This window comes from Rhinolophus hipposideros (assembly GCF_964194185.1).
Source record: "Rhinolophus hipposideros genome assembly, chromosome: 7".
NCBI classification, from domain to species: Eukaryota; Metazoa; Chordata; class Mammalia; order Chiroptera; family Rhinolophidae; genus Rhinolophus; species Rhinolophus hipposideros.
Window position 1 is genome coordinate 73,516,815 of NC_138053.1, and position 144,179 is coordinate 73,660,993.

A 144,179-nucleotide genomic window follows, 5' to 3' on the forward strand; every position below is an offset into this window, starting at 1 on the left:
AAGATAGTAAAGCAAAAAATGAGAAAGAGCCTAGATCCATAACAGCATTGTTGAATGGCTACTTTAGCTCTGGCTACCTGTTCCAGATGGATTTTCATATTTGAACAATAAAACACTATGTTTATGCCACTATGAAGAGTGTTTTCTTGCAGCAGGGGGGTGGGGAGTGCTGTTTATTTGTAAGGAAATATATTTCTATCTTACACACTAGTATTCCTAAGAGCAAAATAGGAGGCAGCAATTCACAAGATAGAAACAACAGAAATATATATATAAGAATGTTGGCAGACTTCTGCTTCTCGCAAAAATGAAGTAACAGGAATTAAATTTACCCTTCCACCTAAAATAACTAAAAAAAAATGTCATGATATAAGAAATGACAGTTTTCAGATATGAAACACCAGTTAATGCAGAACACTGATTTCTAAGAGTGGAGGAAAATATAAGGTTAGCCCCAATGATTACCCAACCTTGCTTCCTGAAGAAAGTTTCTAAGCCCCTGAACAGGGTAGAGGAAGTCAAGTGGAGCATGGAGGTCTCCTTGACTTTAAGATACAGAGTTGGGGGTCCAGCAAGCAGAATACTGGAGAGAGGGGAGCTTCAAAAAGGTGAAAGCTCTAGAGATTTGCAGAATATTTCCCTCCATTCTTCAGTTGAGTGAATAGGACATGTATATGAGGAAAATTGTGACTAGTAAATAAACCATGAAAAAAGAGAATAATCCCCAAAGCTCACACAGGCCTGGGAGTAATCCACATTTTCAACTAGCCAGAATGAAAAACTGCATAATTCAGGGAACATCAAGTAAGTACTCAGAAGGACATCACCTCACATTGGGGCCAAATTAGCTATATATTTAAGGCTGTCTGGTCCTTACATGTTACAAAACTTAAAATCAAGCTTGGAAAGAATCAAATTATTTCCAAATAAATTAGCCATATCAGAACAAAGCTCAAAAAGATTCAACACCTAACAAGAAAAAAAATCTCAATGTCTGCCATCCAGTGAAAAAATATATATGTACAACCAATAAGAGGAAGAAAAAGAATCAATAAATAGAAACAGATTTAAAAATTACATACTTTAGGTTGTAAAAAGCAAGGAAAATGATTGGTATGTTTGCTTTTGTAAAATTAATATACCATCAAGAAGCAGTAAGGATTTAAGGAATACTATTTTATAAAATAAAATAAAAAGAGAAATGCTTAAGAAGTAGTTAACGTGAATAATTAACAATTGAGTAATTAACAATTAGACTGATTATGTTATAAGTATGGTTATTTCATAGAGTCCTGGAAGAATACTTTCTCTTAAAATGAGAAACCATACTCTTAAGACCGCAATACACGTATTGCTGATGTAAGTGATGTTGGATCTGCGGGCAGTTTCTGAGTGTGGGCCAGGATCGTGTCTTGTGAAGCCAAAGAATGGAAACATGGACCAGGGAGAGGTAAAAAGTTTTAAAAAGAGGATAGTTTATTAGAGACAGGAGAAGAGGTTGCAGCTCCCGCGGGAGGGCGTCCCAAATGGGGGGTGCCCCATGACTGAGTGTCACGCAGGGGACCCTGCTCGCTGCGCCATTTGTCGTGCAGGGTCTCAGCTCCCACTCCCCGCCCAAGAACGCAGGACACGGTAAGGCCAAAAAGGAACACCCACGGAGCCATAGATAGGGAAGTCAAACCAATATATTCTCGCTGGCGGCTGGGCTGGAGACACAGGAAGCAGGATCTACATAATCTGCCTAACAGCAGTCCACGCTTGCCAGCCACCATCTTCTTGCTAGCCCCCATTCTATTCCTTTTCTGCTAGCGTAGCCACAGCCGTTATATTAGTGGCCAATGGCTTACGGGTTACAGCTGACGGCCAACTAGCCACAGCTGCTGACCATCTGATCACAGTTGATGGACATTTACTACCCGAGCCAGCACCTTTCTATGTGAGGCCGAGAACCTGGAAACTGCTTTTTCGGGCTTTGTCCCACATAATAATAATAATAATAATAATAATAATAATAATAATAATAAATCACAGTGTCTTTCCCCCCGACAATTTAGTATTATAAAGCGATAAAACAAGTAAGGAATTATGTTGCCCTCATACAGCACTGACATGACATATCCCTATTCTGTTTTAGCCCTCTGTCTGTCTGCCTGGGTTATTACATAAAAAAAAAAAAAAAACACACAAAAAATACATGAGTTCACATATCCTCTGCTAATCCATCTGATTTAAGACTAAAGACCAATCTGTTTCTCGTCAAGTCAATGTAATTCTAACAAGCACATATGTACTGTGAGTATTGCTGTATGTCACACATTAAGTAAGATATTGGAGGGTGTAGGGGTGAGGAAGGCAGATTATATGAGGAAGATTGAAAATACCAAAATGAATGACAAGATCCCTCTCCCAATAAGCTCACAGATCATTAGGGAAAGCATACCTCCTTCTCTGCAATATTTAATTAGCCTGTGTCGTGCGGGGTGTCCGGCGGGGCGGCCTGCGGGGTCTCTGTTCCCGCTCCCCACATAAGAACGCAGGACATGGTGAGGCCAAAAAGGAACACCCATGGAGCCATAGGTAGGGAAGTCATACCAGTATGGTCTCACTGGAGGCTGGGTTTACACGACGTGTGATCTGCTGTCCGCTTTGCTGCCAACCGACCAACTGTCCTCGACTCTCCTTACTCTCCTTCAGTTTCCTCCTTCACTCTCCTCGGCTCCCCTCCATAACCGCGGCAGTTATATCAGTGACCAATGGCATAATGGCTACAGCTGATGGCCAACCAACCACAGCTGACGGCCATCCACCATCCAAGCCAGCACCTCTCCACATGAGGCCGAGAGCCTGGAAACCACTCTCTGGGGCTCTGTCCCCACACTGAGGCAAAAGCTCTTACTTTTATACCTTCCCTTGCCGTTTTGGGGAAGGGGAGCAATTTGGAGAAGGGAACTTGTTTGAAGAAGGGAACTGGAGCCTTCTAATGAAATTCCTCTACCAGGTTTGTTCTGCTTGCCCATCCTGGAGGAATTAGCAAAGTAACCCACTCTTTATCTATCAGATCAGCTCCATTTGTCAGGCCAAAATGAATTTTATGATTAACCTCAAGGCCTTGTTACATTATGTCCTGGAGCAAAGGAGTGATTTCAAAACCTGAAGTATTAGGATATGGCTGTCTTTTGTTTATTCCACCCGGGACCTTCCTGTCTACCTAGGGACATGCTAACTCTCCTGTATCAATGCCGCTGGAACGATGTGGTCTGGTTAGTCTGTTTTTTGGTTAAGTTATAAATATGACAAGAACAACAAAAACAAATAGCAGATAACAATAACTTACTGCTAACTCAGCGCAACATCTTTTCCTTGCATTACTCATTTAATCTACACAGCTAACCCTTTTATATAAGATGGAACTGAGGCTTCGGGTAAGTAACTTTATTGCTAACATCTCTAATATTTATTAATGGATAGATTTACTTTTCTGCTTTAAAAAGCACAAGATGGTGACATGGGCTCCAGGTTTATCTCCTTGAACTTCTCATCTTGGTTCACTATAGAAGCAGATGAAGAATGACATGTACTAACACGAAGACCAGCCAGGAAATTTACGTTAGCCCAGAGCATGGTTTTGTGATATGCCACCTTTCCAACAAAAATCCCTACTCATATATGAATGCTACTGGTAACCAGAAATTGTATTATTTAAAATTGTATTTAATATTTTACCATGGCTTCTTGACTCAGATGTTTTTGAAGAGTTTCATTTAATAAGTTGTTTTTATAAAACTCATTGAACAGTTGTAGGATTTTAATAGTTTCTATGTATAACGTAAAAATATCCACATTTTCATGGTACAGCTAGAGACCACTGAAACTACCCAAATCATAAATTGGAAGTGAGTTCTTAAAATTATTAAAGTAATCAAAAGATAACAGAGATATGTTTGTTTCTTTAAAAAATGAAAAACAGAAAGAAAAGAAAAAGCAAGAGGTTTTTTTTTATTATTTTATTTCTAAATATAAGATGGTAACCTAGAGGTAATAAAATTGTCTTTTAATCCTTAAAAATATAATACTGATGACTGTTTCTTTTAAGATTTATTTACTTAGGAATTTACAGGACCACCCAAGTAATTCATTATGAAAAGCTGAAATTATGAAAGGATCCGACTTTAAATTATCTAGCAACCATAAAAGCTGAATTCCTCAGTCAAAAATGTGATGTTTCATTTCACATTAACAGGATCTGACGGTTAAAACTTAGTCCTTCTAAAAGCTCTGGCCAAGGTCAAATGAGCTCCAGAAAGCAGAAAGCCAATTCTGATTCCAGGCGTCTAGGCAAAGTCTTCAGAGGTAAACAGTTTCATCTCTTCAAATTATAAAGTCAGGCTGTATTCTTCTCCTGGCACCTGTTAGTAACAAAGCTAGAAATGGCTGATATGAGAGGCATTTGAAACACAATTTACTAGGAAATTACTTACTTATCTGCAGGGGCTTGAATTATCTGTCACTTGAGGGTGAAATCATTATATAAATCCATCTGCAAATTCTCAGCCCTGGGTTAAATTCTTAAGAACCTTCTGAATTCCTGAAGGGATGACTTTAAAAACATAATCTCAATTTTCAAATGCAGCCTGCTTAATAGTATATAGAACAGTAACTGCTGTTTACATGTGTTTCAGATTAGCAATTCATGGTTAATATCCCTTGAGGCTTATTCATCAAGAAACATTAATGAGGCTCAGGCATTATATTCGGCTTTGAGGTTAATCATGGGTCTTATCTTGCCATCCACAGTGACAGGTGTCTTGCATTTTGTCCCTAGAAACTTCTCTGACCTCCTCTCCCGACAGTACTGTCTGCTGCTATCAGTGCAAGGAAGAAGGAGGTCTCCATCCAGGGTGTATATATGGGTAAGAGTGTAAAAAATACCCTATCTACAAAAGGTCCCAATACATAAAAATTCATTTATAAGTTTATCATTTAGGAATTAAAAACAACATTATAAATGATTTGGGTATTATCAAGAAAGTGAAAACAAAGTTGCTTCATGCAAGAAATAATAATCCTTAGGTCAACTAATCTGATCCTCTCATTTTGCAATTGAGAATACAAACTCAGTCCAGAGAGGTTGACTTTTCCAGAATAATACTACAACTAGTTTGACGCAGAATTTAGATACAGTTCAAGTTTCTGAACTCCAAGTCTTATGTTGTTTTTTCCCTTCCCTTTTATTTCATACATAAATCCTTCTCTGGAAAAAATTTGAATATATATTTTGTCATAAGAACATAGCTGAACACTACATACGTGCACTGAAAATAATAACTGTCTAACTCTTGACAAATAAGTAAAAATTTGATCATCTCCTAACTTCCCTAATCTCTATGAGATCAAGGAAATCTTCATGCACAGAAATTCAGAAAAATGATTTGCCACCACTTACAAAAAGAGTAGTAAATTGATTATAACAATTACTTAATGGCTAGCTTTCTTTTTATTGATTCTATTGCACATTGTTCTTTAAGTTTCTAAGAGCACAAACTTTCCAACATTTTAAATTTAATCCAAGAGTTTTAGGTTGCTTCTCATCACCTCAGTATCTCTCCAACCCACTGATTCTTGGCCTAGGGTGAGTGAGTCATGGTGCTGGAGATGAGCCACTGCAATTCTTGCCCATCCACAATAAAGACCCTTCAAGTAACTGGTAAATTTTCAATTGTACACTGATGGGTGATTGGGGAAGAATCTTGGCTTCTCAGACTTTAGTAAACCAAAGAACCACCAGCGATACTTGTTAAAAATACATATTTCTGTTCCTCATTCTAATTTACCAGGTCTGAGGTGGGCCTGGGAAAGGACATTTTAAATAAGGGCACTGGGTGATTCTGTTATAAGGCACTGTGGACACACGAGAAAATAGTGATGCTGACTTAGGAAGCTGAAAATGTTCTTAACACCAGCGTACTGAGAAAATGTTCATAACACCAGTTACTGAGAAACTCTACAATAAATACAGTGCAAAATGTCCATGGAAAGAATGATGAATTCAAAGATTTAGTTGAAAACATTTGGCCTTTCAATCTAAAATAAATTATTGAAGGGAAGATAGCCAGAGAAGCAACAGCATCTGAGAATTGTCCTGAGCCCCTCCCCTCAGTCCCTTTCACATCCATCCTATAGCCTGCTAGTACCCCCTTCCCACTCCCTCTAACAACTTGCCCCTTAATATACCATCTGGACACACTGGAAATTGTGGTCATATAGATTTAGGGTTAGAGAGGTATTGAGACCAGATTTAGGTCCATACTAACAAAATTAAAAGCATTATAACCAATACCAGGTCTAGATAAAAAATGATTTGAAAATCAGAAGAGAAAATGGAGTCAGAGAAAAAGCCTGAGCCTGGACTGAGGCCAACTCAATGATGGGGGTTGGACTGAGGGGAGGGGCAGGGAGGGAGGCAGAGAAGGCTTTGCTTTGCTGCTGTCAGTTGGACATTCCATTCAACTGCCCCTGGCAGGGATTCCAGTCCACTGGGCATGCCCAGTTTCTGTGACTGACTTTCACCAAGTAGAACAATCAACAAGATCACCATAAAGGCTTTACCAACAGCAGGCCAGTCAAGTGACCACTGAAAATCATTCCCAAATTTGTGATCAATGGACCCAAGTTTAGGGAAAGGAGCGCCTTTGGTCTACAAAAATGGTTTGAGTTCCAGTCTCTAATTTCTACCTTCTCAGACAGATACTCTGGCCTCCACCAAAGGAACAATATTCAGTGAGATGCAGCCATTTTGTTGGTCAGCAGGAACTCAGAAGCAAGAAAATGTCATAGTGGTAGAATACAGCATCATCCTCCTCAACAGCAGCCCATCGCTGGAAGCTTCCAGATCATTGTGCCGATCAAGTGGAGGACGGACTTTCATTTAGAGAACCTTATGTGAACTTTATATGAGAAACCTGCCAACTTGCTTCTTTGATTTTTAGCCTTACTATTTCTGATACTTAGGTGCTGTCTCTTAGAGAGCCTGAAATAGCCAAGATATGACTCAGGGCACGGAAGAATCTGTAGGTAAGCACCATGGTACCCAGAGGAGTTAGGTGTTTTGTGTGTGTGTCACCATATGCATTTGGGGGGGAGGGTGTGCGTCATTTGGGAGGTCTGTACACCTTAAAGGTTGTGGGGACAAAGCCCCAAAAAACAGTTTCCAGGCTCTCGGCCTCACATAGAAAGGTGCTGGCTTGGGTAGTAAATGGCCATCAATTGTGATCAGATGGCCAGCAGCTGTGGCTAGTTGGCCATCAGCTGTGGCTAGTTGGCCGTCAGCTGTACTGATTGTAAACAACCAATAATAGACTAGGAGCCTAAGAGATGATTGTGCCTTACCTTCTATCTGAGGAAAAAGTAGCTGCAACACAAAGAAAGACAGTTTCTTGTTTAATCTTAAATACAGGAAGAAAGCTTTGGAAATATTTTCTCCCAATTTTCAAGTATGGTTGCCTTTCTGCTTTGCCAAAACAACAGTGCTAAAGAACTACATTGTTTGATTTGGAGGCTTGTGGGAAATCACCACCTCCAAAAGTAGCTCTCCTTCCAAGTTGCCAAGTGGCCTAAAATTGCTCTTTGTCTCACATATTTGTGTGTCTTTGACTCACATATTTTTTTTCCACTTTTCCAGAATACTTTATTCAAATACAAATATTTCTTGAGAATGCTTCTGATAATGACCTAAAAGATTTTGACTTTTAGGTCATTATCAGAAAAGAGCAAGTTTCCATGGACTTTGAACCATAAGAGGGACCTGGCAGGGCCAGAAAGGAAGGCAGAGGGAGACACGGTATGAAAAAAGAAGACGGAGGGTATGTTGAGGGACGAGCATGGTACCACACCATTGCTTTGCCATGCTGAGGCCAGGTGTAAGGGATTCAGCTCATGGAACCTGAGGGCTGAGCTTTGCCAGAGAGCCTGGAAGGCGATGCTTACATAACCGGAGAGATAAATAGCAGTCTAACATCTTTTATTTTCCCCTCCACATATAATTTAGGTTTTGAAAAAATACTAAGCATCAGCTATTTTCAAGTAGGTCAAGTATATGAAATATGAATAAGACAGAGATCTTGACAAGAAAGAGCTGGCAGTTAAAAAGAAGAGGGGAGAGCCAAGACAGAGGGAGAGGGGATAAGGGAAGAGAAAGAAAAAGGGAGAGAAAGAGAAATCGAGAAAGAAAAACTTCCTGTGACTCTTGCATAGTAATGAACAGGAGAACATTTGGGCACATACTTAATTTTTTTTCTGTGCATTTTAGAGACTTTTGGAGATATTAACCTCACTCTCGGCATGCTGAACAAGGAAGATAATATTAGCAAGGTAAGGAAAATAGAGAAACATCTCAAAAGTCCCTAAAATCTCCCTTACTCATCTGTAATGCTATTTCACAAGTAGAGAGTTTTTCCCTCTGAGATTTGAAGGCTATTCCAGCTTCATTAACCTTTCATAAAATAACAATAGCTACGCTTCATTGAACGCATCTGCGAGGTAGAGCACTAGATGCTTTCCAAACAATAGTGAATTGTATTACAGTCACTCCTCAAAACTTTATGAGGTAGGTATCAAGATTTCCACGTGACAACTAAGAAAAGTGAAGCACAGAGAAGTTACATGACTTGTCTAAGGATAGCAGGGCTACATCCAAGCACAAGTCTGTCTGACTCCAAAAGAATGCTCCTAATCATTATTTAATGTAGCCTCCCTGTGAAGGGCAGTGTCTACACATTTATCTCAATCCAGTTGCTGACATACCTTACTACATATTAAAATCCTTTACGCAGAGGGAGTTATTTCACATTTCAAACATGGGCATAGTACCTCGAGGTGGCATGTTTGCAGTTGTTGGAGATTTCAGAACACCAGTCTTTCATCTTCCAAAGGCCATATCACTACCTAAGCAATTTAGAAGCGCCCTCACACACAACATCCGGTCAAGCCATACAATTCCCAAAGGCTGCAGCGCTATCAAAAAAGATCTCCCTTAGGAACAAGTTTCTTAGCTTAGCAGACTCCTTGGGAATCACACTGCATTCCTTAACACCGTAGTCACAACCTAAACAATTAGGTTGATGGACATTTCCATTCCCGAGTGACCTACAACAGTGATTTTCAAGAGACTTTGATGTGTCAGGTAGTCTACCCCGGCAGTCAATTCGATTTTGGAGAGAAATGTAGTCACCTTAAAGGTTTCAGAAGGAACTTTGCTCTACATAAAAGCCTTTGTCAAAAAAAAAAAAAAAGCCTTTGTCTCTTAAAGATGCACATTACACTCAGGAAGCCCCAATTAAGATACATTAAATCCATTGTGTAGTAGAAATACATTGTTTATTTTAATGGTGTTACTCATTTGGACTTCATCTGATTCCTTTAGTTTTGCAACTCAAATGTCTGTGTATCATTTGTAACTTCACAGGAAGAGATTTATAGTCATCTCGCTTCCATTATTCAGAATGCTGACATCTTGGATGATGCAATTGTCCAAAGGTTGATTTACTATGCTTCTAAGGACATGAGAGATGACAATGTAAGTTTGATTGTTGATAATAAATCAGTGTCAGAACTAGCAACAAGTCTTTAAGTGGCCCAACTGCACCCATGTAGACATATATATAAGCTTTTTCTATATCACTGCAGAACCACAAATCACTTTTATTTATTCGTCATGATAACTTGGATACAGTACCTATTATTTACCCTTTCCAAAATGAGGAAACTGAGGCAAAGCTAAGATAGCCTTAAGAGATAATATTATCCAATCCACTTTTAGATGAGGAAATTGATGCTTAGAGAGATTTGTTTTTTCAAAGTAACACAGTTATCTATTCACAGAAAAATTAACTAGAAACTAGTTTTCATGTGCCTACTTATCTATGCACACCAGGCATTGAATCTGACAAATTAATTGTAGAAATAGTTTGAGCCCTAGGAAAATGGTATTTTCTTCCAGAAAGGATGTTTATTTGTTTATCTGCCAAATGCAGTTACAGTCCACAATTAATTTCAGAGCTTGAGATTTTCTGGGCAAGTTCTGTGACTCAAAGTTGGACTGCAATCCTTGGAGGACCAATTTAACCTTTCTTCTGAATGCAGCCTGTGGGGTCTTAGCCCAAACGATGGGAGGTGGGATGGCCAGGGTCTCACCATTGGTTGGTCCTGAATTCCGATTATTGTCCCAAAATGCTGCAATGCAGCCTTAAACAAAGGGCTTATCTCTCCGGATTCCCAATCTTTTCCAGATCTCAACTCAGTAACTTATTCCACACCAAAATGTGAGCTCTCTGACATTTTTCTGAATATGTTTTTAAATCTCTTGTCCAGCTCTTTTTATTCTCTTCAGTAGTAGGGTTGATCAAATATACCTACTTCATTATTATCAAAAGCAGAAGTCCCTCCACACATCTCCAATATCAGAAGTATTATTAGATCAGTATAGTACTAAAACCCGAAGCTCTAGACTCCTAGCCCCGGTTTTGTTGTTGTTGTTTTCACCATAGCCTTAAGACTTTCAACCATAGTAATTCATGTCACTCAAAACATAAAACATAAATTCTATGTTCATGGTACCTGACCCTTTAGCAAGAAAATGTGTACTGACCCCAAGCTTATAAGAACCCTATTAAAATCTGGTTTTAAAGTGCATAAAAGTTACCTCTGCTTTCCCAGCTACTGACACCTACCCTAGAGGCTTCTACTCTAGGTTTGTAAACAGCCCATTCTCCCTCTATTCCAAAACGAGGGGAACTTATAATATTAAGTATTCTACTTCCTGTCTGCAGATTCACTCTGCTCTTTCTCTAGTTGTTACTGTTATTTTTCTTTTCTTCCTCAGACCCTCAGGGAAATCAGAATGCTAGCTGGCGAGGTTTTGGTGTCTCTTGCTGCACATGATTTCAACTCTGTAATGTACGAAGTACAAAGTAACTTCAGGATCCTTGAGCTACCAAACGAATTTGTTGTCCTTGCCCTGGCCGAACTGGCAACGAGCTATGGTATGGAGGGAATACTCTCCATATACTCCTGGGAAACAAGTACCCCAACTAATTGTTGAAAACCCCAATGCAAGCAAATGGCAAAAGGGAGAACATCTCTACCTTGTGCCGAACTACAGAATATAGGTAAAGGGATTTGGGCAGTTGTTTATGAGCATAAACGACTCTGCAGACTGCCATTGGTCTATGCTGCTCGGAATTTGGCTGGACTCTCTCCATTCTCATCTTCCCTTTCATCCCGCTTTGTGTTTGTAGAAGCACATTTTCCACAAGGTATATTCTGCAAACCACTGAACACTTGCATGAAGTAAGGGTTCCTTATGATTTTTTTTCTACACCACTTTATTTGACAGATATTCATTGAGCACCAATGGCCTTTGCTGGGCCCTAGGGATACAGGAAAGTTCTGGTGGGAGGGATGAACATTAATAACATAATTATCCAAGTAAGAAATTGCTACTAAACATCGGTAAATGTACCTGTACATACCAAATGTACCTTGTTACACCCTTAATCGTTCCTTGATTCCTTAACTATAGCCCGGAATTATGGCAGGGGAGGGACAGAGGAGAATATGGTCCTACTGCACCTTACCTACCTCCCCCACACAGCTGTGAATTGCTTGTGGGTGACATGAGGAGCAGTCCCAGAATCTGCAGAGTGAGAAGATAATGCTTTTCTCCTCTCGTGCTCCTCACTGCAGTGTCCCAGAGTATTCCCTTCATGATGATGACCCTGCTTACCATGCAAACCATGCTCAGGCTGGCTGAGGAGGACATGATGAAGGGAGCCTTCTGTGTCGGTGGGTATCCCTGTAGTTTCCTCTTGGTGAACACCAGACTATGATTTTTTCTTTTATCTTATTTTTCTTTTTACTCTAGTCTTGTCCTTCCTAATAATAATGGCGACCATTTATTGAGTGCTTACCCCACAGAAGATCCTCTGCTGGGAGTTATCTCTCTCAGTCCTCACAATTCTACAAAGCAAGTACTTATTAGACCATTTTACAGACAAGAAACTAAGCAATTTTGGAAATTAATGCAATGGAAATTAAGCAATTTTCCCAAGGTGTGACACAGTCAGAGAGATGTAGCGGTGACATTCAAACCCAGGCTTATATAACCACCCCGTCTATATTCTTTCCACTGCCATATATGGACTCCATTTCTATTAGCCTCCTTCTTTCACTGGATTCACAATTTCTCCACAATCATTATGAAAGCTTACCTGCTCTTACCAGTTGGGTAAAATTTAGCATCTCTTTAAAATGTAACATTGTAATAATAAGTAAACAATGTAATCAAAATATAAGCAATCATAAAATCAAGAAAAATAGGTAAACAAATTATAGTCATAAATCCCCTCCACCCGAAACTGAAATGTATGTACAGTGATCAAGAGTCTACAGAGAACATGCCCTGGAATTCCTAGGAAAATGTATTTATAGCACATGAGGGGCTTCTTGAATGAGTCTGGAGACCTGGATTCTTGTCTCTGATCTGCCAGTGAGCCATCAGCTGCCTCTACCCTTCTCTCAATCTCAGTTTCTCCTCTACAAATATCAAATAAAGTGATAAGATTCCTTCTACTCCTAACATGCCCAATACTACCATTTATATACTTTTTAAAAGCCCATGCTGTCAGGAATGTCTTCTTTACCCATCAACCAAGTTCTTCCTGTTTTACTTTGCTCATTTCCTCTTATTCTGTCCCCAATGAAGGTAATATTTGTATCTGACATAAATGGAGAATTAATTATGTGCCTGGGCACTGCCTTGGGTATTTCATTTAATCCTCACAGCAACCTCCTTAGGTAGATAACATTTTTCCTTCATTTTAAAGATGAGAATATTAAGGCTTAGAAAGGTTAAACAGCTTGCCTGAAGTTGCTCAGCTGGTATGTGGCAAAGCCAAGGATTGAACTACAATGGTGTGACTTGAACAACTAGACTAGATTAGCACACTTTTAAATACTTTTTACTATCCCTACTTTCAATCACAGCTAACATTGTGTTCTGCAGATAAACTTTGGCACCTCTGATAGCATTTTTACTGCAAAATTAACAACTGAAAAAGTAAAAGGAAATAAAATCAGAAATGATCACAGGAATGAATAAGGGAATTCTGTCTTTGTATTATAAAGTTATCTGGTGTACTTGGGTCCTAAAGCAATTTTTGCTTTATTTCCACTAAAGAAAAGGTAAAAAATTTAATAGTCATCATTCCACTCATCTATCTATTCATTCAATCAATCAGCAAATAAGCAGATATTGTACTCATTGCTTCATATACCATCAATGGACAAGACATCATTCCTTCTGTCATGTTCCTTACAGGCCAGGGCAAGACATACACAAAAACAAACACACACACCACGTGCACAAAAGATTATGTTTCAATGTAGCAGAAGATGATAAGAAAGAATATAGAGGGAATGTGAATGAGCCCAAAAGTGGCCAGATCTAAAGCTAAGATATTTGACTTCTTTCCTAGAGTTTTCTTTGCATGTGAGGTATCTTTGAGAGAGAGCAAACTGAATTTTCTTTATCATCAATGAAAACAGTAGAATGAGGGCTAAAGCAAAACATAGTATTATTTGAATCATTTGATACAAATATATATGGGTTAGTGGCCCAATTTTTGTAGGCCTAGGTCTTGTTAAATGTTATTGAAGGAAAACAAACTCATAGGAAGATACACAAATCAGAAGTATACAAGCTGATGAACTGTCACAAAGTAAGTTTATCCATTTGACCACCACTCAGGTCAATAAGTGGGACATTACTAAAACCCTAGAAACCCCCCTCATCTTTTTCTTCGAATCATCACCTTCTCTATCCTCTCAATCTTGACTTCTAATACCACAGATTAGATTCAAGCATGCTGTTTTATGTAGCTGTAGTCTATTTTCATTTCTATATACTATTACATGTCTACACTATAATTTATTTTTCCATTTTACCTATCAGCAGATATTTGGGATGTTTTTTGTTTGAGGTTTTTATTTAAAAAAAAACACTCTAATATGAATATTCTTGTACAAATGTTTTAGTGCCTATATGTACGCATATCTAATGACTATATACCTAGAAGTGGAATTTCTGGGCCACAGAGAACATATACTCAACTTTGGTAAATAATGTCAAACAGTTTTCCTAAGTGTTTATATCTAGTCATACTCCCAACAGCAGTACATAAAAATCCAACTATACCTTAATCCTGACAACACTTGACATTGACTGTCTTAAATTTTAGCCATTCTGGATGATATGGAGTAGTATCTCATTGTGGTTTTATTTTACATTTCACTAATGTGGCTGCACAAATTTTTTTATGTTTATTTGGTATAGTCATAAGATTTTATAGAAACTATTACACTATATACTAAGTATCAGTACTCTCATCTCAAATTATTTTATGGTGCTTCCCATCTTTATATTTTTCTCAGTCTATGGTTGTTTTTAAAATGCAGCCCTTGAGAAGTTCAGCAAGGCCATTTACAAGTATATCAACCACTGGAGAGATTTTCCCTATCCTAGATTGGATGCCAACCGTCTATCTGACAAGATCTTCATGCTGTTCCGATATATAATGGACAAATGGGCCCCCATGATCTCACCCATGCAAGTGAGTAGGGGCTTCAGCATGCCTCTAATGAGCTCTCCTTCCATGCTTGTTGAACTCCTTCTTTTCTTTTCACATGATTATTAATTTCAGTTCTTTTGGGAAGCTATGGGTTGTATTTTATCAAGTTTATCAACTATTTTGTTTTTCCTATATCAAAACACTATCCATTCTTTCAACTAATATTTATTGAGTCTCCATGACATGCCAGATGCTGTCCCACATGTTGGTGGTGCAGCAGAGATTAAACAGACCAAAATTCCCACTCTCATGGAACTGGCACTCCAGTATGTGGAGAGCACAATAAACAAGATAAGACGAGTAAAATACATAGAGTGTTAGCTATTTCATGTCTTATACATAATAACCCACAGTTGGGCTGAGTCCTGATTTGGAAAAACAGTATAAAAAACAATGAAATAAAATAACATCTAAAGAATATACTTTGATGTTTCAAAATATTGTAATGCCTTACCGAGAACAGATACACACACACACACACACACACACATATACATACATATATATACATATATATACATATATAATATAGACATATATGTATATATGTATGTATATATAAATATATATATAAGCCTATCCTTATCTTGCTTATTTGCTATAATTTTTTAAAGTAGGCTAAATTATATCCTATTAAGATCTCTTTATTGCTATGTTATAAAAGATTTAACACTTACCTACCTTCTCTAGTTCAGTTTCTTTTCTACACTTTAAGCTATTAAAGTATTAATTTTTTAAATCATTAGCAAACATGGAACTTTTAAAATATCCTGTAGAGGTCTTTTCTTTAAGACACTTGTAAAATAAAATTTAATACAAATTTGATGGCAGCATTCCTAGGTTTTCACAAGAAAAGTTAGGCAAGCGACAAGAAGGTACACAAAGTGATAAGAGAGGACCAAGAGAAAAGCTCTTAATTCCCATGGTGAGCACTGTAAAGGCTGTGGCATTGGAAGTGAGCTTGCAGCCCATGAATTCATTTACTACAGGGAAGGTGCGTTCCCTAAAGAGGGAATAAAAGCTACTGAAGCACAAGTAGGAGATGGGATTACATGCACACTTGAATGAGAAAGGGAAAGGGACACAGGATAGAGGATATAGAAGCAGAAAGAAATGAAACCAGAAAGGTCTTAGCCACGTAATGAAGAACCTTGGATGCTACTCAGGAACTTGAATTTCTTTTATAAGAAATGAGACACCTTTTACAGATTTTAAACCAGGATTTGAGTGCCAGAAAAAACATTGTTATATCAATGTTAAAGATGGATTGAGTATAGAGATGGAGTAAGACAATACTATTGGAAGGCTATAGAAATATTCCAGGTCATAAATGCTAAGGGGATAAAATTAATGTAATATCAATAGTTCAGATCAAAGGAGACAGATGCTGAAAAATAAAATCAACAGGACTTGGCCATTAATTGTATATATATATATATAATGAGGGAAAAGGAGGCACCTATGATGATTCTTAGATTTCCAACTTGAGTGATTTTTGGAGCTATTAATCAAGATGAGAAAAATAGGAGAAATAACACATTTGGAGCAATAAAAACATGGGTTTAATTTTAGACATTTTGACTTGAACACCTACGGGACATCCAAGTGGAGATATTAGTATATTTGGAGACAGTCAGAATTGACATTAAAAAGAAAAGCAAAAATTGGATATACAGATTTGTATGTCATCTTTACATAAATGACAACTGAATAAATGATTGTGGATAAAATTATTCAAGAAGAGTAGATAGTGTGGAAAAGTGTCAAAAATAGAGTTCAAGGATTGGGCATCAATATTTAAGGGAAAGGCTAAAGGAGAACTCTTGATAGAATTGAGAATGTGCTGGTAAAGGTGTAGGAAAACCAAGTAGAATGAGATCTTACTAACTTAGACAGGAGGAATTTTCAAGAAGCAAAGAGAGATCTAGAATCCATTGACATAGTGCTCAAGCAAGAAAAATCTTGAAAAGTGTTAATTTCATGGAAGTGTGCTAGAAGAACCATATAGCTGACACACAGTCTTGAGTGAAATAAATGGTTGTCATTATTAGCTACTCAGTTTTGAAGTGGTTTACTATACAGCAAAATTTAGCTGGTAGAAAACAATTCATCACATAATACAAGGTAGAAAAAGCAGAATATAGAACTATATATTAAAGAACTATGTCAATTTTTAAGAAATTAAAATGTATGGGAAAGAATAAGTCAAGTAAAGAACATATTAAAAATAGACCAAGCAGTGGTTATCTATGAGTACTGTGGGTACTATGTTCTTTTCTTCATCATTCATTTGGGGATTTCTAAATTTTTATAATCAATGTATATTACGTTTGCAGTTTATACTTCACTTTTTTATATCAATGCAAGCCAGATTATAGTGGATTGAGGGAAGTGGAAACAACAAATGTAAATCACTCCTTCAAAAAGCTTTGCTCTGAAAGAAAAGAGAAACAGAGGTGGGTGAGGAAAATAGTGGGGTCAAAGTGATATGGAATCAAAGAATTTTTTTAATATAAAAGAAAATTTAAGTTTGCTAATATAATGAAAGAAAGTGACTATTAGAGAGGGATTAAAGAAAGAAAAAAGGAGCAAATATTGAAATGAGTATTAACATAGATATAAATATAAATACAAATATAAATATCTCTGCCTTATGCAATGATCTTAACCTAAACATTTTTCAGTTTTTTTAAAGAAATCTTTCTCAGTTGAAAGCAGTGAGGAAAGTTTTGTGTTTTTGTTTTTGTTTTTTTTTTTTGGTGGGGGGCTGGGTCTAAATCTCCTGGTACTCTAGGAAATGTACAAAAAGCATAATGAAGTACTAAAAATGGTATTTGTTTGCTGCCTTTACAGACTTTGTCCGTTATTAAGGCCCATGGCCCCGTAGTGAGTCTGCTGCTCCATCGGGAAGACCTCTGTGAATATGCCCTGGGCCAGGTACCCTGGCTCCTGAACCAGTATAAAGGCAAAGAGATTGATTTCCATGTCACTCAGGTATGAGCCACACTCTAAAGGAGCTGATTCAGAGAGTCAACTGCCAACCATTCTAGAGGATATTAAGTTCCAAGAAGGCTTAAAAACGTGTTTGGGCAGGTGAACTGTAGTACTTCTTGGGGAATATAAGGTAGACAAGAGGGTGGCATAGCTGGATGATAGAAATTCCAAAAAGAGATTATTTTATTTTCAAGCTGCTGAGGCACTGAACAAGGTAGAGGGGCCAGAATCATTAAAGAAAATGTAACTGCAGGAAGGTGATCGGTTTGTTCTCACAAAATATAATCATTTGCCTTTCACATCCTGTGCTTGCGGCTTTATGGCCAGCCTCCAACTAACCTGTGAGAGCTTTCATTCTAGAGTCTAAAACAAATACTGACTGCAGCAGTCCTGTATGACATTGGCCTTCCAAAGGGCTTGAAAAGAGCCATCTTCATCGATTTACTCCACCAGGTAAGAAAACTACACTGTCCAATCAGATTGTTTCTTTTTCACTGGTTTCCTGATTTTAACATCTACTATCTAGTTTTTCCTTCTCATTCAGGTGTGCAGAGTTCAAGAGCCTACAGTCAAGGAAAATGAAATTGAAGCTTCAAGTTGTTTCCTCATTTTAGGTAGGAGCAAGCACCAGGAGGGTATTTAATAAAAATTTCTTCAAGTGATGATGACAATGATGGTTTGCAAACAGTAGGTACTTTCACACATATACACAGTGTGTGTTTCAACGCATAGTATTCTGTGTCTGTCCCTTCCTACCTGTTCCCAAGAGGAGCACAATATACGAGGTGACCAATCTTTTCAGGGACTTCCGAGGAGATAAAACTTTTATTTCTAAAACCAGGAAAGTCCCAAGTATATTTTGGATATTAACCCCTTATTGGATATATCATTGGCAGTTATTTTTTCCATTCTATATGTTGTCTTTTCATTTTGTTGATGGTTTCCTATGCTGAGGTGAAGCTTTTTAGCTTGATGTAGTCCCATTTGCTTATTTTTTGCTTCTGTTGCCTCTGTTATTGGTGTCAAATCCAAACAATAAAATAAAAAATCATTGCCAAGACCAACGTCAAGGAACTTGCTCCCTATGTTTTCTTCTAGGAGTTTTATGGTTTCATATTTTCTGTTCAAGTCTTTAATCCATTTTTATTTTACTTTTGTGTATGGCATAAGGTAGGGATGCAGTTTCGTTTTTTTGCATGTAGCTATCCAGTTTCCCCAGGACGATTTACTGAAGAAACTATCCTTTCCCCATTGAATATTCTTTGCTCCTTTGTAAAAAATTAATTGACCATATGTGCATGGGTTTATTTCCAGGCAAACCAAAGTGAACTGGCAACCCTAAGAATAGGGAATGCATTCTTTCTTTATATTTGAGATTATTTCAAAATGTGCAAAGCCCAAAATCATGCTTTTTTTCTCCAGATCATCTCTTAGTATCTATTTCTTGTCTCTCTCTCTCTCTCTCTCTCTCTCTCTCTCTCTCTCTCTCTCTCTCTCTCTCTCTCTCTCTCTCTCTCCACTCTTTCCCTTTTCCTCTTGCTCTCACATCACAACCTCATCCATTGCCTGGTTAGAATACTTGGCAGAGGTTGTAGAGGAGGTACTGAGGTCTCAGGGTCAGGATATAAAACTATGTTCCAACATAGTCCCTGAGGATGAAAGACAAGAGCAATCCTATACCCCTTCCCACACCACCATCCTCCCCAAAATATGTCATTTCTACCACTTCATTGCACAGTTTTCTCCTAATGACATCTCTTTTTCTATACTTTCCTCTGCTCTATGCCCCAGCCTAATGAACTGCTTCACTTTATCTCTGACAATTTCCAACCTAAACTGGTTTTCTTTAGCCAGGCCTTTTTCACCCTTCTCTACTTCCTGCAGAGAACCCATGTTTCTTTTTATCTCCACAACTGGTAAAGCATCACTCCAATCTCTGTCTCTGTGTTCACAAGGTGCTCTCCTTGTGTCTCTGTGTCTCCTCTCCTTTTCTTATAAAGATACCAGCCATATTGAATTAGGACCCACCCTAATGACTTCTGTCAATTAATCTTAATTTGATTGTATCTACAAAGAACCTAATTTCTAAATAAAATCAAATTCACAGGTATGAACAGAGGTGGGCCTAAGTATAAAAAGCTCTCTTAGGTGACCAAACTGCTTAGTTTTGTAATACTCAAGAAGCAAGGACGTAGTAAAAACTACTACCAACCTAAAAGTGACTTTGAGAATCCTCATGAAATTCCCCTCTTCTCCACAGTATTTTCCTTAAGGTGAAAATGAATATTTATGACCCCAGTATTTCTTAAACCTGCAGCTCATTCCAACCCTGCAGACCTGATGGAATTTTTTGATGAACAAATAAGAAGTAATAATGAAGTCATTCGAAGGGGAATCTTGATTTTGTTAAGATCAGCTATCAATGCTGAAGGTAAGAAATAGGGATAAAGCCAGAGGGCTTGCTTTGTACCAAGGAGAAAACCAAAGCTTACGCATGCTCTAGCCCTGTCCTATGTCTTTGGGATATTTACAGAACATACTCGAGTGAAGCTCTACCTCCTTGGTTGCCTACAGTCTACTATTTTTAAACAGGCATTTTCAGTTACTTCTCTTCTTTCATGACATTTATGGAGGCATTGAGTTGACAATGACAAGTAGAATATTTAAGAATTGAATTCAGAATTTAGAAGATCTAGTAAGCTGGATAAGTGGCCTAGTAAACGGGGTGGATGAGAGGATTGCATAATATTCTAGAGATTGGTACATTTAGAAAAGAGCAGAATTTAATAAACTATGATACTTCATTAATTCCAAGAAGCACATATTTTCATGATAGTTAAATGCATCTGATAATTGATGGCATTTTTAATTATAATCAGCCACTATGGTTTTTCTTTTCTGATGCAATATAAAATAATAATGACTCATAAAATTGATGGTAGATTAATAAAATATGATCATTTCTTTTTGCATTGCATTACAATAACTTTTACAATTCTGTTAGCACTGGGACTTACTGAAGAATCAAATAAGAAATATTGAAGCAGAAATTTAAATCTGATGCATTGGGCATGATATGTTGAATTCACTTTGGACCTTAACATTTTAAACAAGATGAAACCAATATAATAGGGAGCAAAAAAAGCAATCAACATCTTTAAAGAGTTGGAAAAGAAGAGGATAGGAGGGAATTGAATGACATAAAATGTTACGACTTTGCAGTTATGTATTCTAAATCTAATGGGTTTTCATCAATGCTAGAACTTACTATACTCCTTCAGAATCATGCCTCCCAATTCTTCCATCTGTCTTTCAGAGCCCAAGTTGAGGGATCACATCACTTCAATTGAAAGAATAGTCAAAGTCGTCATGGGTGACCTCAGTATAAAAGTAAGAGAATTAATGAGAACTTTTATTTGGTTGATGATAGTTTTAGGAGTAAACAAAATAGTTTTGTCTGTTTAAGGATCTACTTCTCAAATTGCTTAATGACGAACTCAGTGAACAATTCTGTTTTTAAAAGAACTCCATCTTTCCCCAAAAGATAAACCAAATCAAGGTAAAGTTTTTAAAGTACATTCAGTTCAAGGGCTTCTCAGTAGAAAAAAATATTTTTGCCCAGAGTATCAGTATGCCATGCTCTTCAAATATAGGATTTAAAATTTAATTATTCATTATAAAGATAATATATCTTTCTCCAAAAAATAATAACCCCTGCACCTTGTTCTGAGCACAGACATCCAATTTTCCAACCCGGGAGCACCTAGAGCAAGTCTTGCCCATAATAGATATAAAACTGATGCAGGAACAAATTTTTTAAATTAGCGATGGTATTTTTTGTACAAAAACCCTATTTTGTTTGGATCAAAGCCCTATACAGAAGCCAATGAAAAAGAAATTCTTGTAAGAAGTTTTCATTACCAGTGACTGTGTTTAAAAAAATGAAAGCTATGCAATAAAAAACAACAAAGTGATTATACAGAAAAGTCTGATCCAGTAACTGGCCAAGCCAGGTGAAGAATTTCTAGAAGATTTTAGTGTAGAATAAAAGAACACAAAATCTCTAAGGAAGGCCAATTCCTCAGGCAAAAATAGAGAGATGTGTACCTCTTCTTCCTCACTCAGGGAAACTACTGAGTGACCTTATGCTACTTGCCAATTGCCGCCACGTAGCTCTGCCACCCTGTTCCAAGACATTCTTTTCTTCCTACCCTCCGTTAAAAGACCCATTCACTAAGGAATTGAATCTGAGCTTTCTATCTCCCAAGGAAGCAATCCAATAAACTAATTGAAGCCAAATTATTAAAAACTTGTAACACGGGTTCATAATCCTTTATTCCAATCCCTAGGGCCAGATATATTTCAGAATTCACAATGTTTCAGATTCTAGAAAAACATAACTGTGACAGTAGCCAACAATCAGATCCATTAATATATTTTCAAGAAAATGTATGGATAGACTAAGTAAAGAATACAAATAGCTTTAAAACTGCTCATTTTGAGTTTTGCCACCAATGAGTTGGCACCAAATTTAATAAACAAAATCCTAGTTTTCAAAGTTGTTTGGATTTTGAATTGGTAGATAGGGATTATGGAACTTTACCTCAGTGTGCTATCTTTCACTGAAGATTTTAAAAGTGAAGCAGTGTTTTAGCCCAAAGTTACCAATATATCATAATATATAATACTAGAGGATATGTCCTCAGAGCTAGGAAGAAAGATTTTGGCCAAAGGTAGATTTTCTAAGGACATTTTAATCATAATCTATGGATTATTTCCTGTTCCATCTATTATAGTAACATCATTCAATTTAAACTCTTTTTTGAAAAGATTCCCAATAATGATCCGTGAAGGTTAAAAAAAAAATAGGAGAAGCTAAATTTCCATTCTGCCCAACATAATAAAATGTCGTAAATGCACTTTTCTTACTCTAGGTAAGGAATTCCACCCTCCTCCTCATCCAAACCATGTGTGAAAAATGCTACATTGAAGCCGGGGAAGGATGGCCACTGATTGATTATGTCTTCTCCCAATTTGCAATGTCCAGCAAGAATCTGGTATGAAGAGGGTGTGGTTTTGAGTGTTGCGTGGTAACAATGGCAGCTGACTCAACTGGGTTTTAAAAGAAGTGGCTGGGGTTCGATTCAATAATGGATTTAAATGTTATATTTCAGTCTTACCACTTTTACTGATCAATTTTTGAACCTCTGGTGCCCTCAGTTCCTTTTCACTGATGTCACTTCTAACTTATAATACACACAATGTAGATTAAATCATAGTTTTCGCTAAGGAGGAAGAAACCTGGCCTCCCAGGCCAGAGAAAATAAGGGACACGAAGACCTGCAGTCCTAGAGTTGGCTTCCATTGGATGAATAGCCTGGAAAGCATCAGGGATCAAGTTTGTCACAACTGAAATCACAGTCCACTCCACTAGGAAGCAATGTCTTTGAAAATTTTTGCCCCAGAGAAAATGGCAAAGGCCTGAGGGAGAGAGAGAATATCTGCAGTTCAAGGATCCTCAGAATTTTTGCTTTTCCGCTTCAGCCATTCCTCCAAGGAGCATTTTAAAACAAGGATTAGACGTTGAAACCCAAGATCATTGGGTTCCATGAGCCCCTTAAATGGACTGCATTCTTCACCCCAGGGTCTGAGGAGACACCCAAGTACAGTCAGAGGGGACCAACAGGAGGGATTATTAACAGGGTACCTGTTTCATCTTTCTTAAAGGAGAAACCAGTGAAACCTAACTCCCATGAAGATGAAAACGGAGAAATATCTGTCCGAGAGACAAGTCTTGAGGTCTTAAAAACTCTGGACCCACTGGTCATTGGAATGCCTCAGGTAAAGGGTTTTTTGTCACCACTTACAGTTACTTTGATCACCTTTCTGAAGCTCTGCTCATTTAGGAGTAAAGACACGAGTTGTGTGCCATCGACTATTGATGATCTGACTAGAGGAAATTTATTGTGATGCTCCGTGCCCAGCATATAGTAGCTTCTCAAAAATAGGTGTGAATTAATTAAATAATCTCTTACATCTGGATAGCAAATCACAGTTTATAAGTACCTTAATGTATTATTTCTCTTCTTCTCCTAACATACCTAGATATATTGTTAAGTGTCGAGAGGCGAGTCTGCCACAGTGAGTGCTAAAATCTCCCCATTCATCTGGGAAGGTGTTAAAAAGCACACATTTTCAGACCCCACCTGAGGCCAAATATAATCTGACCCTCAAAGGGATGAGCCTTGGAATCTCTATTATTTTTAAGCAAAACAACCTGAGAAAGGATTTAGTGGCCGGAAATACAAGGCACAACCAGGAGACAATCAAAGACCAAATTAATTTAAAGGAAGCAATTTAAATGAATCAGAGGCTTTATCTAGATGGGGTCAATTACCAAGTGGAGCCCAGGGATGCCGAGACTTCTTGCAGTGCCTAGAACACTTCCTCAAGATGAAGAATTGTCCTGCCCCAAATCCCAGCAACAACCCCATGGAGAAACACCACCCAATATTCACTACAACAAGCACTTGAAAATAAATGTGCTGTGTAGAGGTTTTATTTGATGATTTCTTTTGGACTTGGCCAGCAGAGCATAATAACAAGTGAGAAAAAAATGTTCTGCATCAGAGGTAAACACACAGTGAGGACTGAGGAAAAATAATGGAAAAGAATAAGCAATCCTTGCAGCTTGCCCTATGTTTTCCACAGGTGCTGTGGCCAAGAATCTTGACTTTCGTGCTACCTGTTGAATATACAGGAACGCTGGAATACTTGTTTAATATCATCAGAATCCTGATTATGGCAGAAGAGAGAAAGAAGAAGAATGCCACAGAGTCAACAGCACTTGTCATCTCTACAGGAGCTGGTTTGTACATTCAAAAACAAAGCAAAACATTTTTCTCATGAGAGACTCATTTCCAGAAAGGCTACAGTGTTCCGATCACATGCCCAACCCCAATCTGAATTTTGCTCGCCCCCACAGCAATAATGAAAATTGCTTTTTCTTTCTAGTGAAACTTCCTTCACCACAACAGCTACTGGCCAGACTTCTGGTGAGTGAGTTGCGAAAAAAACACAGTGTGGGATAAATTCAAGCCAATATAGATAATTCAGTTCTAAATAAACCAAAAGAAACACTGAAGGAATAATAAATGTTCTGCTGTACTAATGACACTCATGAAAATGTATATAATTGGCAAGATTATTTTCTCACTCTAAAATGCATGTTAAACTTCATGATTTTAAAATAAGCATGGACGGAATTTGATCCATAAATACCATTCAAGCCACTTCCACATGTATGATTAGGTTTCCCTCTCTCCTCTTTGCTCCGTATGTACCATTTACTCAAGCATTATTTCCCAATGCCCTTATTAAATTAAATATTTCTAAGTGTCGGTACCTTTATTTTTGCTCTAGAATAAGTAAGGATAGACTGTGATGATTTGTTAAAAGATTAGCTAATGTAGGAATCGATGGAATCCAGGACAATAGGGAAAAGGAACATGTATGTGGCCTTTTAAATACTCCTAATCATAGTATTTTCTCTTCTATTCTTCAGGTAATATCTACGCTCGCGAGTTTAGGGAAATTATGTGGGGCTGGTGCAATAGGGCTTTTGAAGACATTGCCTGAGATAATTCACCCCAAATTGATAAACCTATGGAAAGCACGCTTACCTGAACTCCTGCAGCCACTAGAAGGTACAAGGAAGTGGGATCAGGTCTTTATCCAAGGCGTCAAGAACACAAAGAAATAAGGCACCATTTCTCTGTTTCAAGTTATTATTGTTTATTACAGGCAATAAAAACAATGAACTTGGTATGCAAGGAAGACAGCTATACTTTTTTTCTTGATTCCTTATATTCTATTTCTCTACCAAATACTTGTACCACAAGAGGACCTGGTGGGTATCATCTTTAGCAAGATGTTCTACTTTTCGTAAACATGTTTTTCCCTGGTCTTTTTCTTGTATTTAGAGGAATTCTCTTTCAGTATTGTCTTAAAAATTTATACTCAGCCATGTAAGAGTATTGAAATGTGATCATTTCAGAAGTTATTGTTAAAATTAGCAAAAAGCTTAGATTTTTATCATGGATTGAAGACCCTCTGTCCACCTGAGCAGCACTTTAAAGTTGGCAACATAGTAAATTTCATCTGAAATAATCATCCTGTGTAAAGACAAAAGTTGAAATAGAACTCCAGCATCCACTGGTGACCTGGCAAGGGAAAAACTGAATCCTGATATTTTTTTTTGGCAGTTATTGCATTAATTTCTTTTTCTAGGAAAGAACACTACTGTCACGCTATGGGAAACCATGCTGCTTCAGGTAAGGGTAGCTTCCAGGTTAATTGTTGATGATGGGGTGTTGAAATCAGCTAAAGTTACCCATCTTAACTAAAAAGAACTGGATTCCAAACAGCAGTAAACAACACTTCCTTTTCTTAGGAAAAGGACTAGAATGTTAGAAGTGATCACTTAAGAATTACACTCTTTATTTTTAAAGATTTTTATTAAAATATAGCTAACATACAATATTATATTAGTTTCAGGGGTACACCACAGTTATTCAAGTGTACCCACCTGGCACTATTCAGAGTTATTACCATATTACTGATTATATTCCCTATGCTAGTGAAGTAATCACCATGAAAGATTATGCTCTTTAAATTACCGTAATTTGAGCAACAATATTTAGTCTCCAATTTAAAGTTTAAGACAGTTTTGAAGATTTTGGTTACTAATACTTTTCTCTATGTGTTTCTTAAATCTTCTTCAATTTTCAGAAGTCTTTTCTCTCTTTGCAATTGCATTCGTTGCCCATTCATATGAAGAAACACAGATTAACATAATTTCTACTTCTATGGTCCTAAATACAACTCCATTTCTTCCTCTATCTGCTTTTCCCTGTCTTTTCCCTGATTCCAAAAAGCCAAAGGGCCACATTGTAGCCCTTTTCCAGAAAAGAATCTCCTTCTTGCATCCAAAAACTTTTTGGACTTTCACAACTAAACAGTTCCCCCAGGCAATGCCAAATCCCCAAAAAAGTAATTTGCAGACAAGAGTTGGACATTGGCTTTCTAGGGGAGATTTTGATTTCAAGAGCCTACAGGTCAAGGAACCCATCGGGAGGGAGCTTTTAATCTAGCAGGGTTTCAGTTCATAAACCACCTACATAGGAATTACCTATGACTTCTTTTAAAATGTCAATTTTCAGTGACCTCTCCAAAGCATCTCCACCTCCCATCACCACCCTTTCCCGAATCAGAATCTCTGGGAGTGGTGGAATGGTACCTGAGAACTGACGTGTTTTAAAGACTCCCATGAGTGATTTTTATCCAATATGAGATTTTAAGTGACTGCTTTACTCTCCTGGTTTTTAATTCTAGGAATCACCTGTCTTATACTCATGTTTCTTTTATCTCCCCTCTCTCTCAAAATTCTACCTGAGTTTTCCCTGCTACCATTTTAAAATAACTGTTTTTACTAGGAAAGAAGGTTCTTTCTCTAGAAAGAAGCTTTGAGAACGGTTTCCTTCTTCCAATCTTGAGTATGTTTCTAGTCTCCTTCTTCCAAAACTGTTCACATGTGCCTTCTTCCCTTAAATTTCCAAGGCTGTTTAATTTCTTATCTTTAAAGGACCCACTCACTGCATGAGTTCTTAGTAAGAAAACACATACAAATATTTTCATTTGCTTTAATATTAAGTGTCCTTTTCTAAGCTTAAAATACAGAAAATATAAGAGAAATAATAGATTTTAGAAATTGCAATAGAGTTTTGACCTCCAAAAAGACAAAAACACCTTTTTATGTATTGTTCAATGAAGAAGGACATGGGTCCAAATGATGGATTGTGGCTTTGGCTCAAAACAGTTGGTGAAACTAATATTTAGTTAGCAAAAAGTGTCTGTACATCGAATTGGTTCTTCAAGACATTTAATTCTTTATTCCAAAAATATCCCTTCTTTTAGTACATAATAAAACAAACATTGACAAATGGAGTTTTTCCAAATCTACTCACAACTTGACAAACATTAACTTCAATTTGAGTCTCAGAATGGATTAGTTTCTATTTTAAGGCTTTAAGCAATTTTTTATTTAAGAAGGAAAAGGAAGGCACTTGTATGGAGTTACTTCCACATTCTGTGTAACCTATTCTTAATGGAATTTAGAGCATCACAGAAGATGGCTTTTAAAATAAACTAAAATGAAAAGTTCAAAAGCTTTTTAAATGGTAAAAGGAATAATCCCATTTAATACATATTTATACTTTTTGAAAAATATGTAACAAAAAAGTACCAAGAAAGCGTCTTAAGTAGTTGCATTCATATTTAAATTCTACTTCCTACCACAGTTGCTCAAAGAAAGTTTATGGAAGATCAGTGATGTAGCCTGGACCATTCAACTGAGTCGGGATTTCAACCAGCAAATGGGCAGTTACAGCAACACCTCCATTGAGAAGGTTGGTTTTCAGCTAAGTGACCTTCACGCTATCTCATGACCCAAAATGGCTGCTCAAATTCCAACTTGTCTGCACTGCAATCAAAAGGAGGGAGGAATTGTTAGAAAGATGCTATCTTCTCTTCACCTCACATTTGACGAAAAGTTACTCACAGAGCCACAGCTGTCTGTGAGGAAAACTGAGAAGTATAATGCCTTCGAGATAGATATATTACTGACTAAAATTCAGGGGTTCTGCTCTAGAAAAGGAAGAAGAATGAACATTGGAAGGCAAAAAACTAGCAGCTCCTGCCATAGCTCTGGTTTCATGTCAGCTCATGTGTTGGTTTCCACTGAGCCAGCTGCTCGAGGCAAACTACAAGAAAAAATATCTAGTACAATGTAACAAAAACTTAGAGCTAAAAGAATGCTCAAAGGCCAGCTTTGTCATTGCTCTGTCTCCAACTGGCCTCTACCTACCTAACATTGTAGCCATCCATTCCTAATGGGATTTGAATCCACTTTCTGCTACTTAGAATTTATGTAGATTTAGATAAATTACTTAATCTCTCCGGAGCCTCAGTATACTCACCAATAAAATGGAAGAATACCCACCTCCAAAGGTTGTAGTTTTGTGAGTGTTGAATGAGGTAAAGCATATAAAGTCCCTGTATGAATTGCCTGGCACAAGGCATAAATTCAATAAAAAGTAGATCGAGGTTGTCATTATGGCTCTGTGATTCCTAAGTTTTTTTTCCTGGAAAAACATTTCCTAAGTCATCCATTCTAGTATTAAGTGTCTCTTCCCACAAATTATTATTAACTTTTAATTCTCCTATGTAATATTCAAAATATCCCTCAGTGATTGACTGTCTAACTTGGTAAAGAGTACTAATTCTCTAAATTGGTCTATCAAGCCTGCAGACATACCCATCAGGAAGATTTGGTGAGCAATGCCTTATCTTCTTATACACAAACTAGCCTTGTGCATCTCATGTAATACTATTCAGCCAACAGCTTCCAGACTCACAAGATTAGTCCGGGATAATTGTCATATATGAGGCAGTGTAATTCAAGCAATGAGCTGCCTAGATGGCTCTCAACTGTTAAACTTAAGAAAGTAAGAGTGGATCAGTTAGCTTTAGCTACATAACTACCTCTAGTGGATTAAAATAATCACCATCTATTTAGCTTACAACTTTGCAGGTTGTCAGTTTGGGATGGGCTCAGCTAGGCAGTTGTCTGATCTCAACTAGTCTCACTGGCATATACTGGGGATTGGCCAGTCTAGAATGATCTTAACTAGGATGGCTAGTTTCTGTTCCTTGCGGTCTATCGCTCACCAGCAGGCTAGCCCAGGCTTGTTCTCATGGTTGTGGCAATGAAATATGCAAGGTCTCTTGAGGTCTATGCTCAGAACAGGGACACTACTACTTCTGCCACATTCTCTTGGCCAAAGCAAGTCACATGACCCGTCCAGATTTGAAGAGTGTTGAAAGAGACTTTCTGATGGAAGTTCCTGAAAACTGCCATTGCAAAGAGTCATGGACAGAGGTGGAATGGAAAGGTTGTGGCTATTTTTGCAATCAACTATTTTTTTTTTCCCCATTTCTGGGTTTCTGATTTCTGTCATTCCTTGCCAAGTCACAAAGCAGGAATGTACTACGCACTGACTCTGACCAAATTTAGCAGAGAAGCACCAGGTCCTCAGTACTGGGAGGCACAGAGGCTAACTGCCTAACACACAAGTCATATTTTCCCCTTGATAACATCAATTTTTCTGCAGCACAAGACTTCCAGATTCCTTCTTATCCTTCCTCCAAGGTAAAATGAAATAGACTCTAGCAGTTTGGACCCTAAGTAGTATTTACTGCTGTGCTTTACACAGTATTCCTCATTATAATTCCATTATCGTAGGGGCCTTTTGCCGAAGCACCCAGAGTGCAGTGGGTGCTACCTCATCAGATGCTCACTATGACTGAGGCTACTCTCACTCTCATCGTTGTTTCACCTGTTTTATCACTTTATGTCCCCCTCAGATCCCAAGTCAGACTGATCTGTACAATTTCTCCTGAATGCGCTAACTCCATCTGTTACTATTAGTTTTTCCTTTTCCCCTGTGTTATAGATCTCTTCTAGTAATAAGCTGTAACTTCACAGCTATAATCCTTTGAGCCTACAGAGTCCTTGGAATGAACGTCCCACTGGCCAGTTTTCATTCTTATATGTGACAAGACGAACGTTCTAAATAACGAGATACCCATCTGACGCTACATGGCTGTAAATGATTTGAATCTTACAAAACAATTCAAGTCTTCATGACCTAATTTTTCTAGCCATATGAGTACCTCCTCTTGTGAATTTTTTCCTTGTATCTTAACTCCATGAGAATATAGATATGTCGATTTATATGTACCCATGTACACACACACACACACACACACACACATACATATTTACATTCAGGCATGTACTGTAATGTTCAAACAAGCCACTGCTGGGCTGCCCCACTCTCCCAGCCCTAGTTTTAATGTTTGTATGGCTTTGGGAAAACAAAAGAACAGGAAGGCATGTCTGTCCTTTACTCCATGATGAGACTGCAGAAGTATCGAGGATAGGACTAGCATAATGAATCCAACATTCTCACCAACTGTAAAGGATATGGAAGCCACAGATGATTCTCCCATGCTCCCTCACCAATGTTCCTCCATTTGAGAGCTTTCCTTTCCCAATTCACTAAGAGTTTCTTACAGCCACAATGTGGGTGGAAAAGTTCCTACATGACTTTTCTCCTTCACCCTTGACACCATTCTGACAGGATCTGGACAACTCACCTTACTCCTGAGATAATAGCAGAGCTGAAAAAATATTACTTTCCAGACTATTATAGGTTAAATCTCCTAAACTATAAAGTAAGTTAATATACTTTGAAAATTGAGAATATCTGATGACATCATCTTCAAATAACCCTATTTTCATTGAACATGCTTATTCAATAAGCATGTATTGAGCACTTATTAGCTGCCAGGGACTGTACACTGAAAGTAATCAATCGGTAAGACCGTCTATTATCAAGAAATAAAATTCTGAGCACAGAGACAAAGAAAAAAATTAAAGATTACCATAGGGAGTGAAAGGTATTAGAATGACAGGGCACAAGGCATGGAGGAGTGCAGAAAAAGAGCACAGGCAGAGGACAGCCTGGTGCGGGAGGAAACATTCTCAAGCAGAGGTAACACTTGAAGTGCAAGGTTACTAAGCCATCATTTAGTCACACAAGTTTCTTTCCTTAGGAAACTGTTTTCACTCTGTCCACTTCTCATCAGTCCTGCTTTTCAACCTTTAACATTCTGTTGCTTGTCCTTTGTTTTCCAGAAATTCCTTTGGAAAGCATTGGGAACCACCTTAGCATGTTGCCAAGACACAAACTTTGTAAGCTCACAAATTAAGGAATTTCTGACGGCTCCCAGCCAACTGGGGGATCAACGACAGGTGGGACCCCTTTCTCTCAATTTCCCCTTAAGATGATGATAATTAATTCCATCTAGAGAACCTATGACAGTTTGATGATAATGTCTTACTTATCCACAATTATCTGTGAACACATTCAGAATAGTCCAACAGAATTTTTCAGAAAAAAATGAGCCTTCCCTGTTTAAATATCAATGCTTCATTATTTAACCAGGTTTATGAAAATATCGAAAAATGAATTTTAATCATTCTTACTTAACAAAAGTATCTTTAATATATGTTGACATGGACTTTATATTAGTAACTTAAGTATGATCACAAACATCAAAATCATTTAGTTTACAAGCTGAAAGTAACTTTGTATACCACTGGTTTTCAACCTAGAGAGAATGTAAGTATAATCTGGAGAGCTTTTGCAAAGCACTCCCTAGCCTAGGGAGTTTCATATCCTAGCCTAGGCTGGAGAGCATATATGAAAGTGGAGGAAGGAAAGTATATATACTGAAGAGAGAGAGAGAGAGAGAGAGAGAGAGAGAGAGAGAGAGAGAGAGAGAGAGAGAGAGAGAGAGAAACTTCCCCACCTAGTACATCTAGTATAAAATAAATTACTGGGTTGTGTTATATACTCTCCTCAGAAATTCTGAGGTGTTTAGGGTTCTTTGTCCCATATTAAATGGCCAGATAACCATAAGACTTACTAAACTTTTAAAACTTATTTTTTTTCCTTTTTGCTATTCTTTTATTCTTGTCATATATTCAGTTATCATGTACTGCTCTTGGTATTATTTCTAATACCATTTTCCCTATCCTAGTTATCCTTTTAGTTCTGCTTTGTCTAGGAAACAAAGTAAGTTTATTTTAGATATAAGCATACTATAAGGCTCTCATTCAAAGCCTGAGGATTTTGCAAACTGTAAAAGATAAATTTTGTGACATCTATTTGAACTTCTCAGATTCGTTTTTCTTACTTCAAGTTGTTGAGTGTGTTCCACACATTCGAGTCACTTAGTAACTGACCTCTGGGTAGGTAAAGTGTTGACATGTAATTTTCTTAATCCTATGAGCCTGTTGACTTTCCATCTCCTAAGCATGACTCTTTCACCCACATAACACCAAAGCTCAGATCAACTGGATTCAAATCTTGGCTCCACAGCATACTATCTATGAAATTCCTCAGTTTCTCCAAAGTGAAATATGGGAAAACAGAACTCTTCTCAAAGCTCCTGTTCATGGAGAGGGCTTGCTGAGCAGTTTCAGGACAGAGAAGATTTGAGACCATTGCTACTGTGAGGAACTGGAGAGAGAAGTTGGACTAAGGGGAGGTAGTAGGGCATTTGTGCAGATTTAAGGGTCCAAGTGAGGTTGCAATCATCTACACTGCCACTGATTGCCTCTGTGGTGTCACTTTTTTTCAGCAGCGTCCAGCAGACTGGGTGTAGGCACCGATGGTAGGTAAGTTGGAGAGTCAGATTTACCCAGTGCTTCGGTTTTGCCAGACTTAAATGACAGAAGGAGAACGGGACATAGGAAAGCTAGGGAAGGAGACAAGTTAGGAAGATGGGCTGGGAGAGGAGAAGAAACACAGAGAGCATTATGGTGTAAGAGCACAGAGAGGATAAAAGACACGGAGAAGTATACCTTAGGCCATGACCCAGGAGCACAACAATGTCAGGGTACAAGCCTTTGAGGGATTATTCTAAGCATTTCTGGTGATAGAGGGTGTGTGTGTGGCCTGGTATCTAAGGACTAAGAACCATGAGGATTGAGACCTTGGTGACAATGGCTAGTCCCTGGGTTCTTATGGTGGCTCTAGCAGGGTTATTCAACCAAACAAAATATAACAAGATTCATGAGCAAATTACCATGAAGGGACTGCAGTGAAATCAGCCTGGGGCAAGAGACGTGGGGAGGGAAGAATGGGTAGCATAACCTTAGAGTGTAGAACACTAGCCACCAGCTTTCAAAATTCAACCCCTTAAGATATAATAAAGTTTCAGGGTGCTCTTTTAAAAATGTCAGTCAACTCAAGCTCAAAACACCCATCAATCTAAGATTAAAAATCCAAAATCTTGAGTATGAACTGAAAAGTTCTACTTGAACCAGCCTAGACCTCCCCTCTACCTCCTCTTGCGTTGCTCTCCTCCTTCCTCATTAACTTGGCCTTCCTCAGTGGACCACAAAGCCTTTGCACTTAACTTCTCTCTGTTTGGAAATCTCCTTCCCAGGTAGGCCAACAGCTCAGTCCCTCACTTATTTTAGGGGTCTGTTTGATGTCATCCTGTAAATGTGGCGTTCTCTGGCCATCCTATTTAAATTGCAAATTCCCCTCACAATCTGGAGCAGTTACACTCTGTTCTTGTTCTTCTTATCTCCATAGCACTTATCACCATCAAAATATTAATATTTTTACTGAATTTATGTGTTTATTTAATGTCACTTCTCCTGGTTATATGCTCCACAGAGATGGGGAGTTTGGTTCTGTTTACTATTGTATCCCTAGCACCCAGAAGTGTGCCTGACACATAACAGGTGGTCAACAAATATTTGTTGAATAAGTGAATGGTTAAACTCAAAATCTCATATCTTTTCTGATTTTAGGGAATAACATCTATTTTAGGATACTGTGCTGAGGACCACTTGAATACTGTTTTAAAAGTTCTTAAAACGTTCCAAGATCGGGAAAAGTTTTTCATGAATCGCTGTAAGGTAAAAAAAAAAAAAAAAAAAAGCACTTTGTCTCCAAAGCCTTTGGTCATTGTAAGGGCAAATGACAATGATTCCTTCAATGAGTACCCTTTCTCTGTGTTATACTTACTCCTGTCCCCAGGCCTTTATTCCAAGTCAGAACTGTCTGAGCCCAGGCCCTGTAGAACGACCAGCTAGCTAACAAGGCTACTCCATTTTCTGTCACTAATGCTGTTCTAAAGTGTTCCAAGGAGTTCCTTGTGTGCCTGGGTTTGTCCCTCTGCCAGGTTTTCAGGCCTTGTATATACTTTTCGTTGTATATGCCCTGCTTCCCCTGAAGGAGAATGATTTAGTAAGTAAAAATTAACATAAGCGTTCTCACAGGTACCTCTATTAAGTCCTGATAGATGCGCAGCACAGTCCTGGGTGTTTACATTTGCACAAACAATAGTACCAGTTATAGACTAATTTTAATCATCCCAGTCTCATTTCTTAACCCCTTCAGTCATATTTTTCATTGCCTTCAGGGTCTTTTTTCTGGGAAAAAGAGACTGACCAAAACTGACATCATCGTAATCTACGGAGCCGTGGCCCTCCATGCTCCTAAAGACCAACTCCTCACCCGGCTTGATCAAGACATCGTATCCCAAGTCTTGTTTCTTTATGGCCAATGCTCTCAGGTAACGGCCACGACACAGCTGCCTCCATTTGCAGGCTAGAGTCCTCATAGGTTGGAGGAGCTCAGTCCTTGGGAATTTTTATGCTCAAAGGACATGGGCCAAGGCAAGATAGGATCTGGTATGTTTTAAAAATGAGAACATGTGAGAACAGAAAAATTTATTATGAATCAGGGTCAGGACACTTATTTCTTGCTGAAGGCCATGGGCAGTTCAGATCTTGCCACATCCATGATGTCTTCCCAGATCAATTGTACTCACAGTGGTCTCACCCTCATTTGGACTTCAAATTATTACTACCGTTCTACTTTACGGTAACTGGTTTATTAGTTCCTTGTAATACTCTCTGAAGTGTTACTAATGATAGTTGTTTAACCTTCTGCAGGGTAACGTTGATAAACCATGTAAAACAGTGCCTCACAAATAATAATAGGCACTGTGTATTTTTTTTCAAATGCAGTTGGCATTCAATATTATATTAGTTTCAGGTGTACAGTGCAGTTGTTGGACATTTATATAATTTACGAAGTGATCTCCCTGATAAGTGTAGTACCCACCTGGCACCACGTAGTTAGGTAAAGTACTTTAAAGTGAATAAAATATGTCATTCATCAATCTAATCAATCTACTTCATGTTGTACTATTTTCCCTCTCCACATTCACCCCAGCCACCCTGACTGACCATCCTCGACGCTCCTCAAACATGCCAAGAACGTTCCACCTCAGAGACACCAGAGTTAGAATTCATCCGACCATTTCTATCCCCCATAGCACTTCTTGTATCTTTAATAAAGTGCTTTATACATATTGTCAATTCAGCCATCTTGCTGACGAGTACCAAGTTAGCCACCAAAGAATCACCTAGGGATCAAATTTAAAACATAGCTCCCCAGAGCCATTTTCCAGAGAGGTTGATTCTGTAGGTGTGGGTTGAAAAACACATCTGTATTTTTTCGAAGGTTTATGAATGATTCTCATCCACAGCCAGGTTTAGGAAGCTTTCATTGACTATGTGAACATCTTCTCCTGGTAGATTGTCGGCACCTTGATATTAGGGATTGCACCTTATGCTCCTTTATCTCCTCTTCTGTACTCTTCTATAAACCCACTACCTGTTTGATAAATCTGTGCTCTAGACATTTATTCACATGTGTATGTGAGGAGAATGGAATCACAGATTACTCATGAGAGCATAGAAACAAGTAGTATATGCTAGTGGAAGACTATAGGGCAGTGATCCTCACACCTCAGTTTCATGAGAATTACCTGGAGAGCCTGTTAAAAATAGAAATCCCTTAATGAATCATCAGTCTTCAGGGACGGATCACGGAATCTGTATTTTTAAAATGCTCCTCAAAAGACGATTCTGACACACCCAAAATTTGATATACAATGACTAGAACAGAAAACATAGTCCATCATTGAGGAAAATTACAATAAAAATAAAAAAGAAAAGGGAAATAAAGATGTTTTAGATAACGATGACTGCACACTTTCAAGGTACAACAATTCTGCTATAATGCAATACATGCGCAAAATTGTACAAGAAAAACCTCAGGGGTTATGGGAGGAATGGATTAAGGAGCACAACATTTATAAAAAAAACATCAATGACACATTTTTAAAAATCAGGAATCTAATTTTTTTTAAAAGCAGCTAAGAAATATATAAATACAACAAAAAATTATGGCACTTTTCCTTGAAAAACACCCACTGTCAATTTTGAAAGTTTTGAAATATTATGAAATAGTGGCAAAGGAGGGGTATCTGAAATTTGAAGGACAGTTATGATGCCACATTTGGATGGGGAGCAGCTCGTAACAGTAAACTGAGGCAGCTAACGGATGTTTGAGGTGTGTGTGTGTGTGTATGTGCGTATTTCTACGCAGCTCAGTTTAACTGGTGCACCCTTGTGCTCTCACGGATGAAACTGCGCATAAGCAAACACAAATCTCAGAATATGCTACAATTATTCCCTCATACATTAATTTCAGTAGAAGAAATTTTCATTTTCAGCAAAAGCATTATAGCAGAACTGTATTTCAGTTTCAAAGTGAGCTGCTCTATTAACTTTCATTTTAGTACCCTTTACTGCTCCGGTAGAGCCTCTTTAAATTGATTGTGAAACCTGAAAACCCAAAGGCCTGATATCTTTATGCAGCCTTCTGTGGTTTAGTCGTGACTCATTTGAAGGAAAGAATCTGCCAATGTCCATGGTCTCACTTTGAAAATGGGGAGGAAGAGATCAGCCCCCGTCCTTTGTCAAGACTAAGAGTCCTGCTTCACTGTTGAACTTAAGGTTGATGGTGGGTTTTTTTGTTGGGGTGAGAGAACTCTAACTGCTTCTCTAGTATCTGTTTTTGCCTTTAAATTTTCAGATTCTGGGCATGTCTGTGATGAACAAGGTATGTGATACTTTTGAATACACATATTTGAACATAAGTCATGCTCCTTGGAAGTGCAGTAAGCATAGGTATTCTCTTGATTTGATTCCAGAGGAAAAGATCATAATACAGAGGGTGCCAAAAAAATGTATACACATTTTAAGAAAAGAAAACTGTACTAAAATTATAATACTCAATATATACCAATAACAAAAGATGAACACAAGTCATGTTTGACTTCTGCAATTACAAGACCTGCTCAAAGTGGTTGCCATCAGCATCCAGACACTTCTGATTACGGCAAACTACTGCTTGAGCAAGGTTGACCAAAATGTCCACTTATATAAATTTTTGGCACCCCCAGTATAACTAATTAATCCAATTCTGAAGCCAGCATCCTGGAGCCTAATCTAGGACAGAACAAGGAGATGTATCTGGTTCCATGTGGCTTGGAAGTTAGGCTGTAACGATAGCAGTGCTTTTAGAACTGTGGTTTGGAACCCACAAGTAGACCACGAAATCAATTTAATAGGTCACAACCAGCAAAAATTTTTGTAATGAAATAAAAGAGTACATTGCATATAGCAATAAGTATCATAAAATTTTCGTTTCAGTTATATATGTGTGTGTATATATACACGTATATATATATATATATATATATATATATATATATACATATATATATACGTGTATATATATATGTATATATATACACACACACTGGGGTGTCCAAAAAAAATACATGACTTGTATTCATCTTTTCTCATCGGTATATATTGAATATTATGATTTTAATATAGTTTTTTCCTTTCTTAAAATGTGTATACATTTTTTGGCACCCTCTGTGTGTAGCATATAAGTACTGAGTGGAATTGTAAACTGTTTTCTACTGTGGTTTATGGTCAAAATGTTTGAAAACCACTGCTCTAGAGAAACCTCAATCTATCAGGCGAGATGGGGGTAGGAGGAGGGAGTGGAGATTGACCTTTGTTTTTCAACTTCCCTAAAACTTATATCCTAGACTGAGGTAGAGATGGCAAAAGGAGCAGAGATTCTCGCTCCTGTCTGGGCACGCATTTCAACTCTAGATCACGTGTTTATAGAACCAGGAGCGCTGCCTAAGGCCCTGGCTTGTACTGTGCATTGCTCTGCTTTAGGACATGGATCTGCAAATGAGTTTCACAAGAAGTATCACTGAGATTGGCATTGCTGTCCAAGATGCTGAGCATCAGGGGTTCAAGTTTTCCTACAAGGAGGTCCTACTGGGTCACATGCTGGTGAGTGAGCAGACAGGACTTGGGCAAGTATGTTACCAAAAGTGCAGGGTAGTCTTTTTTTTAATGGGTAAAATTTAGCAGTCCCAAGGAACAGATCTCTGCCATATTTGTATCTGAGGGCACCCAAGGGTCCATGAGGTTGTGTCTGCATCTGGAAAATCCCCTTATCCTTTCTGAAACGTTTCACCTCCTCATTTGTGTGGCAGGACTTCATCAGGGACGAGCCCCTGGATTCCTTAGCTAGCCCTGTTCGGTGGAAAGCTTTAATCGCCATCAGATACCTCAGGTAGAGAATTTTTTGTTATCCTCATTGGAAAATATTTCCTCCCCTATATCCTCTTTCTGTCAACTGATTTGTCAATCAGTGCACCCTCCCTAACATGAACACAGTTATTTCAAACAAGGGCTTCTTCTCTTTCCAGAGTTACAAAACTCAGAGATTGATCATTTGACGACTGACAGGGACTAAAGAGCTACGTAGAGTGAGATTTATTATGAGGAGTAAAATTTCTGTGCAAAAGAAAATTTCTCTTCCGAGATCTTGGTCTGTAGGCAAATTTTAATCTTCCCATTAAAAATTGATTAAAGCTCTAATCACATTCCAGTTGGTTGGTAGCAATATACCTGAAGAAGAAAATAATTTTAAGCAAATTTTTAAAATAATATTTCCCCCTGCAATAAAAGAAATACATGTTCATTGTTAAAACTTGGAAACTATAGAAAGTTTTTAAAAACAGTGAAAACCACTCTCATTTCCCCCACTTTACCCCACCCCCATTTTCAACTTTTTGGTATGTTTCCTTCAAGTTTTTATATTTAGTGCTTCATTTTGATTACAGAGTTGAGATCCTAACTTGCATATGATTTTTTATCCTGTTTTTTGTCAATTCTCCTTATATATTCCCACATTGTTACCAATTATTTACAAACATCATTCTTTTTCATTAAAAAAATTGTTTTAAATTTTTAACTGTAGTAAAATACGTATAACATAATATTTATCATCTCAGCCATTTTTAAGTATGTGGTTCAGTATTGTTAAGTACAATCACATTGTCATGCAATCTATCTCCAGAACTCTTTTTATCTTGCAAAACTGAAACTCTCTCCATTCCCGCCTCCCACCAGCCCTGGCAACCACCATTCTACTTTCTGTCTCTGTGAATTTTGTACGTTAGGTACCTCATATAAGTGGAATCATACAGTATTTATCTTTTTGTGCCTTGCTTATTTCACTTAGAACAATGTCCTCTAGGCCCATCCACATTAAAGCATGTAACGAAAGTTCATTCTTTTGTAAGGCTGAATAATATTTCATTTTATGTACACATCATATTTCTTTAATCCATTCATCCCATGACACGTGGGTTGTTTTCATGGTTTGGTTACTGTGAATAATGCTGCTAGGAACATGGATGGGCAAACATCTCTTCCAGTCCCTGCTTTCAATTCTTTAGGGTACATACCTAAAAGTAGGATTGCTGGGTCATATGGTAATTGTTTTTAATTTTTTGAGGAACCACAGTACTGTTTTCTATAGCAGTGGAACCATTTTACATCCCCACCAACATTGCACAAGTATTCTAATTTTTCCATATACTTGCTAATACTTGTTACATTTTTTAAATAGTCTCCATCCTAATGGGTATGAGGTGGTACCTCATAGTGGTTTTGAGTTGCATTTCCCTAATGATTAACAACTTTGAGCATCTTTTAATATGCTCATTGCCTACTTATGTATCTTCTTTGGAGAAATGTCTATTCAACTCCTTTGCCCATTTTTTATTGGTTTTTATTGTTGAGTTGTAGGAGTTCTTTTCGTATTCTGGTTATTAACCCTTTATCAGATACATGATTTGCAAATATTTTCTCCCATTCCATAAGTTGGTTATTCACCCTATTAATTGTGTGCTTTGATGCCCAGAAGTACTTAATTTTGATGTAGAACCATTTGTCTATTTTTACCTTTATTAGCTGTGCTTTTAGTGTCATATCTCAAAAAATCATTGCCAAGTCCAATATCATGAAGCTTCCCCCTGTGTTTTCTCTTAGAAATTTGATAGTTTTAGTTCTTACATTTAGGTTTTTAATCCATTTTGAGTTGACTTTTGTATATGGTATAAGGTAAGGCTCCAACTTCATTCTTTTGCATGTGGATATCCAGTTTTCTCAACACCATATGTTGGAAAAACTATCCTTTCCCCCATTGAATGGTCTTGGAACCCTTGATGAAAATCATTTGAACATATGCTAGAATCTATTTCTGGCTCTCTATTCTATTCCATTGGCCTATATGCCTGTCTCTTTATGTCTATACTGCACGGTTTTGATGATTGTGGTTCAGTAATAAGTTTTGAAATGAAGTGTGAGACCTCCAACTTAGTTCTTTTTAAAATTATTTTAGCTATTTGAGGTCACTTGAGACTCTATATGAATTTTAGGATGGATTTTTCTATTTCCACAAAAAGTGCCATTAAGATTTTGATAGGAATTGCATTAAATCACTAGACTACTCTGGATAGTATGAACTTCTTAACAATAGTAAACCCTCCAATCCATGAACAGGAGATATCTTTCCATTTATTTGTGTCTTCTTTAATTTTCTTCAGCAACATTTTGTGGTTTTCACTGTACAAGTCTTTACTTCCGTGGCTAATTTATTTCAAAGCATTTTATTTTTTTGATGTTATTGTAAATGTAATTGTTAATTTCCTTTTTGACTGTTCATTGTTGGTGCATAGAGACACAACTTATTGTTGTGTATTGATTTTGTATCTGCAACTTTGAAGAATTTATTTATTAGTTCTAATAGTTATTTTGTAGAGTCTTTAAAGTTTTCTGTATATAAGATCATATCATCTGCAAAAAAGCAATTTTACTTCTTCCTTTCCAATCTGGATGGCTTTTATTTCTTTTCCTTGCTTAATTGCTCTGGCTAAGTCTTATAGTACTGTGTTAAATAGAAGTGGCCAAAGCAGGCATCCTTGTTTTTTTCATTGTCTTAGAGGGAATGTTTTCAATCTTTCATCATTGAATATGATGTTAGCTCTAGGGTTTTTATATATGGCCTTTATTATGTTGAGGTAACAAATGTCATATTTAATGCCTTCCCTAATAGCTTATTATATAGATATGCCCTATGTTACTTAACCAACCTCTTCTTGCTATATCTAATTGTTGCCTGTTTTTAAAAACTATAAATAATACTTTAGTGAACACCTTTATGCAAAAAGTGTTCTCTGAACCTCTAATTATAAGAGTTGACAATTTGGTTCAATAAATATTGTCATCTATGTATCAGGCATTCAGGTAGGTTCTAGAAGAATAATTATGAACAAAGTATGATTTTGCCCTGAAAGAATATAGCCTACTGAAGAATATAGATGCAAAACACACCCATATAAATTCTCTAGGGGCCGGCCCAGTGGCTCAGGCGGTTGGAGCTCTGTGCTCCTAACTCCAAAGGCTGTCGGTTTGATTCCCACATGGGCCAGTGGGCTCTCAACCACAAGGTTGCTGGTTCAACTCCTCAAGTCCTGCAATGGGTGGTGGGCTCTAACCCCTGCAACTAAGATTGAACACGCACCTTGAGCTGAGCTGCTGCTGAGCTCCCGAATGGCTCAGTTGGTTGGAGCACGTCCTCTCAACCACAAGGTTGCCAGTTCGACTCCCGCAAGGGATGGTGGGCTGCGCTCCCTGCGACTAGCAATGGCAACTGGACCTAGAGCTGAGCTGTGTCCTCCACAACTAAGACTGAAAGGACAACAACTTGACTTGGAAAAAAGTCCTGAAAGTACACAGTGTTCCTCAATAAAGTCCTGTTCCCCTTCCCCAATAAAATAAAAATAAAAATAAATTCTCTAAAATGTGGTAAGAAGAAGATAAAGGAGGCACAGGTTGCCATGTTTACAAAGATGAGGAAGGTTTGAAGAAAGCTTAAATAAATAATTCTTGATCAGGAAGTAAGAATTAACCAGGCTCTAGAACAGTGCTATGAAGTAGAAATATAATGCAAATCGCACATGTCATTTAAAATTTTCTAGTAGCCACTTTCAAAAGAGTAAAAGGAAATAAGTTAAATTAATTTTAATAATTATTATTTAATAAATATTATTTAATTCAGTATATTCAATATATTATCATTTCAACATGTATTCAGTACAAAAATATAGTAATGAGATAATCTACATAATTTTTTATACTAAAGATTCAAAATCCAGTGTGTCTTAGAATTGCATCATATCTTAATTCAGACTAACCACAACTGAAGTGTTCAATAACAACATTTTGCTAGTGGCTACCCTCATTTGGACAGGACCCTTGCAAACTAATCTCAAATGACAGAAAGCAAATCAGTGTTTGCATGGGGCCAGGGTAGAGGAAGAGATGAACTGCAAAGGCACATGAGGAAAAATTTGGGAGTGATAGGAATGTTTCATATTGATTATAATGGTGTTTTCATGGGTGTAAAACTCATTTAATTGTCCCCTTTGAATGGATGCAGCTTGTTGTGCATAAGTTGTACTTCAATGAGTTGATTTTTTTAAAAATCAGCCAGACAATAAAGATGAGAAGACTATTCAGCATATATCAATACATTTAGCACTTTCAATAGAGCTGTCCCAGGTGGTACTTTTACTTCCCTATGAGAGAACAAATTTCACTCTGCCCTGAAAGTGTCATCATTTTTTCTTTGCTCATTTGGTCACTGACAAATAGTGTTGTATTGTATTGTCTTCATTTACCTTTATTTAATGATAAAAGGGGTTTTTCATGTTTTATTGAACATTTGCATTTTCCCAAGATATGTCCAGGTTTGTTCATATCCTCATGACGTCTATAGTAAATGTAAGAGAGAGAGAAGAAGAAGAAGAAAAGAGAGAGGAAGGGATTATTTTTTCACTTGTGCATTTATAGGAACCTATGTGTGACAGTATGTGTGACACTACATATAACATGAGAGGACAGATGAAACTGATAAAACTCACTGCTCGGAGCTTAGAATCAATCTGTATGTGTGTGTGTCTCTGCCTCTGTCTCTCACATACACACACCAGCACTAACACATGTTATCACAGATGTGAATGTTATCACAGATCATATAATAAAGGGTTAAGTAACGCAAAGCAAATGATGATTTGTTTATCACTAATAAATTCGAATTGAGGCACGTTGTCTACACTCACCGGTACAGTCTGATCTGTCCGTATTCCTGTTCCCACTTCCTTCAACCTCCCACCACATCAGAAAATAGATCTGACTCCCTCAGGAGCAATTGTCAGTTCTTGGGAACTCTCCTGGGTCATGTTTTGTTTGTCACCATAATATCCACTCCTCCATGTGGTTCTTGTTTCAGTAAACTGAAACCTCGGCTCTCACTCAATGACCATCTTAATATTCTTGAAGAGAATATTCAGAGGCTGCTGCCCCTTCCACCTCTGGAAAAACTCAGAAATGAAGGCGAGACGGACAAGGACAAGGAGCACATTAATGTACGTGGGGAGAGGCCTGAGGAAGATGAAGAACTCAGCGGGGCTTTCCTCTCTTGCCTCAGCACTACACTCCCACTCCCATTTCATTGCAGTTTCTCTATGAACGATCCATGGATGCTCTGGGAAAGCTGCTGAAGACCATGATGTGGGATAATGTGAAAGCAGAGGACTGTCAAGAAATGTTCAATGTGAGTAAGGCCACCACTCAAGCTGATTCCCATCTCCCCTAATCTGTGCTCCAATACACCACTCCACACTCGACCTCATCCTGTTCACACGGAGACATGCAGCCTGACTCACTTACCCCACCACATAGGGCCAGTTCGTTTAAAAATTGTTTGTGGGGAGGTAAGCACCTGTTGCGTAAGAGGCAGAGACAAAATGAGAGTGAAAGCAAGAGTGAGAGAATGCAAATGAGTGAATTGTGAAGAATACTAAGGAAAGGACACTTACTCTTTAACCAACAGCTTCTCCGAATGTGGCTAGTTTCACAAAAAGAGTGGGAAAGAGAAAGAGCCTTCCAGATCACTGCAAAAGTGCTGACAAATGACATTGATGTAAGTAATCCCCTAGAATCAATAGGTTTCACTGCTTGCTAACAACCAGGATCTCTTGAGGCTTCTGGAATCCCATACTGCTACATGATGGATCTCCGATCCCCCTGATGGAGTGTTTTCCAGAGAACCACCTGAGAGGTCTCCTAACTCCAGAGTGTGGCAACCACACTAGGATTTAGCTCTTTCGTTCTCTTTATGTGGTTGCTTATTTACTTTTCCACTGCCCTTAAAGGGAAAGTTCAAGATTCAATTTCATGAATATTAAATGTCAACTACAATTTAAATATATATGTGTGTGTGTGTGTGTGTGTGTGTGTGTGTCAGAGGTGCCAAAAAAAAATGTTTACAAGTGGACACTTTGGTCAATGTTACTCAAGCAGTAGTTCACCAGAATCAGAAGTGTCTGGATGCTGAATGTAACCACTTTGAGCACCTCTTGTAATTGCAGAAGTCAAACGTAACCTGTATTTATCTTTTGTTATCAGTATATATTGAGTATTACAATTTTAATACAGTTTTCCTTTCTTAAAAATTTTTTTGGCACCCTCTTATGCATAGTCACGGGACGTAAAGTAGAGCATAGGGAAGATAGCCAGTGGTATTGTAACAGCTATATATGATGTCAGAGGGGTAGTAGATAGGAGGTGTGTAAATGTCTATTATGTTGCTTTGTATACATGAAACTGAAAAAAAAAAAAGGATTTAATTTTGTTCTAAAGACTTGCAGTGAGAAAACAGGGACTTAATATCCAGTGTTGGGAATATTCTGGTATATCATTAGGCCACTCCATCACCCTGGGGGTCTCCTTTATCTTGCAGGCACCAGTGAACTTTAAAATTGGCTCACTCCTAGGCCTCCTGGTTCCTCACTCTTGTGACACCCTGCCTACCATCCGTCAGGCCGCAACTAGCTCGGCCATTGGTCTGTTCTGTATAAAAGGTGAGTAAAAGATGAGAAACCCACAAATGAAGAGAAAATATCTATTTTCTTCTGTTTTTAGCTTTTCTCCTTGTACATCTATGTCTCCTTGGTCTCCTTTCTTCCTCCCTCTCTCCCTCCCGTCCCATGCTCCTCCCTCTCTCGCTCCCTCCCTCCCCAATTCAGCCATTTCTGAGTTCTAATATCTTCATTATGTCACAGAATTTGTCTCTTGAATCTTTTTTTCTCAGTGGCTCTGTTTTTCTGTTTTTAAAAAAATAAAGATAATAACACCAAAGCATCTTAAAGAGCCATTAAAGTGGATAAAATAAACATTTTGAGAGTGTCTGATTTAAATCACTGAGCAATTGGGCATATTAGCAATGCTTCCTCTATTACAAGGTTTTCTTTAGGAGGAAATTACGCTGTTATTATGGTGCTAAGTGACTTTCAAAGTTCTCTAAGAGAGATAACTTTGTGGAGGTTTTCCCATCTTGCGTAACAAGACCTCTGTCTGCTCACATGAATGACTGTCAATATCAGGAAATGTAAAGAATTTTAAAACCGGGCGACCAGATGGCTCAGTTAGTTAGAGCACGAGCTCTGAACAACTGAGTTGCCGGTTCAATTCCCACATGGGCCAGTGAGCTGCACCCTCCACAACTAGATTGAAGATAGCGAGCAGCAGCTGAGCTCCTGGAGGGGCAGCCGGACGGCTCTGTTGATTGGAGCGTGAGCTCTCAACAACAAGGCTGCTGGTTCTATTCCCACATGGGATGGTGGGCTGTGGCCCCTGCAATTGAAGATTGAAAAACAGCCACTGGACTTGGAGCTGGGCTGCGCCTTCCACAGCTAGATTGAGGGTCGGTGACTTGGAGCTGATGGGCCCTGGAGAAACACACTGTTCCCCAATATTCCCCCAATAAAATTTTTTTAAAAAAAAGAATTTTAAAACCTCAGTCTTGGGCTGAAACTGACAAACAGGGCCTTCTGCCCAGGTTAAATCAGGTTAAATCAGAAAGTATTTCATGGAGCCCTGCAGTGTGAGTGTGCAGTTCTATGTAGACCAGGTCTTGGTTTAGTGCCTGCTCATGCCTGCGTTCCACTCTTCATTCTGTTAGGTGCTCAGAAAATATTTACAAAGTGCCTTCCCACATGTCAAGCATTGTTCTGATGCTGGAGACACACATTACAAGATTCACATAAGAAAAGTGTGTTAAATCCAAAAGGCAAGATTTGGATTTGGAGTGGGGGAATAGTCAGTCAAAAAGAAAAAAAAAAATATTCAGCAGAGCCAGAATAGGTATGAAAGTCCCTTGGGATATGGGGAGAGTGTTCATTAAGTATATACTCATGTGCTTTTACTAAACCAGGGGGGAAAAAGTGAATTAGGGAAATAAGAACTAAGGGACCATTTCAGTAAGAGAAGTAATGTGCCAGAACGGGACCTCATAGGAAGAAAGGAATTTGAATTCTATTATTGTTGTACCTATTCTTCCTTTAGCCTACTTTATTTCCCTGAAACGAGCAAAGTTCAGGTCCTCAAATACTCTTTGTTAACAAGAAATTCCATACTTCATTAATCACTTTAACTCTTTTTCTTGATTGATCAAATAAGCATGGTAAAGAGAGAAAGAACATGATTATTAAACACCCACTACATACAAGTAACTAATGTGATATTAAATTAAATACCCTTTTAATATTCATGGGTGTTGCTCAGTCAGTTTTGAGATGAGGGATCGGAGGTTAAGAAATGTACCAGTCACTTGGATCGCTGAAAATTGTGCAGCTGGGCTATGAGCTCAGGTCTGTGTGACTGCAGGATCCATGTGTTTTGTTGGGACTGGTGGAAGGCTGCCTTCCACCAAATGGCTCTGGTGGGAGTTCCCACAATTCCTGTACATACCCACAGCCAACAGAAAATCATTACTATTTAGGTCTACGTCTACAAATTGATATAAACAATCATGCAGTTACTGATGTTCCTATTACAGTAGTTACCTTTCCATTTCCCCAAAAGTGGCTCACCGCAGAGTGGAATTCCAGCAGGGTAACAAAGTAGTGAGAGCCTGGGCATTGGTCTCAGACAGACCAGAGTTCAAGTTTTGACTTTCCTAGTTTTGCTCACAGTCATGTGGCCAAATGGTTTCACATGTCTGCCTCAGTGCTCTCATCAGCAAGATAGGGGCAATGACGGGAGAGTCTACCTCAGATGATCTTTCTGAATAGTAAATGAGCTCGTTATATGCAGAGGATTTAACATGGTGCCCGGCAGGTATAAATTACTCAATATATGTTTGCTCTTATGCTCACCATCTCATCAGACAGTCTTTAGTGCATTTGTTAAAGGCATCCAGCAGCTGAATTAGTGTCATATCAAAATATAGCCAGCCTCAGGATGGCTCTTAACAACAAGGTTGCCAGTTCAATTCCCGCATGGGATAGTGGGTTGCGCCCCCTGCAATTAAGATTGAAAACGGCGACTGGTGAACACACAATATGAGATATAGATAATGTATTACAGAATTGTACACCTGAAATCTATATAACTTTACCAACAATTGTCACCCGAATAAACTTTAAGTTAAAAAAAAAAGAAAAAAGAAAGTGGTGACTGGACTTAGAGCTGAGCTCCACCCTCCACAACTAGATTGAAAACAACTACTTGACTTAGAGCTGATGGGTCCTGGAGAAACATGTTGTTCTCTAATATTCCCCAATAAAAAAAAAATTATATATGTAGCCAGCCTCTTCAACTCCTATCATGTCTTTAAACTCTCACCTATGTCTCCCTTTGCTGATTTTAGGTATTCACCTGGAAATGGAAAGACTGCAGGGTTTGCAGGAAGGGTTGCAAAGTGATGATGTGCAGGTCCAGATCAAGATTTCTTCTAAAATAGCAAAGGTAATAGATATAGAAGACTGGCCAATGGAAATAAAGATGATTTTGGATTGGTTTCCAAATGAGTAAGCTGTGTACAGCCCACTACCAAGGAGGAGAATAATCTAGCCAGCCATTCAAGCTGAATCTTCATTGTCCTGTCATTTATGAACTCTGGGTGTGGGTGCCCAGTCAATGCCTGCCGCTGATAATTTCATGCTGTGAGAAATCTTGTGAATCAAGCAGCCCTCTCCAGGTTGAGGGAGGCAGTCAGGTGAAGTAGAAGGACGGGCTTTGGAGCCAATCAGACAGACTCTGTGTGCACTGCTTGAAGCTCAGAATCCCCATCTTCAAAAAAAAAAAAAAAAAAAGTACCTAACCTATCTCTCAGAGTTGTTATGAGGATTGGTCGATCAATTCATTCATTTATTCAATCATTCATTTACTCATTTAATATGCCCTGTGCACCTACCATATGCCAGACTTTGTTCTAAGATCTAAGAATAGAAAAAGACAAAATGCCTGTCCTCATTGAGCTTGCATTCTAGTAGACAGAATCAGCCAAATAAATATCATATCAGATAATGATAACTGAGAAAAATAAAGTCAAGTAAGGGAATGGACAGTAAGGGAAAGGTAATCTAGAGAAGTTCACTCTGAAAGAAAGACCCATGGAGACATCTGGAAAAGAACATTCCTGGTAGAGGAGAAACAGCAAGTGCAAAGCCCCTGAGATGGGCAAAGAACTGGGTAATGAGATCTAAGACATAGCCTGGGGCTGATCAGGTACCTTTCAGGCCTTGTGAAGGACCTTGGTTTTTACTCCAAATGAAATCCAAAGCCAGCAGAGGGTTTTGAGCAGAAGAGTCAGGGCCACTACATACAACTGTGCTGGTTTTGAAATGCATAAGGGCGAACTCATGAAGTGGCATCTTTCCTAAAGTAGACATTGTAGATTTATGTGTACAAGTATTATGGTAACTATCCACAGAGGGCAGTAAAAGGTCCAACAAAATCGGTCGTTATGACAATATACTTAACAGAGAGAAGTGAACTATCTTGACAACAGAATGCCTTTCCCTAACTTGCAAAAATCCCTTCTGGGCTATTGATGGTTCTGCAAGGAGAACTATGATTAGACTTATATTTCTAAAGGGTCATTTGGAAACTGTTTTTAAACTAGAATATAAGCCGGCAAGAGGGAAATTAATGAGGCCACTTTGGAGAAAACTACAAGAATCTGGCTGTGAGGTTACGTGACGTAGACTAAGGTGGCAGCAGCGGCGATGAGAAACTGATCAGAATATGGGAGAGAAGCAAGTTGGAAAACTGGGGAGAACATATGTCAAATGCCTAAGAAATTGTCAGTCACATCATAGGTTCTCAAGAACACGAGTTTCCTTCCTTCCTTTATCCCTAAACCAACATCTATCCCAGTGTGATTAAGAAAAAAAAAAACAGGTTACCATTCCATTGAACTTGGACTCCAGGCAGGCAGTTGGCGTCACACAGAAGAGACAGGCTAGTCTTGTCCTTTGATCTTGGAAACACGATAAATTACAAACTGGCTGGGACATCCAACTGCTCATGAAAAGAAACTCAGAACTCTACCAAACATCATCCGGCTATTTAATATAGGGGGAAGTCGGTTGTGAATAGGAATGTTTTCATACCTACAAACTCTTGGTTAAAACCCATGATCGCCTTGCTTGGTTAAAGCTCCAGGTAATACCCCTGGAATTCATTCAAACTGCTAACTTTTCACCTTCCTGCCTGCCTTTTCATTAACACATAGACACACACACACACACACACACACACACACACACACACACTGCTATCAGTCAAACAATCTGTATAGTTCTTGTATGTACAGACCAAAATTGCAAAGTTTTTATTTTTCTCAACGTCTTATTGACTGCTTTTAATACTGAAACATGGAAGAGCAAAAGACAGAGCTCAATAACTCATACGTACCAAGACACCGGTATTTACCATAGTACTTGGTACAGGGTGATAGATTTTCCTGGATTCTTACGCCTTAGCGAAGCTTTGGCAAACACAAGACATTTCAATGTTATATGAAATGTGTGTGAAGGACTTTGCAATAAATTACTATATAAGCATTATGCATCATTTTTCCCTTATGGAGTATACTATAACTTTAGTTTGGAGAGGAAATTGCCTCAGCAAGCCTGGGGTTTGATAAATATGAAATGATAAAAAGGCCATCCCAGGGAAAGTTTGCCTAGAGTTAAAAGGTCATGTCTATGTCTTATTTCAGCATTTCCTCTAGTTTCTATGGCTCCGGTCATATACTCACTCTTTGGCAAGCCCACTGGTCTCTAATATCCTAAAACAAATAGTCACAGCATGTTGTAGGTGACCAGATATGAAGAGGGGTGGTTGATAACATTTTTCTGGTATGTTCTCAGATTGTCTGCAAACTCATCCCAAGTGAAGAAATTCTCACATTCCTGGAGGAAACCCTGGATGGTCTGGAGACCCTCAACCCCACATGTATAACAGCCTGTGGCACATGGATGATTGCTGCCCTGAAGGAACAGGGAGCTGCTCTGGAAGAGCAGGTGAACTGACAGCCAGTTTGACAGCTGAGCAGAATTCTAACATTTCTGAAACGCCAAGTCAGTCACCCTTTCTCCCTTCGTCCTCTGATGGGCAGTAGGCAGGAACATGTACAACCCCAAGAGACCTCAGCAGAGACCCAAGTTGTGTATTAACAGCCAGGCTCATGTTGAGTGTCTGTCTCAAGCAATCTCAGTGTGACTCTCTAGTGGGTGATCATAAAAAATTTACAAACTATCTATCACTCACTGGCCAGAGGAAGCAGCTCTGAACCAAGGACATTTGGATTATGGGAAACTGGGTTGTTAGATCTGCGAGGATGAGAGTGACTGTGGGAATGCCTCTGTCTATGGCCAATAGAGTTTCTATTCCCACTGCCACTCTTCACTGCTCTTCCACACATCTTAGAATTCTGGTAAGGAAGGCTGTCATTGGGAAATTCATTGCGGGGGAAGTCCTCAATCCTTCTCCCAACCAGAAAGGGAAGCAGAATGAACAGGATTTAAATTAAGGAAGCTTAAGAGCTCCAAATGGAGATGCTCTTTGTATCCTCTCTCTTGAATCAGAAACAGAATACAAACAAGTCAAAGATTAATAAAGAGGAAAAGAATCTTTAACTCAATGAAGGTATCTCAAGGAGAAAGAAGTTATTGTCCCCACCACCCAGAGTCAACCACCCTAAATTAAGGAATTCTCTCTAAAAGCATGACTTTTAGAAATTACCTCTGTGCTAATTACTTTCCAATCAGTTTTTTAAAAGACATGTATTGAGTACATACAATTGGCAGGCATTGGGTTAGGCATGGGACAGTGAAGGTTAATAAATTTAGAATGTTCATTTATTTGTGTGTGTGGCATAAAAGAGAGTTACTCACACAATAGATAAAGGCTTACAAAATGGACTTAAATCCTCTCCTCGAATCACTGAAATGAGGCACTGTAGTAATCATGTTATGCTTAACCTAAAAATGTCTATCCAGAGAAAGCGAGAGAAACATCTACAAGAAGGAAAGTTACTGTAGCATAGAGACATGCTCTTCTCCATGCAAAAATTCTAATATATAATATCCTTCTATGCTAGCCACAGATTTAACATCCAAATACCGCGTTTTCCCAAAAATAAGACCTAGCCGGACCAACAGCTCTAATGCTGAAAAATTAATATAAGACTGGGTATAATATAATATAATATAATACCAGGTTTTATATAATATAATACCCGGTCTTATATTAATTTTTGCTTCAAAAGACGCATTAGAGCTGATGGCCCAGCTAGGTCTTATTTTCGGGGAAACACGGTATATCGTGATGGAAAGAGAACTGACTCTGGGTGATGAACACAAAATGCAATATGTAAATGATGTATTACAGAATTATACACTTGAAACCCATATAATTTTACTAACCAAATTTAATAGAAATTTAAAATATATATATCCAAATCTAGAAAAGTGGCCTTCGGTGCCCTCTAGGATCTGGCTTCATCTTTTCTATCAAACAATCTTCCCTTTATCACCCTCATTCTCTCTGTGCTCCAAACTGGACCATGCTCTGATTCCAGAAATCTTTTATGCATTTGCTTGTGATCATGCTTTCATACTATTTTTTTTATATAGGATTTTAATCTTTAGAGCCATTTTAGGCTCACAGCAAAATTAAGCAGAAGGTACAGAGTTCCCATATACCTCCTCTCCCCACCCACACACACATCCTCTTCCACTATCAACATCGCCACCACAGTGGTATATTTATTACAATCGATGACCCTACACTAGCACACAGTATAATCTCCCCAAGTCCATAGTTTACATTAGGGTTCACTCTTGATGCTGACAAATGTATAATGACATGGGCCCACCATTGTTGTATCATACAAAATATGATGCTTTAAAAATCCTGTGCTCCAGCTGGTCTCATGCTTTTTGACTTTACATCTGTACCTGTGTTCTTTCTGATGAGGATGCGTTTTCCCACCATCTCCAACTTGTCTTTTGAAGTTGCTATATATCCTTCCAGACCCAGGCCAGATGTCCCTTCAAGTGCACCTCAGTTACTTCTGGATTCCCCTGTCAGTTCTGCATACCACTTGTATACCATACACAGTCATGTGCACAGGCCTTTGAGTATATGCCTACTATCCTTTATTAGTCTACCCATTTCTTTTGAGAAAGGGCTTATTCATCTTATTCATCTCAGGTAAATTCCCCCACAGTGCCTCGCATGATACCTGGCATAATGCAACCTTTCACTACATACTCACTAAATTGATTTAAGAATAAATACCCAACTAGACAATAATTCTCTTGAATAAGAGATAGGCCATACATGCCCAAAGACTTTCATGTAGAGGGAAAATGGCAACTTAATGCTTGATTTGGCTTTTGTTGTTTGTGTTCTTTTTTTAGTTGTTGGAGATATTGGGCATAATTTACTATCACATGCCAGTCCTCAGACAAAAGGAGGAAAGTTTTCAGTTTATACTGGAAGCCATTTCCCAGATAGCCAGCTTTCACATGAATGCAGTTGTCACCAATCTTCTACAGAAGAGTCTGCCCCTTGACAGGTAGATTCTAACTGAACTGGTTCGTTCCTTCCCCTAGGAAAGACCACTCTGCAAGGCATCGGGGAAGGATTACTGTTTGAAAGATAGCAAATAAAGGTTGAAAACAAGCCACCTCAATAATAACTTAAAAATTGGTATTTGAATCATAAGTACTGTCTTTCCAAGTGGTTTCCATGTGTGTATGTATGTGTGCGCTCATTGAATGATAATAAGATTTTTTATAAAAATTACACTATAGGAATAATTCGCCTCTTTCTGGTTGCCTAAAATAAACCTTTTTGAGAGATTTCTACCTTGATGGACATAAACAAACCTCAGTAACCCAAGGCCAGAATTCTGGATTGTTAAATAAAAATAAAAACACCCTGAGGCATGTTAGTATGTCCATCTGTCCTTGGAATTTTAATTTGTCATAATGTGGCTTTAAAGTGAATCAGATGGAAAAGCTCATATTCCAAGGAGCTGTGCCTCACTCGTTTCCTGTCTTGCCACCCTAGGGACTCAAAGACACTGTGGAAGGCTTTGGCTGAGAATCCGGCCTCCAGTGGTAAACTGTTGCGAGCCTTAATAGACAAACTGGAGAACAGTTTAGAAGATGACCTAGCCAGCCTGGATGCGATTTCAGTGAGTTGGACGACCCATCAGATGCCTGAAATTGTGCCCCATTCCATGATTGTTCCCACCTGGAACTTGATGATGTAGCATTAATCACATTTCTTCTCCCCTCATGCCCTGATTTTAAATCAACTCCAGTTTATAGACAAAGATGGCAGTAATTTTGTCTGTGGCTGATGATTTTTGGAAGCAAATTTCTCATCAGCCCAAAGAAAATCTGTGTATCTGTATTTGTAAATTAGCCTTCAAGTACCCAAGTAGCCTTTCTTGTTGAAAAACCCCAGGGTTGGAAAAAATTTCACTTTACCTCACTGGTGCCCCCTGGAGTCTGGAGTCGCTTAACATGGCAGGCTTGTGACTCCCAGTCTGAATTGAGAAGTTTCCAGACAAACCCTCCCCTTTCTATGTGTTTTTACCATGAGTGTGGTCGACTTGCAAAGCAATCATATGGGGAGAAAACAAACTTGAAGATCAGCCCAATGCGACGATGTCCTTGGAGGAAAGGAGCCTGCCTGACCACAAGGTCCTCTCTCCCCTCAGGTGGCCTGTGCTATCCATGAAGTGGTATCAACAGGCATCCCTGTCACAGGCTTGTACTCGGAGCTCTTCACCCTTCTCCTGAAGCTGGTCAGCTGCACATTGGGCCAGAAGATGCCAACTTCTAGCTTGAGCCACAGGCGGCGGGTGATGCAGCAGGGAGAACGGCAGCAAATCGCAGACCCCTGCAGGTGACTGGCCAGGCAGGGAGGGCCTTCCAGAGCTAGCCTGATCCCAGACTTTAGACGAGGGTCTGCGGAACTCAAGGCCTACACCTTCTAGCATGGCCTCCACTAGGAAGAAATAAGGCTCCACCATCCTTAATTCTTGGAGCAATTCTTCCCTGAACCAATACCCAGAATGGTCACATAACAAATAAGTCTTCTTCCCTTGAGGGCCCACTCTATTTCCCTTTTTTCTTTCCATGAGACCTTTCAAGGAAAGCTGCAACTTTGTAATAGTCAAGGCCACCAGGGAAAGAAGTAAAATAAAAATATCATATTTCATCAAATCTAAGAACAATTGAAGGAAGCAACCTTATTTTGTGTACCACTGAGAAAGAGAAAAAGGCTCCCAACTAAGCCATGAATCAATGCTTCTAAATTTTTATTGCATATTTACCCAAAGAGCTGTTTTATGGTTATTAGGTATACATTTTTATCCAATATCACATTGCTCTGTCTTCCTGCCTTTTGCATAACTTTTCAATCCAATGTCAAATCAACCTTTTAAAAGACAGTTTAAATAACAGTTGGTACAACACATGTCATTTCCATAATACGTGTAAACTTTACTAAAATGACCACAGTATAAGAAGTCATACTGATGTCCATGCATGGACATTCACAAGGCCATAGTGACTATGTCACCATTACTGTCTGGTCAACAACACACTACCCATTGCAAGATGCACGCTGATTTCGAACGTGCTGTTTCAGAATCAGTGAAACACTATATTTTGCCCTGTCCATCGTTAGGGCTTTATTTTCTCATGAGAGGTTGACAAGATTCTGCGGCATTATTTACCGGCTCAAATCATCTCAATGCCTCCTTTGGCCTCAAAACTAAAGTGTGAGGTCAGGCTGCCTGTTTTTTCCTTGCACGACATCCATTAATCCAGGAGTGAGGGAGCATTGTGGGGAATAGGAAGCATGAACTTGGGAATTCACAATTCCCTGTATGGGGTTGACTTACTTTTGTGATGGTGACTGTCTCCTTCAGGCTCTCGACTACAACTCTGAAGTGTGTGCAAGCCCAAGCCATGAAAGAAGGCCTTGCCAAAGAATCTGACGAGGGGGACAACTTATGGATGCTACTCAACAATCCCAGTACCCACCACACAGGAGTATGCGCACTGGCCAGGTAATGTGCAGATATTCTAGCACTGGATACAAAGGAGAAAACTAGAAACAGTGAAAATGCAATACAGGCAACCTCACTGAGAGCAACTGACCCACCAAAGACTGACAGTCAAGGAAAAGAAACAAGGAACAAAGAGCAAATGAGGTTGAGAAGAGGTGGTAGGATCAGCCCCCAAATTCACCACCCCCTCAAAAAAATAGTGATACAATGAACAGGTTTAGGTAAATTGCACTTAAATTGGGGACTTGGTAGCCAATTTTAAAGTTTAAGCCTTGGTGCTCTTTCCTCGAACATTCCTTTTTAGAGAAGTGATTTTCCCGATAGAGAAATAGACTAAAATTTGCTCCATTGTTTAGAAAGAAAAAAGTCTCTGCTACAATCTGGAGCCTTGCGTTTTCTAGGAGCATGGCAGTGTGGCAACATGGAGTCATACTGGACATCATGGAGCAACTATTCTCATCTCTCACCTCCTCATCGGAGAACTACCGGATAACTGGCACAGCTTTCTTCTCTGAGGCAAGAGAGAGCAGCCACCACAGCAGGCTTGCTGGGTCCCCTAGGGGTATTTCTCTCAGGGTCAAGAGTTTAGTGGGAGCCAGAACCACAGAAGAGGTGGGACCTCCAAAGGGAGCTTTGGTAGTGGAAAGATGCTGGTACTGCCGGAAACGTGGTACGTGAGCAAGGAGTGAGAAAGGAGAAAGAACCCACTCTCCACCTCCTCTTTCCCTCTGGTCTGCAGAAGTCAACCTCCCAGGACAGAGAAGGGTGGAGAATAAACATGAGAGGGAGAAAACAAAAAGTGACCAACAAGTATATTACTGCCTCTTCACTCTTGGATAAAGGCAGTCCCAGCTGATCCAGAGAAGGAACACTGTCAGTCATTCCCTGTTTTCCCTGCCCATTTTTTTTCCATTTAGATTAGAAGCATCTTCTTAAGTAGGTATTCTGTCTCATCACCCCATAACCTTGACCTGTGAGCTGCTTACACCTAGAGCTTAGTTTCTGCAAGACTTGCTCATTCACCAGCGGGCTTCTTGCTCCTCCACTCCAAAAGCAGCTGGGCCCTACTCTTTAAGTGTAGTTCTGGCGCCCTTGGCACTCTCCCAAAGGGAGACTACTCCTTGACTAAAGGAGAGGAGTGTCTTGATTTCAGCTTATGAAGGAGCCAATCCTCTGGAAGCATGGGAATCTGCGCGAAGTGCTCATCTTGATGGATCAGAGCGCCTGGGACCCCAATGCCACTTTGAGACAAATGGCCATCCGAGGCCTCGGGAATGCAGCTTCTGGAGCTCCTCACAAGGTAAAAGGAGTTTTAAGTGGAGTTTGAAACCCTTCTTTACCAACCCACACTTCATAGTTACATAGAAATTAAGCAGAAATCCAAATAAATTGCTGTAGTGATGGCGCTTGAGTTACAGTATATGTGACCTTAACAGAATCTCAGGACCCTTGTCTAGGGTCTCTTACCCTATTCCAGATACACATGCAACAACTTTTAAGATTAAGAGACCTTATTTTCAAAATAGGTGAAGAAGCATAAGCAGATAATACTAGAATCTACCATCAGAGGTCTGTATCACCTGGCCCGCACTGAAGTCGTCTGTGAAAGCCTGAAAGCTCTAAAAAAGATCCTGGAGCTGCTCACAGACCGAGATGTGAGCTTCTACTTCAAAGAAATAGTGCTGCAAACAAGAACCTTCTTTGAAGACGTAAGTGAGCCTGTTCAGGAATCTTCCCTCCACAGAAAAAGTGAGCAAACAGGAAGAGATGATATCGGTGTCCCATCCATATTCTTTGGCCTACCCCAGAGGTCACCTGCACAGAGGTCACCGGAACAATTCCTGTGCAGGCTATTGGCTTCCTGTGTGTCTCTGTGGGTACTCTCTGGCCCTGGAGTCATCTTTGGTCTGAGCAGGGTGGGCCAGGCTTATTGGGGCAGGACCTTCCAATGATAAGAAAGAAGAGTTTATAGATAAACTCCCCAGCTTCCTCATCCCTCAGAAGGAGTGAGCTGCACTTCCCTACAGGGTCACACACTCATTAATATTCTCTTTTGTAACTTTCTTCTCTTTCCTATCTCATTCCCACTCCCCAAGATGCTTCCTGGGCTCACCTCCCAAATAAATTATGTATGCCTAAATCCTCATCTCCAAGTTTACTTTGGGAGGAACACAATTTATGACAGTAAAGACATTGCCGCTTCTAACACTATCATTTTCACATCCAAGATTCAAAGACTCAAAGCGTTTGTGTGGGTCATTTCATCCAGGAGTCAGTATAAACTACAGCTCATGGGCCAAATCCAGACCAGGACATCGTTTTGTAAATTAAGTTTCATTGGAACATAGCCATGCTCATTGGTTGTGTATTGTCTATGGCTGCTTTCACACTTCATCCGCAGAGTTGATTAGTTGTTAGAGAAACTAGCTGGCCCACAAAGTCTAAATGATTCACTGTGTCAACTGGCAAAAAAATCACTCTCCAGAAAATCCACCAAAACTGAGATTTATTCGGGAAAAGAAAAAGAGGTCACCCCAGGAGTGTGCGAATGCACACTCCCCACCGGCACTCCAAGCGGCCGCCCACGTGAAGAAGAAAAAAACCCAACCCCAAAATGGCTATTTTATTTATTAGCTTCCCTTCCCCAGAAGTTACCACAAAGTTTTAACAGGAAGTCAGAACTAGAGAGTTAACAAGGGGGCCCAGCTCCACCCATAGTCCTCCCAGCTCTATGGTTAAGCATCTTGAGATGCCAGCTCATTTTTATCAACTGTCTGGCCTTTTAGGGGAAAAGGTTGTTAACCCTCTGATCCAGTCGGTAGTCCTAATCTCAGAAAATATCGGTCAGCAGTCCTGGGCAAGGGAAGGTCATTTTCCTTTATAATTTCTTGGAAACTAGATTTTATTATTTTCGGTTTATTGACTGTCTGTGTAAAAGTCTACTTCATGTCTAACTTGAATTTTTTTTTTTTTAATCTGAAACTGTTTTGTCATGTTGTGTTGTCAGAGGGGATAGGAAACTGCTACTTGCTTTTTCTAGGGCAGGGGTGTCCAAACTTTTTTCAATGTTTTTTACCAAGAGCTATATGCGGTAAAATACACAAACAACTGGGCCACTCACTGGAGGTGAAGTAGTATTGCCTCACCTGGTTTATTTACGTAAACTAAATATATTTTTGGAATTTGCTGTGGGCCAATTAAAAATGGATTGTGGGCCACAGTTGCCGCAGTTGGGCACAGTTTGGACAACCCTGCTCTAGGGTATCCTTCTAGAACATTAAAGCTTTATTAAATTACCTAGTTACCCCCATCTCCAGACTGGAAAGTCTTCATTTCCTTCATTATTCATCATAAACCTAATTTTTCAGCTCTTTAAGTATTTTGCAAGCCAGTGACTGTGTTATATCTCTAAATGAAGCCTAAGAGTATTGAATAGATCAAAAGAACATTACCTTTCAGATCCACTCTTTTCCTGTTCATTCACTCCAATTTAGTTTAATCTTGCTCTTTCTTCATGACTCTGCAGCAATTTATTGCCCATACAGACCTCTAGATTTTAGCCTACGGTATATGCCCACAGTCAATAATTCTCCAGTTTTGTAATTTTCACGTGCTAACCTAAACCTGACCTTTGACAGCAGCTTTCTGCTTGTTTCCAACTACTTTCTCCAATATATCAATATTACTTTTTCTTCTCATTTTATCCTCAAAAGTGCTTACTTGGCTCCCATTCAATTTAGTATCTTCTATAAAATAACAAATATGTGTTTTTTTTCATCACACAAATAAATTGATGACAATCTTTAACAACGGGCTGAAGTTACCCTGACAGAGACCTATCTTTTTGTTAGGTTTTTCTGGGTTGTTGTTGATATAGTAATAATAATTCTTTTGGATCGGAGCCTTCAATAATCACAAGTTCATCTACTTGTGGTCAAGATAATGCTTCTCAGTCTATTGAAGAAGAAAACAATCCAAAGTCTTGCTTATTGTTAGCTTAGACTTTCTCCTTCCTAATAGGTGTCAATTCTATCACATTTTTATAAAAGTAGAGTTTAATAAACTTGGGTCTTAGCAATGACATGCTATTTATTCTCCAGTAATGCTTTGTTTCTGCAAATATATTTAACTATACTTTATGATATTTGCCCCTATAGTTTTTTATAATTAAAACTAATTTTGTAATCTCTAAATTCTCCCACCTATTTTTTCAATGTTTAAGTACTTTCTTGGAATTCTCAAAAATATGGCAATACTTTGGTGAAATGGTAAAACAGAAAATATGGCTGCCATCCCTTGCTTCAGGCCCCATTCACCACTATTTCCCATGCTGTCATGCTGAGCAATCACTTTACTCCCTGTGACTCCATTTTCTCAACTCAAAACAAGGACATGAAACTCTAATGTCTCTCCCAGTACCTAAAACATTTTTGTCACTTCTCTTTTCTGCTTTTTCATCATCCCAATTGATTGATTCTTCCTTAACCTATTGTTAGGTCATTAATTTTGGAATTCAAAAGACTTTTTGTCTAACTACATATATCTCTACTTTATGGGTACTTTGTTATTGCTTTCTTTTTCTAAAAAAAAAAATCACCTTTTAAAATATATGTCTTGACCTCATTCCTAATATATTTAAAGAATGTACTTCCATTTCTACTATATGAGGTCACATTTCATTTAAATTTTCTGGGCTTTTCCCAAAAAGCCTTCTTTATTTTTTCTAGATCTTTATTAACTTCTTTGTTTATGGCATTTTTGTTTATATGCCCACTTCTTATACATTTAACTAGCCATGAAAATTAACTACTCTATCTTCTCCTTTGTTGGCCCTTATTTATTGCTAATCTACATAATATTCTGCTCAGGATGAATTTCCCCTTCATCCTTATGCCTTCATATGAGTATTTTTAAACTAGTATTTTAAATTAGACCTGAAAAACAAAAACCTCCAGAAAATTCATCAGAGTTTGTTAGAACTCTGAACCATATCAGCAAAGTATCTGAGATAATAGAAGGCCATCTTTCTCCGCAACATACCCTTTGGTTTTTTTTAAATCATTGCCTACCATCCAGGACAAAAAAGGAAGTTCCAGAATTTTACATAGCCAAGAATAGGGATAAATATTTGTTTGTTCATTCTTTCTGTCTGAGACGCAAAGCCCAAATTTCTGAGCTGCCAGTCATCCCTTTAGAAAGTGTTTAGGATCTTTGACGAGTCCTAGGCCTTGGGCGATTTAGATTAGAGGCCCCATAACTCTAAGCTAATGATACAATCAGGCTAGTTTGAGTAAAACAAGCAAGAACCCACCCTGGCCTTCTGCTGCCAGCACCCCTTGTTTATCATTCCTGTGGTCAGGTTTCCCCATTAGCTACTGAAAGACCTAAATCAGTCTCTAGCTCTTTTGTATCACTTAAACCCTAGACCCATCGTCATTTAAACATGTATAGAGTGTGTTAGAGAGCTGCTCGGAAAGGAAAAGCCTGCTTGGATCACATAGGGGCTGTAACCAAAGTGCACCGGTTCCTGGGTTCCAGCCTTCCTTTGCTGAAGTGGGGCCAACAGGGTGGGGGTGGTGAGGTGCTGCCGAATGACCAGAAAGGGGACTGAACCAAGACATGCATCTGTTGTCACAGGAGCAGGATGATGTGAGACTGACTGCCATCTTCTTATTTGAGAATCTGGCATCCCTAACAGGAAGAAGGTGGAAGATTTTTTTTGCGGAAGAAATTAAAAAGAGCATGATTTCATTCCTTCTCCACCTTTGGGATCCCAATCCCAAAATTGGAACTGTAAGTGGTCCTTGCGCAGACACCGGCACCTCCTTCTCTCCCCGTGGCTGAAAAGTGCCAGTACGCCTGGTCTGGCTGGACTAGAAGCCAGAACTGAAGTCGCCACACTCTCAGTTGAACCTGAAAACCACTTATCCAATCCTGGGTTCTTTCTTGCCATCACTTCCCGAGTTTGCTCTTCAGTCCTTGAAACTGGGAAGACATCATCCCTGACTATAAAACCCTTTAAATCACTGGCTTTCCCTGCTCCTTTCCCAACACTAGTCAGCATTTCTTCCCTTTTGGAAGGGAATCCAGCACTACAGACGATGACACAGAAATCTCTGCGTTTTAGGCTTGCCGTGATGTCCTGACCATCTCCATTCCTTTTCTGGGCCTCCAGGAACTCTATGGGGTGTTAGATCATCTCCTTGATGCCCAGGACCTGCCAAGGGCCAGGGAATTCTATAGGCAATTCTGTGTGAAACTGGTGAGTGTGCAGTAAATGCTGCCTGAAAAAATGCAGGCAAGAGTCCTGGCAAATCCCAGAAAGGCAGGCAGCATGGGAGGGGATCTATGGCCACATGCAGAACTGTCTTGGAAGGAAAGCAGTGATTCTTGGTCATTCTGTCACATAACCCTCTGCTCTTTTCCCAAATCCTGACTAGAATCTGTTCTCCTAGATTCCTGAAATACATCTGTTGATTAGTCCTGTAAGCCTAGTACCTTTCTGATTAAATTTAGGTTAGAAAGCTATAAGACATATTCCAACAGAATAATTAATGACTGTGTGAGTGTTCACTGGCCTTTAGACTTCCCCCTTAGGACCTATAGGATGCTGAATTTCATAAAAGGTCATTTTCCAGGTGCCCTCTTTGTAACACATATGTCTTCTAGGCCAAGAAAAACCAGGAAATCCTGTGGATCCTTCACACACACTCATTCACCTTCTTCAGCAGCAACTGGGAGGTGATCAGGAGTGCAGCTGTCAAACTCACAGGTGAGGGCACACGCACATTCCCTGCTCAGGTACGTCTCCTCTTTGCCACCTATTTCTGCTTTGACTGGAGGCTATTCCAGTGGGAACACCGGAATGACTGGTATGCCCAAAAACAAAAAGAGAAAGAAAATGTTATGGCTTGCAACATCTTCCCTCAAAGGAACATGTTCTCTTTCGCAAATGAAAACTTACATCTTACTTTCCAACACTCCCTCTCTTGCTGTCAGACCATTCTCCACACTGGTGCTTCTTCTGGTTCCAAGTCACTGATCCTTCTTTGCCCCAAGTCTTTGCTCCAAGCCTGCTGCCCCTGCCTAAATGTTTTCCTTTGCATCATCCCTTAATATAAACCCTAGTGAACCTCCTAAGCTCAGGTCAAACAGACAGCTTTCGCAGCAGCATGACATACGTGGAAAGTGCATGGCTATGGGGGCCAGCAGACCTTGTCTTTGCTATGTGATACTGGACAATGCACTTAAGTTCTCTGCGTTGCTCCTTCATCTGATCCATAAAATAAAAGAGGAAAGTAAGTGAATCTCTGAGGATCCTTCCATTAGGAAATTCCAAGTGTCATCATGATGCCTGTGCCCACTGATCAAGCCCACAGTGAACAGGCCCACGAGCTCGGCCACATTTTAGACTGAAGATTCCTTGTTGCATCATGTGTATGATCCCTCAACTACACTGTAAACTTTTTGAAGGCAGGGACCATATTTTACACACGTTTGAAACCCTGACAGCCACTGGCACACCCCCTGGGGGGACATTTTCAAACACTCATCGGGTGAGCGACCACGACCAGACATGGCACTCAAGACCCAATAGACATGATCCTCACATCATCCTGGGGGTGCAAGGGGAGTCATGTAGTTTGCTCATTCACTAGCCAGACCATTTAACCTCTGACCAGGTACAGAGTCTGACCTGACTCGTTTTCCGCAGCCTCTTCCTCTATAGTGAAATCAGTACCTTTTTCTCCTGTTGATTTTAGATGCCATTGTTCTCAATTTGACTAACCAATATGTGGAGCTATTAGACAGAGAACAACTGACTACACGTAAGTACCAAGCCTAGTTTTTGCCCAGTCTATTGTTATATTCGTAGAGAAAGAGCAACTAATGCTGCTCCTAGTTCCATGTTAGCCCAGCGATTAAAAATTGTAGAGCCCTGTTGTCGTCTCTGGTGTTCCCTAGACACTGGAATTTTTCAATAGAATTAAGTGAGCCCCAGCTCCTCCTCTTTGTGGGTATCATGCCTCACAGATTACGGTTTTCCAATTGTTTATTGATCACAAGGTCAGAATCTTCTCTTCCCTTATGTCAGCGTTAAAATCAATTCTCAGCATGCAGCTCCCAATCCTACCCATTAGGGTAAAATGTGAGCACAGGGGCCTAGCCCACCTAGGGCTCACCCTCAATGTGGAGCCTCACAATGCTGCACAGCCTGGGCCTGGGCTCTCCTCACTTACTGGACTTTGCTATTCTTTCCCTTTCAGGCCTCCAAGCACTTCTGCAAGACCCCTGTATCAGTGTCCAGAGGGCAGCCGGAGCTGCTTTGCAAACCCTCCTGAGAAGGTGTAAAGAGATAAGCATCACTCTGTAAACCATCAGGAAATAAACTGCTAGGCTTTTCCTATAAGTGACTCCTGTTTTCATTCTCATAACTCACAAACTTGCAGGATGCTAAAGAAAGAGATGGTGCCTGGGATGGGGACCTTGAAGTGGTGGTACATTTCTTTCCAGGGTCCTCCTGGTAGTTTCCATTAGTAAAAAGTAAATTCCACAAATTCACTTGAGGGATAACCTGTGATTTGGGTGGTGACGGCCATATGGCTTTGCACAGGTTAGCCCTCTATCTTGGGAAACTCATATCCCAACAGATACCAAAAAATGACAGAACTTGAAACAATTCTGCTGCCATTAAGAAGACAGCAGGGTGGCCAGTTAGCTCAGTTGGTTAGAGCACAGTGCTCTTAACAACAAGGTTGCTGGTTCAATCCCCACATGGGCCAGCGTGAGCTGCACCCTCCACAACTGGATTGAAACAACTACTTGAGTTGGAGCTGATGGGTCCTGGAAACATACACTTAAATAAATAAAAGTTAAAAAAAAAAAAAAAGAGAGAGAGCCACTGCTTTTTTTCCACACACAGCCCTTTTCTCACATATTTTTGCCAACTTTGAATGACTACTCACACTCTTTCTAACAAGCAATCTTATGATAAATTTTAACCTGTCTATTCTTCCTCAGGTTGTAATTTACATGTCAAGACTACGCCAGCTACTTCTCTATATAAGACCCTTTCTAACATTCTATTAAATCTCATGGTTTCTTCTCCATTTTTATCCCAGAGCATTCCTCCCTTGGAATTGTATGTGTGCACCTGCATGTATGTGTGTGTATATGCGTTTACCTTCTTCATAGCATCATAGAATAACTCTTTACTCTTGTCCACAATCCATACCTGAAAGTTTACATACATGAAATTATATACAAAGAAATTTCTAACATAGAACCTGGCACTCATTTAACAGCACCACCATCACTGCTATTCATTAGCAACATTATTAAGTTGATGTATCCGTTTACAAATTTCAATTACTCTGTATCTTAATCTCTTCATCCTCAGACTCTTTGTGGAAGCATCTTTTGTTCCTTCAAAACCTTCTAAGGACCAAAGGAATATTTTAGGTTAGAGACTTTTTTTAGGCCGGAGTCCATTTATTTATTCATGGCACTGTTATAGCCACTTGGGCTACAATTATCAGGGAAAAAAATTTATTCTACCCTCTTTGAGTTTATATTCTATGAAATCTGTGTACAAATTCCAGAGGATGGAACCAACCTCCAGGATGGTCCTCACTGATTTTTGGCTTCTGGTATTCATTTAATCCCCTCTTACAGTGAATAGAAAAACAAAAATCACCAGCACAATCAATACAATATTTCAGAAGTGACAAAGTGTAACTTCTAAGGCAAGGTCATAAGTGGTATTGTACTCTCTTGAATCACTCACACCGGGGGAAGCCAGCTGCCATGTCATAAGGCCGCTTAAGCAGCCCAAAAAGAGTTACAGGACAAAGAACTAATGTCTCCTGCAAACAACCAGAGCTAACTTTCTAGGCATGTTAATGTGCCATCTTGGAAATGGATCCATAGGCACCAGTTAAACTATTCAGATGATTGACACTTCAGCTGACACATGGATTATAAAATAACATACAGAATGCTAATTAAATTTGAAATCCATATAAATAATGTTTTTTCAGTAAAAGTATGTCCTGATTATTGCATGGAACACACATATACTAAAGAATCATTTATTCTTTACCTAAAATTCAAATTTAACTGAGAATTTTATAGTTTTACTTGCTAAATCTGACAATCCTATTGCAACCTAATCCTGAAAGTCCTGAGCCAGAATCACCAAGCTAAACTACTCCTGAATTCCAAGAGCTCCAAGACGGCAGAGAAGATAAACACTGTGCCTGCTTCCTTCCATAAACACATCAAAATTACAACTAAATTATAGAACAATCAACCTGAAAAACCATCTGAAGTCTAGCTGAACAGAGGTTTTAACTAACTAAAGATACAAAGAAGAAGCCACATGGAGACTAGTAGGTGGAGCAGAGACATGAAACAGGCTGTCCCAAACCTCTGTGTGGCGGTTGAAAATCGGGAAAGATATCTTGGTGACAGAGGTTCCCTACAAAGGATCAAGGGACCCCAGCCCCTCACACTAGGTTTCCCAGCCTGGAGTACTGCTGCAGGGAAGAAGAGCCCCCACAACATCTGGCTATGAGAAACAGTGGGGATTCCAACCATCCAAGTGGGATAGAAAGTGATGGGAAACCCAAACATCCTTCTAAAAGACCTGTGCAGGCACTCACCCTGAGCTCTTGTGGAAGGACGGTGACTGTGGGACATCAGAGGTACATGGGGAGAGACTGAGCTGTGTAACTTTGGGTCGAGGACTAGAGAGACATTCCCCATTTTCCCTGTGTGAGGGCCCTCTACCCATGCAGCCCACAGGCAAACACCAACTTACCTGTGTTGAGCCCACCCCAACAGGCTAAATCTGAATTTGATTGGTCTCGTGAACTCTGTTGCTCCAACCTGCTGATTCACTGAGACCCTGCGTACTGCAGGCTTTATCAGCAGCTGAAACTTATAGGAGCCAGCAGGTGGAAGCAAGTCTCAGACTGTTCTAGCTTTTTGCAGAGTTACCCCAGACCTGGTACTGGTAGCAGCCGCCCTCCGTTCACAGCGTGTCCTTTCCCACACACCTCCAGGTACAGTACAGGCAGCAACCATTCTATAGCTTCTACCAGGTAGTCCCCAGCTGATCACAGGTAGTAGCTGACCGGGGCCTACACCAGAGCTCCTCCCAAGAGACCCCAGAACCAACAAACTTGGAGGTTGGCTTCAAACCACAGCAGAGCACCACCCAATTAGCCCCATAAGTGGCACACACAAAGGGTGGTCTTAACAAGCACTAGAGCTCATTGGGATGAATCTTTCTCCATGGGGTAAACTCACCAGACAGCAGTCAATAAGTTGTGGATGTGACCCACAGCCAGTCAGCCTGAGAGTCAATCCCACCCACTGACATGGCAACAGCAATCAAGGCTCAACTATAACAGGAGGGCACACACAACCCACACAAAGAACACTCCTAGAGCACCCGACTCAGGTGCCACTGGGCCCCACAGGTCACCAAATACATAAGGCCACCCAACAAGACTGGGAGACATAACAGCCCTACCTAATACATAGAAATAAACACAGAGAGGCAGCCCAAATGAGGAAACAAAGAAATACATCCCTAATTAAAGAACAGGAGAAAACTCCAGAAAAAGAACTAAACAAAATGGAGGCAAGCAACGTACCAGATACAGTTAAAAACAATGGTTATAAGGATGCTCAAGGAACTTAGTGAGAACTTCAACAATGAGATAGCAAGAATAAAAAAGGACATAGAAACCATAAAAAATAACTAGTCAGAAGTGAAGAATACAATAACTGAAATGAAGTGTGCACTAGGAGAAATCGCCAGCAGACTAGATGAAGCAGAGGATTGAATCAGTGATTTGGAAGACAAGGTAGCAGAAAACATCCAATCAGGACAGCAAAAAGTATCCAAAAGAAAATGAGGCTAGTTTAAGAGTCCTCTGGGACAGCATCAAGCATAACAACATTCACATCATAGGGGTACCAGAAGGAGAAAAGAGAAAGCAAGGGATTGAGAATCTATTTGAAGAAATAATGACTGAAAACTTTCCTAACCTGGTGAAGGAAATAGACATACAAGCTCAGGAGGCACAGAGAGTCCCAAAAAAGATGAACCCATACAGGACCACAAAAAGACACATCGTAAGTAAAAATGCCAAAGGTTAAAGATAATGAGAGAATCCTAAAAGCAGCAAGAAAAAGCAGTTAGTTACCTACAGAGCTCTGAAGACTGTCAGCTGATTTCCCAACAAAAAACTGCAGGCCAGAGGCACAAAATATTCAAAGTGATGGAAAGCAAGGATCTATACCAAGGGTACTTTACTCAGCAAGGCTATCATTTAAAATCAAAGGACAGATAAAGAACTTCCCAGACAAGAAAAAGCTAAAGGAGTTCATCACCACCAAACTAGTATTACAAGGAATGTTAGAGGGACTTTTTTAAGATGGAAAAAAATCAAGACTAAAAATAATAAAATGGCAATAACTATGTATCTATCAACAATTTCTTTCAATGTAAGTGCATGAAATGCTCCAATCAAAAGCAGTGTAGCTGAATGAAAAGAAAATAAAGCCCTTACATATTCTGCCTACAAAAAACTCACTTCAGATTGAAAAACAGATTGAAAAGACTCACTTCAGATTGAAAGTAAAGCGATGGAAAAATTATTTCACAAAAATGGAAACAAACAAAAAAAATGGGGCAGCAATACTTATACCAATTAAAATGGACTTTAAAACAAAGGCTATAACAAGAGACAAAGAAGACCCAGTAATCCCATTTCCTGCTATTTATCTGAAGAAACCCAAAACACTACTTTGAGGTGACATTCACATCCATATGTTCATTGCAGCATTGTTTACAATGGCCAAGATGTAGAAGCAGCCTGGGTGTCTATCCATGAATGGATAGAGAGTAGGTGGTACATTATAAACAATGAAATATTGGTCAGCCATGAAAGGAAATGTGTCCTTGCCATCTGTGGTGGCATGGATGGAGCTGGAGGGTACTGTGCTAAGTGGAGAAAGACACATGCAATGTGATTTCACTTACATGTGAAATCTAAAGAAATAAACAAACAAACAAAATAGAAACAAACTCATACATTTTGATGGTTGTCAGATAAGAAGGGGGTTGGGGGATCTGGGTGAAAAAGGGGAAGGGATTAAAAAGTACAAATCAAATCGGTAGTTACAAAATAATCACAGGGATATAAAGCATAGGGAATATAGTCAATGATTTGGTAACAACTATGTATAGTGCCAGGTGGATACTAGACTAGTCAGACATATCACTTCTTAAATTACATAAATGTCTAACCACTATGCTGTACACCTGAAATTAATGTAAAACAATATTGAATGTCAACTGTAATTGAAAATTTTTAAAAGGTGGGGAAAGTAGAGGGGAATAAGAGGTTAAAATTTCCAGGTATAAAACAAATAAGTCACGGGGACATAATATACAGTATGGGGAATATAGTCAATAATATTATGAAATCATGGTACAGTGTCAGATGGTTGCTAGACTTACCGTAGTGATCAGTTCTTTAGGTATATAAATGTTGAATAACTAAGGTGTACCCCTGAAACTAATATAATATTATATGTTAGCTGTATTTTAACAAAAGTTTTTTAAAAATTAAAAAATAAACTACTTCTGAATTCCTGAACCACAAAAGTGTATGAGATAATAAATCTTTGTTGTTTTAAGCCACTAAGTTTTGAGGTAATTTATATGCACCAGTGGGTAACTATTACACAGAAGGTTCGTGATCCTACCAAAGGTGTATGCGAATTTATGTGTATAATTGCACAGGTGCATTTTCTGGGTAATGGCTTTCATTAAATTCTTAATGGAGTCAGAAGTTATTCCCAAGCCTAACATATGAAACAGAGCAAGAAAACAAGGCAAGAAATATGGGTTTAGTTGGCTTCTTTTTGCAGGTTAAGTGAAATAGACTTTAACTTTTCAAAACAGCTCTGTCCAAAAGAACTTTCTGCAATGATGGAAATAGTCTATATCTGCTCTGACAAATATGGTAGCTATCAGCCACATGTGGCAACTGAGCACTTGAAATGTGGCCAGTCTATCTGAGGAATCAAATGTTTAGTTTTAAGTTTAATCAAATTTGTAGCTAGCAACTACAATATTGCACAAGACATTTTCAGAGCATGGAGCAAAGAGTCGTAATAGAATTTGGGGGGGAAAAAGAAAAGAATTTGGGCTGAGCCACTCAAGCACTATAGGACATTGCGAACAGGAGTACAAATTCACTGACACAGGACTTTGTCTGATACCTCTTTATAAATCCCTATTATTACTCTCTACCCCTCTGAGCATCCAAAGATTCTTCCTCCTCATTAATTGATGGAAATTAGGTAGAATAGTCACATGAAACACACATTGTCCCTGAAATTTTATCTGGCTAGACCCTAATCTTAAAAGGATTCAGGCTGACAAGTATTTCTGAGACTTTTTTTAGTCACATTGCAGTTCCACCCCTCATAGCCATGTTACTTGGGAAAATCATTTGACCTCTCTGTACTTCGATTTCCACATCTGTAAAATTAGGTTAATAATTATCTCCCTCGAGGCGCTATCGTGAGGATTAAATGTATTAATGGACACAAAGTATTTACAAACCTGGCACAGAATCAAGGTTAAGTAAATGTTAACCATACAACATAAAGATAATACTATTAACTAAAGTATCATGAGAATCACATATAATAACATAAACGCAGTGATTGGTATAAAAAGCCAGCTGATCATCAGATCCCCACGTGGCCATGTCCGTGGCCCTGTAATGTTGCTACCCTTGGGAGGCTGAAGATGAGGCAAACCCTCTAGTCAGAAAAATCCCAGCTCTGCAACTCGTACTCCTGCTCTGGCTGCCTCTTGGTCACTGCAAAATCCACCAGAGCCTTCTTACTTGCTCTCATATCATACAGAATAAACTACAGTCAGGCTGTGTGACAGCAGAAATTTAGATCTATTTGCTCTCCCAAACAATTATTTCTGTGAATCCCAACCACTACTATTCACTCTCAGAGTGTTACCACTTAGAGAGCCCTCTTAGATGCCTCTCTTCCCAGTCAATCCTCAAGCGGCCCTCTGTGGTTCATCATATTAACCAAGTGAGAAAGACTTCTTGAGGGTCTCAGGGAAATAGAGTTACTGAGGAAAAGCACATCCCAGTATTACTGAAGAAATTACAGATTCCATTTATTCTCACGCCTGTTGCTTGCCTCACTATTGTTAGCACATGTAACCATTTTTCAACTCGTGTTTATTTTAGAGATTCTGTGATGTTCACAGACTGTTTAATGGGCTAGCACTGTTTTTCAGGGCTCTGAATTGTGTTATTTTGCAATTCAGTACTCTACCCTTTAACCCAACAATGAGAGCCAGAGTTCTTCTGGTAAATCAGGGACATTTAGCTTGGCTGACCCTGCTAAGAATGCAGTTTCTTCAGAAAAGAGGAGAGCAAAGATCACAGATGGGGAGAAAGAAATAGGCTTCCAGAGAAAAAAAGCCAGGGAATTGCTTAATTGGAACTTTCCCTGCATGACCATAGTTTTAAAGGATAAAACGCACGACCAGCCACTTGCTCTGAAGCCCTCAAGACACCCCCAAGATTATAGCAAAGATTTTCTAATAGTGTCTTATTATTACTTGATTTAGGCCCAACCCCACCATTATTCTTCATATTACCTGAGTATAGGAGTAGAGAGAGAGTACATGGTCAGTCAGACATGGTAGTAACCTGTGAGTTAATCAGGAGAAATCAGGAGATCTAATCTAGGCCCCCGACAGAGAGAAACTTTCTTTTTTCTTTTCTTCTTCTTCTTTTTTTTTTTTTTTAAGGAGGGCACAACTCACAGTGGCGCCCATGTGGGGATCAAACCGACAACCTTGTTCCTACCAGCACCATGCCCTAACCAACTGAACTAACCGACCACCCAGAGAGCAACTTTCTGACAAGCAATTTTCTATCACTGTAGTCTGTGCATTACTGTTTCTTCAATTTCTCTTTTTTACTCATTTATTGCAGGTATCCTTAAACTGGGACTGTACAAAACATGGATCCAAGAGCAACATGACGGAAGGACCAGTAGGTTTCATTACAAAAAGTGTGTGTGTGTGTGTGTGTGTGTGTGTGTGTGTAAAATCACCAAGTCATGGCCTGAGAAATGGAATTTGCTTCTTACCTCTACTTTGTCAAACTTTATTTATCCAACAAAACATCCTTACTTACTCGTATTCGTTTTGGACAAACTGTCCTGGATTTTATTTATTGAATTATGTGGTTATCCTGAAAGCAAGATAAATTTGAAGAACACAATTTTATAAATACTCATGACTCATAGCTTCCTTTTCAATTTGAAAGCCACGAAAAAACACAAGATCAGAAATGCTTCCTTCTACATTACCTACCAGTTCCTCCAAATAGTCTCAGAGGTAAAGCCTAAGGATTAATTGACCAATGCCTTACCACCTTTTTAACCGTAGAGTGGTCAGAAGGGGCTCTAACTCAGAGATGAAGAGCCTGGAGAATTGCTGGTTAGCCTGCATGACAAGTTAACCAGGACTTTTTTAAATTTTTCAGAAAGAGTGGGAGGAAGTTGGAATTTATCTTTACCCTGAACCCATAAAAAAATCATTAATTACCTCACATCTGACCTTCATAGGTTTTGCTCAGGGTTGGGATCAGGCCTATGGATGGGGGTAGACAGGCCTGTGGGTCGGGTTTGTGGGATGGCCATGTTCCAGTCTAGAACATTCTATGGAAGATAGATTGAAGTCCCATCTGACTATAGCAGAAAAATTTTATTAAGAGATAAAAATAGCTAAATAGCAATATTGAATGACAAATCGAGGTATATTGTATCTGGAAGACAGTGGGACACCAAAAGAAGTTCTTATTCAAGGTAGTGAAAGGATAAAATCCGTACTTTAGTATGTGATTAACAAAGCAGATAAACTGGTAAATCAGACAGTAGGCAATGGGCTTTTGGATTAAGGAAATCTTATAAGAAGAAATGACAGGGCCAATTACTAGCAAGGAGATTGAATCAGTCATCAAAAACCTACCAGCAAACAAAAGTCCAAGACCACGTGTTTTCACTGGTGAGTTCTATCAAATATTTAAAGAAGAATTAATACCAATCGTTCTCAATTTCTTCCAAAAAAAATATGAGAGAACACTTCCAGACTCATTTTACAAAGCCAGCATTACACTGATACCAAAACCAGCCAAGGACACCACAAGAAAAATTATACACCAATATCTTTGATGAAAAAAAGATCCAAAAATTCTCCACAAAATATTAGCAAATTCAACAGTACATTAAAAGGATCATACACCATGATCAAGTGGGGTCAAGTGTCATAATTTAGTGCATAGAGCCCTGGCTCACCTTTCTCTTATACAAGATATCATACTGACCCATTGCATTAATAACATTATGCTGATTGAACCAAGTGAGCAAGAAATAGCAACTGCTCCAGACTTATTGGTAAGACATTTGCATGTCAGAGGGTAAGAAATAAATCTGACTAAATTCAGGGGCCTCTTCCTCACTGAAATTTCTAGGGGTCCAGTGGTGTGGTGGCATGTTGAGATATCCCATTTGAGGGGAAGGAGAAGTTGTGGCCTCTGTCTCTCCTCCCCCAATCAAGAAAGGGACAATGTCTAATCGGCCTTTGTGGATTTTAGAGGCAACATGTGTCTCAATTGGGCATACTATTCCAGCCCATTTACTGACCAGAAAGCTGCTAGTTTTGAGCGGGGACCAGAATAAGAAACAGTTCTGCAAAAGATCAGGGCTGCTATAGAAGCCACTGGGCCACCTGGGCCATATGATCTAACAGACCCAATGGTGCCCGAAGTGCTGGTGGCAGATGGTAATGCTCTTGGCAGGTCCCCGTAGAAGTCTATACCCTCGAGATCAAACTTCAGTAGTCCCATTTGCAGGTGGGGGTACACCTAGACCCGTTTCAATACACACACACACACACACACACACACACACACAACGCATGCACGTGCACACACACTATGGGTTCATGGAACACTAGAACACCAAAAATTTATTTCAACCCATTTTATAAGATCACTTTGAGAAATTCATCAATGTTATGTAGCTGAATATTTTTTAAAAGAGTTACAGAGATTAACTATTGTGTTTTTATTTCAGTAACCAAATCTTATCCTGAATGATGTCTTATTTTGAACAGGACCAAGTATAGCAGAAGATTTAGACCCTGTTAAGGTCTTATGTGAATAAGAAGTGTTATTACCATCTGCAACGTATCAGAATAGAGGTTAAGAGAATTTACGGAACTAAAGGGGGTGGATTTGAATCCTGATTTTTGCATTTGCTATCTGCATAAAGTTGGGTAAATTTCTTAGCTTCTCTAGGCCTCCCTTTCCTCATTAGTAAAAAGAGGTAAATTACAGTACTTATTCATAGTGTTTTTGAGCTGATTAAATTAGTTAAAGTGCTCACAGCAGTGACTGACACCCAGTAAACACCTAGAAGTTTTAGGTTTAAATATTAATGTGCCTCTTTTCCTGCATTCAGGTCTTCCAATTCCAGAACCCAAGACTGAGTTGCAATGTTCCTTCTCAAAAGAGATGGTGCATCTTAGCCTGAGTTGCTTAGGATCTATATTAGACTTTATAAATTAAGAGAAATTATAAATTAAGAGAAAAATGACTCCCAGAATATGCAGAGAGAATATATCAGGCTCTATAAATTTATTTTGATCTGTTTGTATGACTTGCCAACAATGTCAAAAGGCAAGCTTATGAGGCAAGATTCCTCACAAACCCACTGAATGCAGCAACCACTTTGACCAATAAATCACAGCAATTCATGATCTCTGCTTTGGGCTGAACAGTCCCCTCAAAATTCATATGTTGAGGCCCTAATCCCCAATGTGATGGTATTCGGAGATGCAACCTTTCTTTAGGAGGTAATTAGGTTTAGGTGAGGTCAAAAGTCACAAGGGAAGAACCACCATGATGGGATTAGTGATTGCCCTCATTAGCTTTTGCCCTCATAAGAAGAGGAAGAGGCCAGAGCACCTGCTCTTTCCACCATCTAAGGACACAGACAGCCAATCTGCCAGGATCTTGATCTTAAACATCCTAGGCTTCAGAACTGTGAAAAATAAATGTTTTTCTGTTTGTTTTCCAGAGATTATTACTTATTTCAGAATCATCTTTTTACTTTCAGAATCATCTTTTTAGTTTCAAAATCATCTTTTAGTTTCCACCCCCCCCCAAAAAAAAATGCCTAAGCAAACAAAAACAAAATTTAGAAAGCAAATTCCAATTCTGTTGGTATTTGCAGGGCAAGGTTACATTGAATCTATACATTAACATAAGTGGAGTGTTCCTATTTTTTATATTAAAACTTCATATTAAAGACTTCTATTGGTACCTCACAGTGTTTTCATGTATTTTTCTCCTAGGTCTTCAATGTTTCTCAGTCTAATTCTATGTATCTGCTCTTCTGTTGCTATTATAAATGGATTTTTTCCATTATATCTTCCATTATAACTGGTTATTATATATATATATATATATATATATATATATATATATATATATATATTATAACCAGTTATAAAAATAGCTAATTTTATAATTTGCAGCTCTTATTGTTTGTAACATTTTTCAGTCGATTGAGTTTTTCAAGTAAACAATCACATCATACAGACAGGACTATGATGGGGGATGAGGTAAATTCTATGCTTTCTGCCTGCCAGGATCATATCAAAATTACAACTAAATAATAGAACAATCAACCTCAAGAATCATCTGAAGATTAACTGAACAGAACCCCTGTAACTAAGGATAGAAAGAAGAAGCCACATTGAGACTGGTAAGAGGGGCAGAGATGCAAAACGGGCTGATCCCAAACCCACAGATAGTGGTTGAACATCGAGAGGAACATCTTGGTGACTGAGGTTCCCCCTAAAGAAAGAGGGGTCCCAGTCTGACACTAGGCTACCCAGCACACGGGTCCTGTGCCAGGAAGAGGAGTCCCCACGACATCTGGCAGTGAAAAGCAGCAAGGACTCTGTCTGTCTGTCTGGTGAGGTAGAAGGTAGCTGGAAACCCAGATGTCCTCTTAAAGGGTCTGCACGTAGTCTCACTTGGAAACACCTACCTGGGCTCCGGTGGAGACGCGGCAACTTGAGAGGTGCTGGAAACATGGCGAAAGACTGAGTTGTGTGTGTGGCTTTGGAGGGAGAGCTAAAGGGACAGACACCATTGTCCCTGAGTATAGCCTGCCTGACATGTAGCCTACAGGAGAGCACCATCTTTTCTATGCTGAGCCCTCCTCCAAAGGGCCAAATCTGAGATTGCATTGGTCTGGTAAAATACGCACATAGACATCACCTTGGTGGCACGCTGGGTCCCCACCCAACCCAGCTAATGCTGCATCACCTGGGACATTCTCAGCTACTGGGCAGCTGGCCCTGCCTACAAGTTGTGCAAGCCTTGTGCAGCAGTTGGATGGCCTGTGGCAGCCTACAGAACCTTCAGTGGTTGGCAGTCAACCACAACTCAAACTGCAACCCCTCTTGGGTGCCTCTCAGGTTTCTGTAGGCCCAAGGTGAGCAGTGGCTGGCTACGGTGTTCTCAGGGCATTTTACAAAGTTGTCACAACCTGGCACTGGCGCAAGAACTGAATCTGTATTAGTGTTGTAAAAACCACCAACTACACCTCGTGACTCTCTGGGACCCTCCCCGGCTAGTTGCTGCATCACCAGGGACACTGTCAATACCAGGTAAACCAGCCTGTACATGCACCTAAGAGGCCCTTTCAACAGCTGAGACTTTATGGGCAGCCAGCAAGTGGCAGCTGGGCCTTTTGCTAAGATGCCCTAAGCCCAATAGCAATGGCAACTGGCCTCAGTAAAGAGTGAGGCCACACACACAGACTCCTGTCCAGCATAAGCAGCAACTGGCCACAAATAGTTTGGTGTCTCCTACCAGGTAGCCCTGGCCCAGTCACAGGCAAGGCTGAAATTGGCCCACATGGGAGCCCCTCCCAAGAGACACCAGAAAAAACATATCCAGAGGCCAGCTTTGGACAACACCAGAGCACTATCCAGTTAGACCCACAAGTAGCAAAGCCAAAGGGTGGTCTCAATGGGCCCAAGAGCCAGAATGAGGAAATAAAGAAACATGACCCAAATAAAAGAACAGGAGAAACCTCCAGAAATAGAACAAAATGAAATGGTGCTCACTTCAGCAGCACTTATACTAAAATTGGAATGATACAGAGAAGATTAGCATGGCCCCTATGATAGGATGACACACAAATTCATAAGTAGTCCATATTTTTAGAACAATCAACCTGGAGAATCATCTAAAATCTAGCCAAACGAAAGTCCTACAACTGAAAATATAAAGAAGCCACGTTGAGACTGGTAGGATGGCCAGAGATGCAGAGCAGGCTCCATACCTGCATATGGTTGAGAATCAGGAGGGATGTCTCAGCTGCTTTAGTTTCCCCTAAAGGAGCAAGGGATCCCAGCCCCAACCACCAGACTCCCCAAACCCAAGTACTGGTGCCAAGAAAAGAAGCCCCCACAACATCTGGCTGAGAAAAACAGTGGGAATTCAGACTGTTAAGGTGGGCCGGAAAGCTGCGGGAAACCCAGATGTTCTTTTACTTATTTATTTATTTATTTAAATAAATAAAAGCGTGCCCCACCCGCATTGTTCTCTTTCTTGGAAAACTATTGGAGTCTGGCAGTCCCCAGGCAGGTGTCAACTGGCCTCAATGTTCTCTGAGACTTTTGCTGAGTTGCTCCAGGTTCAGAACTTGCACCAAACCAAAATTTACATTAACTTGGTGGCCACAGTTCTTCCCACTCTAGTAACTCCCTGAGACCCTGTGTCACCCAAATCATGTAGCACACGAGGCATTATCAGTGGCTGAACCTTAAGGGAGCTGGCAGGTGGCAGCAGGCCTCAGGGCGTCCTGGCTTTTTGCTACCCCAGACCCAGCACTGGTGGCAGCCATCCTCAGTTCACAGCATGGCATCTCCCGTGCACCTCCAGGTCTAGCACAGGAAGCAAATAACTTTGGATCATTTTGTAGCTCCTACCAGGTAGCACTGGGCCTTCACCAGAGCCCCTCCCAAGAGGCCCCAGAACCAACATACTTGGAGGTTGGCTTCAGACACAGCAGAGCATGGCTCAATTAGCTCCATAAGAAGCACACACAAAGAGCAGTCTCAACAGGCACCAGAGCCCACTGGGGCAAATCCCACTCAGTGGGGTAGGCCTCCCAGAGAGTAGCTCATAATCTGTGGATGTGACCAAACCCCACAGCCATCAGCAGCAGTATGGATGGACCTGGAAGGTGCTGAGTGGAGTATGTCAGACAGAGAAATATAGGGCAATGTGATTTCACTTATATGTGGAATATAAGGACAAAATTAACAAAACAGAAACAAACTTAGAGATACAGAAAACATTTTGATGTGATCAGATAGGAAGGGGATTAAGGGTGTGGTGAAAAAAGGCGAAAGAATTAAGAAGTACAAAGTAGGTACGGGGATGTAGGGTATAGCATAAGGAATATAGTCAATAATATTGTAATAACTATGTATCAGATGGGTACTAGATTTGTTGGGGTGATAGATTAGAGGGTGTTGGGGGTCAGGGTGAAAAAGGTGAAGAGATTAAAAAAGTACAAATTCATAGTTACAAAATAGTCATGGAGATATAAAGTAAAGCATAGGGAATATAGTCAATGATATGATAGTAACTATGAATAGTGCTAGATGGGTACTAGACTAGACAGGGGAGTCAGTTCTTAAACTATATAAATGTCTAACCACTATGCTGTATACCTGAAATTAATATAAGTAATACTAAATGTTAACTGTAATTAATAAATTTGAAAAGGGGGGAAAGGTAAAGGGGAATAAGAGATCCAAATTTCCAGGTATAAAACAAACAAGTCGTGGGAATGTAATGTACAGTATGGAAAATATTGTCAATAATATTGTGATAGGATAGTACAATGTCAGATGGTTGCTGGGTTTATCATAGAGATCACTTCTTTAGGTATATAAATGTTGAATAATTATGGTGTACCCCTGAAACTAATATAATATTATATGTTAGCTATAATTTTAATAAAAATCTTAAATTAAAAAAAGAACTAAATAAAATGGAGGCAACCAACCTACTAGCGACAGAGTTTACAACACTTGATGTAAGAACGCTTAAGGAACTTAGTGAGAACTTCAGCAAAGATATAGTAAGTATAAAGAAGGACATAGAAACCATTAAAAAGAACCAGTCAGAAATAAAGAATACAGTAACTGAAATGAAGAATACACTAGGAGGAATCACCAGCAGACTAAATGACACAGAGGATCAAATCAGCAATTTACAAGACAATGTAGCAGAAAACAGCCAATCAGAACAACAACAACAAAGGATAAAGAACAATGAAGATAGTTTAAGGAACCTGTGGACAACATCAAGCATAACAACATTCACATCATAGGAGTTCCAGAAGGAGAAGAGAGGGAGCAAGGGATCAAGAACCTATTTGAAACACAAACACTTGGAGGCTAAATAACATGCTACTATATAATGAATGGGTCAATGAGATCAAAGAAGAAATCAAAAATACCTTGAGACAAAAGAAAATGAGAACACAATGACCCAAAACCTATGGGACACAGCAATAGCAGTCCTAAGAGTGAAATTCATAATAATGCACGCCGACATCAGGAAACAAGAAAAATCTCAAAAGGCAGTCTACTTTTACACCTAAGGCAACTGAAAAAAGAACAGCAAACAAAGCCCCAAGTGAGTGCAAGGAAGGAATTAATAGAGATCAGATGAGAAATAAATGAAATAGAAGCTAAGAAAAAAATAAAACACAAAAGATCAATGAAACCAAGAGTTGGTTTTTGAAAAGATAAACAAAATTGACATTTAACCAGACTCATCAAAAAAAAAAAAAAAGACAGAGAGAGAGGACCCAAATAAATAAAATCAGAAATGAAAGGGGAGAAGTGACAACCAACACCACAGAAATACAAAACATTTTAAGAAAATACTACAAGTGATTATATGCCAACAAATTGGACAACCTGGAAGAAATGGATAAATTCATAGAAGTATACAATCTTCCAAGGCTCAATCAAGAAGAAACAGAAAATCTGAACTGACTGATTACTGCTGACAAAATCAAATCACTAATCAACAAGCTCCCAACAAGCAAAAGTCCTGGACCAGATGGCTTCACAGGTGAATTTTACCAAACATTCAAAAAAGAATTAATACCCATCTTTCTCAAACTATTCCAAAAAATTCAAGAAGAGGAGAGCCTCTCAAGCTAATTTTATGAGACCACAATTACCCTGATTCCAAACCAGACCCTGCCCATCAATAGACGATTGAATAAAGAAATGGTGGTACATATATATGATGGAGTATTACTCTACCATAAAAAAGAATGAACTCTTACCATTTGGAACAACATGGATGGACCTAGAGAATATTAGGCTAAGTGAAACAAGTCAGACTGAGAAAGACAAATACTATATGATTTCACTTATATATGAAGTCTAAGGAACAAGATAGACAAACAAAACAGTAATAGACTCATAGATACAGAGAACAAACTAATGGTTGCTAGAAGGGAAAGGGGTTGAGGGGATGGGTGAGAAAGGTGAAGGGATTAGGAAGTACAAATTGGTAGTTACAAAATAGTCACAGGGATGTGAAAACAGTATGGAGAATATAGTCAATAATGTAAAAACTGTATGGTGTATAGTCATGGAATGTAAAGTACGGCATAGGGAATATAGTCAATGATATAGTAACAGCTATGTATGACGTCAGAGGGGTAGTAGACATGTTGGGGTTATCACTTTGTGAGGGGTGTCAATGTCTAATCATTATGTTGTTTTGTACACCTGAAACTAATGACTTTTTAAAAATTACATCAACTGAAAATGATCATTTTACCTTCTCCTTTCTAATTCTCACAAAATAAATGTTTGCTGTTCAAACCACCCAGTCTATAGTATTTTGTTATAGCAGCCAGAACTGACTAAGACAGTCTTGTTCTTTCTCCCACTAAAATGGGAAAGAATCTTCATCACAGGATCATAATTCCCCATCTGCATCCAAAGGAATTGTCAGCTGCAGCCACCTCTACTGTTAGAAATAGGAGCAGCACTGTCTTAGGGCCACATCCCAAGATCAACTCTCCCAGAACTTCAGCCTGTTTATCCATATTGTTTAGATCTCAGGAATTGCTAAGTTTCTTCTAAGTCCTCTGTCTCATTCTCTACCCTGGTTCTCAACAACCAGCTTCCTCACCTCAATCAATCCTCCACAGGAAATGTGAGAGAAAATCCCCTAACTATATTCAAAAGAAAGATGGCAGAAAATTAGGAGGGACATACTTCCATGGCACAAAAGACAAAGCATACCTATTTAAGTCCAAGTTAGTATTTTTGAATACCAGCCCTTTAAATGTAACGAGAGACTCCGCCCCCCACCCCCGCCACACACACACACACACACACACACACACACACACACACACACACACACCTCATTAACTCTGCCCCTGTCTGGCAGGACAGCTCAAACATGACATCCGCACGTCCACAGGACAGGAATGGCGGCAGTGCTACAGTGAAACAGGATAAGCACTTCCCTGGGAGATACAAGAGCCATTTTCGGATTAGGTTTCTGCTAACTAGCTATGTGACTATGGAAAACCGGCATTCTGTTGATTATATACAAGCAGTGTGCTAAGCAACAGGGGGCACAGAACTATATAAGAGAAGTCATGACCCTCACTAGTCTAAAGAAGGTTTTGGGGCCATATCATCTAAAAGGTGCCTTTCTCTCACATTTAGTGAATCTGTGCCCCATGTCCATGGTAAACAGTCAATCACGGCATTTTTCAGAGACTCAGGGTACTTTGGAAGGCTCCCTATCATCATACCAAAGTACTTAATCCTATAGGACCACAATCATCCAATTAGTGAGCTTGTCCACAGTTTTCTATCATGCCTGACGTGATGAGTTCCTCTCGATGCTCAATATCTGTGCAGAGAGGAATTTCTGAACTTAGAGTGTAGTTGGGGCCTTTTATTAAATACTGTCATAATGCACCCTTGGTTTGCATGTGGTCTAACATTACACCAATCTGGAGCCTTTTGTGTTAATCACTTTCTCTTGAGGATGTCAGGTAAAATTTTCCTTTGATGAGAAACTTTCATTTCACTGTTACAACAAATTCCTTTGACCTCTCTGTGTTCCCAGCTGATCTGGCTAGGTGGTGACAACATAATAGACCCTCATTCGGTATCACATATGCTTTACTCTTCCAGCCAAAGCTTCTCTGCCTTGAACCTCATTGATCTGTTGTGTACCTAACGTACCTCCCCTGGAATTGAGTACAAATCTCCTATCCTCAGGAACGCATAGAAATAAGTAATAAGAAAGCAATTCTTTATGTTTGTCCTTTCACAGGTAATTGACCTCAGCCTGTGAATCAAAAAGAACATTTGATTGTTTTTCTTCTTCTGCCCACCTTATGATCACCTTCAGCCCATTTTTTGTGAAACGACAACAGTCTTTCCATCTGGTCTTCTTAACCCTTGGCTGCAAAAGCAAATTTTTCCTATGTGATTGGTGTTTTGAGTGTAAATCTGGAGTTTTGCCTAACAAGAATAAGTAAAAAGACAAAAGTAGGCGCTTTGGTTGTCACAGCAGGGACTCCTATCATGCCATCAGCTTTCCTGCCTCGCACGTGTGAACTGACTGAAAGCCCATGGTAACCAAAAGGCATGCATACACCTCTGGTTTCTCAGGTTTTAAAGGAAATTGCCTCCTACTGTGGTTGCTTTCAGGCTCAGTGTTCTGAAAGACAAACATGTCATTCTGTTTCTGGAATAAGTATTGAATACACTTTAACCAGTTCATCAAGGAAGAAAATTCTTGGGCCAATCAGCAGTAGGACTGGGGCTGGTCAAGTCTGCTAATCCAACACTAAGAATAGTTCTCTTTCACTGTCTTTCTCTCTCTTTCTCTCTTTCTCCCTCCCTCCTCTCTCTCCCCCCTCTTCTTTTCATTTTTATTCTTTTCTCTTGCCTCTCCTCCTCCTCTCTCTCCTACCGCAGAGAAAGAGTTGTAGATACACTTGAACACACAGTTCATCTTGTACCCAAAGTATGTAGCATCCTAGTTTGTTTTCAAGTTTATGATGATCACCTCCAAGAGCTATTATGTTTGTCTTACAGGTAATCCAAATGCTTATGGTGGGTTAGGGTGTTTGTGAGTTTGTAAATGTAAGAAACTTTGGTAGTTAAAGAAAAAAATATATAAAACAAATGATAAACTGTAGGGTTCAAAAAATTTAGTTAATACACATACTTATCTTAACCAAAAAGAAAAGTGATTAATGATTGATGTTCAGGAACATAATAAGCTGTTTCAGGGAATGCTGGGTAGACCAGCTGCCCAGCACCTGCAGCTCTGAGTGGCTGCCTTACAATAGGACAGGTTCACAATTCCCATACGAAGCTGAGATTAGCCATGACCTGCCCAGCAGAGAGGGGAGCCCTCAAACAAATTAGTTGCTTGGTAACTCAGAGTTCCAGAGGTCATTTGTCAGATACTACTGCTTGCCCTCCTCAACCCCACCATACCCCACATGAATACCAAGAACCTTCCATCGTTTCAAGGGGATTACAAGTGCCTTGGACTAGTGAGGGAGTGGAGATTACATGCAGAGCCATTGGATGGGGCTCACTAAATCTCAGGGTATTGATAAGCAGCACTTCCGTTGGTCAATTAAGGAAATGTGTGGAGCATCACAAGAAAGCACTCTCCAATGCAATTATGGTATCTTCCAAAGCAGCTTTTCAGCCCAGGTGACTTGCAGTGTCCACCAAAATTGTGAGTGATGGTCTGTAGGATGTGGCTTGGCTCCCATGTAGCTCTCTGAAGCTAATGATGGTTAATGAAGCAGCCAACCCCTCCTTTCGTTCTGTGCCCCTGTAGGTCCAGATGGCTTTAATCTCAGTATTTTCTGCCTTCTCCTCCAAGGTTCCTTCCATCTTTGCCCAAGTGACCCTCACCTAGTTTGAGGCAGAGGGAAGGGCAAGCAAGGAAATTCTCACTCCCTCTATTCTCTTTGCAGTCAATTTTCATGGTTAAACAGTCCTTCTAACTTTCTTCAAAGCCCTCTCTTTAGCTATTCAAGAACTCATTTAATAAATTTCAAACCTTTTTGAAGATTTTGTGTTAAAAGTTACTTTCTCTTGCTGCAACAATCCTAAGTCTCTTACAGACTATTGTGAATGTCTCTGTCAAACTAGAAGAAAGGTCAAATGTAAGAATGATCAGAAAAGAAAACAAGGCACAAAATTTAGTATTTTAAGACAGCATCTCTCTACAACCTCATGCACTGCTCCTCTCCTTCTCCACCAACTAGTCATCAGTCTTTTACTTATCTTTACTGTGTGAAACTTCTTTCTCAACCCTCAGTTGTCAAATCTGCTGGTTGATCTTCTCCAGACCTTTTTCTCCTATAGCATTTGATAATGCTGACTATATCCTCTGCATTAGTTAGGAAAGGAGGGTGGTGGTACATAGGAGTAGGCATCTAACTCCATAATAGCTTAAGACAAAGGGAGAAACTTTTGGAAGGATACTGATTTACCTCCTCCCAAATAAATTACCTGTTCAACTATTTGTTTGGGAATCTGTATCTGGGCCTGGCGTTTTCAAATTTATCCCTCTACCTAGGATAGAAATTAACTCCATAATAATCTCTAACAAATGCAATTGGCCTCAATTAAACCTTTCTGAATATTATTATTTTCTATCAACTTAAACCTACCTCCTTGTAACTGTCACATGTTATATCTGAATCTTCACTCAAGGGACAATTTGGTATGTAAAGCTGGATGTGGATCAGACCTAGGTTTCAGGTAAGAACACATTGGTACAGCCATTGTGGAAAACAGTATGGAAGTTCCTCAAAAAAATATAAACAAAACTACTATATGAAACAGCAATTCCACTTCTGAGTATTTAGGATGTTGAAGAGATATCTGCATGGTCATTACAGCATTATTCACAATAGCCAAGATAAGGAAACAACCTAACTGTCCACAGATAAATGGATAAAGAAAATGTGGTACAGATATACAATGGCATGCTGTGCATCTTTAAAGAAAGGAGGAAATCCTGCCATTTGTGACAGTATGGATGGACTTGGAAGACATTTTGCTAAGTAAACTAAAGAAACACTGCATGATCTTGCTTATAGGTGGAATCTGAAACAGTCAAATTCATAGAAGCAGAGATTAGAATGGTAGTTGCCAGGGCCTCAGGAGAGGGTTAACTGGGGAAATGATGGTCAAAGCGAGTCAAGTTTCAGTTATGTAAAATGAGTAAGTTCCAGAGATCCACTATGCAGCATAACTATAGCTTTGCGCTAGCTGTAGTACCTATAGCTAACAATACTGTAATGCAGACTCAAAAATTTCCAAGAAGAAAGATCTTTCTTCTTAGGGAGTAAGAGGAAACTTTGGGAAGTGATGGATATGTTTATGGCCTGGATGGGAATATACTTATCCCCAAACTCATCAAGTTGTATTATACATTACATATATTCACCTTCTTATATGTCAATCATACCTTAATAAAGTAGTTTAAAAAATAAACATATATTTAAAAAGAACACATTAGCCAGTCTTTAAAATTAAACATAATACAGATCAAAAAATTCCAAAGGATAGTATCTTTAATGAGTATTTTAATCATTGTCATTTTAAATTTTGTTAAAATGTATTTATAGTATCAGAAAAATACAGATTTTATTTGTATATAAAAGCATATTTTAAATTCCATTCAGCCCACTCATTTCATCTCCCACAGCCATTTTGTGGTGTGTTTTGTTTTTTTTTCTTTTTCATTTTGATGAGGAATGAATAAGGAATACATAGAACACCAATGATTCAATTCAATCTACTTTCATAGCCCTCTGAAAAATATAGGCATGTATCCACAGTAAGAGAAAGCTGTTATGGCAGACACGAATCACTCAGTAGCTTAGGCGTGAACTGATGCTTCCTACAAAAGGAAAGGGGATGGGGGCAAAGTGCAGGTCTTGTGTTGGACAAGTACTAAAAGAAGCCCCAAAGAGAAGACTGCACTGTATTCATTCTCAGACAAGAAGGCAGACAATACCCATGGCTAAAGCATGATGAATTCAACTCTCACAATTTGGTGGTTCAATCTCTCGACAGATTAGGATCCCGACATGAGGTACTTGAGTCAACGGGATGAAGCGTGAGATTATTATTTGGGACAGAATAATGGTATCTGTCTTTAGCCATTCAAGGTCCCCTTTGTATTCAGTGTCACTAAGGGAAGCCAGCCTCTCTAATCTGTTTGCCTAATCAACTTGGAGAGTGTGTTCTTGCCCCTGGGCAGAGTCCATCATACTTCAAAGAATCATAGGGTTGAATGGAGTATTCAAGTTTCTCAAGTCTGATCCTCTAATTTTCCAATTAAAAAGTCAAGGTCCAGAGAAGTTAGTAATTTTTCCAAGAACATACAGTTAGCTCACACAGAGGTTCATGAATATTCTTCATCCTGACTGACATTTTAAAAAAAGAAGAAGAAAAAGAGTATCTAGATTCAGGTCTGGGAGAACAAAGGGTCGTGTATATGCAGGTGGCTGGGAGTTGAGGGGAGAAGTGGACACCAGAGGGGAAAGAGAGGAATATGCCTCCATGCTGGAGAAGTGGTCTAAAGTGCTCAGTTAGGCGAGTGTTTTCACTCAGACACAGCGGGCTGCTGGATTCTGTGCAATCCAACGGGCACCCAGGAGCCTACTGGGGTCCCTCCTCGCAGGGCCTCAAGCTGGTGATGTAGACGCTCTGCCCTTGGCATCTTAGGGTGCCAGCCTCACATTCCGTCATCGTCTGCACCTTGCCATTCACTTCCACACAGATGCTAATCCCTTCTTCCTCGCACTCCGATGCTTCTCTGCAGACACATTTGCTGCCCTGGGCTGGAAAAATAAGCAAGAGAGGCTTAATGGCACATCGTGGAGATGGGAACGTCAAAGCACATTACCTCCAAAGTCACGATGTGGTGATTAGAGTGTTATAGAAGCTCCCGCCTTCAGTGATGGAATCAACTACCCCCTAGGAAAGCCTGTAGGACCAGGAAAGCGAGGTATTTTGCTCCATTCAAAATAAGCGGATTTCCAGGCTGGTGCCAAGCCTCCTGTTGGTTGGACCATGTGAGGCTGACAGTTCTCCCAAGTCCAGCTCTCTCCTGCTCCAGGCTGCTGTCCATGTGAGCCAGAACCTGAGTGTAACCTTTCAACCCCCAGACCAAATGACAAGATCTCAATAAAGAGCCAAAGGGTCAAACGAGTAAGGGTCAGAGACAAAGAACCAAAGAATTCAACTTTCTTTGAGAGAGAGAGGATGAAGCACAAAACGCCTCAAATCCCACAAAAACAAACCAGAAATGAGTTCGGGAGGACAGCACTGTGTGCTCTAAAGTTTCAAGGCTTGAATACATCAGCCACGTATCTCCAGAAGGAAAGTAACAAGGTCAGCCAGCCAACTGTGGTGACTGCCAAACCCAACGTGATCCGGAAATAGCTAGAATCATGAATGTCATCGTCTGTGTTGCAAACCACGATGGGAGTGAGGGGAAAGGTGCCCAGTGGGTACAGGACAAGAGGGGGAGAGCCTGAAGAGCTGGCAGAGACCTTACAGGTCACACAGTCCAACTCCCAAATTGACAGATGGGGAAACTGAGGGCAGTGACGTGGGTCTGGTGACTCAGAACTTCCCCCTCGGTGGTATACCTGAAACCATGGGAGGTGGGCCATGCTGGGGGCAGTCACGATCATTGTAAGTGCTACTTGGAGAGAGCACTAGCAAATATTGACTCACAACTCAAGAAAGTAACTCTTTCTGTTCTCTTCAAATCCTCTGATTCCTTCTAGGAGAAAGTATCAGCCTGGCACTGGTATGCTTTTAACACCTTCCTAACACTTGCTCAACTCCCTTTATCCCAACGAAACTATCCCTCAAGCTCTCAGCAGCATCTAGCTGGAATCTACAATCTTATTTTGTTTCATTCTATGTATTTTGATAGTTACCTAATATTTATGACAAATGAGACTTCCTTTTAAGAAAGTGATATAAAGTTTCTTTTTTAAAAATAGTTATTTTTGTATAAGTCTATTTTTTAAAATGATAACATAATATGGATAATACAAGGACAGAACAGAGCCAAAATCATGAACATGAATGGGCATCATGGCTTTGAGACATGCAGACCATCAGGCTTGAGTGTGGCTACCAGGAACTTGACCCGACCTGCTCCCCAGGAAGGCAGTGAGTGGGGACAGCAGTTCATGTCACACCAATCTGAGTCTTTCACATTTTCAGGTATCTGCTTTGATCTGCTGCTAAACTAGAAAACTGCATTTTTTTTTGTTTGTTTAAACCTCAGCACTATTACTTTGGCATTTGTATAGTTACAAGTATGAAATGCCCCCTTACCATCACATTTTCCCCACAGTGGACACAGGCCGCAAGCTTTCTCAGCTGAGGCAGGCAGAGCACAGCTCTCCCTACCCATAAAAGTGTAATTTTTACCCTGACAGTGGAGAACATGCATCTTGCAAACTGTCAGAGGCAATATCCTTTTGCTTCTCTCATCCCGAGCACATACATCCAAGGAGGATCTGAAACAGACGTTTTAAATTACATTATTTACAAGATTTTTATTCTTAATAGCTGAGGATGAAAAGTGAAAGGTCAGGCTCCGAGCTCAGTGCCTCAAATGTTATCACCCAAAGCAAAAAGATGGAACAGAAACTCAAATCCCCTTCATTACTAAGCACCCCCCACCCAGATCTTCAAAATTAACATGTTTTGCTCTTTATTTGCTCACAGTTTTTACAAGCTTGGATATTTAGTTTCATCTAGAATAGATCAGATATAGCAAATTAAAGGAGAAGACAATGTCTGCTGGGGACAGCTGGTGGATTGATGACTAGGAAGGAGACAGAAAATATGCAAAGATAAAAAACTCAAAGGTATATAACACTGAAAACAACAAAAGAACAAGACAAACAAATGAAGAAATAAAAACTCATAGACACAGACAATAGTTTAGGGGTTACCAGAGGGTAAGGGGGAGGGAGGCTCTAGAAAAGGGTAAACGGGGTCTAATATATGGTGATGGAAGGAGAACTGACTCTGGGTGGTGAACACACAATGTGATATATAGATGATGTAATACAGAATTGTACACCTGAAATCTGTGTAACTTTACTAACAATTGTCACCCCAATAAACTTTAATTTAAAAAAAATCACTGTGATGATAATAAACTTGAGATGAACTGAAATAATTAAATAAATTAGTTAAATAAACAAATAAATAAAACTCAGAGACTGTAGTCAAATGGGACCATCGACGGCAGGAGAAATTAGCTCTCCCAGCCCAGCAGCCCTGAGAGTTCAATTCCATAGGTAGCACCATCCAACAGGTGATGACTGAATCCTCAAGAGAAGATGAAAGTATTTTTCCATACTATTTGTTAGTGTCTATGTTTACAGAGTAGTTTAAAAATATTTCCATAAAAATTACTACTTTTTTTCTTAAGATTGCTGCTAAGATGGTGAGATCCTGCTTTTTAGAAATGTTGCTAATAAAAACAATCATATTTCTGAATGCTGATGAATAAGGAAGGCATTACTGTAGTGAAATCTTAGACAAAATATTTTTATACAGTAGATGGAATCTAATTAAGTATATGTGTATATATTGTGTGTACATATATGTATGTGTGTGTGTGTATATATATATACATATATATGTATTAGCTCTAACATTTTTTTTCTCTGACCAAGAGCTAAATTTACTTGTAGTAATTCACATAATGGAAACAAATCCTTATTTCTCTTTTTTATCTGCTTACTTGAACTTTAAACAGGACTACTCAGAACAGCTGAAAAGGCAGAGACTTTACAAGGCCACCTTGTCATCAGTATCTGATTTGAAAACACACCAGGTCTATAAACAGCAGGCAGCAGACCAACTAAATGATCAGGGAAGGTAGAAAGAGGATGAAGGTGAATCATCATAAACAAAGGTTAATAGAAAACGACAGCACATTCAGAATATTCTGGGCCGACCACCACTGCCATTTATACTCTTTAGTTGTCTTCTTCACACAAGAAGTTACTTCCTATAAAATGCCACCACAATCACCATTACCCACTGCAGGGGTTCATGGAGTGGGATGTGTACTTTGATGACAATAATAATTGAAAGCCAAGTAATTGGCCAGTAAATTTGTCTTTTGATTTTTATCCTTAAAGATAACCAATAACTCCGGGCCCTGGATTTCTCCCATTTGCCTCTCCAGAGTCACTCTCCACTCTCCTCCACCCTGCCTGGAAGGCTGACATGTATGAACCACATCAACAGATTTCCCTGTCCTCTAGCTTTGGGTGCATTTGATCAATGGGGAGCACGGATAGGAGATTGGAAAGAGGGAAGAGAGTGCAGTTGGGGCGTTCATTTCCTTGGCTCACTCTGGAGAGACCACTGAGGTCCCTAAAATGAGGGACTCAACTCCTCCTCAGCTGCCCTGTTCACGTCTCCCTCTCTGTCTTCAGGTTTTCATCAGTGCTCCTCCCCTAGCTCCTTCGGGCCTGGGCATGAATATATATACCTAGCTGTGATCTGTCCCCGACCCCGCACTCTGGCTGGCAGTACCCTTTACTCTCCCACACTTCAGTCAACAGTCCCACTTGTAAACCTTCTCTGTTTGAACTTAATCATGCCATCTGTATCCAACCAGGACCCTGACACAGACATCCAGTAATGACTTCAGATATCCTCCTACAATGGAGTGATGTCAAGTTGGGTCGCAGTCTTACAACGCAATCCAGAAACAGATATTTCAAGAATCAGAAAAGCAGCTGTTGTTTTTTTTTTTCTCTTCACTATCGGTATTGCTTTAAGAGTTTATTGCTCAAGGGAATTTCAGTCCTAATCCTCTCAAGCTCTAAACCCACAGATGACAGTTTTGTCATTTTGAACCATTTTATATAGAGAACAAGCAGTGCTGGAGTAGTCCTTCAGCCTTTCTCTAGCCAGATTAGAGCACTGCCTGATGCCACAAGTTGTCAGCCCTGGTGACCCAGGCAAATACAGGCAGCAGATGGAACAGATTAAAATGCAAAGGTCCTTAACTTTTGATAAGTGACACCTTCAATCTAACAGAGACTAGCATGTAAGAAATCATTTTTTATTTATCTTGAATAAAATAAAACAAAGAGAAATAAGCTTACCCACATTCATAGGGTAATTTACAAACACATCTTGAATTCTGCAGTTTCTCCCAGGGTTGACATTTAGGCACTGCCTGTGTTAAAGGGGCTTCTAAAAGAAAAGGATAAGGGAGATGCAATCATTAGAAGAGTTTCTTAGTGGCAAACAACATGTTATTTTAATTGTTGAACCAGGCTCTGTAATATGCTCAAATACCGCAAGTTTGTACAGTAAATGTTAAAGCTGGAAAGGATTTTGTAAGAAACAAAGTGAAAAAAATAGAAAAAGGAAAAAGAAATACAGTGTTCCTAGGAGCACTTAATAATTTCATTGGTCATAGTAGCTACCATTTCTTGAGCACTTACTATTGGCCGTGCATTTTTTTATGCATTGTGATATTTAATCCTCCTTAACAGATGCCCACTTAAGAGATGAGGAAAGTAAGAGTCAGAGAAGTTAGGAAATTGGTGCTAGTTCACAATTAATAAACTGGTCAAGCCAGGGTTTAAGCCCACGTTTGTCTGAATCAAGGCCAGTAAAGCAGGCTCCCTTTCGTCAAGAAATTGGTGTTTATGAACTGTCGTGTGAACTGCATTTTGCCCCGTGCCTACAGAAAACAGTCATATAACTAGACCTCTACATGGAAACTCTCTGGTATCCCCAGGAGATTTATAATTACCTCTTACAGTAATGTCCAAGTGGCCTTCTCTCAACAGTTAGTAAATATCTGGAGGTACTTATGCTAATAAAAACCCTCTCCATTGTTTTGTTTTCTACAAACTGATCAAACATCAACCTGCATTCCAATTTTGGCAGGAAAACATCTTGGTCCAATTTACAAGGGCATAATTTGACTGTCATCACCTTGGCTATATACCTGACTACAATCAGAATAATCTACAACACCCTCCTATTTTCACCTCCTGCCAGTTTCTTTACCATGGGATTCAGTAGGATATGCTTTTGCATTATAATACTAGTTACCTATTGGATAGATCTATAAAGCAGTAAAGAAGAGCTGAAGAGCGCGTTTTAATATGCTCTGTGGAATACTTTCTTACTTTGGAAAACTTAAGAGCTTTAGACATGACAGCTCATTTTTCCTTTAGACAGGAAAATCTCGCGAACAAGTCATAGACTTGTAAAAATAGTGGTAATGTGAGGTACTCCTGCCATGTCCAGCAACATCTATTAACAAGTATCATTCTTTAAACACTACTTTTTAAAATAGTATTATCCTAAATGCAACGTAGTTTCTTGAATTGTATCCTGGACCTCAAAAAGGACATTAGTGTGAAAACTGGTGAAATATGAACAAAATCTGTAGTTTAGTCAATAGTATTATAACATTGTTAATGTCTTAGTTTTGACCAACTACATTATGGCAAATTATGTGAGATATTAATATTGTGAAAAGGGGAATAAAGGGTATATGGAAACTATCTTTGTAACTTTTCTGAAACCTAAAAGTATTCCAAAATAAATATGTTTTTTAACAGCATTATCTAGATCAGTGCTCCTCAACCAAGGGCAATTTTTTTCCCACCCCGGGACATTTGGCAACAGCTAGAGACATTTTTGGTTGTCTTGGTTTTCACCACTGGGAGGGTTCTACTGACATCTAGTGGGTAGAGAGCAGGCATGCTGCCAAACATCTTAGAATGCACAGGACAGGCTCCCACAACAAAGAATTACCAGTCCCAAAATTCCAATAGCACTGGGGTTAAGAAAGCCTAATCTAAATATACCCAAACTAAAGTTCAATAACAAAGCCACATAAATTAGTTCTGTATTATGATTAGAAGTTTATTTGCTAATCATTCTTAAGGATGAAATGTGAGATTTTAAATGTTTTCTAAACGTTATTACAACTTCTTTGTGAAATATCACTTATAGAATTACCTAGACCCTAGACTTTTGCATTTAAGAAGAGCATAGCTTTGTTTTCTTCATAGCTTGATTATAGCTTGATTAACCAAATACTCTCTTGGGGCCCACCTATGGTGTGTACCTTTACTATTTTAAGACCAAATTATCTTCACATCAAGACAAATACTGATGAGGAGTGATGAGAGTTTAGTGTTTAATAGGTACAGAGTTTCAGTCTGGCAGGATGAAAAAGTTCTAGAAGTAGATGGTGGTGATGTTGGATGGTGGTGATGGTTGAACAATAAAGGGAATGTACTTAATGTCACTGAACAGTACATTTAAAAATGGTGAAAATGGTAACTTTATGTTATGTATATTTTACCACAATAAAAAAGACTATTGATACAGTAGGTGTTTTAAAACATTAACTTTGGAGGCTGAATAACCTGGAATATTTTGTTTATCACCGGCTTATTTTAAGGATAGTTATATTATCCACATCTTCTAAAAAATACGCAGGTCTGGAAAACATCCGTAATTAAAACTTTGATAGAATTTGCTACTGAGTGGGAGAAATTTCACACCAAATTGTGCTATAAAATGATGGAAACAGACATTTTAGAAAGACAAGTACATAATTCCATCTGGAATTAAAGAGCAACCTCATCAACTGTACATTGTTCCCTTTAATTTTAGAATTACTGGCACAGGTCCATTACTTCCAATGGCCCAAATAAATTTATATTTATGCTTTAGTGTATGTAGAAAATAAAACAATTGCCTCCAATATGGGCCTTTGACAGCTAAAAGCACACGGGAACTGGCATGGCGAGCATTCCCCTGGACATGTTGCCCCCTGTTCTGTTGTCTATGGTCTCGTTAACACCACAGCCCATGTCTGCTGTCAGTCACAGGGCTCCATGCAGCTGCTCTTCTTCGTTGTGACCATCTAATTCACCGAAAAGCATCAGTCATGGAATCTAGTACTTCATCCTCACTATAGAGGACAAATGTCAGCATTGAATTGACAATTATACACTAGAGAAATAAGAATACCATATAAAATAGAATGCAATTGAATTTTTCTTTTTTCCTGTTTGTAATTGTTACAAACATAGTTTTCATTTATTAATAACTATAAACAAGGAAGAAAGAGGAGGTTATTTTAAAAACAACTCCACCTCATCTCAAAGATCTATGACAAGAAATACTTTGGCTTTCTAAATCTCTTCCCCCCTTCGGTTCTTAAAAAAGCATTTTCATTTGCTTGATGTTCAAAACACTAGACTTTTGGATTTCCACACTTGAGAACAACCTCACAAACCACAACACTTTTTCCTTCAATAATTTCTGCTTTGCAGTGTTAAATGTACATGCTTTTAAATTTTCTATTTCAATAATACTAATAAATTCTCTGAGAGGCCAGAAATAAAACTCACAGAATTTTACAAAAATTATGATCTCAACTCTATACTTAATAAAAGTGCATTTAAGAAATTAGGAGGAAACCAGAAATTCATTTTTAAAAATCCTTTTTCTTAGCACCATAGAAGATACAAAGCGGATCTTTGATATAAAAGATTTCAGTTAAAATTCAAGACTCACCAGGGCTATTTTTACTTTTCTTTGCATTCTATGAGTCTATCTGTACCATATAAAAAAGTCTCTTATGCAGTCTATGAACTGACCTCCTTCTTCTATAAGGGGTCAAGGATGGAGGGAAGAACTCACGATCGTGACAATTCAGTGCCATAAAGGACCATCACAAGACTCACCTAAGTACAGGTGTCTTAGGACAGACCTGAGATCCACTTACCTTTCTGCACACACTGGACACTCTTCATCTCAGGACTCCACTTAAGGCTGGATCCACAGAGAAATACTGAAGGACCTTCTAAGGACATGCCTCCTGAACAAGAAAAGGTCACCTTCTCACCAATTGTGTAGGAAGCTTTGAGGGGATGACTCTGTATGCCATCCATCAGTGCAGGTAGAACGCAGGCAATTTCTAAAGATGAAAAAAAAAGAACACAAGGGTTGCCTTCCTTAACCATCTTTTTAAAAAAATGACAACCTTGAATGGTGCTGATATAATTGCTCTGCTTTTTCATAGTAGAGGGCAAAGTGGGAGAAGTGAATTCACTCTTAGGGTGTCCTAAAAGACATGTCCCACAGTGTCTGGCATGTAGTTGGCCAATGAATGAGTGAAAACCAAAACAGTTTCCACTTTCCCATGCCTAGCCTCAAAGCAATGTGACATCTTAAAATGAATAAACCTTATAAATAGTGTCCTAAAATCTAGCCTTCTGTCAAAACCAGATTTTTCATAGCTGCCACTTATCTCTCTGGTTTGGTTAAGTCTCACTAGAATTTTCCCAAGAGCTGTGCTTATTTGCATATCATTAGCATATATCCAATTAGACATTTTACTGTCTGAATTTTTAAAGAACTGCCTTTAATCTTGCAACCATAAAAGTGTTAAATGTTATTTGGTTTCCCATCTCTAGTTTTTCTTGCTCAATTACATTCATTAGTTCAAATCTTCTACTTGAAAAAACAGCAGAGAAAAATAAGAAGCATGCACTTATGGAAAGCACATCAAAATTCACAATTTTTTAAAAAAATCTTGGCAATCTTTCTAATGATTTTGGACAATATTCTACAAAACAGTGCTCTATTTTTGCACCAGTTTCATCAGAAAATCCATTTATTCATTCATTCAAAAACCACATCTATTGAGTGCCTATATTTTGCCAAGTGTGTTGTATACTGCTGAGGATACAAGAAGATACAAGTCATATATTCTGCCCTCAAAAAGCTAATAATCTAACATCAGATTTAGTTGTTAGATTATTATCTGGCCATGACACCATTGCCGTCTTTACAATCGTGCTCCCACCAAGAAAAAAGAGAAAGGAAAAGTAAAGGAAAAAATATTCCAGAGAGCATCAGGATACCAAGGCAATGGAAGTTTTGAAGGTCCAAGATTCCAGAGAGAAAGGAAGTCTCAAGTGGTGATTACAACATTTGGTAATGCCTTTCTCCTTGACGTATTTATAAATTAGAAGGACAAAAAAATACTGAAAGGCTGCTAAACTTAGGAGAAAGCTGCAGATCAAAGGTAGAAAAGCTGAGTAGGGTTTTTCACTGTCTTACAGCGTTAGGGGATTAAAAATTAGGATCCAATCTGGTAGAAAATGAAGGACCTAAGTAGGAATTCCATACTAAAATTTCAGTTGGGATCCTTTAACGGCCACACACCAGGAATAAAGGTAAAATGGGCATAAAGCAGCCTCATTGCTCGCCGGAAACAAAACTGAATCTTCTCTAGAGAAAGATAACATCACCAGAGCCTCAAATTATTTCTTTAATGTTTCACACATAATGCCTGGGATTCAATCAAAACTAATCTACATTGGGAAAATAATTAAATGACAAGATGGGGAAATTCAACAGAGAATTAGAAAGTATAGAAAAGTAGACAAGGGAATATCTAGAATTTGAAAATGAAATTAAGAACTCAGTAGACCTCCTAAAAGCAGATTATTCAACCGTACAGAGAATTAATAAACTGTAAGATAGATTAATAGAAAATATTTAGAATGAAACATAGAGGGGGAAATGATGTAAAACAAAGAAACCAATGTATGATATATGTTATATATATTGTATATGTAGTCTAAAAAATGTATCATTTGTGTCTCATGAGGAGAAATGAGCAAGAATGGGATAGAAGCAATATTTGAGGACACAATGATTAAGAATTTTCCATTAACATAGAACATTAAAGCACATAAAGACAAAGAAAATCACACTGAGACACATCAGAGTAGTGTTGCTTCTGGAAAACAAAGACAAAAAAAAAAAAAAAAAAACACTTAAAAACATCCAGACAGAAAAGACATGATTTTCAAAGAAGAAACAGGAAGCCTAAGAGTTGACTTTTCACTAGAAAACAATGAAGTCAAAGGCAATGTAATAAAATCTTTAAAGAGTTTAAAGAAAGTAATTGGTAACTGATAATTCCTTACCCAATTAAAATATCCTTCAAAATGAAGATGAGATAAAGACATTTTGAGATGAACAAAGACTAGGACAGTTTTTGTCACTAGATTCACAATAGAGGAGCTCTTCACCAGAAGTATCTTATTCATCTTTTCATAGAACCATTACTCCTAGCCAGAGAATATGTGTATTCTATTTCAGTAATCACAGCTCAATGACTCCAGAGAAAGAGAGACAGAGAAAGAGGCAGAGAGAAAGAGGAGGTCCTACAAATCGATAAGGAACAGACTGACAAACCAATTTTTAAAAATGGGCAAAAGATTGGACAGCCACTTCACCAAAAAGGATATCCAAATGGCCAATAAACATGTGAAAACAGGCTTAGCATCACCATTCATAGGAAAAAATGCAAATTTACAAATACAAATTAAAAAACAAGATATCACTACACACTCACCAGTATAGCTAAAAAATATTAAAAATAGATGATGTCATGTGTAGGTGACAATATAGAGCATTCTTAACTTCTCAGATTCTAGTAGGGATATAAATTGGTACACTCACAAGGAAGACTTGTAGCATCTACTAAACCTAAACATATGTGAACCATACAACTCACAAATTTCACTATATATTTTTTAATAAATATACACTTAATAAATATACATTTTTCATATGTATATGAAATTATTTATCTTGATTCATTCTCTTCCACAGTATTCTCTCATCTTAAATTTTATACAACGGAGGCCACTCACTCTGACAACGCATTTCCCCAACAAGCCACTGTAAATCTTCTCCACATCTGGCAACAGGGTCTCCAACAAGAGAGTATCCTTCCTTACAAGTATATACTATGTTTTTCCCAACAGGAAACACAGCATCTTCACCCTAAACAGAAATAAGAAAAAGAGTATGTGTATTTTGCATTAACAACATGTTTCTTTAGATATATTTGGCCTATAGATCATGCTTTCTTTTAATCATCAGGAAACCTACGTTCAAATAACTAATTTAGAAAATTGTCTATAAAAACATTTTCCGTGTATAGTCCTAGTCAACAACACTGGTCCCACCATTAGTTGAAATAAAAGGCAAAATCATTCATGGAGAAAGCAAGGCTGGCAGCATTGAGACAGTCCTGATGAACAATATGTCCTATGTGAGCCAGGAAGAGACTTCGCTGGGGCGCAAGCCTCATCATAACAAGGAGTGAGAAGAGCATGAATTAACATGGCTCCAAAACCAAGAAAATTCCCTAGAATGACAAGGGGCAGATGCCTCGTGTTCCTTCCTAAACAAAAAAACTGCCCAAAGTACAGTGACCCATATCTCACCAACACTAACTAAATGTCTTACTGGCTCCTGGAGTAAACCTATACTTCATCCCAAACCTCATATTTATGGAAGATTAAAAAAAAAAAAAAGACTCTTTCAGGGGCAAGAATAGGGAAAGTTCTCATGTTGAAGAACTTGCTTATAGATTTCTATTTTAGTGGGAATGGAAATGTTTAGAAGTCCTCTGGCATGATTACATTTCTAACACCTTGGGCAGCAGTATTGATTTACCTTATCACAGAAGACATACTGTCTTCTGCAGGATTCTAATCACCATGGGCCAAAAAACAAGTCAGAACCCTCACCACTGAAACTAAAATACACACATAAACTATTTTTAGCATTATTTCACCATGGAAGAAGGACATGGATTATGACAACAGTAAAGAGGTAGAACTTGGAGGAAAAAATATATACAAAGGAAAAATATATATTTTTCATAACCAACTTGAACAAATCCGTTTTCCAAGGCAGGAGGTGATGGACAGAATTCCTTTGGAACCAAAGACAAAGAAAAACAGTGAGGTTCAAGCAATCTGGAAGGAAAAGGAAACAAAACATAATTAATGTGATGGATTTCTACTATATAATAAATGTTTTGCACCACAGTGGATTTTTCATTTGCATCTGAAGGGACTCCATTCATGTAAACATTGTGATATTGTTGTCATTGTCAGGATCAAAAATCTGATCACATCTTGTGATAGAAAACTCAGACATAAACTCAAGTCTCCAAAAGATAACTACTATGTTAGTAGTAGGAAAAAACAGTAGAAAGAAGAAAAAAATAAGTAAAAGTGATTGGACAACACACCTCCTTTACGTGATGTCTAGAGATCACCTGTCTCAGACGTACTTTTTGTCCTACTATTTGGTTCTGAAATGCCTTTAACACAAAATTAGTTCTGTGTTAAAAATAAGGTAATCAGAGTTAGTGATCCTGCAAGATAGGTAACACAAAATAATAACTACTTTTGATTGAGTGTTTACTGTGTGTTTGGCACCTTGGCAGTTGCTCTACAAATGTGTGTTGCCTCACTTCACATTCACAGTAACCCTATGAGATAATGTGGAGAAAACAAAGGCTCAGAAAATTTGAATAACTTGTCCAGGGTTATAAAGTTAAAAAAAAATACCAGGGCTGGATTCATGTCTCATCACTTAGGCTCCTAAAATCATGCTTTTTCTACCTCTCACAAGGCAATATCTAGGGGAAGCTAATAATGATGATGATGATGATGATGATGATGATGATGATGATGATGATGACGACGATGATGACAATGACATCCCTCATTAAAAAGTGGTTTTCAATAGTGCCTCTGAGGTCAATATACCACCAGCATTACCTCCACTGCAAAGATATGAAATCTGAAGGAAATTATTACAAAGAGCCTGTGAGTGTTGGTGCCTTCTAAGCTGAGTTCCTTGTACTCTTGCCACACTCTAAGGAAACTCAGAAATGTGAAATATTGATCCTCGTTTTCCTCTTTGGGCTGAGGGAGAGGTTTCCCCTCCTTGAGCAGGAAGAAGAGTGGAAATTCCTTCAATGCCTTCTTAGGATGCCCCTTCTCTCCAGCCCTATGTCTAAAAGCCGGAAAATATACCCAGACGGGCAGAGGCCGCCTCTGAGACCTCACCTTCCCAGAGACGTGTACCCTGAAGCCAGCATTCTCCTCCTACCATAATTCCATACGCTTGCCACCTTCCTCAGGCAAGAGATATACTGCTTACTGGCAGATTATGAGGCGCCAAAGACCTAGGAATAAGGCGTTCCTTCTCCCTATGCTTTCACCAGATGCACAAGAATCACATCTTTCTTCAACTCACATGACCTTCAAATTATCTGACTGGAACTTTTGCTAGTCCCTGATCAGAAGAGGTTACTAAGGATAGTGTACAACAGTGGGGTGTGTCATAAAGAATTCCGACTCCAGGGTATGATTCAGCAACTAAGCATTTTTGAGACAGTTTTTGCAAGGTCCTGCGAAACGAGTGTCAGACAACTGGGCTAATCAGTCATGATATTAACCATCTCCAGCGGCTACACTGAGACACAGGTAGGTCATGCTTCCATCGCAGTAACTACATTGCAGTGGTGACAATGAGACCTGTAACATTTCAGCCAGGCTCCTGAGTAAAAACCAGATGTAACAAGACTTATCAATATTTGAAACGATTCAGGAATAATACATTTTAGATCATGTGCCAAAATAGCAATGTGCTTCCTACAATTTAACTTGTAGGGCCCTAAAATAGATTGCTTAAAGAAACTGCAAAGGTTACAGGTGGGGGGTAATTTTTGAAGTATGTCTATATTCGAGTGGAGACCAAAGAAGCGCAACTAAGAGAATTGTGGACTGACTGACACGACAACTGCAGATTGAGCATAATAGGCATCGTGAAGATTACAACTTAAACTCAGGAGAAAATACAGCAGTGGAAGGAATCACACGTGAAATTCCTTCAATAAAATTTTTTTTGATTTAAAAAATATATATATTAGCTATGTCAAGCATCTGGCCTTAATGCTTAATCCAAAATAAATAAGTAAATATAGAAGTAGTGTGTATGAAAAGTAATACAACTATTATTGAATGTTTACTATGTGCCAGGCACTGTACTAATCACGTTACATGCTTAATCTCATTTAATTCTGACAATGATCATTTTATCCACTATTATTATCCCAGTTTTAGAGGTGTGGCAAGTAACCTGCCCAAAGTCCCACAGTAAGTGGGTGGCAGATCAGTTGCTGCTGCTGCTCATATCTCCTGGCCAGACTGCCTCCCTGTTACCAGGCCTTTTAGAAAATCCTGTCAGGAAAACTTGAAACACAAGTGCAAGGTGGCTACAACATGCCTCTATCCTTCAATTGAGCCCAGTGCTAAGGGCAAAGCAGTCACTGATAAAAATCACCATTTATCTTTTAAATCTTTTAGTAGCAGCAAACCCGTATCCCATGCATACTGCAAAGGCCACCGTGTTCTATGTAATTGCAGAAAGTGGGGTCTCCATTACCGAAGATGCTTCAGCTCCTCATCTTCGTCTCCACACTGCCTGCTTTCTGACGTTTCTCCAATACAGGATTTCCCACCCCCACTGGGAGGTGGGTTATTGCATTCTCGACTCCTTGTTTTCTTCCCTTGAACACAGGGGCCCCAAGAGGACCAGCAATTCCACTGTCCATCAACCCCTCCTACACGATAAGAGAGAGGTTGTTCAGAAAGTACTTGGAGAGGAAGATGTCAGAATTTCATGCTAAGCTTTCTGCTCATGCGGTCATTGGGGGAGAGGACAGTCTGGGGATTTATTATGCTCCCTATTCACTGAAGTCGTCAACAATGGCCAAACTGTCTCTGCACACGGACTAGGTTTGCCCATGTTAAGGCTGCATTAACGAACTTCTTGCAATAATATCATAATTTTGTTCATTACTTTACAACCATTTCAAAGCACGTTCACATACAAGATGTCATGTATTTGCTGCTCACGAGAATGAATCCAGGTGGGCAGGAGGTCTGCTACCATTCTCATTTGATAGGTGTGGCATCTAACACAAATTGGTTAAACGTCATGCCCAATGCTGTAATGGCTGCCAAGCGCCACATCCAGACTGTAACTCTATCTTATGGCTGAGTTCAGGCTCTTTTCATCACCCCACAGTCTCTCAGGAAGGCAAGTAACTTCGTATTGTTCAAGGAGTGATAGGACATAAGAAGGACTTAATGTCCTATTGGCTTCAGGCTGCCAACCCCGGGGCTGGCCCAGCACTGTACAAAATAAGGAAATGCATAAGGAGGAGAAATGCTTTTACCTTTAGTCAGCATCCTTCTCCAATATTATACAAGGCACTTCTTGAACCCATCCTGGCCACCTTCCACCTCATGGGCCAATTCATGATTCACAGTTCATGACTCACAGTCCTTCCCCCATCATATTTCTCGGCAAATTGAAATTCCAAGACAAGAGGGAACTTGTCCCATATTCTAAGAGCTTTGTTTTCCTAGTTAGGAACTGATCTCAAATTCCCCAAAGCATTGTTTTCTGATAATAGATGCGTGTGTTTACTGCTCCTTAGCTGTTTCTACTGTGTGACCTAAATCCCTTTTTGCCCCCACTCCTTAGTATCACAAACACCAAAAGTAATTTGTATAATATTTTCCCATGGTCTCCCTTCTGCTTTCTTCCATAATTAGAAACTGAGTTAATAAAGTAGTCCCCTGAGTATATTAATAGGAGGTAATAATAGCTTGACATATCATCGTTGCTACCCTATTCCTTACCAGGAGGGCAAGTTTCCATTTTATTAAATAACTGGAAATCCAAGCCACAACGGAATGAATCAGTGGTGGAATTTCAATTGGCCGGGACAGTTCACTTAGGAAGACATCTGGAGGAAAGAATGCCTTCCTGATGCTTATTCGTTTATTGAACATTTATTAAATGACTTCTATGAATCAAGCCCTATGTCAGGAATAAAGAAAACAATCAAATAGTCCTGATCTTAAGAAAGGAGCTTTCTAGAGGAGAGAGATATATAAATAAATATAAAAACAAGTATATAGTCTCATACTTGCCTATTCATAAAGTCAGCTTCACATAGCCCTGTAGTAACGTGCTTAAAGCACCACGCACACTGTTGAACATACAGCAGATGTTTAACAAATACATGCAAAGAATTTATTGACAGGAAATAATACAACATAGAAATCGAGATGGTTCAAAGCACTTGCCATCGGAAAGTTGGTCAATGCAAAGCCAAGCTCCGCAGACCTACGTTATAACAAAACCTTAATGAGGTGACTAGGGAAGGACAGAGGTGTTTTAGGCACTAACCTACCCTAATGGGGAATGGGGAATGGTTGGCACGGTGAGTCTGTTAATTCAGAGAGAAAAATAGAGACAGGAAAGGGTCTTGACCCCAGTAGCTATAATCCAGAAGTGGAAAAGGGAGAGAGATACTAAATTAAAATGCCCAGTGAGACTTCCCCCTCTCCATATACAAAGAAGCACAGTCTTGAGGGCCAGAGCAGAAGGGTAATTCCCTTCTCAGTGGGTCCAGCATGACCAGAGAAAATTCAGTGCACTGACCTGCTTCATCCTCTACAAGGACTCCTTTCTCACATGCCACACCAAATGTGTATGGTTTGCAGTGGCACTGACACTGGGTCCCCTCAACAGTGGCAATGCCACCATTTTGACAAGGCTGGCAATGGCAGGGGTCAAATTCATCCAGATATTCCTCAAGAGCCCGTTTCAGGTATAGCCTTTTCACGGCAGCACAGGGTATTTCCTTTACCAGCTCATACAAAGGTGTCAGCTATACAGATAAAGACATCACAGTCAAAAATCAGGGTTTTAGGCAAGAATAGTTTCCTTTTGGCATTTAGGCTCAATCCCCATTAAAACAGAATCAAAAGCCACTCATGTTAATTCCAATTATTTCTTGTTCAAATAAGGAGAGAAAGCAATTCACTTTTTTTGCAAGACAAACCTAGGGAAAATTATAACCAGAGAGGGAAGGAATATATTTGTATCTTATGTGCATGCATAAAATTTTTAAAAACCAACAGGACATTCATTTCCTAGTTATTGAAAGATTTTTGTCCCCCTTTCAAAAGACGGAAGAAAAGGAAATGTACTTAATTTACAGTAAAGAAGCAAGTACAATTACATTTAAGATTAAATATCCTGACTCTGAGAGACTTAACATGTCTCTCTAGTGAGACTATGACTCTTTCTCCCTGAAGAACTTTAAAACAGGTAGGCATTATTACTCTGTGTTGGCTATGTCTGATGAAAAGCAACTTTGAGACTATAAATGTGTTGACTAAGCTTTAACAATCTGCTCTCCCAAGAACAAAAGTCTCTGTTTTGTAGCATTCATCAGTTTCTGCAGTGTAACTACAGTCCCCATGGCCGATTTCAGGTCTGCTACCTCCATGATATCACTGAGCATGAAACTGGGAAGACATAGGTACCACTGGCTTTTGAGAGTCAATACAAGCTGGCACACCACTGAGAGTATGGAGATGAACTCAGAGAGTCAGTCACATTTCTCTCCATCTCTGCCCAAGCTCTTCTGAACTGGATGGCATTGCGTGGTCATGTATTGTGTTTCTACTTTCTCTGTTCCTTTCCTGTCCAGCTAATAAGTGAACACAGCTAACTATGACAGTTACAGTCCTAAATGGAAAAGTGCAGTTGAGAATGGAAAAGAATGTCTGTTTTCCCCTAATTAAAAACTTGGGATTTTTGAAGATTTGTATGGGATACTGACAATGAAAATAGGCCATTTTGAATATTAACAAATGGCACTTTAAGATAAGACTTCCTGGGGAAAAGTCCCCTCCCCTTTTATCCTTATTAGGAGGCAAGTGGATGCAGTATGGTGTCAAAAAGGTAACTTGAGAAATACTGCAATTTTTTTATAGAGTCAGAAGTTTATTTTTTCATATTTAAAAAAAATTTATATTAGTTTCAGGTAGAAATATTGCAATTTTTGAGTTTATAAAATGCGTCTAAGTTTCTTAATCTCTGAAAGTCAAGTTTCACCTGGGACATTACTTGACTTCCATGTCAGGGAATGGATCACAGAATCAATTCTGCTATGGCATTTGTTTTGAAAATGTGAATTTGTTCCATTGAGATTGTTACATTAGCGAACAATACGAGCATAACTCAAAGTTTGTGTTTTCTTACATACAATTTTGTCCACAAGAAACACCAGGTAAACACACAAAAAATGGACATAACTGAACCAAACCACATAGGAATACACAAACACCTCAAACATCCTCTAGTTTTACAACCTGTATAATAAACTACACCCATCTACATCTGGTGTTACAACCATCTGTCATTTCTGATTGTTCTTCTACCACTTGACAATAATTCACAAGCTGCAATTGTTCCATCACCCAACAAGCTTCAGATCTTTTTCTAGGTAATGTGCCACATGTTTTATTGTATATGCAGTTCTTAACAATTTATCATGTATAAAACTGTGCTACTGTTTTTTGGTGGTGTTTTTGGTGCCTATCTTTTTTTTTTTAATGAGTGTTACAGATCAAGTTTTTGAGTGTTGTGTCCCTAACCCCACTGTTCCCATAAATCTCATGGTCTTTCTATTGTGCAATTTTGCCTCACTCTCTGATTTTTAGGAACTCATTTGTTGTCTTACAAAAGAACTGACTGCATCCAAAACATCCTAAACTTCTGCTAACCAAATTGGTTCTATCTTAATTTACATGACTCCAGGAGCCTACAAGCCATGACCACAGGAAGAAAGGTGATCTGACATATGTAACAAGCCTAATGCCTCTGCAAGAACATATAATTCCTCTGAATTAGGCAACAAGAGAAATAATAAAATTTAGATCAAAAGCTTAAAATGCGAATTTTGTCACTAGTTTCTCTTGGGATTTACAGGACATTTAACCTTTACAACTGAAATATGGACATACAAGATAACAAACATTCTTTTTCTTATTATTATGTATGCATTCATTTTACCATACAAAACATATTTGGGATACGGAAAATGCTAATTACAGCCTTTCTGTTTAACCATCTTGATTTAATCTCATTTTCCCAGAGCAAATCAACATGACTACATTCCGCTGCTTTAAACACACCATCACATACCTTTTGTTTTATGACTTGGGGAAGATCAGTCACCGATCTTGCCCAGGAAGAATATCGTTGTTTGTTTCCAGCAGGATTGTCCAGCTCCAGGAAACTAAGGCCAGACACAAATTTTAAATGTCCCCCTCTGACAAATGGGTTCCCTCGCAACACATTGTTCTGAGTTCCTACACAAGGAGAACGCAAATGAAGTAAGTCAGGATACACAAATGAACATGAAAATGCGACCATAAAAGTGAAAAACCTATCAAGTATTAAAACACACCCCATCCAACTGAAGGGCATTCTGAGAAAGGCAAAACCATGGAAACAGTAACAAGATCAGTGGTGGCCAGGGCTGGGTGGTGGGAGAAATGAATTAGGTAGACTACAGAGGTTTTTTAGGGCAGTGGAGTTGTTCTCTATAATACTATAATGGTGGCCACATGTCATTGTACATTTATCTAAACCCATAGAACATACAACACCCAGAGTGAACCGTCATGTGAACTTTGGGTGATGCTAATGTGTCAGAGTAGGTTTATCGATTGTAACAAATGTACCACTGTGGCCCTGGATGCTGAGAGTGGGGAAGCTGTGCCTGTGTGGGGAAGGGGGTGAGAGGAGCCCTCTACTTTCTGCTGAATTGTGCTGTGAACCTAAAGCTACTCTAAAACATAATACCTGTTCAAATAGAAAAAGAAAAGAAAAATAGTCATTGCCTGACTATAGATGACATTAGGGATTTATTGTTCATATTCTTAATGTTCTTAGTGTAATAAAGAATATGATAGAGACATTCTTGCTTCTTGGAAGATACATCCATATATTTAGGGATGCAGTATCGTGATGTTCTTTCCAAATGGTTCAGCAAATATTACAAATATTTTAAATATGTAATATTTATATATTGCTAAATAGTCAATATTATATGTAGATACAATATCGTATGTAGATAGCACACTGTCAAAATAATAAATGTTGCATAGTGGGGGTAGGTATATCGGTGTTTATTACTCTGTTCCTTCAACTTTCCTGTATGTTGAAAATTTTTCATAATATAATGTTGTGGGTTCGTTGTATCTGGGATACTAACTAAGCAAGAAAGCTATTAATTAACAGGCATACAGCAAACACATGAAAAGTGTTCTAAAAAGTTGGAATACTAACTGAATTTTTTTTCCATTTGTGTGCCTAATAATTTCAGAAATACTTTTATCTCCAGTTTTAATTGGTTTTTACACTGGTCATGACCAGAAATTCCTAACTTGCAGATCAGATTTGGGGTGATATTTTTTTTTTAAAAAAAGATTTTATTGGGAAGGGGAACAGGACTTTATTGGGGAACAGTGTGTACTTCCAGGACTTTTTTCCAAGTCATGTTGTTGTCCTTTCAGTCCTAGTTGTGGAGGGTGCAGCTCAGCTCCAGGTCCAGTTGCCATTTTCTAGTTGCAGGGGGCACAGCCCACCATCCCTTGGAAGGAGTCGAACCGGCAACCTTGTGGTTGAGAGGATGCGGTCCAACCAACTGAGCCATCCGGGAGCTCAGCAGCAGCTCAGCTCAAGGTGCCCTGTTCAATCTTAGTTGCAGGGGGTGGAGCCCATTATCCTTTGCGGGACTTGAAAAATTGAACTGGCAACCTTATGGTTGAGAGCCCACTGGCCCATGTGGGAATCGAACCGGCAGCCTTCAGAGTTAGGAGCATGGAGCTTTAACCGCCTGAGCCACTGGGCCAGCCCTGATTTGGGGTGATTTTAATTTCCTTTCTTTTAACTGAATTATACAATTTCATAAAATTTTCATAAAATGTTGCAAATTCAAAAATTGTACTTTTATTATCAGAAATTATTAAAGCCTGATATTTTTAATAAATTCCCTGAAGTTCTTCCTCATCCTCATTGTTAGCTATTTTTTAATATGCAAGTAGTCACCCTTTTAAGGAAGTGTATCGCAAAGTTCAGTCCTTGAACTACCTGAGTCAGAATCTTCTGGAGTGACTTCAGATTTCTGAGCTCCACCCAAGACCTGTGACAGAATAACTGAGAGCAAAGCCTTGAACTCAGCATTTTAACAGGCTATCCCAGGTAATCCTCGTGCACACCAAGATTACCTAGTCTAAGAATCACTGCCTTAACTGGAACCCCTGTTTACAAACTGCAGACTCTAAAAACTCTGTTTGTGTATTTTTTAAGCCTGTCACCTCCCTGTCCACACCCCAGTAAGTGCTCTGCTCCAGCTGGTCCTCTTCCCTTAGACAATCAGCTGGGTACAACAGCAAAGAAGCCAAATTGTGAAGCCAGATGTATGCATCTCTGTCTCGTGTCTGATGCTTACCAACCATGATATTAGGTGACCTGTCTGTTCCTCAGTGTCCCTGTCTGTAAAATGGGAATATGAATAATACCTAACTCTCAGGCAGGAGGATTATACTGGTTCATTTTTGTAAATCACTTAGCGTTATGTTTTGTTCAATACAAAATAAAATGAGCAGCTTCCAATCACCAGGCCAGCTAGTGACAGATGTCAACATCTTTCCAAAGCTCCCATTTCCACTTCTATTTACAGATCATTCTATTTCCATCTTCTTCAAAAACTTGTCCTCCTCCTTTGTCATGTCAGCTCCTTGAAGAAAGGCACATTCTCTGGCATATTCATATTCTCTGGCTATATCCCCAGTGCCTAGGACAATTCCTGGCACATCCTATGGGCTTCATAAATAGTTGAGGAATGAAGCAATAGAGTAAATAAACATGGTTTCACTACTCTCTCCCCCTCCACCTTGGAGTCATCTACCAGTATTCCAAGGATCCCCACTTCTTCAATGAGAACTTTGGCACCTAGGTCAGTCTTCACCTTCTCCGCAGCATCTGCCATCACCCCCAGAAGAAACCAAGCTCAAATATTGTTAGTCCATCGCCTCACACAATGCACTGCAGTCTTGCTTCCATCCCTACCACACTAAGAATCTCTTCATTTTAAAGCAATTAAGTGGTATTTGCCAAATCCAGTGAAGAGTCCTCAGTCCTTTTCTTATTAACTGCTCTTTAGCATTTCTCTCTGTCGACCTCTTTTTTCCCCTTACTTTCCATGTTACTGCTCCTTTCTGGTTCTTATCCTTTCAGTCCTTCTCAGTCCTGCTTCTTTCTCTACAACTTTATCCTTGTAAACTTTCGTTTAATCACTCCCTGTGTTAAATCCTTTAATGGCACCCCTTCTCATCGGAATGAAATTCAAACTCTTTAACATGCCATCTAGATACTGTCTAAATCAGCTCACTCTTCCAGTTCCTTCTTCAGTCACTCAAAGATTAGCACACCATATTCCTCAACACCCTGTCGCCACCAGGAGCAGCAGCAGCAGCAGCATGCACCAAAAGCTTCACTGAGTATCCATGTCACAGACTGGACCTACATCTCCTCCTGATGGTGTCATTTTTCTAGGCTTGTTTGCTAACTGTCACCATGGGGGAGAAACGTGGTGTAAATATGTGGAGGACATATTTACAGTAGACAGGAGATAACTAGTGAACTTTCCACTCTTCATGAGTCTCATTGCCATGACATATAAAATAGAGATCAGAGGCAAAAATAACCAAATATATGAAAAACACAAAATAGGACACCTGCTAAAATTTCCAAGGCCCTTGGAGACCAGGAATTAACCATGAGACAGAGGAACGGAAGTGAAGGCTGTAATATATATTGCCCCCTTCTCATTTACCTGAAGCCTGTTTTAGGGCATTTTCCAGTTCCTTGCATTTGCTCTTTGAGAATTGAAACAGAAAATTGATATCTGAAGAAGAACATTTCTTCATAGTTGATGAACTGAGACCTGGGGGAAGAATTAAAAAGTGCTTAATTTCTGCATTTGTTGAGGACCTTTGAAATGCAGCCAAGAGTGCAGTTAAGAGGTTGTTTCCTACTACTGTGCCCACCTAATCAAGAGTGAAAGGATACGCACATTTTCAAGTGCTCTAGAAGAGACAAGGATCAGTAAAAGGGATATTTAATTTTTGTTGTTACACAAAATAACAGATGCATGCATCTATGTAGGAATGAAGTGTCATTTGTCTGAAAGTAACTTTCAAATAGGTCAGCAAATATTGGCTTCCATTAGCTTTGACCAGAGAAGGAAGGATATAGAGGTGATTTCCACATAAAACAATGGAGGGAGCAGAAATTAAATACCCCAAAGACTGATATCTTTCACCCATCCATAGTCAACACCTCAAGCAAATAGATAAAAATAGGCATGTGATAGCCTCCAGCACAACTATTGGAGAAGCTAAAAGCTGGGTTCTTGTTCTACAATAATTAAGTCATGAAACCCTACCTGGTTCTACTATCACCATCTTTAACATCTTCACTATCTCTGGTGTCTAACATTTCTTTTCCCCGACTCATCACCTTAGTATGTGACAATTTCTACTCATTATCAAATGCATTTTTTAAGGGAGGATAGAAAACAAAAAAAAAGTAAGGAAATGTATTTTTCTTATATAATTTTGCTAATCATATTATAATAACCTCAATATTTCTGAAAGAACAAATGGGGGCATATATTATATCCCAAGAGATTTGATTATATTTAAATTAAAACTTTTAAGAAGAACAGAAACTGCTCAAGAGTAAAATTTTTACTCAAAATAAACTTTTGCCAACTTCGGAAGCTTCAAAAAGTTTCTCCCCATTTCTTTTAAATGCTAAGGGCAAAAAAGGGGCAGTGAAACTGAGTTTATATCAAGCCACTTGCTGGATTCATTTTCCAAAGAAACGCTGTCTCTGTCATTGCTTAAAAAAAAAAAAAAAAAAAAACAGAAAAGAAAAACATGTGCTTGTGCAATTTATTCCCAACCTGTGAGGTTAGAAAAATTCAAATTCTACTTAAACGTTAATTGGTAAAAAATAAGTCCAATGGAAAAAAAAATAGCTAATGGAAATACAGAAAAACATTGTAGTTCACCCATAAGAGAAGGCTACAAGATCTCTGAATCTCATGTAAGAAGTCTTACTCTCCTCTGAGATTATAAGAGCATCACATCTGATGAGAAGATCCTGAAGAGATGATTTGGAATGGAGAAGGCAGTGTGGGCATCATCTTAAGGACAAAGTTGGGACAGAGGGGATTTGACTTGGAACATTAATAAACCAGGGCCAAAAGTTCTCTGTAGAAAAGGAATGGATACTAAGACACCACTCTCTCCCTTCCCACATTGGGGCAGCTGGTGAGGTTTGTACTCTCATTGTGAAATCAACAAAAAATGAATTTAGTGGCATGCCCTGATTCTAACAAAAATCAGGCATTTCTAGCAGCAACATAGCATAAGAAAAACTAAGCTGACTTTAGAGCCCATGAAACCTCCTTACGATCTATACACCCTTTGATGAGTCTTCTCATAGCATTGAGTCTCCGTTTCTCAGTCTGTGGGACAAGAATTATAATGGCTATCTCACTGGGTAATAGTGAACATCATAGCTAGCATACGTAACTTGCCTGTGGTAAGGAAGGCAGACAATAAATTTAAGGCACAAGCATTATTAGGTAGCAAGCAAACTTGTGCTATCCAGAGCAGACTTTTTTTAAAAGAAATGTGAGTGTTAAAGAACAGAGATAAATGAAATACTGCTTTAAAAACACCTTGATTTCTGCAATAACAGTAAATTCCTCATTAGTTTTCCTCGAGGAATGTTATTTAATCTGAGAAATGGGAAAGGTTAAAAAGTATTCTAAACATCCAATCAATACCCTCTGTAGATAGCCAGTAATGATGATGGTTTAATTCATACTTCACGGCACTGTCTATAAGAGTAGGCAGGCTTTCTTAAAGCCTGGAAGATTTTGAGTAGAGTATAATGGATTCTTACAGCTTTGGATTCCTTTGCAATTTCATTTCAATTTCTCCTATTTTAAAGCTCTAAAGTTTAAGTTAGCTACATGTTATTTCCCCATTACAACCCCTGAAATGTTTTTATATAACTTTTTTAAAAAATACTCTACCACTTTGTTTCATTTGTTCTGTGTCCATATAAAACAGAACTTTATATTCTCCTCCTAAGGATCCAGACTGAAGATAATGTGTCCCGTATGTGTCGATTAATTTTCGGTAGGCACTGTAGTCATACAGAGAGGGAAGGTTGGAGAGTTCCTTCCAGAAGGGCTCAGCGAGTTGTAAAAATTCCGGATTGTTATTGATAAACTGAGCCACTTCCACTGTGTTCTCAACAACCAACAATTGATAACTCTGTGGGAGGAAGAAAGAATAAAAGGAGTTTTAGTTTCCCTATCCATTGTCTCCATCAAGTGCCATCTTCATTAATTTTTGTTTTAGGTGCATGATTAGGTCTCTTCTGGGCCCACTCACTTAAGGCAATCAAAGGAATTTTTTAAATCCCAAGTAGGAATAATATCTGAGGAACGTCATGGTAATTTATTTTAAACCTTTAAAACCCAAGACCAGTTGTTATGCCAACCTCAGTTACAAATAAGAGAATCAACTTCACTAACTGTTAAATAATCTCACAAATAAGTATATAAAATAATGTGTCCCTACAGTCCATATCTTGACAATGACTAACAGGTAGGGTGGCTGTATAATTATCTCCAATACCAGTATATTTACAAGTTAAGCCACTTTATAATGAGGTATTTTAAATACTTCTAATTAAACATCTTTTAATAAAATCCAAGACAGATCTACCTTATACCAAATCCTCACTTATGTGAACAACATAATATGAAGATGGTAAATGTTTTTACAGCTCATATTTCCACAGCTTCTTAATCATAAAACAAAATCAGTATTCTTTTATACCTCCCTTGTGTGATTTATGAGTCAAGTTACTGGCTTTAAGATAAAATATGCATATTGTGAATGATGATCAGCCTTAAAATTTTTTCAGCATTAAGCGTGTATCAGTTAGTACAATCCATGTCAATTGTTCAGGTTGCCCAAGACGAAAGTTTTGAAATTTCAAAACAACAAAACATCTCAAAATAAGCCTTTTAACTTCCTCATACGAAAATTTGGATATCTCAAAAGTAATAAAGTGTTTTAAAAGTTTTTAATTTCACACACCTTCTAAAAAAGATTCCAGTGTTAGCATTTAGGAAGCACACATTAATTGGATTTTTTTAATTGGATTTTTAAAATTATAATTTTAACACTAAAACATAGTAGCATCAGTTACCATAGATGAGAAATTTAGGGCAGTTTTAACTAGAAGATTTGAAAGTAATGGGTGTTTTTTTCTAACAATTTTCAAATTAAGTACAAATACTTTAATGAAAATATAAAAAGTATAAATATATCAAAGAGAATTAACAAGACAAGATTGTACCTTTAAAAGAAATGTATTATATTATCTCTTTGAAGAAGATACTATTGACCTCTGGACGGTGGCTAAAGTATTTTATTAAATTAAGCATATACTTTGCAAATGGTTTCATCAGAAATTGTTTAAAGCAAAGTTATAAAACATTTTCAATAAAAAAGTATAGTTAACAGCAAAATTACATTTTCTTGATGGTACCCATAAAAACTTTTGTTTCTGATATACCATCTGAAAATTTTATCATTTATTCTCCAACTGATAGCTGCAATGTTGTATTTTAATGAGAAGTCTCACGGCTAATTCAGTCATTTGTTAACAACAGGTTCATCATTTGGACCATAAAAGTCAACTGCTCAACTTTAAGGAAAATAAAATTTGTCATCATAAAAAAAAAAAAAAAAAAAAGATACTATTGACCTATTTAAAAAGTGAAAGCTGATCCTCTTGGTAAATACACTTTTGTTAATGCTACAAATACTTAAACCAGTAACATATGAAAAAGTTAAATAATATTTCATACTAACCTTTTTCTTCTGGTTTTCATTGTAATTTGAATTATGATTGTATGAAGAAGAAGAAGATGAAAATATAAACAAAAATTTTTTCCTTCCAGATGATGACTGTTCTGTTGATGTACTCTTTACATAAGACCAGCTACTGTTGTAATATTCATAATTAAAATCATTATTTATTTCCACCTATAAAAAAATGAAAAATTTTGCTATAACTAAATTAAAGCCTTGGATATAATCAAGAATCTTTTGTCATAAATCCTTTAATGTGGATACTTTCTTCATACAATCTTCTCTCAAAGACAAAGCTCCTCATTGACACAAAACAACTGTGTCTCTCATTAAGATGAGGCCTGTATGAGTATAAAGAATAGAGTTCATTTTATAATTACCCTTTGTTAAGCAGGAACCATGGTATCACTAATGGCAATCCCAAGTGATTCACAAAATTTTATCTGTGTACACAAATCTTCCATTTTCCTTTAATGTCAATATTTAGGCCAGAAGGCTAGCAAAGAACTACAAAGCATTTGGCTCTTGATTTTTTTGTCTAATAGAGAGGAACAGAGATGCAAACAGGTTATAGAAAACAATCAAATTCTTTGAACTTTGTTTTGGAATGTTCTGTGTGATCCAGTAATAGATTTCACGTTCCAGTTCTGTTATACTTTATGCAAATAAGCCCCTGAGCTGCTTAGTTCAGCATCTCCTCCCTCCCATCTACTCTACACACAAGAATCATCCTTTTTCAAGGTAGTATGATCGTCTTAAATTGTCCTTAATACTCTCCTCCTTCCACCTTAGATCCTGGATGGCCCTGAACTGATCCTTCCTCTGAAATCATAAATTCAAACATTCTACATTCTGATATCTCTTACTTTTTTTGACTCTCATTCTATTATGGCCACATCTGTCATTCAGCTTTGTAGAGAGAAGTTAATCAATTTGTTTTCCCTCTTTCTCCCTATCAGCACCTTCATTTTCTCACTTCCTGCCTGTTGCAGTGAAGCTTTGTGGTTTATGACTTCAACCATTTCATTCTCTTGCCAGCGAACTTTACTTCCCTGCCTAGATATGTCCTGCCCCCATATTTGTCTGGCAAAAACCCAACCCTGGATCAATGCTTGCAGCCAAACTACCTAGCACGACTATAGGAAAATCACACAACTACAGGCTGGTGTCACTATAAGTCCATACATGACTTCCAACATCAGTGGAACCCTCAATACATTCTAGCAATCCTATATTTGAACGATGGGGACATTCATTGCCTCCATATCTTCACCTGGGTTTAGCACTTTAATGATTGACTTACTGCCCATTGCTTCCACCTCCCTTCCCTCAGGCTGGATCCTCAAAACATCGATATACTTCCCTCAATAGCAGGCTGTTATTTCCCTCCACTGTGACAAACACCTACAAATTTGGTGACTGGAAAGGCATTTCAGATGCCAATCCAAAACCCAAGCCATGCTGAGGAAAACAAATATTAGGATTATACTGTTTTTAAATTATTCCTCTTCTTCAGAAGCTGCAGAATTCCAGCATGTCTACATTCCAACTATGTCAGATATTCTCTTCCTTAGTATTTTCTCTGCTCTGTAACTTTCTAAATTTGTTGCAAATTTTGCAATTCTTCCACTTATCATTATGAAAAGACTACCAACACATCCTCCTAGGAATAAAAGGAGAAAAATTCTATACAAATGCTTATCTCACTTTTTCCCTTCTGGCCACAGGTTAAATTACAATAGATATTATTCACCATGTGGAATTTAGAATTGAAAAGCAATTACATATAATACATTGGGAGAATAAAATATAGTAGAGAAATAAAGGTCTGTGAATCCTGACAGACTGTATCAAAGCTCTACTACTTATTAATTTGGTGACTTGGAGCAAGTCAGCTGAAGTCCTCTGAGCTTTAATTTCAACATACATAAAATACTAAAATATTTACTTACCTTCCAAAGATCCTGTGAAGATTTAACCTATACAAATTGACTAGGAGACTGTAGACGCCACAGTACATATTCAAAAATTGGTAGCTACAATAATTTTTCAGATCAGTTTCACTTTCCATTTTGATGAATCAATAACTCTTCAATGTAATTGATTCTATTGTAAATTGGAGGATGGTGTGTTTGCTATTTATAATCAAAACTGCTTTCTGCAGAGGGTTAATTTTGATAAACAAGGGCCCTTTTGTCTGAACATCCTAATAGTTTCGGTTCACAGATTTGAGAGTAATAGATAAGGAGCACTGAATTTGAAATTTTGGGTGTTCTGGGAAGAAAGGTGGAAAGCGGTGGGAGAGGAGATCTTGGAAGAGGATAACAAGAAAGAGGCTGGGAGGAGGTGGAGCCGTTGGGAAGCTACTCAGTGGGTGCTCTCAGCTGATGTGTCTGATAAGCTTTTCCTATGCCAAGATCAAAGCAATCTCCGGAGGTTGAAAAGAAAAGAAGAGAGAAGAAAAGAAAAAAGAAAACAAAAGAAAAGAGAAAAGTTAGAGGCTAAAACAGGTGAGGCCAAACATCGCACTTTTTGAGACTGTGGAAGAAAAGACATGTTATTAAGATGGAGGATGTCAACTGCTTTTGTTGAATGTGTTTGCACTATTGCAACAGGAAAATCTCTCCTCTGTATCTTCAGGACTGTCCTCCAAAGCCATAAATATTTTGGTGTGAGTAGATTTTGTGCTGCAGTCAAGGAACAGGGTCAGTCTAGGTGTGTATGACAGAAAAGGCATGAAAGAAGCAGAAGCCTAGAGCCAGAGTCAATCCTGAAATCATAAGCAAAATAAATGTAAACCTCAGGCAATATGGAAGGCACTGACAAGGCTGTGGAGCACAGACCATTCTTCCACACTGCTGATGGGGGTATAAATTGATACATCTGTGTTGGAAACTTGGCCTCGTAAAGCGTATCACAGACAAGGCAGCGATTCGAGTTCCAGGTGTATGCCCTAGAGAAATTCTACCTCATTTTGCATGGTACTCATGCACAAAAATGTTCAAGGCATTTTCATAAGAAAAAAATTAGAACAGCAATAAAAATGCCATCTACTTCAGCCTGAAAAAACTTCAAAATCATAATTTTGAGTGAAAAAATAATCCATAGAAGAATATAGAGTATACGAGTTATGTACAAAATGGCCAAAAAGCCAAAATGAAATTACAAGTTTTTATTTAGGGACAAAGATGTATGGGATAGACATATTTAAAAAAAAAGAAATGATTAATACAAAATATGAGATCATATTGCCTGGGAAGTGGGGGTGAAGAGAATGTGATCAGAGAGGGGTAAATGGGAACATTTAAGTCACTGGTAATATTCTGTTTGTTAAGGTGGATGATGGGCACATATGGGCATTTGTTTTATTAATTTTCGTCAAACTAAATGTGTATGTCATTCACACTCCTATAAAATATTTCACAATTAAAGAATATGGTGATGGAAGGAGAACTGACTCTGGGTGGTGAGCACACAATGTGATATGTAGATGATGTATTACAGAATTGTATACTTGAAACCTATGTTATTTTACTAACCATTGTCATTGCAATGAATTTCATTTAAAACAATACATTTAAAAAAGCATAAAAGCACTTTTAAGTGAGATTACATTGTAGCAGTGTAAAGGAAATGATCATTCCAGTCCTGGCCAGGGCCTTGATTTCTAACACTTATGCAGGGACAGACCATAAGGTCTTGGGCCCACATGAAACATAGGCAAAATGAAAATGAAGCAAAAGTGTATTTCAGCTTAAATGACAAGTTACCATGACCCTGTACTCCAGTTACATGATATGTATTCTTTTTAAACCCATATAAAACATTTATAAGCACTGACCACATATTAGACTAAAATAAATTTTCAATAAATACCAAAAAATAAATATCATATAAATAAGGATCTCTGGCAATAATTCACAGATTAGAAATAAATAACATCAATGTGATTAAGTACCTGAAATGTATAGGAGAGGATATTTCCACTCAGTCTGTACAGATCTTGTCCATCCCCACTAAACACTTTTCTGCATTGACCACCAAAACTTTTCGTGTTGATGACTCTGTTCCTAAACTGGCCAGTGAGTGCATCGTAACTGTTTGAAGAAGGAGAAGGAGGAGGAGAAGGGGGAGGAGCAGGAGGGAGAGGAGAAGGGGGGAGGAGGAGGAGGGAGAGGAAGAGAAGGGGGAGAAAGGAGAGGAGGAAGAAAAGGCAATTAATAACCAGAAATTGAACTTGCTGGAAAAGGCATCATTAAAGAACTCTAGAAATTCCGGAAATACATTATGGTTAACCATATCTTCAGAGAGCTCAAATAAAGAGAACAGTGTCCTAATGCACACCATACATTATCCAACCTCCCTTGCTTCGTACAATATCTAAAACTAACACCTGCGAAAACCCAACATCTTTTCAGCCTAAGAACATATTTGGGAAATACACAGCCCTTTTATATCTATGGCAATAGCTCGTTTTGAACTGAATCTATGGATAAAACCAATACAATTGAGATTACTCTTGGCTCTCTGCAACAAATTTCAACTAATTGTCTCTTAGCATGCTCACTGGCATCCCCAAATTTTACCTTCTCTGTTAAGGAATTTTAAAATATTATGGAAAAAATCACGTCTATCATTCTATAATACATTGCTTTAAAGCCTTGAAATCTTGAGTCTGGCCCCTAAAATTTCTTCAGAATTCTTTTTGAAAAGGCAAACATGGGATTGTCCCAACTTTATTTGGAAATGAAAGTTCCCAGCTAGTTTGGGCAATTACTTTTCAGCCTGAATATTTGAACACACTACTTTATCTCTTCTTTCCCTGTTCTCATTCTATTGTCTTCATTATCTTGAGTAGCCCCACCTCACTAAATCAATTCTCTCTCTCTGTCTCTCTCTCCCTCTTCCTCTCCCTCGCCTTTTTTCTCTCCCATGCAGGTTTTTCCAGGCCTGAGGAGTTTCCCTGGATGCAAGACTCTCAGTGCTGAAACCAGGACACTTCAGGAACAATTGGTCAACTCTATGTTTTACTATGTATACCTACAGGTATGCTGATATGAATTTAAAAATTGTTTCAGGATGTGGCAAAGACATCTGAGGGAAAGGCTTGGTTATTAGGTGATTTGTTATTAGACTTACAAATAAATAAATAAATAAATAAATAAATAATGAAAAATTATAACCCATCAACATGCACAAGAGGCTGCCCAGCATCTTACCCATTTCCAGTAAGTTCTATGTTGGGAGGAGGTTTATGAAGGTCACAGGCATGTCTGCTTTCTGAGTCCTCACATCTATCTTCATCAGCACTATCTTCTTCACAGTCAGAATCCCCGTTGCAAACCAAAGATTTGCTGATGCACTGACCTAACCACAAGAAACGCCGCCATACAAAAATAAGAGGGAAGAAGGGGGATCAAAAAGGTTTTGCACCCAACCCTCAGCACTGACATTCTAATATGAATTTGACATAAGTCCTCAGTGTGTCCAGGAAAGGACTAGTGATTATTTTGGTCCTCCTTTTACAACACACAAAATGGATTGTGACCTTGGCCGGACACAAAATTGAAAATAGAACCGGAATTCCAATTCCAGGCTCTCACCAATAAGCATCAAGCAATTTGTCTGAATCCTCCAAAATCATACAATGTCAACCACTGTGAAGATAGATTGGCTTCTTGTCCTTCAATTTTCGGTTTCTTTTCTGTAATCACTGACCAAAATGCCAAAGTCCTGCTTTCCGTGGTGATTTAGATGTGTAAGCTCTGAGAGCATGGGAATGGAGTCAAAAGTTTAAAATTCAACCTTTCTTTAGCACTACTCTGTGTAAGACACTCTTCTGGGTGTAGGGATACACGTATGAATAAAAATAATATTTGTCAGGTTTTTCACACACTTTCCAATCTAATAAAATGAAGACATAGATAAATACAATTCAACAACATAATTGTTGTGATAGACATAAGCCCAGGGTACCAAGGAAGCACTGGAGGGTACAAATGATCTGGCCCCTGCCCACCTTCCCCCATCATGTGCAGCCATTCATTCTACTGGCTTCCTATGTCGTAGTCATACTGGATCATTTACATGAATAAAAGGCCAGGCTTTCTGACATCTCCTCTGACCTTGGAGTTACAGTTCTGTCAGCCTAGAACGGGTTTTTCTACCTATCACCTACTCGTCCTTCAAGAATCAAATCACACATTATGTCTTCTCAGAAACCATGCCTATCCCACAGGCTATGACGCATGTCCTTCCCCTCTGTTCTCATAGTATGCACTGCACACAACTGTCCTGATAGTATAGCATGACACCCTCGATCCAATACAGCAAACATTTGTTGAGAGTTGACTATGTGCCAGGCACTTCTTATGCAAAAATGAAATATAATCCATGTCTTCAAGGGATTCAAAGTCTACCAAGAGACATCCAGGCCCACAAATACTCCAGATTACAGATGGTACAATGTACATAGAGCTAATTTGTTAATTAGCTCTATCAGTTGAGGGTTTAGGGAAGGCTTCCAAAAGGTGGTGTCATCTAATTTGGGTTTTGAAAGTGAAACAGAACTTTGATAGGTATTGTTAAGGAACATTTCTAACATAGAGATTATGTATGTACTATTCTGCCCATAAAATTTTATTTACTTTTGAGGGAAGACACTATGTATTTCATTTCTAAATCCGCAATTTTCATTACTATGACTGTAACATAACAAGAATAATAAATGTTTGCTAAAGATTGTTGAATTATTCTGACTGCACAAATGTACCATAGACAATAAATCAAATAATGATGACAAAACTATGTTTCAGTTACCCCATGCATAGGTGTGACCTGTATTGCTCCTTGATTAGCTATTAGAGTTGTTTTTCTTATAAACATAATAATAATTTTGGTAACATTGTTTCGGCCCAATCTCAGAACACATACCAGATGAATTCTACACCTTCCCCAAAAATGCAACGTCAAGAACTATTTGGGTCTGTCAATAGCCATATTTCTTTTCAAAGAAGCAAAGAACATCCCTGCTTTTATTACCAGATGCCTCCCCGTGCATTTGAAAGAATGATAGTTGAGTGTGTGATTATGAGGCCAACAAAAAATTCGACTGCTATTTGGGGAAAATTTATAAGCCAGTATAAATTCAGTAAAATTCAACAAATATATACTGAGCAGGTTAAACAAATAACATTTGAATTTACATGCTTCGTGCTAAGGCTATGGAAAACAAATACCTGAAAAACACCGGAAACGGTCTCCACATCCGTCTCCCGTTGGACATCCTCGAGTAGGTTCACACGATTGTGTTTGAAAAGCACTGCCGCTGCAAGGTTGGCCACCATAATGCCCATAAACAGCAACTGACCGCCTACGAGTCTAAACAAAAACCAGCAGTGCTTTTCGCTATCTCCAGGTTCCTTTATCTAAGAAATAAAATCTAAGAGAAATTAATACAACTGGAGAAGCAACATTCGGGAAATGGTTCTGGTGTCCTACAGAAGTAAAATCTCCAAAATCAACGAACCCACAGACCCACCCGTCCTTGAAACCAGTGACACGTGGGTTATTATTTATAGAGCTCTTCCAGCTATGTATTTACTCTCAGAATGCTAAAAAATAAAAATAAAATTAGTGAATCTTTAAGAAAGTAACCTGAAAGAGTTAGCTGGGTAGACATATAAGCAAATAGGCTGTAATATAGAATAATTAATATGTTTGCCAAAGGTATGGACTAAGAGCTAGTTAGAAAGGTAAATATGAATTTCGCTGGAGGAAGGGTAACGGTACTGGAAAGGAAGTTGAGATGAGGTGGAGTTCGGAAAACTTTTTTAAAAAGTGGTGGCAACTAATTTGAGTTCAATATTAAGCCTTCTTCAGGAAAAGCGAGGCAAGGCAAAACAATCCAACAAAAAATAAGTTAATATGGAAGTCAAATTTATAAAACAGAAGCCCAAGCAGTCCAGAGGTGAAGTTACATCTACAATGGAATTTTATGAGACAATCAAAATCACTGACCTCTGAAATGGGAAATATGTCTAAATCAAACATGGCATGGGACGGAGTTGGGGGGAAAGTAGGGTAAGTTGAGGAAATCATCAAGCCAAATGAGAAACAAATAATCATACTAAAATTCACTTAATAGGAATGAACACACGTATCCAATGTTTAAACAAAAAGAAAGATCTACAAAATCCTTTTCCTCCCCAAAGGCAATCAAAGGTGCATCTTTTAGCCTCTTCCTTTGCTCACCTCTTTCCCATTAATGAAAAGAAACAAAATCTAAGATTCCAGAGAATTTAATACTTGAGCAAAGACCAACAGGGCAGGCTAGACACATTGAATCTGCTCCTCCATTTGACATTGGGTTAGAAGTGGGGATTCCTTGGGACAAAGAGTCACAGTAATGGGATTTGAACTCTGAGTGTTTTGCATCAGCCTGGGTCTGGCTCTGGCACCTATTATTGCATCTAAGCAGAGGCACCATAGAGGAATGTCAGTGGGGAATGGAACTCAGGACAAGTTTCTTAACAGTTTCTGTATTTAAATGGTGAAGACACCTTTCCTGTATGGCTCATTAACTGGTCATTTTCTGAAGTTCCAGAGCACAGACTGTGTTGTTTGTGTAAGTAACGTTTCACCTCTCCATATACCAGGATGACCTTGACAAGGGATCACCCTCAGCAGTCTCATTCTCACCTGTCAAATTCTGGTCTTATGACCCCTTTTTCATTTTCACTTGTCTCTTCTGGATGAAAATTTTCATTTTATAAGCTAGGGATGGATGTATCTATCCATGATGACACTTCATTCAAAGAAAAAAATTACTAATATGAAAAACACCTTCTAGCTATTTCAATTTAGTGTTCTTTCTTAACTTGTTTTTAAATTATAAAAATGTTTTCTGTGATTAGTGTGTGTTTGATGTTTGCCTTGTTATTCATGTACTTGTTTGCCTGTAATCAGTCATCATTATTGTATTTGCCAGAAGCCAAAATTTGCATTTGTGTAGAATGCAGAATGCACTTGTTTTGTCAATACCATTCATGGAGGTACTAAATAAATGATGAAAATGAGTTATGGTGATGTTTCCAAATTATTTCTGTAATATGTTTCTGTTATTTCAATAATTAAAAAATAAATTTTAAATACACAAATTTTAACTGCATCCAAACTGATCCACCTTAAAATATTTTACAAATATTAAATTATGTTGTATACCTAAAACTAACATAATGTTATCTGTCAATAATATTTCAATAAAAAATACTTAACCACTCAAAGATTCAGAACCTTTAAAATAAACATTGTATTTTTGGAATTTATCCTGACAATTATCAGAAAAGAGGACATATATCAGTGTATAAAAATGTTCATTAAAGTTTTATTTATAATAACCAAAAAATGTAAATACCTAAATCTCAAACAATAGGAAAGTAGATAAGTAAGATTTGTATATTCATATAATGAACCATAATCCAGCTTTTAAAATTCATAATTCATGCTGATAGTACAATGTGAGGTTAAAATACTAGAATACAAAACTATAATCAAATAATCCTATTGTAAAAAATTGTAAACAAACAGAAAGAAAATAAATTGAAATAAATAAATACCAAAATGCTCGTATTTTGTTTTCTACTAAATGGTGAAAATATAAGTAGTATTTTTCTTTTTTTTTAACCCTACAAAATCTTTACAACATTATTGATTACGTTCCCCAAATTAATTTTCAAACCCCGTGGCCATCTTGTCGTGACCAACTTATTTTCTTTCTTTATACTTTCTGTTTTATCTCCAATGAATAATTTATAAGCAGGAAAAAACATATTTTGATATTTTATTTTTATTACATAAAACTTTAATATAAAGTACAGCATAGAGAATGTGGTCAATAATGTTTCAACCACTATGTATAGTGCCAGGTAGGTACCAGACTAATCGGGGGATCTCTGCACAAATTATGTAAATGTCTAACCACTGTGCTGTATATCTGAAACTAATATAAAATAATATTGAATCTCAACTGTAACTGCAAAAAATAAATAAATAATTTTTTAAAAAAGAATCGAACTTCATAGCATCACAAAATGTTTGACTTTTCATGGTCATTCACCATTTGTCAGGTAAAGCAAAGCAGTCATTTTGCTACTTGTTAGTGTTTGTTTCAAATAGTAAGAAACGTTGAACCCAATAAGTATGAAACAGATTTTGAATTATCTACTAACTCTATTTCATGCTGTTTTCATCTCTCTAATAGCTCATGAGTTAGTGAGTTGCTTTTCATTTTCATCCTATGTAGATCTCTAGGCTCAAATGTAAGATTTAGAAAAGTCCTGCAAAAAAAGTTAGAATGCAGAAATCACTTTACTACAATATTCAGTATTAAATAAGGTACATTTTTTCTTTAAAATTATTAATTACATTTTTAAGAAACAAAACATAGCATTCAAAAGTTAATGCCATTTTGTCCATACCTAAGCTATTTCTGCATATATATAATACGCACAAAGTTTTTGCATGGTCCTACCTGAGACTTAGTACAACCATTGCATTCTGACCAAGGGCCAAAGGAATCCCACTGGCAATCGACGGGAGAGGAGGCACTGTCAGTGTTCATCAGAAAGCAGGTAGAAAGATAAGAGACAAGGGACACAAAGAATAGTCAAAACTTGCTTCACAATTTTTTCCCCCCAGAGGCACCAAAAGTATCAAAAAATATATAAATTATATATGTAAAAAGAATCCACTGTTAGAGATTAACATTTATTAAACAGCTATAATGTACAAGGCACTATGTAGACACTCGAGTTGTAGACACAGTAAGCAAGATAGGTCACTGATCATTGAAAGAGGGAAGGACAAAAACACAGATGCATAAACAAATAATCATAAAACAATAATACAACCACAATCCACAATACAGTATATCTAGTTTGAAAGATTTCATAACAAATGTGCACAGTATAATATGTTGTGGCAATATAGATAAGGGAGTGTTCAGAGTTGGGAAGAATAAATGAGAAGACACAGGAGGAAGGTATTATAGCCTTTGAAAGGATTCTGAATGATTAGTGGAAGAGTTATACAGAAACTCTTAACTGGGAGACAAGGAGCTCTAGAAAGACCCTCTGAGAAGTGGGAAACTAAAAACTGGCAAAGGCTAATTGGACAGGAATTTATTTTTCAACACTCCTGTTTACTTAGGCCACTTCTTAAGCACACACCCATATAGGGGAAATTTGAGCTTAAACAATTCCACTCAAATAAAACACACGTGGCAGATGGTGAGTTGACTCCCATGCAATGCTTGACTCCAGTTGCGTCAAGGGGGTCACGTGGCTTAGACCTAAGAAATTCTGGAAGCCTAGCCTAAAAGCACACTTACAAAGGGTAAAGGAATGAAGACTCTGGGTTTCTGGATGTCGACCACATTTCTAGCCTTGGAAACAGCTTAAGTCATGGTGGTATCTTAAGGATGCCAGGTGACCGTGGAAGTAAGGAGTCCCATTCGGGAGTGTGTACTCAGGTGCTTTTATGGGGCCAACCTTGCTAACCTGTAGTCTTGAGGTGGCCCCAGTGATCCAAATGCCTTAGAATGTTTAACCCTTAAGTAATCTGAGCTTGCTATTTTTCTATTTTGTGTCCAAGGGACAGGCTGCAGCCTTCCCCAAACACCGAGGCTGAGGAAGGAAAGCTTGGTTGGCCTCACCTCTGTGCTCCCACAGCACCCGATCAGGCCTCTTGCAGAGCCCTTAGAAAATCTATACTGAAATTAATTGTTTCAAGATCTGAGTCACCCACTAGATTCTCAGTGTTGTCTTGGCCCTCTTTGTATCCCCAGTCACTAGCACAGCGCCTGACACATGTTCTGATAGTTTGATCAAGTGAACTGACCTGATCCTGTCCCACCAACTGACATTGAAAGCAAAACAAAGCCCTGGGTGAATGATTCCAGCTTTCTTTCAAGTCTCAAGAGCCAATAAAACTATTTTCCTACAAAACTCTCAACCTTTAAAATCCAAACAACGTTTTGCAATGACGACGTTTAAAGATCAAATTCTGCTTTAAGCTATGTAGGGTGGCTGCAAATCTCTGAAATGCAGGCAAAATCATGGAACTGGGACAAGGAAAAATCTTTGAGGTGGTTTTAATCTTCAGGTTTCTTCCTTATAGAGATTAAAATAAAGTAAAATAAGGATAATAATACAACAAGCTTTTGCTTTCACTGCCTTTTCTCAAAATGTGGAAAGATACAGCGTTGAATGGATAAACATGCTCAGGCTGCAATGTAGAAATCTGGCTGCACTAAAGAATTTCCTAACAATAAAAAAAATAATTTTTAATGATTTCCACACACAATCCGAAAATTTCTCACCTTGAAAAATCTGGGAACTCGCCTATAAATCCCACCAAGATGAATATACTTATTGCCTAGGGAGAAATAAAAGCATTAATTTAGTTTGCAATTTTTAATGACTTGAAAGTGAATACATTTGTACAAATCAAGATTAATGATTTAGGAATATAGAGAGTGAAAGAACTATGAAGAAGTCTCAATACCTAAGCTTGTCTTTTAAGTTTCCATTTTAAATAAAAGTTTAATGTAATTCTGTTGAACGTGCCTCCTACTATATTCATTTCTATGGACAAATTGAAAATGCTCCCGAGTTAAATGATCACACATATTTATTTAGGGTCCCATCATCTTTTAATTCCTTTCTCCACTCTCCTTCTCTCTAACTCCAGTACCCACGAGGACACTCAGAGAGCCTGGAAGAAAAAGCAGTGCTAAGGGCTGAGGAATAAAAAAGGAAATGAACTTCATAAATGAAGAATCAAAAGTCGAGACACATCCCCACCCAGAGGGGCAGTGATGACCCTCATATTCCTTCGTTCTGTGGGTGTCTCCTTCAGTCTGTGAAACACCTCTGAGACCTTTTATAATCATCTTTACATGATACCACCAGCCTAAATATTGGGGATCTGACAGGTTACAAAATTATATGTACAATGTGATTGCATATAAAAGTATGAAAAGAAGTGGACTGAAATGTTAACAGGGGTATCTCTTGGTAGAAAAACAATAGATATTATCTTATTTTTGAACTTAGTTTTGCCAATAAGGTAGTATTGTAATCTGGAAAAGGACATTTTTTTAGAGGCAAAAATCCCACCACAGTATAACTGGTAGAAGACAGGTGATAACCTGAGGTCAGTTCGGGGTACAGACAGAAAGCAGAGGCCCTGACCTGAGACATCACTGCATGACCACATCACAGCCCCATGAGAATCCTGCCTTAGGGTCACAAACCCCATGGTCATCTCAGTCCAGGGAGGAGAGAGGAAAAGACTGGACCACAGCCAGATCAAAAGGAAGGCCTTTTCGCTCTGAAGTCCTTCTGAAACACTTCAAACCCAAGTTATCGCCTATCCAAGGGACACAGAGAGAACCAAGGGGACGGTAGGATCATATTTCTGAATTTAGTTCACATGAGTGGGAGGAAGAGACAAAAGAATACTGCCCCTTAAAAGGCCAGACTTGGAAATCATTTCTCGTGGTATTTTCATAGCCCAAGTTTTCTTTCTCTTAAATGTATCACAAAAGCATGCCCTTCAGGTTTAGTGTAAAAATATGAATATCTACTTTCAAATATAGATGAAAACTCTGCATGCAACTTGCAGGAAAATAATTTATTTTTTGGTATTCTGTCAGACAATTCAAGGATAAAAGTATATTTACTATCATGGCAGAATACCATAATAATCAATGATTGTGAACAAATTTTTTTGTGAAGATTTTTTTTTGGGGGGGAAAGGGAACAGGACTTTATTGGGGAACAGTGTGTACTTCCAGGCCTTTTTTCGAAGCAAGTTGTTATCCTTTCAGTCTTAGCTGTGGAGGGCGCAGCTTAGCTCCACGTCCAGTTGCCATTTCTAGTTGCAGGGGGCACAGTCCACCATCCCTTGCAGGAGTCGAACCGGCAACCTTGTGGTTGAGAGCCCACTGGCCCATGTGGGAATCAAATAGGCAGCCTTTGGAGTTAGGAGCATGGAGTTCTAACCACATGAGCCTCCAGGCTGGCCCCATGAACAAATTTTTTAAGCACAAAACATTTAGTAAGTTGTCTCATTATAAAATAAATAAGGAAATCAGTTGATGGTTAATACAAATATTAGGCAAACATATATTAGCTAGATGATGCTAGGAAAAGCATCATATTCTTTTTGAGCTAACAAATATTCTAAAATTTTAAATGAAAATACAAGACAGAATAATTGAGATTAGATTACATCATAATTCTAACTGTGTAGGGTTACTTGGTGTTCTAGTATAATAACGTTAAACAAATTAACTTTGTGATTTCTGTCTAACTTTTAATCATTTAATTCCATGTAATTTCATGCATGAGTTATTCAAGACCCAATCTCACTCCTCCTCCAACGCCATTGAAAAGTGAGCATAGATTCAGTATTGCAAATGGGCCGCACAGAGACCACAAAAGCAATTGAAATTATTGTTCCAGCATTATAATGAAACCGTTGTAGATTAAATACAAATTTAATTTGCAATAATAGAAATGCAGTAACAATTTCAACTTATTTTTGCATCCCAGACATATAGTTTATGATACTAACTTCCGTCTTTGATCCTGTCTTTTGTTGAACAGTAATTTTTTTTTACCACTTGGTCATTTTGCATTGGGTTAACATGTGTACTTGCTAAATTTTTCATTTCATCCCATCTATCTGTAGCTTCTACTCTCACAATCCTGACACTTTCATCCAGAATTTCAAATTCTAAAGTTCCAGAGTCTCCAATTTCTCTTTTCTTTAAAGCTTTTAAACAAGTCAAACCATGGGGGCTCATTGCACTGTTCCAAAACAAACACACACAAAAATACCCTGGAGGGAATTTTTCCTTAAGAAAGAACAATAATACTTTTGTATTTCTCAATGGCTTTCTCCGGACTTTCATAAACATTTCTCCAGTTTCTGATTCCCAGACCTCTGAACTCATAGTTTAACTGCAAAACAAGGAAAAGGAATTAACTTTGGCTGAACTATTGAATCATATTTAAGTAAAAATTTTTTAAATGTCACCCTGAGATCTTTCTCTTCCTTATGTGCCCATGTCCCTTCCTTATTTGAGTTCTTTTAGTTAAGCCTTACTCCCTTTTGAGATAGCTTTGTTTGCAAAAGTAATGAAATAATCTTACCTTCATGTTGGGGAAAACAGTTGAGGTAGAAGAGAGGAAGAAAATTTCTGCTGTGAGCACCCCGTGGATTTTCAACAGCAGGAAAAGCCCAGCAACCTGTACCCTCCCTGTGTCTCCCTGCTGGGGAGTCACTTGGCACTCTTATATAGAGCAAGCACTCCTGAGACTTAGCTCGTAGCCCAATCAGATTCTCCAGGACACAAAGAGCCCGCCCCTGTATTCAGTCTGTCTTGAAGCCAGATGCATCTTATCAATCTACACAGGCCTTAGCTCCAGCCAACTGGTACTATTTGGAAGTTCTGAGAAAACATCTGCAAATCAAGGAAGGCAACAAATGTTCTCAGTTCATCATTTAAGTGATTTTCAATCAAAGGAGACTCTGTGTAAGGCAAGGAATAAGCCTCTTTCCTGTCTCAATCTACTAAACCAAGTGGATATTTTCATGATTCTCTTAAAGGATGTTACACACCAGACTTTAAGATTAAACACTTTGTGGTACCAAAGATCTAAATGCAAGTCTGTCACTCAAGATGCAAATAGAACATTGTGGGGTGGAATTCCCCACCCACCCCTAAAAAAATATGTGTAGCCTAATACAATATAATATCTACCTTTCATACTTGATTTTCATAGAATGATCGAAAAAAGCAACATTATTTGCAAACATTTTAAAGGCATCACTAATTTCCCAAAGAACTTCCCTTAATCCTTTGATATCCAGATCACACTGTTGGGAAATTCTTATCATGGTCATCATGCGTGTCCATTTTCCCTTCTTCAACTGTTACCTTGTCTTATTCTGACAGATCCTCATTTTCCATGGCTTTGCATTGATTCCAGCAGTTCTCCAACTTCATGTTAAGAGATTTCATGAAACGTTGCATTTTTAGTAAGATTTTCAGATTTTCTATGGAAGTTGGGCTCCAGTTTCGTTTGCATGGTTTGGCTAAATATTCTGACACCTGCTGCTAGGGCATGATGGGTAGGAGAGACATAAGTGTTACGTGAAAAATGAAATTTGAATTAAGAGTAATTTTATAACTAAACATTCCATTAGTGAATATTATCCATTTTTAATGATTTTTTTACATATTCCAGGAACTTGAATAATAGAGACCCACCCCATTCTCTCCCTTCATAAATTGCAGAGACAAAGCCTCCACATCTTTTATTCAAACTATTAGTGATTTGTGTGGAAGAAATTTTGCCACAAACAAGATGACTTCTGATTTCTGAAAGATATACACTTTTTTATTCAACTCTAATTGCATGAATTCCAGATGTCATGGACTCTTCTTAAGTACTCAATGTGCAATTCCACATTCAGTGGCTGTCTTGGTTTGGGTTCCCTGAGAAGCAGATTCTGAGACAAGCGTCAATTGCAAATAGGTTTTTTCTGAGGGGGGAGGTTTGGGGGTTTTGTTGGAGTTGTCTTATTTGCTTTGTGGATTTTGTTGTTGTTTTTGAGAAGTGATCCTAGCAAGCACTGCTGAGGGGTGGAAAAGTGAGACTGGGAAGGAAAGGAAGTCAGTAAAAGGTACTTAATCATGCAAGATCCTACTGTGGCAATTAGAACTCAGTCCCAATGAGGAAATCTGGGAGACATTGCAGAGCAAGTCTCAGAGTTACTCTAAGAGGTAAGGAAACTGGGGGCTATAGCTACCAACACTCTGTCTATCATTGGTTGAGGATGCCCTGAGAGTAGGCTGAGCACACACCTGTAGCCATAAAAAATAAAGGCCTTCAAGTAGAAAATTGCAGGTATTTACAGTATTTGCAGGTATTTGCCTTTGTCATGTAGAGGTGAGTGCTGAGAGAACATGGGCAGGACACCAACAGTTCCTGCTACACTAGATTTTCATTCATGCATGCATGCATGTATTAATTTGTTTATTCTAAATTTACCTAATATTTACTTAGGAAATATCATATTATAGGCTATGGGCTTTGACAAATAGAAACCTTGAGCAATATCCTTCTTTATTTTCACTCCTTACATACTATAAGATCATACGAATAAGCCCATTTATAGAATACCCGTAGTCTAGAGCAGGGGTGTCCAAACTGCGGCCCACCATCCATTTTTTGTTGGCCCGCAGCAAATTCCAAAAATACATTTAGTTTACTTAAATAAACCAGGTGAGGCAATACGTACTTCACCTCAAGTGAGTGGCCCAGCTGTTTGTGTATTTTACCGCATATGGCCCTTGGTAAAAAACGTTGAAAAAAGTTTGGACACCCCTGGTCTAGAGCATCAGTCACGTTGCATACAGATGCACCTACAATAAATTTAGAACTTGAATTGTTCAGTTCCCAGAGATTATTTAACTCTAAAAAATATACAAAAATGTCCTTTCCCCAAGTGCTTTGCACTCTCACACCTCCATATCTTTGCTTTTACACAGTGTTTCTTCTGTCTGGAATTTTAATGGAAGAGCCATTGGAACAAAGCCTGTAAGTAGGTGGGAGCCACACTGAGGAAAATTTGACTGCCACTATATGCTATGTGGACTTTATTCAAAGGACAATGGGAACTCACTCACTGGAAGTTTTAAACAATCAAAGCTATGCTTGAGGATGATTGAAACATTGTAGTGTACAGACTCCATGGAAGGGGTAAGGAGGAGAAGCAGGAAGTATGATTTGGAATTTATTTCAATATTCAGACAAAGGGGAATCAAGGCCTCATTTAAGAAGGGATAGACAAGGGACCAGAGAATTCACAAGGCTTAGTGACTGAACATAGTTTTATGTCTGACTGACTGAGAAAACCTGAAGAATTTAGGAAAAAAATAGTAAAAGAGAGAAATATGAAGTTGAAGAGGAGGAGGTGGTTTGGGAGAGAAGACATTTTTATTTTGGAGAAAACGTCCAACATATAACTGGAAAGGCAGATTTCTTCAAGAAGAAATATTTTGGAAAGGGATATAGGTAGAGCCACAGGCATGAGTGGACATCAGTGGACATCCTGGGAAACTGATCACAATGAAGTATAAAACCACAAGAAATGCCCCTAATCAGGGTGTAGGAAGATGGAGAAAAGCCAGAAAGGAGTGGGGGCGGGGGTTACAGAAGGAGAAAGAAAACGAAACAATGCAGTGTGAAGCCATTTCAGGAGAATTTCAAGGAGAGGTCAGTCAACAACGACAAGTACCGTACGGAGGTCAAAGAAGAGTATTGATGGAAGACCATACGGCCCTACAATTTAAACATTGTCGATGAACTGAAGGCAGAGTTTCCGAACATATTTTCCACTCTGGTGCTGCAAGACACTTCAAAATAATTAATTTGGGGGTTAAATAGATGGAAGAAGCTGTATATATTATAGAGCAGAGCTTCTCAGCCACTGAATTACTGACCTTTTTGGCTTAATCATTCTGTATTGGTGGAGGGGGCAGGGAGGAAGCTGTCCTGCGCATCTTGAGGACATTCAGCAGCATCCCTGGTCTCCACCCAGTAGATGGCAGTAACACCCTCCCCAGTCATGATCAAAAATGTGCCCAGACATGGCCAGGTGTCCCCTGGAGGCAAAATCACACACACATAAACATATACACCTCCGTTAAGGAGGACAGGTATGTCTACCCCTAGCAAATGCCCAGCCTTAGATTCACAAAGCACAGTGTACAGTGCCTTATAAGTTAAATGTTCTGAAAATTCTACACCAAGTAAAACTTCTTATTAACTTTTTTCAAACCAGAGTTTCCTAAATTCATGTGACCCCAGAACTTGTATTTCTAACAGCTCCCAAACTGGCATATGTGGCATGCTTTGGCAAACGGTGTCTGAACCAATACTGAATCAGTAGAGGGGGAAAGCAAATTTCTGCCAGACTGGGAAAGGTTCCACAAGAGCCCAGCCCTCTTGTCATCTCCTGCTGCAACACAGCCCCTGTCCCCAGTAGTCCTCATTTCTCTTGGTAGCAACTCAAAGACTGTTAACATCCCCAGACCCTAACGAAACTCTTCATTGATGATACCAAGAAGCTGTTGTGGTCCACCTAGGGGAGATATTTGAAAACATTTTAAAAAGCCTATTTCATTTACTAGCCATTTGGTTTTGTTCTGACTTGTTCCAACAGATTCCTCTGACTCTGGAGGCATAGGAGGAACGAACTCACTGGGGAAGGATAAAGCCACTTTTGCTCTGTTCTAGCGAGACTGATAAGATCAGAATTGAAAAGCCAGAGTTTGGAGCAAAGAGGCAACAGCACCCCCTAGTGGCATGCGTGCTCCAGTCCCTCGAGTAAAAGAATAACATTAGGCTCTGGAGTTAAACCACTTGGCAGACGTGAGAAACATTGGATCTTCTTAGGCTCCCAGTCAAGTGCTTGTTAAGCTAATAAATACTCCAGGTGGTATCTCTTTTTCCATTAAAGTGTCACTGTGTGAATAGTTTGAGAGTGAAAAATGACTATTAGGCAATGCCTTATCCAAAGGAAGTTTTCAGCAAAATAATGGTTGTTAAATGTTTTATCATTACACCTAATAAGATTCTGCCATCGCTATTGGTAGCACTGTATTAAATGCTGTAATTTGTGCATTAGTTTAAAGTGAGGTTACTAGATTAGTGGTCTTTGTTGGCATCCAGTCCTTGGTATGAACGTTTAAGGTTTAAATAGATTAAGACATATTTACAGGGCTTCACACCTCCCTTTTAGACAGGGCATTGCCCTTTACAACACTGGACAAGCCTTTGCCCCAGGGGTTCTGATAGCTGCAGAAAGCAAGGATCAAATTACAATCAGGAGGTGATAAGATGTTCTGTCGTTATGGTTTTCTTTCTTTTCTTTTTTTTTTATTATTAGTTTCAGGTGTACAAAACAATGTAATAGTTAGACATTTATCATTTATATCCCTCACACAGTGATAACACCCCTCCCCCCATCCACTATCCCTCTGACATCGCATACAGCCATTGCATTTCCACTGTCTCTATTCCTAATGCTGTACTCCGCTTCTTGTAACTATATATATGGTTTTCAACAGTGGCAGGCACTTGCTAAATTTAGGAGGCTGCCAAGATTTGTTTGGGTTTCTAACTATCATCTGAGTTTTTCAGTTCTCTGCAGTGCACAAAGTGGCAGTAGCCTGGGGTCCAAGATATTATTTCATTTGGTTTAAATTTAAATTAAGTCAAACAGCTCTGAGAAGGAAGATACAAAATGCAAAGATTTCCATTGTTCTCTTACTGCATTACATATGATAAAGCCCTACAGAGGAAGTGTGAATATCAAAAGACAAGATAAGGGTAAAAGGGATCAAATATATGGTGATGGAAGAAGAACTGACTAACCATTGTCACCCCAATGAACTTCAATTTAAAAAAAAGACAAGGTCATTTATTTGATCTACACTTTAAATTTGTGGTGCCTACAAAGAAAGTGTTTTTTTCAGATCAAGAGTTCAGCCTATTTTAGCCCTAAAATAAAAATCACTCTCAGAAAATGTCCTTATCTGAAACCTGTTCCCTAATTTTAAATTTTTCTTCCTTAAACTCTCTCTAACAGATATAATTTGATATCAGATTAATCATTATATACTCCATAGGCCAAGAAAAAATAAAGAATTGATGGTAAAAAGAAGTAAACTCCTGAACTGTACAAAGTTTTTGTGAAAAAAACCTTGGAAATCAGTGATGAAGAGTCACCAACACATAACTAGAAACTTCTCCTTAAAAGGAGGAATTTTCCTGAAAATAATAAAGGATACTAAGTTATATTTCACTAGTATAAAAATGTGCTCTAAAGGCAGGTAGTCTGGGTTCAAGTCTTAGGCAAGTTGCTTAGCTACTTTGATCCTCTTGCTTCCTTATCTAAAAAGTGGAAATAATATTACCTAACTCATAGGGTTGTTATATTAAATGAATCCAAGCAAAGCAGTTAGCACTGTGCCTAGAATATAGTCAACTTAGTCCAAAAAACATAAGCTATTATGCAAAAGATTAGAAACAACCCAAATATTCATCAATCATGCATTGGTTAAGTAAATTACAGTACACACATTAAGTGGAATATTATACAACTATAATAATACTTAAGAAGTTCTCTATGCACTGATGTGGAAAGATTTACAAAATACGTTGTTAAGGAGAAAAAAGAAAGATACAAAAACAGTAAGTTACTTTGGAGTTAAAGGAAGGAGAATAAGGATATATTCATATTTGATTATATTTACATGAATATATTTTTACATTACTATGTATTTTATATTTATATATTTTATATTTTACATGAATATATATTTACATGAAACTCTGGAAGGATACACAAGAAACTAATGAAAATTATTATCTGACTGGGGATGCATGTGAGAAGGGGGCTGAGAGAAAAGATGGAAACAGAATAAATAGAAAAAGAGATGGCACTAAGACTTTTTACCTTATAGTAGTTTATATTTTAATTGTACATTAATAAATGCACTACCTATTCAAAAATGAAATTTAAAATTATTTAATTTTATTTTGTTAGCTGCTATTATTTTATCATTCAGAATGCAATAGAATAAGCATCCTAAAGATTCTCTGTCCTTTGTTTGCTTATTTGTTCATTCGTTTGAGGGAACTGGGATATATTGTAAGACTATACATTGCAATAACAGAAACAGAATTCTTACTGAAATACTTCATGGACACAAAGGCCAAAAAGATGGTCTGGATGCAAAGTAGATCTAGTAATTCATAGATCTTCACTTTAGTGCACTGCTGATACAGTTCCCTGATTTTTATGTGACCATATTTCTAAAAGTACCCTCCTACATAGTGAGCATATGAGTTAAGTGCATTGATCATACGTATTTAAATATATGTGATGATGTAATAAGTTACCCTTACGCATAAAGAGACTAGTTTCACTCTCCTTTTCCTTTTTCCTCCTCCTTCAGCTTCTATTAGTATGGGCCTGTTTTTGGGAGAAAATGTGGTTTGCCAGAATAAAGCATCAGAACTTGTCTTAAATACAGGCTTTACTATTTACTGGCTTTGTTATTCTTTTAAGCCACAATTTTCTTACTTAAAATAAAGATAATGAAACCTTCTTTATGGGGCTGATGAAATTTAAGATATATAAAATGCACACTGCAGCATCTTGAGCACATACAGGTCTCTACATTCATGAACAATAAATGTGTGTTTTTATACACACACACACACACACACAAGTGAATGTGAGCCAAAGAAAAAATTTAGCAAACCAGTTTATCCAAAGATATTCCTCCAATGATACACAGTCTGGGTGTCAGACTTCCTGAGAACAATAAGATCAATTTGCAAACTCTCAGTCCAGAAGGAACCTGGTTAATAATTACCAGGGAGATTGTTAGGTGACATTAGATTCTCAGGGATCTGGGAAGAGAGTCACTAGGGGACTAGAGCTATTTTACTGATCTCCATTTACATAATCTAAAATGAGAATGTACAGGCTTGTCGAAGTATGAAGCTCCTTTTCTTTAAATTGAAATGATAATAACTAGTGCTGTGACTGTGGTGGGACAGCTCACACCAATGAGAACATTCAGTTGACAGCTGTGTTATTATAGCTTTGATTAAGCAAAGAGTAAAACCAATTCTGTTAATAAATGCTTTATTGCCAAAAAGATATTCAAAACAAATGGCCCCAATGCAGGGTGAAACAAAAAGGACACTTCATTTGTGAAAAAGTTGGGAAGAATTCTGCAGAACATTTAACATTTAATGTAGACTCAATGGAGGTTAGTTTTAGTGGCTTCTCGCATCAAGGCTAAAATGGGGGAAACCTCAAAATGGGAAGTAGACTTTCAAAACTGTCCAAACGCAAGAAGTAACCTCTCTGTTCACAGGGGAAATTGAATAACACCCCTGAATTGTATAAAACAGACCCATGAAAATGGACATACCTGATGTTTTATCTGAAGTGTATCTAAAACTGCCACTTACTTTTTCTTTCCCCACACTAGATGCTGTTTTTAGCCAGGATGGCTTGAGGAACATCTATTCTAATAATATGGACAAATAAAAAAATAATGGAATACAAGGTGATAAGGCACCTGTGAGTCATTCTTGAATGTTTTCTTCTTCTCACTGACTCCTGTACACAGACAGTTAACAAGTTCTGTAGAATATACTTCTGATTTATATATCCCTTCATTCTGTTCTATTGTCACTGTGTACATAAGTCGATATGTTTATTGGGATATAATTCACACACCATGATACTCACCCTTTTAAAGTGTATAATTCAGTGTTTTTAAAACTATTCACATTAGTATGAAGCTGCCACCACCATCTAATTCCAGAATATTTTCATCATTCCCAAAAGTAGTCTGGTACCCATTAGCAATGAGTCCCCATTGCCCAAAACCTTTGAGCTCCTGACAGCCACTAATCTACTTTCTGGCTCTATGGATTTGCCCCTTCTGGACATTTCCTGTAACTGGAATCATATGTGACTTTTTGTGTCTGACTTCTTCACTTAACATAATGTTTTCAAGTTTCATCTATGTTGTAGCATGCATCAGTACTTCATTCCTTTTTATGGCTGAATAATATTCTGTGGATATACCACATTTTAGTTATCCATTTATCAGCTGATGGACATTTGAGTTGTTTCACTTTTCTACTATTACAAATAATACTGCTATGAACATTCATATACAAGTTTTTGGGTGGACCTATATCTTCAGTTCTTTTGCGAATATGTGAGACTATACCTAAGAGCAGAATTACTGAGTCATGTGGTAACTCTTTACTTAACATTTTGAGGAACTACCAAATTGTTTTCTAAATCAGTTACACCATTTCACATGCCCACACACAATGTATGAGAGCTCTAATTTCTCCATATCCTCTCCAACACTTCTTGCTGTCCATCTTTTTCATCACAGTCATCAGAGAACATGCAAAATGATATCTCATTGTGGCTTTGACATTCATCAAACTTAATTTCTCTAATAACTAACAATACTAAGGACATTTTCCTGTGCCTTTTGGCCATTTATATTTTTTCTTTGAAAAAAAATGCCCTTTACCCATTTTCTCAGTTGAGTTTCTTGTCTTTTTGTTATTGAGTTGTAAGAGTTCTTCATATATTTTAGATACTAGATCCTTATCACCTATATAATTTACAAATATTTTCTTCCATTCTGTAGGTTGTCTTTTTACTTCCTGATAGTGTCTTTTCATGGACAACAGCTTTTAATTTTGATGAAGTTCAATTTATCTATTGGGAGGGAGGGGTTTCCCTTGCTTTTGGTGTCCTATCTAAGAATCCACTGCCAAATCCAAGATCATGAAGATTTAGCCCTGTGTTTTCTTCAAAGGGTTTCATAGCTCTTTTTAGGTCTTCCTTCATTTTGAATTAATTTTGTATATGGTGTGAGGTAAGGGGTTGGGAGGGTGGGGGTCCAACTTCATTCTTTTGAATTTGGATATCCAGTTGTCCCAGTACTATTTGTTACAGAGACTTGTATTTACCCATTGAATGATTTTGGCATCCTTATTAGAAATCTACTGACTATACAGAGAGTGCCAAAAAAAAAAAAATGTATACACATTTTAAGAAAGGAAAAAACTGAATTAAAATTTTAATACTCAATATATACTGATAACAAAAGATGAATACAAGTCATGGGTATACATTTTTTTGGCACCCCCAGTAGATGCATGCATTTATTTCTGGACTTTCAATTTGATTCCATTGATCTGTCTATCTTTATGCCAGTACCAGACTCTTTTGATTATTGTAGCTTTGTTGTAAGTTGTGAAATTAGGAAATAGGAGTCTTCCAAGTTTGTTTTTCTTTTTCAAGATTATTTTGTTACTTAGGGTCACTTGAATTTTATGATCAGTTTTCCCATTTCTGCAACAAAAGCCACCAATATTTTCATAGGGATTGCATTGAATCTTTAGATTGCACTGGGTAGTAGTACCATCTTAACAATATTGACCCTGCCAATCCATGAGCACAGTATATCTTTCTATTTACTTAGGCCTTCTGTAGTTTCTTTCATCAAAATTTTAAAGTTTTCAGTTTCTAGATCTAGAACCGCCTTGGTTAGGTTTATTCCTAAATATTTTATTCTTTTTAATGATCTTGTAAATGGACTTTTTAAATTTTTACTTTAAAATTGTTCATTGTTAGTTTATAGAAATACAATTGATTTTGTATTTAAATCTTGTATCTCATTACTTTGATGAACTATTTTGTTAGCTCTGTTTTTTTCATAGATTTCTTGTAATTTTCTATATGTAACACCATACCCACTGCAAACAGAAGTAATTTTACTTCTTTTTTTTTCTTCCCTTTCCTAATTGCCTTGACTAGAATCTTCAAGAGAAGTAGCAAGCAGACGTCTTTGTCTTGTTCTTCATCTTAGGAGGAAAGCTTTAAGTCCTTTGCCATTAAGTGTGATGTTAGCTGTGGGTGTTTCATAAATACTCTTTATCATGATGAGAAAACTCTCTTGTACTATTTTGTCAAGTGTTTATATCATGAAAAGGTGTTGGATTTTGTCAGAAGCTTTTTCTGTATCTATTGAGATGACCATGTGTTTTTTGCCCTTTATTTTTTAACAGTGTATTACATTGATTGATGTTCATACGATATTGAATCAACCTTGCATTCCTGGAATAAATCCCTGTTTGGTCATGGTATATAATCCTTTTTTTTTTGAAAGTTGCCAGATTCAGTTTGCTACTATTTTTTTGAGAAATTTTGTTTCTACACTAATAAAGGATATTGGTCTGTAATTTTCTTGTGATAATATCTTTCTCTGGTTTTGGTGAGCTGCGCCCTCCACAACTAGATTGAAGACAACTAGCTGCCACTGAGCTTCCAGAGGGGCGGCCGAATGGCTCAGTTGGTTAGAGCATGAGCTCTCAACAATAGGGTTGCTGGCTCGATTCCTACATGGGATGGTGGGCTGCACCCTCCACAACTAGATTGAAGAACAACAACTTGGAGCTGATAGGCCCTGGAGAAACACACCATTCCTCAATATTCCCCAATAAAATTTATAAAAAATGTTAAAAAAAATATATAAAATTGACCCTCAGTTCACCCAAAGTCCCTCTGACAAGAATATAAAATAGATGATGCTGCCCATAACTAAAATTGGATTTTTATGGCATTTTATGTTCCATCTGAGAGAAGCCTTTAAAAAATATATGGACAGAATGTCACTGATGAATTGAGCTCTCAGATAAGAAAAGGAGCTATTAAGCCTGATTCTTCTAGGATAGATTCAAATTCATTAAAGCAGAGTTTCTCATGAGTTACCGGCAACAGTAATGCAGTGCAAAGACTTTCATATGCTCAGCTTCTGTGTTCTGCCCTCTCTTATTTTTCACTTCTCGTTCAACCAAGAAAATTCCCCATGACAATTTTCATGCACTTCTTCAGGACATATTGTCCACATGTCCTTAACCCAAATATTTAACTGTCATGAGGATTGAGAGTATAGCTTTAACAATTTGTCCTTTGCTTTAAACAATCCTCCTCCAAGCTGGGCCACTGAAAGGTCCTACTCAAGAAGAGTACTGACTATGTAGAGAGAAAGAAGCAAGAAGGGTAAGGAAAAGATACAAGAAAGAAATGACCCAGCACATTATTAGCTTCTCAGTCTGTGGCAAGACCACGCCAGCAAGGCCAGCACTCCCAAAACTCCCACCCTGGCCTCACCTCCTCTTCCAGCCCAGCCTGCTGCCATGACTAAATAGGTCTCCTACTTCACGAGGAGTTTCTTGACTGCAAGGTCATCACTGTCATCTCCAAGACTGCAGTGGTCCTACCAAGCGGGGGAAGCTGCTGTGGCAGAGGCAACATGCAAGCAAACAGGTTGCTGCTGACTCCTTGTACAAAGGTATAGTAGATGGTATATCCTGTCTTCCCAAAGAGCAGTGTCAACAGGTATTTCCTTGCTCAAACGCTTCCCGTTGCCTTTCTGGATAACTACAAGCAGGTGTTTTTAGAAAGAATCGGCAAGCACACACGATACCAGAGGGCTTTTGCTGGCAATGTGATCTCTCATGGGGTAGCTGTAGCTGCTTCACTCTCCTTCATCTACCCATCAGATCTTCTCAGAATCCATTTGGCAGCTGATGTTGGAAAATCTGCCAAATAAGAAGAATTTAAAAGCCAAGTTGTCTTCCTACCGCCTTGATACTACAAGCCAGGGGTTGATGCTGTAATGTGGACACAAAAGAGCTGACATTGTGTATACTGGGAACTTCAAATGCTGAAAGAAGATTTGCAAAACTGCAAATGGAAAAGCCTTTTTCCAAGTGCTTTTCCTGGAACATCGTCAGAAGCTGGATAGAGCCCTTGAGCTTGTCCTGTACGACACATTGAAGACAGGCATCTGGATGCAGTCTACTTAGAAATGGGCACCCAGGGAATCATGTAGAATACTTACCATGTGAACCACTGGCTCTTGAGAAATTTCTGGGTTTTTTTTATGCAAGGCATGTCATATTTCTAGGATGCTAGGGGAAACTCTAGAGAAAGGAAGCAATTGTGATTGCACCCGATCCCTGGCCCTGATGCTTTCAGGTATTGTTTATTTCAGTTTGGATAAGGAAAGAATGACTCTTATTTGGGGTCCAGAAGTGAGGCAGCTCAACCACTCAGATTTAGAGACCATCCAGTTGAAATATTGTTTTGTAAGACCCCAAATTTTGTTTAAGTATTTACTTTAACACATTGTTTCCTTTTGTATTAAGTCCTACATACCGTTTTGCACAGCTGAATATTTTCAGTTATGTTCTATGTTGGACATTCTGTTGTAAAACAATAAATACACAGAACACACTTTAGAAAAGACCTATTGAAAGAGAAAGCTGGGCGGCTGGTTAGCTTAGTGGTTTGAGCACAGTGCTCATAACACCAAGGTCGCCGGTTCAAGTCCCACAAGGACAAGTGAGCTGTGCTCTCCACAACTAGATTAAAAACGACTTGACATCATGGCAAAAGACATTCCCCAATTAAAAATAAACAAATAAATAAAACAAAAAATGAAAATATAAAGAGAGAGAGAGAGAGAGAGGAAGGAAGGAAGGAAGGAAGGAAGGAAGGAAGGAAGGAAGGAAGGAAGGAAGGAAGGAAGGAAAGAAGGAAGGAAAAGCATGAGTTAGGAAAGGAAAACTAACTTCCTTACCATTTTGCCTATGGTTGGACCTGAATGAAGGAACTCTTTCCTCTTATCTCTCTTGCCTCTTCCAAAAGAGAAAAATCAATGTGAAAGTGCCTAATCAGGTGCCTGGCACATTAGTTATTTTCTGGAAATAAATGTTAGTGTCCTGTTCTTTTCCATTAAATTTCACTTTCCCAGCCCACCTAATGTGCTGTGGAATGTATTAAAACTCATAAATAAGTTACAAAAATAGCTACCTTTGGAACACTGACCTAGAAATTGTACGAGTAGTAAACCATACACAGGTGACTTCAAATAATTGATGTTATTCCATCTAATGTTCATTTAGTAACTGGATCAGAGACTGGTTTTGGTGCTCGATGTTCACTCTCCCATGTGATATAGTGATGGAACTCTGATGCTGAACCTCCCTTGCAGTTAGGTGAGGCCATTTTGCTAAGCTCTGGCTAAAGGGGTATCAGCAAAAATGGTATGTGCAACTTTATGGCAGAGACCTTATCTGAGTCTTTATGCAGGGCGGCCTGCGGGGTCTCTGGTCCTGCTTCCCACATAAGAACGCAGGATATGGTGAGGCCAAAAAGGAACACCTCCGAGACATAGATGGGGGAGTCATACCACTATATTCTTGCTGGCGGCATCCACCTCTCTGCAATCCGCGCTTGCCAGCCCAGCCACCATCTTCTTGCTAGCCCCCATTTGCTGCTAGTGTAGCCACAGCAGTTATATTAGTGGCCAATGGCTCACTGGTTACAGCTGACGGCCAACTAGTCACAGCTGATGGCCATCCAATCACAGTTGATGGCCATTTACTACCTGAGCCAGCACCTTTGCACGTGAGGCCGAGAGCCTGGAAACTGCACTTCTGGCTCTGTCCCCACAGAGTCCCACACCCTACCCACAATAAAACCTCACACCAAAGCCATTTTTGGACCAGCTGAAGCCTGCCCAGGAACTGTTCTAGCCCCAAAAATCTTTATTATGTATTTTTATAACCTCTTAACATGTGTATATCATCATCAATCTTTCTGGGGATTTACTTTTTTCTGGTATCTACATGTTTAACAAGATTCCGGAAGGTTTCATAATCGCTAAAACTTGACAAGCACTGCTCTAAAGCAGGCCAATCACACAGTCTAGGAGACCAATAGTAGGTCAATACTGTCAATATCACAGTCAACAAGAAAAGAAAAGAAGAACAAAATATCTCATGGTTTCTCAATCTAGTTGCGAAATGTTTGCTGAGCACTTAAATGAGCTCTCATCTAGGTGTCAGGAATACAGCAGTGAATATAACAGACAAAACTACCTTCTGGGGCTTCTGTTGCATATTAGTGTAAAAACATAACCAAGCAACTGAGAATCTCCAATGGAAGGGCTCAGTGGAAAGGCTGCTTGTCAGTGTCACTTGGAAAAAACCTACCCTTATTTCCTCTCAACATAACAACAAGAATCATAGCCAACATTTTTTGACTACTTACAATGTGCCACGCCATGGGATTGGCACTTCATATACATTGTTAAGCATTCTAATATATGCAATTACACCGATATTTTTTTTTTCCTTTTGGTCCATTTGGGTATAGTAGA

At 38.6% G+C, this 144,179-nt stretch overlaps 2 protein-coding genes across 2 annotated transcripts; one reads left to right on the forward strand and one right to left on the reverse strand.

The window, feature by feature from the left end:
- Positions 1-7,043: 7,043 nt before the first annotated feature.
- MROH2B (maestro heat like repeat family member 2B) lies at positions 7,044-64,505 on the forward strand (the record flags this gene model as incomplete). Its single annotated transcript, XM_081054042.1, has 42 exons — positions 7,044-7,071; positions 8,306-8,367; positions 9,461-9,571; positions 10,877-11,036; positions 11,740-11,838; positions 14,509-14,663; positions 17,535-17,675; positions 18,036-18,128; positions 18,220-18,289; positions 19,993-20,106; positions 20,992-21,065; positions 22,610-22,732; positions 23,403-23,516; positions 24,387-24,543; positions 24,690-24,730; positions 25,240-25,381; positions 25,965-26,008; positions 28,034-28,141; positions 31,495-31,611; positions 34,189-34,296; positions 34,803-34,955; positions 37,331-37,357; positions 38,497-38,616; positions 38,823-38,902; positions 43,973-44,108; positions 44,201-44,296; positions 44,576-44,665; positions 45,485-45,605; positions 48,395-48,492; positions 50,904-51,056; positions 53,460-53,617; positions 54,115-54,241; positions 54,773-54,960; positions 55,991-56,131; positions 56,533-56,647; positions 57,285-57,431; positions 57,658-57,840; positions 61,769-61,924; positions 62,259-62,393; positions 62,801-62,903; positions 63,895-63,960; positions 64,399-64,505. The coding sequence occupies 42 exons, from the start codon at positions 7,044-7,046 to the stop codon at positions 64,503-64,505; spliced, it is 4,761 nt and encodes a 1,586-aa protein (XP_080910168.1).
- Positions 64,506-83,561: 19,056 nt separating this feature from the next.
- On the reverse strand, positions 83,562-129,581 carry C7 (complement C7). Its single transcript, XM_081054424.1, has 18 exons — positions 129,469-129,581; positions 126,627-126,682; positions 124,779-124,854; positions 121,486-121,627; positions 119,467-119,614; positions 118,206-118,344; positions 114,248-114,421; positions 112,390-112,633; positions 110,113-110,223; positions 106,413-106,579; positions 103,857-104,085; positions 101,784-101,961; positions 99,211-99,298; positions 98,183-98,315; positions 95,236-95,427; positions 91,571-91,661; positions 88,764-88,948; positions 83,562-87,247 (listed from the first exon to the last, which is right to left on the reverse strand). Exons 1-18 carry the CDS (start codon positions 129,472-129,474, stop codon positions 87,066-87,068), a joined length of 2,541 nt encoding a protein of 846 aa, XP_080910550.1. The 5' UTR covers positions 129,475-129,581; the 3' UTR covers positions 83,562-87,065.
- Between the last annotated feature and the right edge of the window lie 14,598 nt (positions 129,582-144,179).

What these genes read in the sequence shown, in the direction of transcription:
- C7 (XM_081054424.1), bottom strand. An exon ending in TGGGGAAATGCGTTGTCAGA is followed by an intron (nt 95,428 to 98,182) that starts GTGAGTGGCCTC and finishes TTTCATCTTTAG; the next exon opens with AAATTGCCTGCGTTCTACCT. An exon ending in AAATTACCCTATGAATGTGG is followed by an intron (nt 88,949 to 91,570) that starts GTAAGCTTATTT and finishes CGTCTGTTTCAG; the next exon opens with ATCCTCCTTGGATGTATGTG.